This window comes from Nesoenas mayeri (genome assembly GCF_963082525.1).
Source record: "Nesoenas mayeri genome assembly, chromosome: 13".
Taxonomy (NCBI): domain Eukaryota; kingdom Metazoa; phylum Chordata; class Aves; order Columbiformes; family Columbidae; genus Nesoenas; species Nesoenas mayeri.
Genome location: NC_137550.1, coordinates 359767 through 501782, shown reverse-complemented (window position 1 = coordinate 501782; position 142016 = coordinate 359767). Strand labels below are relative to the sequence as shown.

At 45.6% G+C, this 142016-nt stretch overlaps 4 protein-coding genes across 9 annotated transcripts in view; 2 read left to right on the top strand and 2 right to left on the bottom strand.

Annotated features, from left to right (window-relative positions):
* MOSPD1 (motile sperm domain containing 1) overlaps positions 1–8238 on the bottom strand; it is a 14024-nt gene extending 5786 nt beyond the window's left edge. Inside the window, exons 1-3 of the mRNA XM_080352515.1 lie at positions 8113–8238; positions 2227–2483; positions 1968–2043 (exon numbers count right to left, since the gene is read on the bottom strand). Coding sequence (XP_080208641.1) covers positions 1968–2043; positions 2227–2380 — 230 coding nt within the window. The 5' untranslated portion in view covers positions 2381–2483; positions 8113–8238. The remainder of the gene's footprint in view (positions 1–1967; positions 2044–2226; positions 2484–8112) is intronic.
* Positions 8239–29221: 20983 nt separating this feature from the next.
* LOC308045581 (integrator complex subunit 6-like) lies at positions 29222–67176 on the top strand. Of its 6 annotated transcripts, none has more exons than XR_013922801.1 (20): positions 29222–29409; positions 29514–29599; positions 29681–29758; positions 46611–46760; positions 47457–47546; positions 47848–48031; positions 48890–49018; positions 50436–50599; positions 51661–51813; positions 53368–53500; positions 59307–59401; positions 60146–60256; positions 61905–62120; positions 62594–62717; positions 63289–63431; positions 63794–64025; positions 64720–65112; positions 65683–65776; positions 66183–66484; positions 66929–67176. XR_013922801.1 is itself a non-coding variant. In XM_080352917.1 (19 exons), exons 1-19 carry the CDS (start codon positions 29286–29288, stop codon positions 66280–66282), a joined length of 2799 nt encoding a protein of 932 aa, XP_080209043.1. In that variant the 5' UTR covers positions 29222–29285; the 3' UTR covers positions 66283–67176. The 6 variants fall into 6 exon arrangements, 4 of the variants coding, with proteins under 4 accessions (XP_080209043.1, XP_080209045.1, XP_080209044.1 ...); XR_013922802.1 differs by having other exon boundaries at positions 66183–66560; XM_080352917.1 differs by having other exon boundaries at positions 66183–67176.
* Positions 67177–76358: 9182 nt separating this feature from the next.
* On the bottom strand, positions 76359–81110 carry MMGT1 (membrane magnesium transporter 1; the record flags this gene model as incomplete). Its single annotated transcript, XM_080352708.1, has 4 exons — positions 76359–78550; positions 79451–79554; positions 80523–80575; positions 81029–81110. 4 exons carry the CDS (start codon positions 81108–81110, stop codon positions 78388–78390), a joined length of 402 nt encoding a protein of 133 aa, XP_080208834.1. The 3' UTR covers positions 76359–78387.
* Positions 81111–81876: 766 nt separating this feature from the next.
* Positions 81877–105189, top strand: SLC9A6 (solute carrier family 9 member A6; the record flags this gene model as incomplete). Its single annotated transcript, XM_080352725.1, has 17 exons — positions 81877–81884; positions 82380–82762; positions 88994–89193; positions 89563–89640; positions 90298–90374; positions 91295–91407; positions 93719–93824; positions 97743–97884; positions 98079–98184; positions 98404–98492; positions 98708–98821; positions 100442–100553; positions 101117–101270; positions 101801–101831; positions 103063–103142; positions 103786–103891; positions 104903–105189. 17 exons carry the CDS (start codon positions 81877–81879, stop codon positions 105176–105178), a joined length of 2175 nt encoding a protein of 724 aa, XP_080208851.1. The 3' UTR covers positions 105179–105189.
* Positions 105190–142016: the final 36827 nt, after the last annotated feature.

Here is a 142016-nt window from a genome sequence, read left to right as displayed (position 1 = left end):
AGTCACATCAGCTCTTACGGTTAATATGGATTTTAATTATTTTTCCAAAGTGGAAAACTCTGTTTATAAAAGGCTATTCTAAATTTCTAAGATAACAATATCTACATATAAGTGATTTGGCTTCAAGAAGGCTGCCATCTCCTGAGGGGAAAAGAATGATTCTACTCTTAGTAATACAGGATATTAGTTTTAAAACTGCTTCAGAAACCTATTTTTGTGATATGTACTAAAATTCTGCAAGAAACAATTTTTGTGTTTCAGCCTTAATTTAAAGTAACTGTATCACATCGAGGTATCTACAATCATTAACACTTATCCAGCACTTGCAACTGATATCTAGTCTGATCAGACTATTCAGCAAGGAAACAAAGTCATCCCCCAAGCTAGAAGGCTGCAGGAACATACGCAGGTTTACATCACTTTAGAGGCAAAATAGTGTGCTTATGACAGGCTTTCAGCAAGTTGAGTGTTGGCTGGGCAACTGCCTCCACTAAAACAAAAGGATTGTCAGGATTGTCAGGGGGAAAAAAGCCTAATTCATACAACTCTCAGCACATCAGAACAGTAGATTCAACTCTTATTCCTTCCTTTAACACTTCCTTTTAACATTTTATTTCTACTCTTAGTACCAGCGTACTACCAACCTAAACAGAATCTTTACGTAACACTGTGGTATGAGAACCTGCATCTGCTGCCAAGCAAAGAGCTGTTTTCTGCAGACCCTTATAAACAAATACATTCTCCTGTTTCTTTTTAGAGACCATTGCATAATTGGAAGCTCTGTAGAATATCTGTTTATCTGGCAAATAGCCACACTTGCATAGTACTGCTCATATCCTACCAGTAAACACTGCCCTTAGACAGCAACCATTGGAACAGGATCGGGGTTTTTGCGGCAGAAAAAATTCCCTTGGAAACACGCATATGTCTTACTTTATTTAATAAAAGACATTTGTTTAAGATGAACCAAATGTAATCAGGCCTGTGTAAATGTCTGCTAAAGAGTGGAATAGCTCACTGATAAATTGCTATATTCTGACCTGTTCTGTTCCATTTCTGGGACTGTTGCCCTGCCCACCAAAATTTTTAGTTCCATGTTTTATGTTCTTCTCTATTTGGTGAGTCCTTGAAATTTTCCAAATTACACCTAAGGAGAAGAGTCTATTGGAAAGAGCCATTTCCTAAGCACAGTATTATTTACCTGACAAAAGACAGATCATTCAATAGCAGGTTAGGGGTTTGTTGTTTTGTATGTGGCCATTCGTTAGCCAGAGATTCCAGAAGGTGTTTCACAATTTGCAGATTTCTAGTCAGAAAGCTCGGTCTGCTCTTTTAGGCACCTTCATGCCTTCTTTAGCTGTATCTGTACATCAGCACAGCAATTGTATGGCAAATGAATTATGAAAAAAAAAAGTTGGTCTATTTTAACTTATATACCTACTCTACTTCGAATTATAGCAGCCTGCAGATCCTATGCATTATTGCGGTCACTTAACCAGCCTTTTTGTTTTCCCTGTTATTGAGTTGGAATCTGACAGGAGAAACAAGTAAAGGGGAGACAGATCTAAGAAGAAAGGTGGTTGGGGTGAAAGGCAGGTAGACCATGGGGGTCTTGCTTTTCTTGTTATTTCTAACAAAAAAAATACTCAGAGGAGGCTCATATTATTCTCACTGCTGGTTTACATATACTACAGGATGCATTTACAAGCATTTTATTTATTCCTAAAGACAAAATTAAAGAAGGAAGTACCTCCATTATTGTAATATCTCTGCCCTAGAGTGAAAGAATAGCCAAGACCAGATGGCCACAAGAATATAAGAGATTAGAAAAACTGTATATCTTTATCCAACTTAGTTTATACTATGCATGCTGTCATTTACTGCATCTTAAATAATAAAAGAAATGAGGGTAGTCAAGTGTCATACATTATATATATAAAAAAATAAAGCAACCAACTTTTACTTACATATCAACACAGCACTGAGGCTTCACTGCACCAGTAGGATCAACCACCGCATATTTATTTGGAGTTGTACAAAGAACTGCAACGAAAAGGACAGTAGTGGTAACAAATCATTAATACACACCTCACCAACTTCATCAACAGACACACGTAAAGACAAGAGTTTGGTTTTGTCATAAATATGCTTTGTTACATGAATTATTATTGGACTGTTTAAGATCAGCAACTAACCCTTAAACAGAACTTAACCTAAGAAACCCACCTTTGAATTTTAAGGCAAACTCATAGGGGTTATATAGAGTCAACACCTGCTTGTGTGTTGACTGGTCATCTGCATAAAATATAAGTTCTGTAGGAAAAACAAAAACAGGAAGATTTCCTTCCACTAACTCTGGCTGTCTTTTTTGTTGCTGCATTGGCACTGAATCCTCCTTGCTGCTTCTTGTGTTCTTATGATTTTGTATCCTCAGAGACTTCAGTTTTTGAATCGTTTAAGAATTCCAAAGCATTTTGGCAATTCTAAAGGAAAAAAAGGGGGAAAAAAGAGAAAAAGCAAGAAGATTATTTCCATAAATCTACACTAAACTGAAGTAGACAACAAAGGTGTAAAAATATAGAACTTGATGCTTGGCTATGAATCTACCTTAAGTGCCTTCAAAAATACGGAAACAGAAAAAAATGTTTGCATCAGGTTTCCCCTCTATTTAACAAACCACTATAAAATAAATGGAGAAGCACTTCTTCAGTGTATCATGAGAGCATTGGGGTCCCAATCCATGACTAAGGCTGCTTATGCTGAGTCTTTGGAACACAAACCAAACACCACCACCAAGATATCCCATCCTTGCCTTGGGACACTCACACCTGAGAAACAAGAAAACCACAGCAACACGAGGAAGCACAAAGACGTGAGGCAGCCGTAGTCACCAGTCAGGCAGGAATCTCCGCAGCTGTGACCTACTCGGAGCATTCCCAGATGAGGAATAACACCTCAGGTATCTGCTCATGCAGGCACTGAGGTATGTCAAATCCCAGAGATTCAGAACAAAAGAATGGGGAACACCTTCACGCCTTGTTTAAACTAACCTCATGTGAGAATGGCACGGTAGTTACATGAAAAATAACTGGGATAAAGGATACCAAACAGATTTGGGATTTACTGTTTGATTAAAAAAATAAGACAGGTTTTCTACCACCACTGCCTCTAACCAAAGTATAACCATCATAATTCTCCCTCTGCCATCCCTACAGTTTTATTTTGAGTGACATTCCAGAACTAAAGCCAGAACCCATGAGCCGATCAAGCAACAATCCCAAACATAATTCATAATTAAGGCCAGACTTCTCAGCACACATACCATTGACTTCAGACACTAGAGACAGAACAAAGTGAAACAGCTACATATCCTTTTCCCCCCCAAGAACATCATATTTCACTATAGCTCCTATAGGTTAATTATCAAACTGAAGGTGTCCTTTGAGGCTTAACTTTATGATATAGTAGAAAACGTTAAAAGAACAAAAAGTTCCTACTGACTCATTAGCTGTAATTTCGCTTCTAATTAAGCTTTATAAAACAAAGTCCATTTCAGCTGGTCTCCAGTCTAATAAACTGATCTGGCTGCACCTTAAGAAATTTAATTTCTGAACTTTCTAGCAGTGAACTGCCCTGGCATTATGAACCATGCAAACCAAATGCTTATTCTTGCATTCTAAACATCACGATGCTCACATTTCCATGCACCAGATACATGTTTCATACTTGAAACATGACACAAGTTTAGGTGTTTACTAGAGTATATCTGTCATATCTTCAAATTTACAGGTTCTGATTCTTATTCACAAACTAAGCTTTTAATTTTTTCTTGTTATTGTTAATAGCAAATCATTCCTGTAGAATTTAAATTCATGGCTCCTACTGGAATGTCTTTCCCCAAGATCCAGTTTATTTTCAGAGTGTAGGTTTGTTTCCACTTCACTGAAATGCTACTAATAATATTCTGAAAGCAAATCCCCAGTGATAGAGTTCCAAGCTGATATTCTGCTACCTAAGAAGAGTCTAGGAAAAGGAATAGCTCTGTCAGCGGCAATTTGGGTTCCAAGCGTTTCTTAGAATTTTGGTGAATCCCTTTTGTTTCAGAAGAATTAACAAACTCTGTGTTGTGGCTTAACCCCAGTCAGCAACCCACACAGCCACTTGCTCACAACCCCATGGCGGGATGGGGGAGAGAATCGGAAGAGTAAAACTTGTGGGTTGAGATAAAGACAGTTTAATAGGTAAAGCAAAAGCCACAAGCAAAGCAAAATAAGGGATCCGTTCACTCCTCCCCATGGCAGGCAGGTGTGCAGCCATCCCCAGGGCAGCCGGGCTCCATCGCGCCTAAGGGTTACTTGGGAAGACAGACGCCATCACTCCAAACACACGCCCTCTTCCTCTTCCTTCCCCCAGCTTTTTACTGCTGAGCATGACGTCCCATGGTGTGGAATATCCCTTTGTCAGTTGGGGTCAGTTGTCCCCGCTGTGCCCCCCGAGCCAAATCACCAGTGGGCAGTGTGAGTGGCAGAAAAGGCCTTGGCTCAGGGTAAGCACCGCTCAGCGACATCAGAAACATCCCTGACTTATCAGCACTGTTTCCAGTACAAACCCAAAACACAGCTCCTAACTGGCTACTAGGGAGAAAATTATCCCAGGCACAACCAGCATGCTCTGGAATCACTTTGTCCAGCAAGCATAAGCATTATTTCTCAAACGACTTCATGTACTATTGCAAAGTGACATTCACTGTTCCATTCAAATATATTAAGACTATATGAAGCACTAATGTGGAAAAATTGCCAGGAATACAAAATAACTTATTTTCAAACTTCTCATAGGCAAAAAAGATTATTTTTTTTTTTACAAAAGCTAGCTCAACACAGTAAGCGTATGTGAGAATCTCTGGTTCTCATACATATCAATATTGCATACACTGTGTAACAGAAATATAGGCAATCTTGGAAATTAACACAAAGGTTTCTTTCCTAATTAACATTTTAAACAACTGTATAACCAACAGCAAACTACTGCTAGATATTTCTAAGTAAGTATATTTAATAATTTTTAAATAGTATTTATAATAATATCATTCTGATGCTCTAGGTTTTTTATTTTAACATTGCATGGGTTTCATTCTGATTCCTGGTGTCATAGCACAACTCCAATTTCTTCAGCTCAGCCACCGGCAAGTGCTTAGGTGTTGAAAAAACCCACAAATCACATCCTCAGCGGAGGTACGGATCACTAAGCTCGCTTTTCTTACGCTTCTGTTGAAAATGCAGTGCACAAACCTCCCAGGATTCCACAACTTGCAGGTGGAAAGTCACCAATATTAAAAAGGTATCTGCTCTGTTATTGCTTCCTTTTCTTATTTAGCTTGGCTGGATAATTAGTTATGGCTCAAACTGGCCAAAGCAAATCTGGCAAACCTCTGTTGCACATGTTTGCTGACAGAGGAGGGTCACTCGGATATAAATTTCTGGATTTCGAAGTGAGCATCCAGCATCCTTTTTTAAAATAATAATTTTGGCTTAGAAGCCACCTTGCTGAGACATCTCACCAAGTAATATCAGTAAAAGTACTTTTTTCCAAAGCCTATACATACGCTGGGGAGATTTGATACTTTAACAACAGCATACAGCACTCATCAACAAGAAACTGGAAAAGCTTTTAGGAAGAAAGTCTATATCACCAGGACTTCTCTGCACCCCTGTAAACATTCCGAATAAGGCTACGCTGGCCGCCCTTCGCATCCCAGGCAGCTCATTCCAAAGAAACTTGGCTGCTGTGCTTCTCCACTCCCAGCGCAGCAGATTCTCACCACAACCACCACATTTTGTAGTCAACAGTCCCCACCTGCAGAACATATAAGTTTGCCCAAACAAATCTGTACAGAACAGAAATCTGTGGTCTCGAGGCTGTGACCTCCACTGCCCAGATGGGCTTCTCCCACTACCGCCAGTGGAATTCCCCGCTGGTGCGGGGCTCTGGCAAATGGAATGTTCGTTGCAGGACGTGGGCCAAAGTGTAACACCTGAACAATGCCAGCTTGCTTTCCACTGCTCTTTGAAGTCCAAAACAATTGGCGCTGATACTTTTTTTTTAGCACAATAAGGATCTTTCCTCCCTGAAGTTACTAAATATATACTGCTGGTGTCACAATAGCACAGATCTGCCAGTGCTTCCTTTGAAATCTCTTGCTTCATAAATGTAACTTGACAAAGAAAAACATTAAGTGAAAGGTAACTTCTCTCTCGGAAGAAATAATACCAATTGTGATTTGTTTTTACTGAGCATGTATCTGTTGAAAAAATAAATCAAGCGAGGAAGTTATTTGTTCCCATTTTATCTTCCAATAGCTTCATCACCAGGGATTCCAAGTGCATTTGCTGGCTGGTGGGTTTTCTGGTTTGTTTGTTTTCCTGACAACTGCAGATAACTCTACAGAATGTCATCTGGTAAATACTATTCAGAACATAACCTCTTTACAGCCACGGTCTCCACATTCTCCTTTTAAAAATTGTCTAATTACAGTGTAGTCTATTTTTGTTCTATATGATAACCTACCCTCTAAATCTACACAATAAGCCTTTCTACACTATATACTCAATAAAAACCAATGCATTTTGAGTGTATATTTACAAAATAAGCCATAAAGTCTGCTTCAAAATTCCCTCCTGAGTCAAGCGGTGCAATTACTTTAAGCTACATGCAAATACAGCTTAAGATCTGAAGCAGATCTATTAACATTTTGCTTCTCCAAAAGTTTCTGAAGGCCTTAACGTGCACTTATGCAACCCAATGTTTAAACTACCTGCAATTACCTGGGAGAGTCAGCTAACGATCCGAGCACAGACCCAGCGGACAGGATGGCTGGATTCCATTACTGCGAACTCTGTCACTGACGCTCATGACCTTGAGCAAGTTAGTTAACCTCACCTAAGTTTGCTAATCTATGAAGGCACATATTCTGCAAAGTATTTAAGTAGGCGGATAGTCACGTTTAAACTGGCAGAACAACTCTGACACTTTGCAAAGCCCAGGCTAAAATATGCTACTGTTTACCTCTTTACAGGGTGATCAGACATGTAACCAGTAACTGTTTTCAGGATGCTGTAAAATGAAATAGACTCAGAGCATTACCTATTAGCACAGATGACTACAGCATGCATAAACCATGCTGATACTGACAGCAAAACTTATTAGGACCACGTTATTTTTTTCCTTTATTTTTTCAAATGTTGAAAAGGTGACAGTAACAAAAAAGTATTCAAACGCAACTAAGAGACATGCAAAAGCAGAGCAAACTTAAATAACAGCTGTGCATTGCTTCTGATCCATTCTACTATATGGCTCAGAAGAATCCTACAGAAGACTTTCAAGGGCACATCTGCTTTAGCCTTTATTTTCTCACTTTCAGGTTGTGTTCAATGCACTGAACTGGCTGCTCTTTAAACGTGTATTGTGCTCATTAGCGCTTTTTTCCCCGTCTCAGACCAGCTCCAAACCCTCGGCTCAAACACCAAGATGCCACAGGCCGAGGAAAACACTTTTTCCCCGGAGAACCGGGGCAAGACGGGCGCTCCGCCCTCCCTCTCGGAGCGCACCTACCGAGGGCAGAGAAACAGCAGTAACTGCAACGCGCTTAATTGATCCTCTTTGTTCTCCGGCACGGAGCAGCAGATAAAGGCTGAGGCACCCGCACTCTAACGGCCTCTCCGCAGCCGGCCCGGTCCCGCAGCCGGGCCCTCCGCCCCGGGGGCAGCTCGGAGCGCGGCCAAGCGAGCCCCGGCCCCGCGGCTGAGAGGGCCCGGGCCGGGCAGGCGACGCCGCCGGGGCCTCGGAGCGCGGCCGCCGCCCCGCTGCTCCTCACGGCCCCGCCGAGCGGACAGGCCGCGGGCGCCAGGCCCCGCCAGCGCTCCCGCCCGGACCGGCAGAGCGAGGGCTGCCGGGGGAGAACCCCGCGCTCCCCGCCGGCGGGGAGGGGCGGCCCGTCCCGCCAGGGCCCGTCGCTGCCCGCTCCGGGAACGGGGGCGTCCCGCCGCTCCTCCCCCCTATCCCCTCCCCCGCCGGCCCGGGGCTGCCGTGCGGCGCCCCCCGCCCCGAACTCACCGCTCGGGGCCGCTGGGTGCGGGCTCGCGCGGCGCCCCCTTTGTCCGCCCCCCCGCCTGCTCCCGTCACTGCAGGTAGCGTCGTCGCTATGGCTGCCGGGATCGCGGCGGGCCCGCTCCTTCCCTCCCTCCCGCCATCGCCGCGCGTCACGGGGCCCCGCCCCCCCGCGCCCCGCCCCCCGCGCCGCCATGTCGGGCAGAGGGAGCGCTGAGGTGAGCGGTGTTGGGTCCTCGGCTGTGCCCGCAACCGGCTGGCTTGTCCCGGCCGGCCTGTCCGCCGGTAGCGCGGGGCCGGGCCGCCCCTCAGGGGGTCGCCGGCGCCGTGTGGGGGGCGTGAGGAGCAGCAAAGCCAGGGGAGGCCCAGTGGCGGGAACCGCGGGAGGTCGCACCGGCCCGCGGCTTCTCTCCTAGGGGAAGTCGTTTTTTATGAAGAACTGTTTACCTCATCAGGTTGTTTCTGAGGCCTGGGCCCTTCCCGAAAGGGTTCCTGGTCCCCCTCTTGCTCTCGTTGCCCTTGACCTTGGGGCTGCTCCGTTTCCTGGGCCCCAAACCCGCTTCAGCCGCGGCCCTGGAGCCCCGGCCCGGCCTCCGGTGACTGACTGGGCTGCAGGGTCAGGGTGCCTCACCTGCTCCGAGTGCAGAATGGAACTGGTAACCAGTAGAGTGTAACATTCATGGTCATCTAATCACACAGTAGCACAGATTAAATAGTGTATGGTGTCTCGGTAAACTGTTCCTGTTGATACCTTTGTTCTATATTCCTCTTACTGATTTTTTAAATTGAAATAATTGTGGACTTAAACTTATTTTATGCAATAACTACCTCTTTTTTTTCCGACTTGGGCTTTTAAGCCCAGTATAATAATAATTTAAAAAAAAAAAAAAGTGGCAGCATAAACACCACCTAAGATCGTTCCCAACTTGAAGATTATTAATGCAGCAAAATGTTTTTGTTGCAAGTCAGGTGAATAATTAAGATTTACATTAAGCCATCCAGTCAGCAGGATTGCAAAACCTTTTTCCTATTACCAGACTTTACCCACCAGTGAAATGAAGACACTTCCATGGTGAAACACACACAGCAGGCATTAGTATTTCACAATAACACCATGAAACAATTCAGAACAGGAAGTAACATATTTTGTCTATTTTAGATTGTGGAAGACATTAAAGAAGTTTTTAGAAACCCTTCTCTTTGTAATTTAGCCAAGATGTGTGTGTTAGTGCTCATCTTTTTCCTAATACCTCCTTCTGCAGGTCTCTTAGTTGCTAGTAGTTCATCAACAGTTTCAGTCTTATAGCCACAAATTACATAATATTACACATTAGTTATTGTATATAGAAATAATAATCTTGTCAGAGTTTCCAAAAATGTATGCAGTGAAAACTGGTAAAATATATTTTGTTTCTTGACAGGCGTCAATCAGCTCATAGAATTTAATGCTTATGTTCAAGAATAAACTGCAGTTCTTGTTTTTAAGCAGACTATCAGACTTAAACCTTCAGGATACATTAGAAAGTTATGTTTTTACTGAGTATTAAATGTAGGATGTTTCTGCTGTTGGAAATCTGTCTAAGGAGAAACAGAAGACGTAAACATGCTTCAGAAATATTAATCATAAACAGAATGATCAGATTAGAAAAGATAGAATTTTAAATGGCTGGACTTAGAAGCCCATTAATTAGCCAAGCTGATATTTTCCAGTTAATCCATCTCATTTACAAAGCAAGCTCAGGATCTGTAAAAGTGGGGTTTAGGTCTCCTTTTAGAAGTTTCCCAGAATTCAACTTTGTTTTTTCTATCACACATTTAATAACATTTACATCCACTGGCCACCTGTTGACAACCAGAAATCGTGCTGGTCTCCTTCCTCTTCCACCTGCCTGTTGCTGCAGCTTGTTTACAGGTTATTTGGTTATTTTAAAAGCCCTGTGTTAACTCCTTAATTCCAGTTAAGTGTGAAAACTATTGTATCCGTATGAGCAGGAGTCAGTGCTCTTCCCTCCTTGTCGCTTGTGCCTGACGCTTCAGAGCGCACAAACCCCTTGTCACTGACAATTGTGCAACAATGTGCCCTTGAGAGAGATCATGCCCCATCCCAGACATTATTAAAGGTACATACGTGCCATCGCTATTTACCCAGCACTGACGTATGCAAAAATATTACAGAGCTGCTTGATAAATCCCCTGGTGCCGAGCTTTTTGGTTCAGGATGTGCGCAAACCTGGTTTGGCACAGTCCTGCTGCTCTCCCCTCTGCCTTGCCAGTGAGGCTCCGTGCTTTAAGTGGACAAAAAAATACAGAGAGGATGTATATGAGTGTGCCCATGTGCCGTGAGCTGTGGGTAGACTGCTCATCTGCAGTGTGGGAGATGGAGACTGCGGTCACGTGTGGCAGTAACCAGAATTATCTCAGATCTGTGGGAAGTTCTCTCCTTTATCATTGGGTTATTGTTTCTTTTGCTTTTTCCTTCTCAGGCCACTTTATTTTGCCTGAATAATTAATCACTTCTGGGATCAGAGGCAGATTGCAATTGCAGTCCTTGTTATGATGGTGATAGAGCAGGGAAAAGATGAGAGGAAAAAATGTGAGTGAAGAAGCCAGAAATACAGATGCAAAGGAGCAGAGACATAAGATGCAGTAGAGAATCTGCAACAAGTTTGTCAGGTCACTTTAAGTGTAATCTGAGGTGTAAAAAAATTCTGTTCCTATAGCTAATGTTTGGCTCTCTGATTTTTTACCTACCTTGGAAACAACTGCGAGTTACCTAAAAGTATTGGCTGGACTTCTGTTACATAAAATACTGCCTCCTTGCAGCACGAAACCTGAGACTGGAGACTGCTGATACAGAATGCTCCTGAATGACTCTGTCGTGGTTTTGGTTGCTGTGGTGATTATCCATCTGTTTAAATACTTTATATGGGAGATTGTCAACTCGTTTATCATGTAGAAGATTTCCTTAAGTTGTGGGAAACAGCATTATGCCGGATTCTTTTGATTTTCACACTTGATTAGCAAAAAATTCCCCTTTATCTGCCATGGCATAAGGACATTGTGCGGTATTTAGATACAGAGGGCACAGCACTCGTGTTCTGGGTTCACTGCTAGCCCAGTCTGCCTGTAACACTAACACGTTTGACAGAGGATGACTGCGAACACTTTACGAGGGAGTCTCCTTTAATGAATCCTCAGTCTGAAGCAGTCACACAAATTGTATTTTAATGAAGTCTAATAGGAAAAGAACTAGTGTGCAGACAGAAGAGAGCTAAACATTTTCTATATCTGAGTCTTAACTATAGCTATTAATGCATTTAATTCATAATAGTGAATATTCTTAATGTGATCTTTTGGGGTTTTTGACAGTTGCCTACTCCATGGCACAACATGGCAGATCCTCTCTGACTTTGAAGGAACTCAGGAAATGGAGTGACGTATCTGCGTTTCCATTCACACCCATGTTGTGTTGTTTTTATCTTGTCCCTCTGTAGAAAATCATTTGAGTTTTCTTCCTGATTAATACCAAGTCATAAAAAAGTCTTCATAAAAGATTTTTTTTTATTATAAAACAAAATACTGCATTCAAACTACCACCTTAAAGCAGCGTACATGTTCTGAGTTACAGCAGAAACAAGAATTGCTCAGCCTAAACTGTCCAAGCTGTTCTTGTAACTTTAATTCACCAGTAAAAGTTGTTTTGTTTTGGTGTTGTGGGGTTTTTGTGTGTTTTGGTTTGGTTTGGTTTTGGTTTTATTTTGGTGGGGGACTTGCTTATGTGGCAGCTTTTCAAATTCCCCCCTCCAAGTGGTAGCACGCTGTATTCCCATTTTGTGTCACTAGGGACTTAAATGTAAAGCGTGTATTTTTTTGTGTCAGAGGTTAGGCTGTTTGCTTTTATGACTAATAACTGGACCTTGAGAGCCACATATCTGAGCACCGTTGAGGAAATATCTAGACCTCTGTTAAAGTGTAATCCCTTTCAGGGCATGCCTATACAGGAGAGGAAAGGCAGCTCGGAGCTCTCTCTGCCCATGTTCCACGCTGGCTGGAGGCAAGCCAGTTCCACCCTGGAAGTCCATTAGCTCAGCTCTCTGCCTGTGGTAATGGGTCCCTGAGATGTGCCTGGGGACACGGTGAACACAGTGTGCCAGGGAGCCACGTTTGCTGCAGAACAGATAAAATGATTTTTTGCCTAAAACGCAGAGATTTCTAAAATACAAAATGTAAACAAGGGCAGGTTTCATGCATGCTCATTCTTGATCAGTGTAAAATCTAAGAAATCATTCAAGTCCCTCTCGGGCCTTGTACGGAGTGAATTTTGCCTAAAGTATGCTTGTGTTGCACTTCAGACTGGTATCAGCGTCCACTTCCTTGTGCTTGGTGTCTTACAGTTCTTCAAGTGGGAGCTCCTGATGTGTGCTCTGCTCCGTGAAGCTGTATGGAAGAAGCCATAATTGAGTCTTAGACACCATGGTATTTATAATCATTTAGAAACCTCAGAGAGAGGAAACATTTAGAGTTTGAGAGACAGTCATCATCTTTATGAAGTGTAGGATCTATTTCTGCTTTGTCTGTAAGACCCTGCTGAGAATCTCCATTGTCCTGCTCATTGGAAAGCTGCAAACCCAGCATGGGCTCTGCTTCTTGCAAGGATGTGCGCATACATCTCCTATAAATAAGCAGTTGTGGTTGTTTCATTAGACCTCTAATAACATCTCTATTTCATTTTCCTTCCAAAGATGTTTACTTCGGTGTTGACACATATTTATAACGTCATCTCAAAAGTAAGAGGCCATCTTGCCAGATTTACAGCTATTATAAAATATGATGCTATCTGCATATAAATGGACAGTAGGAGCCTTACAGACATTTCCCCTATTATTACTGCCTAAGGAATCAATAAAAATTTAACATTTACCATTGGGAAACACCTGCAGAGATTAAATTAAAACTAGATTATATGCTTATCAGTTAAATGTTACAAAAGCAAACTCTTTTGAGATTAACATAAAAATCATTGTTATCAAAATCTTATTAAAAGCTTCACTTAATATAACCCATTTTGCACCTCTGCTTCTCAAGCGTTCTACGTGTGCAACTTATTAAGTCTTTGTGCAGCCGTACAGAGGAGAGGCAGGGCAGCCTCGCTGACGGCTTTGCTGTCGTGTTAGCAAATGCCTATACTGATACCTGGATTTGTCTTTAAATCTGACCACAAGTACCGTTTGTCCTTCTCCTTCTGGTCCTGGCCCCTCTCTGAAGGGCTCTCCACAGTGCACGCTGTTTCTTGAGCACGGCGTCAAGGCGTCCTCCAGGCTCCCTCATGGAATCCTGCTGGGAATCGCTCTGGAACCCACTCGTCCTTCCTGCGGAACTCATTCCTTATGGCCAATAGGGCAAAGACAAAGGATTTAGAAAAGTCTAGAAGTTGAGAACACGAAACACTTGTTGCTGCTTAGCAGATGGTCTTGCGCCAAGTTTGTGCAGCCTTTGGTGAACATCCTGCAGAAAAGAGAGATCTGGGAGGCAAGTGTGCCAGAATTGATCTCTGACGTGAAAATTCAAAAAGCTTCTGAATTTGGGCTTTGTTACCTCCAACAACTGGGAAGTTTACAGTGCAGATAATCTACGTGCGCTGAGTTATACACCATCAGCACAGATCCAACCTGTACTGGATTTGCACACACAGTACTGGAGTTTATTTCTCCACCTGATATTACAGTGACTCCTTTGACTCAAGGCATTAGAAACAATCTGCCTTGGGCATATTCTGAGCTGTGTGTGGGACGGTACAACTCAGCAGCAGCCACATCCTGAATTACTTACATGGAGGCCAAAAAAGCCCTTTGATTGTGGAGATCCTGCTGAGTTTAGTGGATCTGGAGAGTGTAACACTAACAAGAGATTGAGATCATTGATGAAATGATTGTAAAATAACTTGATTCATGTAGTTTACCAGAAGCCAGATTCAAAGGGGGATTAGGGTGTATCAGGCCCCACTTCCACAAGCATTTATCATCAAGACAAATTTGATGTAGGCATCTCCTGGTGATTTTTTCCAGCCTCATACCATCTCCTCTGTTGTGTTGGCATGGATTGTAACATTTAGTTAGGTGAATCGGAGGCATGGGGGGAATCCAACCTAAAAACCCCCAACCATTTAGGTTTATAAAACCAGACAAAATAGAGCATAGACCAATGGTGGGGGATGCAGAGCCAAATCCTAGCTGAAGAGGGAGTAGAAATAGCTGGAGTTTGCTTTGCAGGGAATTAAAAAAAGCCTGTGCAGCCATGGCCTAACATTGTAAGTAATTGCTGGCCCAGCTGATTTTCACTGAAATAGGTTAGGGAGTGTTCAAACAAGTATATCCAGATCAGAGGGGTGGTAACCTATTGCAGGGTGATGCTCACCAGCCTCTGGGCAGACTGGGGGAGGACTCTGCTGTCAACACAGCTGGATTTGGGAGGAGACACGTGTCCACAGGCAGACTCTCAGCAGTGTCACAGCCTAAACCAGTCTTGCTGTACCCCTCCCTTGCCTTCCCATGTGCCTGAAGGGGCGAGTTGTACATCAGCATTTTCATAACGAGCTTTCCTTTGAGAAGAGGTAATGGACATACCTAGTAACTTCAGCAGAAGCCATGGGTGCATCCGACTACTGGGTGTAAGCCTGCGTTCTGTCATTTTATTTGGATAAATTACAGTATTTAACTTGGAAAGGCCTGCTCGTGTCTCAGCTTTCAGGCTCTGAGCAGTGTGAATTATTGACAAGGAGATTTAAGATTTCATTTTTCAAAAATGACGTACATTTTTGTAGGTACATACCTGTATCCAAGATGTAGAAACTACTTAACTGTAGCCTGAATTTTCCATAGTCGTTATGCTAAGTAATTTACTTCTGCTGCCACTAGAGGTATAACATTCACTTGAGCAAATACCAAAGGAAACATTTAGTTGGAAGCCTTGCCCATATTAATATTTCATTTTTCAAATAATGTTTTTGATCTGGGTTTTTTTGGAGGCCTCAGCCTACTTTGCCTATTCCTGTTGGGCAGTGTTTCTTTTATTGAACTAGAGCTGACTACTCATGAGATGAAATGCCGCTTTGTGATTAAAGGGTGAAGAATTGAGTGCTCATTTAAACTGCATAAAAAGCTAAATTATAGTATCAGTCATTGTATCAATCATCTGTGACTGCCTCATGTGCCAGCTTGTCCCAACATATTTGTAAGTCTCATTTTGGATTGCTTGTTGTTCTGGTGCAAATACACATTTATTCTGAAATGCAAATGTAACAAAATTTATTTTAAATTAATTTCCTTTTTGTGTGTGTGTGTGATGGCCAGATCTCAGGTATAACCTCCTTTTTGAAACTCATGAAAACGTCAGGGTGGACAAGGATAACCGTGAAGCTCCCATGGCTCAGCTTGAGCTGCAAAGCTCTTAATGGAGAGCGAGCCCCAGAACAGCCACACTGCCACATTCTCCTTGCAGGGCTGCACCCACCTCACTCCAAAGAGAAATGGGAAAAAAACCAAAACGAACAGGACATTTCGTGATGAATGCTGGGGACAGAGATCTCTCTCACTGGTTTAGTGAAGTTTAGTTTGTTATCTGGGCTAAAATTGCAGCATTCAGGAAATAAAGGCGTGATGGATAGATTGAAATGTCTGGTTTGATTTAGAATCTAATGCACTACGGTATGGTATATGCCGTATTTATAGGCACTATGCTACATGTCACCATACTGAAAAATTATTTTGAAAATACTGAAATGAGGCACCAGATGCTCTCAGAATTTTTGCTTTTCCCCTAAAATACAATTTTCACAAAATTACTGATCTCTTGAAGAATTAATTAGAGTAAAAGTGGGCTTTTGATGGGAAACATGTTTCCAGAGTAAGTGGAGCACAAATCCTCATAAAACTTCTGGTGTTGTGCAACATTTGGATTGCTCCTTTTTTCCAGCACAATGCTATAGACAACATATATACAGCACTTGGTGTATTCTTAGTTTTAGTTTCTTTGTACTTGTAGTAGTACTGATAAGTTCACTAGAATCTTATTACACTCACAATAAATTTTTGACTAGGAGAAACAGTGTAGAGTTGGGATACTTTGGATTATATTAGGATAAAAGTCAATAAAGTAATATCGCTGAAATTATAGCAAGCAAGAAAAAATCGGATCCAATTAATTTATTGAAAACAACAGCCGTGCTATCCGACCTTGCTTCTGCCCTATACACAGTCATTAGCAAGACTGTGCCATTTATTTACAGCTTCCCACTATTGCACACACCATCTTAGCCAGTAAATTCCATTGCAGAAGTATTTTGAGTGCAGTTCACTGGAGCAGGTGTGTTTAGAATAATGTTACCAACATGCCATCTCCCAAAAATCAAGAAAATGGGTGGCACCCTTTTATGCTTGGTCCACAATTTTGACAACTCTTCCCAATGCTACAGTTTAAGGTCATGATGACCTTTATGGTTTTCACAGGTAAGGCAACAGTTACGTAGAAGGGGTGAATGAGCAACATCAAAAGAAGAAGGCTGGGATCATATAATCTGAAAACTGGAACCGCCTGCATTTATACTTTACTATTTCAGTAAGGGAGGCAGCACCGGCAGTTACTGCTCATGACTGGAAGTGAGGAAACAGAGGTTCTGCTCTCATTTCTGCCTTGTATTCCCTGTAGTGCCCTCTGTAAGGCTTTTAAGACCAGACTAGAAGTGTCATCTAATTTAAATTTAAAAGGCTGAAAGTATGTGTTTAAAAATAAATAAATAAAAAATAACTTTTAACAAATATTCAAAATTATGCCTACTGGCGAAGAAAATGAGGCACACAGCAGTCAAGGTGTTTTTCAGTGTCAAAAGTGCTTTTGGCTCCTACAGATTTGACTTTGATTTCTCTGTCAGTGAATGAGAATAAAACACACCACGTGAAGCATGTTGGATGTGAGTTAGTTTCTATGACTATTAACAGTTTGGATTAATATTTGTCACTAAACCAAAATATTGGCAAGCGCGCAAGTAATCCGAAAGTGTCACTGTTCCTCAGTCTTGCTGGTTGTTTATGCTCCCCTCTTTAGTTTTTGCTGAGATACAAAAGCTTTGATTTTCACACAAAGTAATAGTTTAATCATTATTAGAGCTGCATAATGTGCCAATAACTGGAGGGTTTCACTTTGTTATGATCCTAAACCAGATCTGGGCTCTTCCAGAGAGGTTCTTCCAATCTGGCAATACTGGGATTTAACAGGGATTTAATTCTGGTCCCCTTGAGGGAGCAGCAAATAGTCCCTGGACTTTGAGGCCAGAAATTCATACTTTCTTCACTAAGTTCTCTGAAAATGGCTGTGTTTGTCCCTCCCTCCCAAGATTCAAAAGGCAGGGAAATCTGTTGGAGAAGCAGCAGGTTGGCCTTGATGCCACTGAGTTTTTGTTCAGCTGCTTTATTTGAGGCCTGCCTACTTCGTTTAACCATTCTACAAGTACCTTCAGAACTAACAGTGGAGAATATCCGCACATGTAAATCTGTGGGGTTTGCTAAAGCAGTTTGTTTATAGTTTCATGGACCTTGGCAGCAACGTTTTCAGAGGGAGGACCGAGTTTCTCTGTATGTTTGTCATCCTAGTTCTTGGTTCAGGATTTTCCCCACTATTGTCTGTTAAAATGTGCTTTATGGCCTGTGTGACACAGTGGCTGATGCTGAAGTCCTCCAATGTTATTTTGGAAATGGAACAGAAGCGATTTCCAGCCCATGTCGCAGGAAATTTGCATGTTCCCGTGAATAAAAACTAAGATGAAAACAGGGTGTGTGGGAAGACCTGGTTGTGACAGAAACATTCCCGGCTGCTTTCTTGGTTGGAGAGCAATCATAAAATGAGGATTTTTACCAAGCTGGTTTAGATCCTTGTAAGTGGATTTTGGCAGGAGGCAGGACGTGGCCACTGCCAGCTGCCTTGCTGAGTTATGTGTATGTTCCATACCTCTGTAAAACTAGTAATTAGTATACGATGAGAAAATAAATCTCAGTAGGAAAGAACAGTTAGCAAAATCCAAAAGTCCGTTGTCTGCAAGCAGTCACATTTCTTAGAGGGGCTTGCCTTATTTTAATGACGAAGTGAAAAGCTCCATTTTGAGAGAAAAGACATAGTGTAGACTTTGTTTTAGGAAATTAGATAGCACTCTTTGCCTATCAACTGGGAAAAGAAGCAGATGAATATAATGCTTGTGCACAGGCAGCCCTGTGGAGGATTTCCCAGAAAAGCTTTGAAAAATGTAAGATTATTGGTTTGTACTATGACAAAGAGTTGCACTGACTGCAAGAGTTGCTGTGGTACAGTTGCAGCAAGAGCAGCAGTTTCCTGTGCCATTGCTGCAGCACTGCCCTGCCTGCTTTTCTTGCCCTCCCTGCTTGCCACGTCACCAGCTCCCAGTAGCCAGGGGTGCCATGGATGTGTTGGGCCTGGATCTTGGAAGCAAAGGGTCCATGGGACAACTTTCTGAGTCTCTCCAAGCAAGCTGCAGCTCTGCAAGATGGGAAGTAAGAGCCCAACTTGATAACAGTTATCCTTTGTTGCTTTTGTTTTGAAAAAAGTAAACGAGTAAGAAAAATATTGCGGTTGTACCTGGTACACAGCAAGGCTTTAAATCTGAGTTTACTTACCTTCGAAGCTCCCCACTTATCCCTTCTGGGACCAGAGGTTTGCAAACGTGGCTATAGGAGGGTTGCAGGGGTAATTGGCTTGTAGCCTGGGGACTGCATTTAATTAGCAAGGAATGCACGGGCCAGAGCTGCATTCCCTGTAGGAGCTGCAACCCACATAGCTACAGGTGCTGTCCTGCTCTGTCTTCAGGCCCAGGGAAGGCTCTTCACGCAGCAATGATATACGTTGCCTATAGAAAATAATGTGTTTGGATATCAGAACAAAGGTGTATTTTCTGTTTATTATTTATACTGCTAGTGATGCAGGCAGTATCCTTGGATTTCGGGTCCTGCTGCCCTCTTAGTCTTATTACAGATGAATCCCTGGTTATCTAAACCTTGGTGGATTCACATTTTTTTCTGCCTGTTTGATTAACCATTTCAGTGCAGCTGGGCCTGACTCTAGACTAGCATCAGCTGCTGAGCTTACTGAGCTCCCCTGGACTTTCAAGTGATTGATACCTCTGAGAATTAAACTCAAAGTGCACCAAGTTAAACTGCCTAAAGCTAAAATACCCCCAGTCAAAGCTCATTAACTGAAATGCCTGTGTTTCACTGAAATTCTCTTTAGAAGGGCAAGGCTAGTTTTTCTTTTGTTACTACCTTTCTGGAATGCTTTGCCTTGATACACTGAGATGTAATATATTGTTATGATTTTTAAAGTTGTTGGCTTTTTAAAATAGTTTGATAGGTAAATAAATTGTTTAGTACTAATTTTTAAATAAAAAAAAGTTAACCTATTTTTATACTCATTTTAGTTTTATCAGGTGACTGTGGTTGCCAGGGTCGTGGTTAGGTAAGCTCCTGTTATCCTGTTATGCATATCAAAGTGTAATTTATGGTTTCAGTTTATTAATTTATCCAGTTTCTGTAATTGTGGCTCTTGCTAAAGAACAACAGGAGCCCTATTAGAATTAGGCTTCTCTCTGTGCTTGTTTTCCTTCTGATCTACACTTGTTTCCAAGACTCCTTTTCAAAGTTTGGTTGGTTGGGGTTTTTTGTGTGTTTGGTTGTTGTTGTTTTTCTCCCCCTCTCTGACACTTTGTTTCTGTATGTCCATTCTCCTCCCATTTTCATTTCTCTCCTGTGTTCCTCAGTGTCTGAGCATCTGGAGAGGGCCAAAGGGGCTGTGAGCTCTTGGTAGGGAACTCCCAAGTGTTGGCACTGAGATACAAACTCTTGAAGGGCTCAGTCTAGTATCGAGGTGTCTCTTCCCAGAAGAACCACGTTAGCAGGGGTGTCAAACAACTTAGTAACCCCCTGACTTAGTGCAAATATTCTGCTTGCCTTATAGTGTTTGTTTAATGTGCTCCAAAGGTGAGAATACCAGTGATATGGAAACTGAGCTAACTGATCACAGGCATTTGTGGTTGTCTCCATTGAACTTTCAATCCTGTTTCCATTCTTGTAAGTGAGGTCTGTGCTCAGCACGGATCACCCACCTCATCCTATTCCCTTCCCCTTCCTTGCTGCTTTCTCCTTCTTTTTAGATTTGCTGCTGCATGGTGAAATGAAGGAGCAGGAGGTGACGGGGGTGCTGGGAGAGGACAGGGCTGTTGGGGGTGAGGGACGAGCAGCCGGGCCTTGGCTCAGGGATGCTGCAGCGTGTGTTGTGCAAGGCCGGAGCAGCACTGGGGTGATGAATGAGCATGTTGTGACATGGGAGAGAGCTGGCACAAACTCCTAGTGCAGTTGGATTTTCCTTGCAAACACAATGGGTTTAGCTGAATAGGGAATAGTTGAAGTTTGAAAATGCTTTTTTACTCTGTTCTGAAATTGTTTGGAAGAGAACTGGCATTATTATAGCTTATGTTTTTGTTTTTTCCTAAGGCTGGGCATAATCATAATTGGAAATTCTTTCCTTTTATAAATGTTACATATAAAATATTTTATTGCTGTTACTATTTTAGAAAATGAAGCTGAGTAACTTCTGGGTGGAGTTTCTGTTTTTTGCTTTTAGTTTGTTTTTCCTCGCTGTCTGAGGTAAATTGTTACTTTCAGTTGGCTACAGAGAGCAGTTGTTTGTTTGCCTTTCTTCTTTTTTTTGTAGCTAGTACCAAATCATTATTGTGGACTTATGACCAAGAATGGAGGATAGCTGCATTTTCTGCCCTTTGAATATAAGATTCAAAGACTACAATTAAATTTTTCCTTGTTTTAACCTGAGATTTGCCCTTCACTAGCTACCGCAATATTGTGTCTATGCACAATTATGTGTGGTTGCTGTAGGGAAAAATGGAGGGGAGGGTTGGATTGTGAAGCTCCGCCAGAAGCATCTCCTGCCCTAGGAAGCAGCCTGCTGGAAGATGGAGAATTGCTGAGCAGGAGAACACAGAGAACGTTCACTGCTCGTTACTGATGTGCAACACTGAGCAATGGGAACTGCCCGGCTGTTTCCCAGAACCGCCAGCACCAGATGCTTAACAGTGAAGAAAAAGGCCACTTGCCGAATCATCTTGACTTGGTGTCTCCTCACAGCTTTGGGAAATCAACTGGGTAAGGGTTTGAGCCCCAAAAGTTTCATCTAAGCTACTGTGTTTATTTGCTGTTGATCACACCATCCCACATCAATTTATTTAATGCCTTTAAAAATCAATTTTCTGACTGCCACAATGCAATTATGGACAGTATGAAAGAATATTTCCTTTTGGGTGTGTTTGTTTTAAACCTGCTGCTTAATGACTTTGTTGGATGCCCCCTCAGCTTTTATACTGTAAGAGAAAGTGAACAATTATTTTGTATTTACCTTCTCCATTCAGCATTTTATAGACTATCATTTCCCTCTACAGTCATCTTTTCTTTCCCAACCTGAAGAGCTCTTGTCTATTTAATTTCTTCTTGTAGTGAAGCTGTTCTGTATCTCAAAAGAGATAAATGTGGGCTTTTTATTACTCCTCTTCTGCTTTTTTCCTCTCAGACAAAAGTGTCAAGCAAACCTTACACAGGAATGCCATAGTTAAAAGATTCTTCGGTGCCTCTTTGTGCCAATATAATTAGCTTTCGGCTCTTGGAAATTGCCAAAAGCTGCTGAAAGGAAGTGAAAACTTTGGGCTTTTAACCCTCTCCAGTTTGAGGTTGCATTCATTCCCAAAACTAGGTAAGAGCACACAGCAAGTAAACAGAAGCGTCTGGATTTGAAGTTCTCCTTTGCGGCCAAAAAACCTTCAAACTTAATACAGAGAAGTGGAGTGGGTGCAAGGAAGTGACGAAATCGAGACCCGAGCGATCAGGAAGTTCAGTAACTCAGTCTGTATTGAGCAAGGTCAGCAGCGCTGAACAGGAACAAAGACACCAGCTCCACTGGGAGCACGGTATTTTTCTTTACTACTTAATAGAAGATATTGTGCTTGTTCTGGACTAAGTGTAAATCTTCAGAGACAGAGGAGTAAAAAGGAGAGCATGTTTTTATTTTAAATATGTGTTCCTATCTGGCATAAATACCCAGTTTGAGAGAGGCAAATGTCTTCAGATACAAGCACAAGCATCTGTGGGCAACACCTTGCTGCCCTTCCAGTCCAGCAAAGTCACGCAGCTCTTCCACCTCGTGCCCTTTTTTCCTCTCCTGTCATATTCGAGCTGACGCTTCAAGAGTCTTGCTTGCTGCTGTGTCTCAGTTCTCTGGATTTCCCATCTGGTCTGTGCTGCACTGCGCTATCAGCTCCTGCCATCTCCTTTGTTTTTATGCCACTACACAGAGAGCTGGTCTTGCAAGATGAGGTTGTGTCCCTGCCTACGCTCTTCCTGGAAACTTGTTTCTTCAAAACACGTATGAGATACCTCAGGAAATGAGTCTTTGCTTCCTCTTCCTCATTGTTTATCTTAAAAAAAATACATATATTGAAGAATGAAAGGATCTTTGTTTTTTCTCCTATGCACTTGCTTTTTGCTGAGTTTCCTTCTAACCTCAACAGTGCTGCTTGGGCCTTTCACGCCTCTCCTGCCTTGCTGTCTTGTTACCACCCACTCATTAGATCATGTCTGAAATTAGCTTGCGAGAGCTACAGGGCAGGGTTGATTATCTTGCCTCTTTCATGAGGGCTTGGGACAGTTCTGAGTGGTTTTGAAAAAAATAGCAAAACCAACAAAATAAGCCCTAGTGCAGCTGCAGAAACCAAGGTAGGAAGGTCAGGTACCCATGGAAGGTGCTGGTGAAGGTTTGTGGCAGAGCCAGCGAGAGAGAGCTCACGTGGCACTACAGCTTGAGCTCCAAGTAGATAATTCTGTCTGCTTCTGTAACTGTCATCAATGATGAACAGTCATTGGTGTGAAATATTGGACTCCTTTGGGGTAAATATATATATATATATTGCAAGGAATGCTTCTGGTAAAATGGAAAACTTTTATTGCACGGTGTTGTCTGTAGTAGCTTTGGGGTTTTTTTGATTTTTGACACTTAAATAATAATAAGTGTCCTGCTGCTGTGAAAGAATTCAGTTTCAGTCAGGTGATGATGATTATCTGTTAAGGTGATGTCAGAAATGTTAATATTAATTCCTAAGTAATACATCAGATTTCCAGTTTGGGACAACAAACTCAATTTGAGGTGCTCTGAGCACAGAGTTAACATCCCAGTGTTTTGTCCCTCAATATTCTGGAGACTGTCCCTAACTTTTTTGTTTTGAGACACAAGTTGCCATGCCAGCGGGGAGCAGCGGGTGTTCCCTTGGTGTGAAATGATGCTGAGGGATAAAAAGTGACTTGCAGAATGGAAATTGGAGACTGATGGGGTCTACGCAGGGGCTGAAGCTCCCTGAGGCTCGCAGCAGGGTCTGCTCTGCTTTGGGTCAGGCACAAGCAGGATGTGGAGTGCAGGGTCAGGTCAGGTAAACTTTCTCTGTGGGAGACACTTTGAACTCTGTAAGGGAGAATTTCTGTTACAGGAGAGACACGTATAGAGTAAAAAAAAAATCATAACTATGTCCTGTAATGAAACAGCCAAGCGTGGCTTTCCCTTTATGATGAATCCTGTTGGTTCTGAGCAGGTCCCCAGTCTACATGTGTATTCCTTGTCATAAAATAAATGCTGATATGTAATAGATGAAGCAATGTTCACTTCTCAGTTGGCAGCGCAAATCTATGTACCCTAGCCTAGGAAAATTACTTTTCCTAACCAGACCCTGTTGGCTCCAGTCTATTTAAAAATGTGTGGTTTTAGGTGTCAACTCTGGTAATGACACACTGTGTTTATGACACACTTCCTCTCAGAAACCCAGGCAGAAGGATGTAGCTTTCCTCAGAAGAAGCTATTTTTTTAGTCTGTCTTTACATTTTACTTTGTAGAACGTAATAAAACCCAAATCCTGCTATGTTACACATTCATTTAATTCACATCGTTGCTTTCCACATGGGTAGTACTCTATTTTTTTTTTTTTTTAATAATGCCTTTCATCCAAAGATCCCAAGCTGATTTGGCCAGGTTCCCAGGTACAGCTTAGCAACACTTCGCATAAGACCAGTAAAAGGAAGTAACAGGGAATTTCACGCGGTTCTTGGCTGCCTGTCAATTCAAACGCATCTACAGGTCGGAGCATCCCCAGCCCGTGAGCCCCACGGCTGTGACTGCCTGGCACACACGGCTCCTGTCTCAGCCAGAAATCCCACTCCCGTTCCATCCTCCTCCCCCTGAGAACAAGCTCTGCTGTCTCCCAGCATCTATAAGAGAGAGATGATAAATCTTTATATGGGGAGAACTCGATGAGGCATTACAGGGTCTTGGAGCTGCGGGATCCACCCCATTAATCTGCAGTTTGATCACAAACGTGCACAAAACCAGAGCACACACTTTCAGTTTTGTATCTCCCTGCACAGGTATGTGCATGCTTTTAATTTCTTTTTCTCGTCTTCACATTTAGAGTAATTCACTTCTCCAGTCTGTTAAATTTACTAAGAGGGTTTCAGTTTCTTTTTTCAGTAGCCAGAATGTTTTTCAAACTTTTATTCTGAATGTTGTCTATTCTTTGGACAGACTCTTGGACTTTGAAACCAGCTCACACATAAAAAACCTTGCCTGTCTCAAAATTTGTTCCAGCTTGGTTTGCTGTTCAAAGTGCTGCACTTTATGTCTCCTCTGAGACATTTTGTCAGGATTTTGCTTATCTACTATTATTGCAAAATGATCCACCATCTTAGGCAACCAATCACTTCCTCATCCCCTTTTCGTTGGTCTTTTAATCAAAATGGAAATTAAATGGTTATGCAGGCTGCAGTGATCTGGCTTTCACCTTTGGACCACGGGCAGTATTAGGTGTGCTCACATAAAAACCTTGCAGAAAGAGGAGAGGTACTCGGTACTGCACACAGCATACGGTTAACCCACGTGTTGGGGAGAGGGGGAGAAAATCATGATGGTCAGACTCTGCCCCTTTGCTAATAGGCCTCTTTTTCTAGAGTGCATGGAAGACAGATGAAAATCTCAGAGTTGCCTTGAATTATTTTCCTGAGCATACAGCTTTCTCTTTTTGTGGTTAAATATGACAGCTATAGTGCAGTATTTATGCACAGTCAATAAATCAGCAGAAAACGTGCTGCAGTCAGGGCATGTGTCTGTAGTGTGTTCCTTATACTTCAGCTGAAAATGGAATTTTTGGATTCACTGAAGCCTGTGAAAACATATTCAGGTGCGTGTCTCCATGGGAGCCTTACACAGAGTGTGATGGCCCACAGTATGTGGGATTTGTACCTCAGCTTCCATTACCGCCTCCAATCTGCAAAACCAGGCTTCTGAAAGGCAAGTTTTGGATCAGACTCCTAAACTCTTCCTTGTCTCTAGTGTAATGATTGCGGAAAAGAGATGGAGCAAGTGAAAGGGGCAGAAATCTTCAAGGAGTTACAGTTTTGTGGAAGTTTCCAGTGTAGTTACAAAATAGCAAACAAAACCCAAAACAAACGATCAAAACCCAAAAACTCTTAAAGTGCTGCTGAGCATTACCCTGGAATATACTGGTTTGCTTTTCTTTCAGAAGAGGTTGTGTGACACTGGCAGAAGCAGGCTGGCCTGTTCCAGTGTCTGGCTGAAGAGCAGCTAACTGCTGATGGGTGAGAATATTTAGCCCTGATACAACACACAATACCAAAGGATTTGATTTTTCTTAGCTTCTGCCAGCTTTAATATAATTCTCTATTCTCGCTGTGCTGTATAGTTACTGGAGCTGTGAAGGTGAAGTTATAATTTAGCACAGTTTCTTACCTTTCATGCTGGAGTTGAGCTGTACAGAAATACTTTATAGGAGAATTCATCTTTCTGGAAGGGACAGTATAGATCTGTGGTGGGCTAAGAGCTAAACACTTCTGAATTCTCACTGTGGTATTGAAAATTTGCATCTTGTGTGGTACTAAGCAAGTCCCTTAGCTCTGGTGGCAGCCACTTTTCTGTATGATGGGGATGATGCCTCCCAGCTCATGGGATGGATTAATCAGTATTTTTATAGTGATTTACCAGTGTGGGCATTTCTGCTCTGGCTTGAAGCCTTTTAAATCAAGCAGGAAAGTCACCAGGGCAGCTGTATTACAAGACTAAGGCAGGGAGCCACAGAAGCAGAGGGCAGTTGGAAGGGTTTAGCTGTTGATCCAGATTTTAAGTAGATATTTTTTCTGGCTAAGGTATCAAGTGTGCTCCAAATTCAGATGGCTTATTGGTACCAAAAATGGCCTCCTTCAGTGCCTAAAGTAGCATGGCTAGTGTCTCACAGGTATATTATTTGTTCAGATCAGAAAGCACCTAAGTGAGAGCCCCCCCCCACCCCCAACCAAACAGATGAAGCAATACAAAAGTGTTAAGGAGTAAGACTGTTAGAGCTAAAATCTTGTTAGAGGCAACATCTTGGATGTTAAACTGTGTTAGGACAAGGAACAGAAAAATAATAACTTATCAGCCCAATAGGGGAAAAATACTGCTGACTTATTTGGTCAGAAATGGACTGAAATGATTCTTCCAGAATTATGTTCCTTTTTACTGGGGGACAGGATATCTACACAGGAACTATTTCAAAATATTTAATTACAGGAGAGTTTAATCTGCAGTAGCTGTTCTGATTAATTTCCCATAGAGACAATTTCTTTAACAGTTGCAGTTGAAGAAATGTACATTAATGTAATTTCAATTAAAAACCAAGAAAACTTTCAGTTTTATAGATGTGGCAAACGTCTGCTGCTATAGGTGCCAGGTGGGCAGCACTGCAAACACAAACTGTATGGAGGGGCAGTAAAGAACCGCTCACTTGAGCTGCATTTATGCACATTAGCGACCATGGTATCTGTTATTTTCAGGAATAAAAAAATCTCATTAAACTAAATAAATGTTTTGCATTGTGCCCAGAAAACTGCTGACTTCAGCTCTTGTGGTGTCCAGCAGGAGCAGGCTCCAAAAGCCAAAATCCTCAACAGAGAGGTAGAGTGTGTGAACCTTGCCTGCTGTTGCTGCCCTTGGAAAGGTCAACCTTGGAAACTGGAAACGAGAGTTTCATCTTGACCTTTAAATACTCAGTTTGGTTGTAAGAGAAGTAGCTTTTAGGTGTCTGGAGTGAAAAAAAAAATAAATAAATAAAGGTGAGGGTATGAGCTTGTAATTGTTTAGCATTTCGTATAGTCTGGCTTGAGGACTCTTCAGGACGCGGAGCCTCTAGGTTGCCAGTTGGAATTGGCTGAGGTCAGCTGGAGTCAAAAGTTAGTGTCTGACCTCATCGCGTTGGTGTGAGAGAAATGCATAGGTGGCCTCATCAAGTTCTTGGTGTGGGGACCTCGTGGTATCAGCTGGCATCTTCTACCAACATTTAGTTTCCATTCAGTCCTTAGCAAATCCATTCCTCTCCAGGAGCTGCCTTTGCAGACTAACATGAAGCGGGACAAAAATATGGTATCTGCATTTTTCTCTTACCTATAGAGATTTAAATCACATTTATTTCAGTCTGGCTCCATTCATGTGTACTAATCACTTGCATGAAAAATATTTGTCTGTTTATCCCTCCTGGCATTTCTGCCGTGACTGCTAAGATCCACAAAACTGGATCACAGTTGCACATCCGCAGCTTACGGAGCGGGCCTGGATAACCGCATGGGGAGTCTCCAACTTTGGCAGTATTTGTTTCCAAAATGAGCTGTTTTCAACCATGAATTTATCAATGTATGGTTCACTAAAATGAAATACATTCATCATGTTATCTGAAAAATAGTTGCAGAAGCTGAAATTTTTGAAAAAGCAAACCTTTTTCTAAACCCAATATGGAGACTTGCCACTGTCCTGTATTCAGATGTTGGTTTGTGTTTTTGGTGTTGGTTTTTTTTTTTTTTGTGACAAAAGGGACAAATACATCCCTGAGTTAAATGGATTTACATCTCTGAGTATTTTGATGGAGATGGGTAAAGATATCTTTACAAATGTTCATATTTTGTAGTGCTTTGTAACGGGGATTTCAGAACTCACCTGTGGTGGTGTGAAACAACAGCATTGTCCAAATGCTTCACAGAAACAGTGAAAACTGAAACCAACTCTTTGCCTGTTGTTCAAATGAAAGGCAAAAAAAGCTGCAGAAAAAGCCTTTGAATGTAAGTGTTGGAAAATATTATCAGTTAAATAATTATTTTTAAACTAAGATTCATGTTGACAGTGCTGCTTTTGTGTTTTTTGGCCTCGATCCTGGAAGCAAACACGCATTTACGAGCAGACACAGCACTAAGTATTTCCCCAGTCACAGCGGGCAGTAGCTGCTGGGCCTGTGTGCGCAGGGCCCAGCACGGCTGCTCCAGGCCTGAGCCCCTGGGTGTTTTCCTCAGAGCAGGACACCTTCATCCCTTCTTTTCAAGCTGGGACTTTTTTCTTTCTTCACCAGTAGGAATTAATGCAGGGTTTCATGTGTTTCCACGTTTGCCACAGGTGATTTGTAGCCACGCTGCCTTCATCCGGGTACGCGTGAGCGCGCTGGGATGGTACGTGACACCTGCACCCCGCTCTGCTGCTGGAAGATGGCCGTTACCTGCCTGGAAGAGCACCGCGCATGCAGGGCTGAGCATTTAGCGCTCAAGCGAAACCTCTACAGGCCAGAAGCGGAGCCACTGCATGGCCGGGTGGCCAGCTGAGCTGCTTTGCTCGGTTCCCCAGGGCTGGCCTATTGCTCCCGTCGGTTCCCCCGGGGCTCCTCGGCCGTCTCGGGCCGTGCGGGCACTGCGGCCGGGCCGCGCGCAGGGTAGGCCGCGGCGGGCAGGTGTGAGGCGGTGACGCGGCCCGGGGGCGCCTGCGCGCCCCGCTGCCGTGTGGTGACGCTGCCGTGTGGTGACTCAGCCGCGGGCACGGCCGCAGCGGCCGGACCGGCCCCGTGAGGCGGCCCCTGTGCCGAGGGGCGGGGAACCCCGCGGAGGGGCGGAGCGGGGCGACAGGTGCGGCGCGCGCGCGGAGGGGTCCGGCGGCGGCACCTCCCGCGTCCCCCCCCTCCGCCATGAATATGCAAATATGGGTATAATTGGCAGCCAATGGCGTGCGCGCTGGTCACATGGTGCTGGTGGAAGCTCAGGGAAGAGAAGTTGAGTCTCGGCGAACACAGCAGCTCAGTATCCAGCCGCAGCGGCCGGAGCGGGCGGCCGGGCCGGGGAGTGAGTGAGTGAGCGAGCGAGCCGCTCCCCCACCCTCCCTCCTCCCCGCAGGGTGCCCGGCGGGCCGGGGCTCTGCCTGGACCATGCCGATCCTCCTGTTCCTCATAGACACGTCCGCCTCCATGAACCAGCGGGCGTATCTAGGCACCAGCTACCTGGACATCGCCAAGGGCGCTGTGGAGATCTTCATGAAGGTGAGTGCGGGGCCCGGGGGCACCGCCGCCCCGCCCGCCCCCTTCGCCCGCTCACGCCGCTTCTCTCCGCTCTCTCCGCAGCTGCGGGCCCGGGACCCGGCCAGCCGCGGCGACAGGTACATGCTGGTTACCTTCGACGAGCCGCCCTACTGTATCAAGGTAATACTCCCCCCCCGCGGCCGCCCTGGCTCCGCCGCGGGGCCGCCCTTGGCGCGGTGGCGGCGCAGCCCCGTCTGGCCCGGCGGCGGCAGCAGCAGCCTGTGAAGATGGCGGACATTTTGCTTTTGTATGGAGGAGAGAGGCTGAGGGCGCTGCTGAGATGGAGGAGGGGGGAGGAGGAGGAGACGGACGGGACCGTGATTCACCGCCCCGGCGTGCCGAGGGGGGCGGGCGGCCGCCTGCGCTCCGCCTCCCGGGCCGCTGCTCGCCCGCCTCCCGTGAGGCGGTGGCTCCGGCGGGGCTGCGCCTCGGCCTCAGCCCTGGGGCGGGGGTCCCGGCGCCCCTCGCTGCCGCTTTACCCCCGTCAGCGGAGGCTGTGTCTCGGACGGGCTGCGGGGGCACGGCGTTGGGGCGGGAGGCAGCGCCCTGCCCGCGCCTGCGGGACCCCCGCCCGGCAGCCTCCCCGCCGCCCCCAGCACGGCCGTGGTTTTTGGGACGGAGGTGCCAAGAGCTGTTAACCGCCTCCGCGAGGCAAGAAGCAGCAGCAAGTGTGGGCTTTGGGGGTTCCCACCACTCCTTTCTCCGTCTGTGAACTGTAGCCCACACCGGTTTTGAGGAAGGTGCTGGTAATTGCGACTTGGGTAGTCATCTACATACAGGGCTGTGGTGAGCTGGACGTGGAGTGTGCCCGGCTGCCTTCTCTTGTCCCTCTTTTCACGTTCCTCAAGGTTCATGCAGGTAGGGCCATGCCATTTATCACCTCAGCTGCACCACGAGGTTATGGCAGGAGGAAGAGAAATCGGGGCTCTGTGTCCCTTAAACTGTAGCCTTCGACCTGCTGATAGAAAGGTCTAATTTAATTGAAGATGTTTAAATACAGCAGAAAACGTCATTGCTATGGGAGCATTAGAATCCTCCTGAATAGTCCTGGATTAGGGCGGTATTTGCAATGACTAATATAGTAGCTATCATAACTCTTGGGGCTTAGACCCATACTATAAAGGCCAAATAAGTTCATACAAAAATTTGTTGCTGGTCATCCCAGAGAAAAAGAGCCCTCTCTAGATCCCCAATACAAACTTTTTGAAGAGAAGTTGTAAAAATAATTGTGCCCACTGATGCTGTCTGCTCACATCTTTGATAATGAAGAAACCTAATTATCAAGAGCTGTTAATCTTGACTCCTTTCATCAGCTATACGTTTACATAGCTGAAAAGTACAGCCTGCTTTGTGAAATGAGAGCAGAGATTCAGTGAGTCAGTATTTTTGTTTGTTATTGCACCTTTCTCTTCGGAAGAAGGGGCAGAAGTTGTCCTGTTTCAGTGAGTTGAAACCATCATTTTTGAGATACAGAAACCCATCCATGTTTGTTGCTGATGCAAAAAACAGGTCTTTGTTATGCCACTGTTAACTGTAGATTTATTATGTTAAATGTTTTGCCTCCTAGTTGTGTGTCAGGTATTTTACAAGTAGACCTTTTAAGTTTGAGGAAGAAACCTCTCCACTGCAGTAGCAGCGAACATACTGGTGATTTAATAAAAAAATTACTTCCCTGCTGGAGATCCGTGTGGTAATGCTACAGGTTATTGCTACATATATACTTGGATTTGATGAAGAAGATCCTTATGTTTAATGAGCATCTTGTGTACCTCCTAATGTGCTAATGAGCGTCTGATGTGTTCCCAGTTTTAGTAAACAGTAATTGAAATAAATGGGACTGCGTGACACCCATCGTAGTATTGAGTTGTGTTTGACATACAATAAATAGCCAAGGGGAGAAAAAAAAAAGTACTATTTTTCATGTAATGTGCTAATATATGTTCCTAGAAATTTATTTTTCTACCTTTAGCATACTGATTTTTAGATTGGACCTTTAAACAATCTTAAAATATTTTTTCAAAGCTTAGTAACTTATGTAGGAACAGGCTGCAGATCCAATAAATACATGTTTATAATAATTACGATCACAACTTCAGTTTAACTACTACATAAAGAATTCATGGCATAAATTAGTATGGTTAAGCTGTCATCCTGTCTCTTACTTGAGCAGAGAAAACATCACAGCAACAACATGATTCTTCTGCCATCTGAAGACATTTTATCAAGACCTTTTTCTGGTATTTATGATGCCACTGTTGTGTTTTCTAACAACCATAGTTATGCCAGGAAAGCTTTCTGGTCTAGGCCAGATTCTGTATGTATTACAAAACATGCTTGTAAAAGAAATAAAGTGTAGTTTCTTTGCTAGTGCTGCTATAGTTAGATACTTTATAGCTTTTTATTTAGAGAAGGAGAAACTGAAGTTTACAAGTAAATGTGTGTCGCAAGTCTGCTTTCTGAATATGCGCAGTAGTGGTTGGTTTTAGTGGCTGCTCTGTCTTGTTTTCTTTGATTTACACTAATTAAATTTTATAATCTCACAGGTAGTTCTTAACATTACCAGTGAAGCAATTGAGGAAAATAGTCTTGTGGAGCTGAGACCACCCAGGAGGTAGAGGTGTTAGGGGAACTTCAGCTTGGAGGAGGGGTGACTGAGATGAGCACATCTAGTTTGTTTGTTTCAGAATTTGTTTACATGTAGCCTTAAAGTATTTTAAAATCAACAGTGCTGGTTCACTTTTGATGAACAGAGTATATTTCAAGAAAACATCACGCATACAGTGATATTCTGTTAAGTGAAAAGATCCCGATATTGCACAAATTATTTGCTAAAATCTGTGTGAGATGATGTTTTTGGAACCTTCTTCAGTATAGTTTTTGACATTATTTACAAGATGTGTGGCTCTTCTCCCTGTTGCTTCGGTTTTTAATTGCTCATAGCTCTGTGCTGCTTTGAAAAACGGGGTTATTTAGTCCCTGAGTTTCAGTGTGGCTCTGCAATGGCATGTATCTGAAGAGGAGGCAGGGTGCTGTCCTGGATGGGGGCACAACAGGAACCTCAGCTCCTCTCCCACAGAAAACGCCTCTGGAACCTTGTCAGCTGCTTGCTCCTGTTCCTTACGTAATGTATAGCTGGTGATTTGTGACAGTAATTATGATGCAGCTGTTTACAACTCTTCGCTTCTAAAATATTCTTCAATAAGAGACAAATATTTAATATCTTAAAAGCACGTTATGAAATGTATAGACCTGTGGTTGTCTGATGATGTGATCCTGTATAGGTTGATGGAACGATACCTGTAAGTTCTGTTGAATGTTGGGTCAGACTCTCATTTTATGGACTAGGAGGGGAAAAACAGAATGTTACTTCATGAAGAAAGAATGTTGAAGCTTATGTTTATAGTGTGCTTTTCCTCCGCTGTTTTTAGATTAAAATTGTAATAGGATGCTGTCAGGTGGGTCTGTCTCAGGTTAGTGGCATGTTAGTGACACTGAACTGAGTCACTCCATTCTGATTTGGGGTATTTGGCACAGTTGGGAAGCTGATGATACCTGTAGTAAAACCCCTTTGTAACCAGCAGCACGTGGCAGTTGTCTTATTACAATTAAAACGCTAGTACTTAAATCTAGGTGTTAAAGGAATTTACTCTCTCATTTGGCCTGCTGTGTCCTTGTTTTGAAGACATTATATTAATAGGTTAGAACTTGGGCCTTGCTCCATCCCAATCTGTGCTTTGACCTGGTGTTGCAGTACCTCCAAGACTTGTGCTTTTGTTTGTTTTTCCCTGAAGCAGTGGTGCTAGAGTAAGAATATGAGGAGAGGAGAGCAGTCCTCTCACCTGTCCCCTTCTCCCAAGCATTTCCTTTGCAGTTACGCAGAAAAGAGGGAGGAAGGTTTCTGCAAGACCTACCTGGATTTCTCTGTACATGGAGCTCATAGCAAAGTCTCTGCCTAAAAAAAAGGGCAAAGTTTAGCTCCTTTTTTTTTTTTTCTTTTCCATTCTTGATTTTTGGTAAGCCTCACATTCTGCAGTTTGTGGTCTACTTGTGGATTTATTCAGGCCCAGACAAAAAACCCAACAATGGTGGTTTTAGGTGAAGCTATTGATTAACTGAACTGCTGTATTCCCTTGTGGCTGCTGTCTGGCCGCTGGCAGTGATGTGGCCTTTCATAAGTGCTTGAGGAATATTATTTGTGATAGGGTCACAGAAACATGGCTTTTGTTTTACATACTTGTGAGCCTCTGTAGTATGACGTTCATGAATGATCAGGTTACAAGAACTTAAGTTTACTCTGCCCAATCTGAAATGTGTATTTTCCTCTGTTACGTGTTACACTGAATTCAAGAATCGGTGTGACTGCACTACAAAAATAGGCTCCCTGAATTAGAATCTAGCTGTCTGAGAAGTAGCTCAAAATCCCTAATACATGCAATGTATGTGAAATGCTTTACTGTTTGAGAAATGCAAACTGGGAGTGATAGACAGGATGCCTTCCAGTTCTGCTGTTCCCTGTTAGTCTGAACACGGTTCGGTGCTAAAGGGCTCTCTTGTGGGAGCAACACTTGGCGGTGGACTCTGAGCAATCTCTTCTCTTTCCCTGAAATTCTCGTAAGGGGTTCAGCTTGATGACCTTTGGTTTTTGTGTTGGATTGGGATACCTTAGTGGCTATAATAGGAATTTATAGAAGGCTCTTCTAAGTGTCTATCAAAGAGTACTCACTGTTTGTAAATAACATGTTCATAAACTAAACTGTACTAAAATAGTGCTTCAAAACTGGGAGTTCATAAGGACAGGCTCAGAGAGACTAACTTTGCTACCTTATATTTTAAATCACACAAAAGTTTTTGCCTGCATTTTAAAATTCTGCTTTCACATAGAAGCTGTGCTGGTGTAGAGTGTAACCAAGAACCACTGACTCTGCAAAGGGGGGTGGCAAATGGAAACGCTGTGCTGCAAAACAGATGTCAGATCTATTTGTCTGTTTCTGGAAGAAATGCAGTGGGAGCTCCTGACCCTGAGCTGTGGGGAGGAAGAGAAACCCAGCTGTGAAACCTGTTGGGTATGAGATAAATCTTCAGGAAAGCTGCCTGAGGTGATGGCAAGCACATTTGCTTGCATTTTAACTTTAGTCAAGGAAGAAAACCAGAGGAATACCTAGGAAGCTAACTTGCAGCAAATCCACAGAATAAGCTTAAATTGAGTAGGCTTTTACAGGAACCTGAAGACACCAAAAGCCATCAGTTATACATGTAAAAGGTCTGTTTTTTGACAAATGCAAGTACTTGGTGGTCTGACCTGTGCTGTGGAAAAAGATGTATTATATGAGCAGCTGGAAATACGTTTGGAGGTTTACAAGTTGGTAGTGAGGTCTGCAGGGAGAACTGCTTGGTGCGAGGCTGATAGCAGCTGCAGGGGCAGGGGGGAAGCTGATATCGGAGGGATGCAAAAGGGAACGAAAACTGAGCTAAATGGGAGAGGTCTATCTTTCTCTCCAGATATGCAGTAAATAATGTACGAACTTACTAAACCTACTAGCCAAGCATTATTGGAAGGGTAAAAAAAATGCAGAATATAGTACTGAGGAACTAGCTGAAATGTATGTAGGATATGCAGTGTCTGTTCTTGTTAACTAATTCAGGAGACTATATAAAGTGTTTGTCTAACAGGGAGAGATAGCCATTCATATTTTAACGCCCTACACGTTTTGAGTCAGTCATAGCAATAGTTTTATTTCTGAACGCCAACATCTTCCATTGCCTGTGAAGTACTAAGCAGAGCTCTCCTCTGGTCTTGGAATATATCTTCCACTGTGCTTGCTTTGGGTCCTGTCATGGAATTTGTGTATTCTCAGAAGGTTGACTTTGAGCATGTGTGACTGGCAGGTTAAAGCCAACAATTACCATTCCTCTGTTAAGCAATTTCTTAAATTCATTGTGTTTAATTGTTTAAGGAGCACTCATGCCAATCCTGATTGTCTCATTCTTTTTGAGGACAAAACAAAATCCATGTAATATTGTTTGAGAATCCCCTGCTTCTTTCTATTTAACTGTCTTATCACTTAAGCCTTTGAATGAGGGATGTGTGCTCTGTGTGCATGCATGCGTCTCTTTTGGAATTGGACAAGTAAGCCCAAAGACAGTGAAAAGGTGCAAGTGGCAGTTGCAAGTTGGTGCAAGTGGCAGGATTGTATTTTTATGCCGCAGTGTGTGCGTCTCAAAATCTAAAAAAAAAAATTAAAATCTAAAAATCTATTTTACTAGAAACTTACAAATTATCAGTTGACATCTCTGTAGCAAGCATGCAATAACGTATTGTTGCTCTTTTAGCTTAGAAAGGTACTAAATGGGTTTGAGTAGAGAGTATCCTTTAAAAAGCACATTCCCTTTCCTGAGACACAACATTGAGTAGTGTAAAGCATGTTAAAATACTTTTAACATGTGTAAGTATGCTAGTCTTACTGCTTTCTCCCTGTCTGAGTGACTGTTTCTTGCTGTGTGCCTTTTGTGAGTTGTAGTGAACATCTTTTGCAGGAACTGATGTTCTTTAGTATAGTGCTTTCTCCTTGACACTTTGTGCATAGTAATGTACTGTTGCCTTAAAAAACAAAGCAAACAAAAGCAACAACAAACCACAAAACAAAAAAAAAAAACCCAAAGCAGTAATAATCAATGTGATTAATTTTTCTAAAATAGGTCGGTCCATTCTGAAATTGAGGTCTCTTGTAAACATTCAAATTCATGCAAGAAGGAGATGATTAAGTTTTTGAAAGGGATTGATTTTAAATGGAAGGGCAGTTCAGAAGTAACTACTCCTTGGTAGATCTGATGGACTGAACTCTGCTTTGCTGTCATTTTTATTGTTACTTTTGGAAGTGAGTTAAATACTTGAACTTGTGCTTTCAGCTGCTACTTGCCATCACAGAAGGGGAGACATAGCTAGGTTAATTCTTAATGAAAATATTTTAACCAGTTCTGTTTCTACAGGAATTTGCAAACTGAAAGCTTGCTTTTTCATCTGAAGTGGGTTGCTATTGAGGAGACGCCAGATGCTTTGAATGGAAACCAGAATCTGTTGTTCATAGCCACTGTAGCAATTTATTTTTTCCTCTTTTTATTTGGTTCTTTATTTGATCTTGGACACATTCAAAGATGTAAGCCCTTAAGACTACAGGATAAACTAGACAAAAGTAGATATGTTTGCAGTAAGAGGCTTAGCTCATCCTCAGTGCAAAGGTCACTTTTATTTTAAAAATAGAAGCCCAAAATGTGTGATCAGACAGTTGAGTTGGATCTCTCTAGTTGTGCTTTTGTTGTGAGGTCTGTGAGAAAAAGGGGCTTTGTGTGAGGCTGGTGGTTCCTGCCATGTGTAATCTTTATCGGCTGCTTTCTCCCCTTTTGTACTGTTAGTCTTGGAGTTTCACATGTGTCATTTAAAAAAGTATTTCTTTTTTGTTTATACTTCTAGAAGAACCTTGTAACCTGGCTTTGTGGTGTGGCTAAAAATATGCACAAAATACTTCTGTGATATCTTGAAAATAGGCATTTGTTCTTTTTAGACTTAAGGAAAACCTAATGTGGTATTAAATACTGATTCTCTCACACTGTAGCAATAGAATATGGTACTTAAGGTTGCAGATACTTCTACAATTCACCCTTGTATATATTTCAAAAAAGCTTGCTGGAAAGAACTGTGGTTTGCAGCAGTGGTGCAAGAATGATGTTCTGAACCTATTGTGAACAAGAAAAGGCAAAACCCAGTGCTCTCTTCTGCCATGTTTTCATATTTCAGACAGTTGTAATAAAATGGAGGAAAGAGTAACTTCTGTACCGTGTGACTTGGCTTATGGGGGAGCCTTGTGAGTCCGAGGGCCTTGTGAGAAGATTCTGGATGTCTCCAGTCTTTAGTGATTCTCTTCTTCACTTTCTATGTTTTGAGTGTTTCTGTCACTGATTTGATTTAATGTAGGCTACAAAGCATCAGTGGAAAGAACAATTGCTGCTGTTCTGAATTTTTAATGCAGATTGTTATTTAAGTAATTCAATTTTGTACATTTCGAGTCTTGGAATTTTTTCTTCCTTCTTAAAGTTTATCCTTGCAGTGTGGCACTCAATAGATAACTCTGTGCTTCTGTCCCCCTGTCTCCAGAAAAAGTATAGCATGTAGTAATTTAAAGGAATGTTTTGCTTTGCATTTTTCTTGCTAATTTTGGAATAGTCATAAAGTAGTTGTGTAGTAATCTACTTCAGCTGTAAGCTGCGTGTTCTAGGGTTAAAGTGAAAAAGTACGTTCTTGTAATGAGACTCAATTATCGTGCAGATCAGAATCTGTGCCCATAGAGTTGTATTGATCTGTGCATTCACTCTGCATAGTATTTGAAAGACAAGTTTTCTTTTGGTGTAAGGTCTGGCATTTACAAATATATCTGAAACTTTAACTAATTATTACCAGGTAAGATTCTTCTACTCCCCCCACCATCCCTGCCCTGTATTATTTTCTAACTAAAGGGCCAATCTCACATTTTACCCAGTTACTGTGATTCTTTGCTTGGGCTCTTAGACAATCACTCAGGAAAAGCAGCACTAGATACATTAAATGTTGTTCTAGGCTACCAAGCAGATGCTTCAGAACTCCTTGATCTTGCTTTTTGAAGAGTAAAATGATTGTTGATTTGACTGTCTTTTCAAAGATGCTTTTAAATTCTTAAAAGTGTCAAAATAGTATTAAAAAAACCTACAAATCTTCCTAAGATGGATGTTGCTGAACAACTAATTTGACTGAGAACAGTTCTACGGCATGGTTAAACTGGTGTTGCTATGCTCTGATTATAAGTGAGAATAATGCATTAGTATTGGTCTTCATAGCATGTTAGTGGTAGAGCTAGTAGGTTTTTATGGGGGGGAAATAGTTCAACTCCGCATTGTGGGAAAATGCGCATCTGTTGAGGCAGAACACTTGGTGCCTTTAGCTGCTGCCAGGCGTCCTGAGGGTGCGGGACACCGGGCACGGTGCAGGGTGCTGCGAGACAGAGAGCTGGACCTGGGGTGGTTACTTTGAATCGCAGGGCTCGAGAGGAAAGCGGAGACTTACTCTCCTCTAAAATAAAAATTACAGCAGAAACTGGTTTTTTTTTTAATAAGACTTGAAGTTAACATTATTTGCTAGACTAGCTGAGGTTTCTCAATTTATCTTCCTTCAGTAAGTATATTAATTTGTGATCTGAAATATTCTGTTTTCCCCAGTGATCCCTTGGATATTGTTTCAGATGTGAAAAGAGTTGTTGATTAGAAGACCTCGTCTAGATTTGTTCCCTTCCTGAGACTCAAAGTAAACTTGCAATACATGTAGCGCTCTGGTGTGCTGCACTAGTTCAGTGACCCGCTGGTGGAAGGAGTGGGGAGGAACGCGACAGTTTTCAAAATAAGCATCGTGCTGTGTTGTCTCACCTCTGGGTTGTCAACCTAGAGGATCATCACTAATTTTCTTCCACTTGGTTTCCAGAAAGGTGCCATGAAGAATCCCTTGAAGGACTGATAACACACACTCTGCAACCTTTTAGCTATTCCCTTGATTCCTTGTGACTTTTCCAGCCGTGCTGGGGGCAGGAAGGGCCGGGAGGACAGAGCTGGGGGCTGACTGGCATTGGAGGTGTGTTTGAGAGTCTGGAAGAGCAATGGGCGCTATGGGTAAATGTAGATTTGTGATTGAAACCTCTATGTTCCAGCTGTTGCCCTCTCTACAGTGTTTGTTTTAAATGCACCTATAATGGTATTTCTGAAATGACTGCTATGCTGCTGAACAGAAGCACATAGCTTCTTGTTTAGCTTACTGTACTAGAGCTGCAAATAGTATGATTACATCTGTGTTCCCTCTCCATTAAGCTATTGTGTGAAACACAAGTCTAGTTCAACTCTGTGCTGAAATAGCCTAGCTTATCCAGTGTTTTTTAGAAATACTTTTTTAACTGGATAATGTTCCTTTATTTAAATAACAGTGCTTTTTTAAACAAGGCGATGCTAGGATCCCACTGCATTTTATGCTTTCCTTTGTTCATGTGTAGTCTTCTCATCCTTGTGCAGCAAAAAGTGTAGTGAGTGTAGCTGTCAAAACACATGAAATATTGTTGACCAAAAACCTAAATCCAGAGATGAATTAAAGCAGGGGCAGCAGGTAATAAATAAAAGGTAGTGTAGGCTTTTAAATTTTTTCTTGGCATTATTATTATCCCTTGATCCCAAGAATAGCTTCAGCTTTGAGCATCTCTGACATTTCTAACAGGTGAAGGTGCTGCTAAATGCCCACATTAACAGAGGGCCCCAATACTCATTTTGTAACTGGAGCCTAAGAGCCTCTCTACTAGTGTTTTCCATGGATACTATGCTTAAATATTAATACGAGTTGTTCTTCTATAAACATCTTGAATTCTTCTTGATGGAAAAGCATTTCTAGATCTTGTTTAATGTTGAAGTAATCTTAAAAGGACAGTGAACCACATGACATGTTCTTCCTTGCACTAAAGCTGTTTCCAGTTGTGTAGGAAAAAATAATTTGAGTGAGAGGAAGAGACACTGTGGTTTTCATCCAAGTGCATAGTCTGTCCCAGAGCGGGAGGGAAGGGAAGAATGGTGGTGCCTGGAAATGGATGGAGATGGAAGCCAAGCAGAGTGAGTTTCTAGGGGAAAAAAATCTGGTGTCAAAATGTCTCAGCTGAGTGGGATTAAAGGAATCATCTACTCCAGTGTCCTTTTTTTTTTTCCTAAAGATGTATTTTTTCCTAAAGAGATATTAAAGCAGTTTATGCTTCTCTGTTGTTCTCTGAGATGTTTTACCTATATTAAACTTCTATGACTATTTTTATTTGACTGGGACTTGAACAAGTGTTCTTTAAAAAAATAAAGTTTATGAAAGTACACTCTGGATTTAAAGAAGTGCTTGACTACTAGGTTTTGGTTTGACTGTCCTACAAAACCAACAGAAATAACTTGACAGGAAGAAACAATTGGCTCGCTATTCACACCACTTTATCCTTAAAACACTAACCTGCTGCCCACTAGCTCTAATATAAGGAGGACCAAGTGATGCTCTTGCAGTGTCTTCACTGTACTTGAATGCTCTGGGCTTATTGAGGAAGTAGCTTAAACTTGTGCATTTACTATCCATTAAAATATTCCTCAGATGAGGAATATGTTAGGCTGGTCTTGGTAAGCAGTGACATACACCTGCATGAGCAACCTGGCCTTTTTTCTCTTGTGCCTGCAGTAACATCATGTCTAAGTTTTACCCTGAAACTCTGTTCCCTGTTCTGCTTTGCAAAACCATATTTACATGTAAAAAGCTAAAGACAGGCTCCCCTGGCTTGTTAACCGAGATGTATTTGTCTTCTTATGCATCCTTGCCCTAGAATCTTACTTTGTTACAGCAAAGGATAAGGGGTGGCAGCTGTGTTTCAAACCCTTATTTAAGGTGAAGGGAGACTGGAAGAGCGAGGAATAAAAATAATAAATGATCTGCTGCCTGCTGGAGAGCCTGACACAGTGATAGCAATTGCACACAGCTTCATGCCATCAAACCTTCCTCCTCTCCCCATGAGCTTTGCATGAGAGCAGGAAGATGTGCTCATGTACCTCCAGCAGCACTCGCTGTTCCTCCAGGTCCAGACCAGTGGAGTTGGATCCATGCTGGCTCATTGTGTTCAGCTCTGCCCTGATGATAAGCTGATTTCAGGCCTGTGTGCCAGTATCATTCTGTGCTGGAGGGATGCTAATCTCATATCCAAGAGGTGGGTGTTGTGATGCTGTCCTGTGCCAAGAACAGAAAAGAATTGATCTTGTGAGTTTCTTTACTAAGGGCTTTTTGATATTGTGCAGTGACAGGACTAGGATGTTGCATAAAAGTAACAAGAGCACACAGGTACTGAAATGAGAGAGGAGTTATTCTGCTGCCAAGGTACAGATAGAACCTGAGAGCTCTTTTGCCTCAAAAATGGCATTCATGAGAGTTTGGAAGGGAGTCAACGTCTGTAAGCGTCTGTTAGAACTGTTCTTTCTGCCCCATTTGCTCAGTGCAGAGAAACCCTTGTGAGGATGAAATTAGGAGGTAATGTAGGTTGTGTGGTGTTGACTTATTTTAGGACTTTTAAATGTTAAATAAAAATATACACAATGTTTATAGCATAGTCAGTACCTTTCTTCTACTGTACTTTCTAGGTAATACATCCCTGAACATCAAATAACAACTGGGGGTGTGGGTAGTGTAGACATTGACTCTTCTATACTGAGAAGCAGCATTAGAGAACGTGCTACCAGGACCTTTTCTGCTCTCCCTCTTCGCTAAGTTTTGTTGTGGCCGAACTGGGTTGACCAACATTAGTCTCTCTGTGAGAATTTGTATTCCAGAGTTGCAGGGAAGCTCTCGGTTATAGGGGAGGGTGTTCTGTGCTGCAGAACCCACTGAGAAATTCTGGGGCTGTGTTCAGGAGATAACAAAGAGGTGAAGGTATTTTGGTATTTGAGAAGCAACCTCTGGCACTATGGGGTGTTCAAAAGAAATACCTGCTCTGTTTTCACAGACATGAGCAGGTTTTAGTGGTGATCACATGTACGGTTACCAGTGAACAGAAAGGTAACTTAAAAATTAACCATTCTGATGGTTTGGAAGTCAGAATGCTCTGTTGTTTTCACTGTCTTCAGACAGTAGTTGTAAATTCCATGGCAGGAACGGTTTCAGATTTCAACAGCTGGACTTTTTTTCTTACCTTATTTTTTCCAAATGGTTGTCACTGACAACCCAGTGTGCCACAGGCATGTTATCCTGAACTAGTCTCTGTTTTCCTAAGTTGGATGCATTTAATGATAGCTTGAATTGTTGAGAAACTTAAATACTTCAAACAAATTGTAATATCTAAACATCCAATTCTTCTTTCTAGGGAAACACAGCAGAACTCTAAAAATCTGTATGTTTAAATAAATATTGAGTGCTTACTCTAACACAGACTGTTGTGATTGCCGTACTAGATTGCAAACGGTCTTTTTACTGAGAAGATTATTTTTAGTGATGTTATAATTTTTGAGTCGAATCTGAAAGCAATCCAGTGAACAATAACCTCTCCAGTTCTGTCTTTTGGCACGGCCTGTAGAAGCACTAAAGATGAAGACTTGCAGCCTCAGAAGCACCAGCTCCCTGGATTTCACGGGGCTGGCGAGACGAGGAGGGATTGCTTTGGAGCTGGAATTGTTGTGCTCCAATGCCCAGTCTCCAGGTCTGCCCCTGTAGGCTGACTAAATGGGGCTAAAAATAATCAGAAGCAACCATGCTGCCTAAAAATGTTGTTTAAGAAAAAACGAATACAGTAAACATGACAGGCCAGTGTAGCTGAGGTTACAACACGTATGTGCTACACGTATTCAAAACTTGGTAATGTTTTACTTGTACTTTGATATTTCTGTCTTTTGTGTGGTAAAGGTAGTGTGGTGGGGGTTTTGGAATTTATTTATTCATTTTTTACTTTTTTTTTGCTCCACCAAAGCGTTTTATAAGATTTTCTTTCTGGCCTGTTGCAACTGGAATATCCTTCTGTTGCTTCTCCTAAGTCTTGATGGTCTTTTTAAGCTGCTGATTCTGAACAAGATTTTCTTTTGCTGTTCAACGCTGTTCCTTTTGGTCTTCAGTTAGTTTTGGTTGGTGTAAATAAGACCTTCTCTTCTCCACTAGGTTTTTCACCTTGGCATTTGTTTGAATTCTAGAGCATGTGGGCCTGTCTACTGCCAAAATAATCTATTGTGACCTTACTCGCTTCTTGCAGCAGCTGAAATGCTTGTATAGTTTTATGGTGAAATAGAGCAGGGCATGGATTTGTCCCAAAACTAAGTCACCAGAAAAACATGTTACTTTCTAAGTATGTTATATTTTTTTTTTTGGTATGATTTACTTGCAAAGGCTGAAGCCAGGAGCTGGAAGGTGGGATGCTGCTTCCAAAGCTCAGGGTTTTGTAGGATGATATCCAAAGCTTGCACTTGTCAACACAGACGCCTAAATGACACTGCAGTTTTGGCATAAGCAAGCAAGGTGACATTTTTTTTGCTTATAATACTTGTTTTTTTCTCCCTCGCTATCTTTGAAAGTCTTTTGGTACGTGTATACAGGCTAAAATTGTTCAGATAAATTATCAAAGGAGAAGCTGGTAACATAGTGGCAAGGTAAAGGCTGCTCAGATTGCTATTAATAAATTCTGCACATGAAAGTGACATAAAAGTAAGAATGTAACATTGAAAATGATGAGGAATTCCTCTCAGTGTTAGGACTGGCTCATAAACAACTAAAATAAAGTTTAGTTTTGACTTCGTAATTACTGACTTGTAGAAGATACAGATTTTTTGTTGAATGTGTTTGATGCTCTAATGTTGTGGGGGTTTGGTTGTTTTTTGGTTGGTGGTTTTTTGGTCTCACTATTTCTGCAGGCAAATGGAAGTAGTGCTACATAAAAGCAGTACTTTTTCTCTAAGCAGCATTAGTTGGCAGTACTTTGAATTTAGGAAGGATTATTATTTAATCACTTTAAAGTGCTTTGTTGAACTCATGCATATGCTGTGTGTTACGTACTTGACTCTTATTTTGCTCTAAGAATGATCTTGCTGTATATATGGAGAGGAGAATATGCAGATTTCTTTGGGGCTTGAGTTTCTGTCCCTGAAATACATTTTTAATTATATACATTGGCTTGAGTTATTCTGGAAAAAAACATTTTCCAGAAGTAGACCTTGTCATTAATTCTGGTGGCTTTGATTCAAGAAGCTTGCTTTGAGGTAGATAAGGTAGAGAATGTAGTACATTAACTAATCAGACATTTATTTAAAATTGGATATGGAATGAGGAAATCTTGCATTTGCTGCCCTTGTTCTCTTAATGAGAAGTTCTTTGGTATTACTCTTTTTATTTAAAAGATCCTGTGAGAGGCTGCAAGATGGAAAATAATTTTCTTAGAAGGCAAACCGGTGGTGATCAGCTGCTCCTTGTAGCTGCAGATTAACTTTATGCCCAGGGGAAAAAGGCATTTTGTGTATTTTGTATTCGTATTTCATATTGTGTATTTTGTAGGCAATTGACCACGTTACAGCTGCATCAAACACAGTAGGAGTTGGAAGCCGAGCAAACGTTTTCAGAATGGGAAAATAGCATCTCCAGATATTGGTGAAGAATGTTACTGTTTATTTTACACAGAAATACTCTTAAATTCATTAGAGCTCAAATCAAGAGTTGTAATGTGGGAATAGTGTTTCCTTTGTAAATGTTTTATTCCCACCCGTGCTTTTGCAACAGAGTAACTCAAAGAGCAGTCTTTGGAAAACACTTTCTCAGCTACAGCCTGAACTCAACTTGATTGGTGTTTTTACCAGGCAAAATGAACCAGTTTCACCTACATCTGAGGTTTATAGAATTCATGTTAAAAGATTTTTGTAATTGCTCACTTAAATTGTTTTAAGACAAACTTCTTTTAGGATAACACAAATGATCTTGTGGGGATTTGGTGTTCTCTTACTCAGAAAAAAGATAATTAACTAAGTCGCTCTTCCTCCAAAGCAGTGACCCTGTGATTGCACTTTATTCCTGCCTTGGGCTGCCAGCACGTGTGAGGAATTGCTGTGGCTCAGCCAATGAGATGCTGTGTTTTGTTGTATTTTGTTAAGCCGTGGTTCGGAGTGGGTGTTGTTAGGGTTTTATTGAGAATTACCCAGCTGATCCAACTGGACTGTTCCTTTGAGCTTTAAGTGCCATGATAAAGCTGGGCCAGTCCGGCTGAAAGTGTTGTTTCTTTGCTTGATTGCCGGGTGTTCTGTCTCCCATGTACTTCTCTAAAGCTTGAAGAACTGGTTCAGGGAGCTAAGCTTGATGAAAAAGTGGTTTTGTTGTATCTTCATACTATAATTCCTCATTGGGAAAGGAAGCCCTCTTAACTTAGGCCTGAGAACTCAGCAGAGATACAGTCTCCTTTTTTCCAAGGCCTCCAAAATTTCAAGCGGTGATACTGAGACACTCTGAACAGTGATTTGGTTCTGTGTTCTGTGGGATGTTTGCAGCTGCTCCATGGAGAGCTGTATGTTGGGCAGTAAAGGACAGAAGAATGTAGCTAGAGGGCTGGCATGAAATACCAAGGAGGGGTTTGTAATGCAGCAGTGACAGGGGGTGCTTGATAGTTTAATAAAAGGCATGAACTGAGCTTGGGGGCGCTGGGCTGGGAGGAAGTACAAGAAAAATGGAAAAGTTGAGCAGGAGTCATGTACTGTTAAATACAGCTGATAATGGTATTTTTTTTCCCTACTAAATTGATATACTTGCCTGCTTCCTGCTTGGGGCAATTGTGGGAAGGGGAGGTTGTGAGCAGGGAGCAAAGATGGTAGTCACACTTACTATTACATCTGTATTTTTCTTCTTTTTAACTGTTGCCGTTAGGTTTTTAACTCCTGTGTTAGTACACGTTGCAAGTGCATCCTTTCTTTCCTTCCAGCCTCAGTTTATGGAAGCAAGGATGATAGGAGAATGGAGACAGGTCAGAAGAAGCAGCACCATTATGCTGCATGTATCTTGATTTTATTATTGCTGCTACTTTGGCAGCTGCATTTCTGATTCCCAAATTTGACAGTTTTGTCTAATATAATATGCACATGCTAAATCCAAATACTTCTATTAAGTGCATCACAACTACAGCAGTTTTTATGGTAAGAGATGGGTATTTGCAATTTTTTTTTCAAATACTGGACAGCGTGTTTTGTGAGTCTCCTCTTGTGGACTTAACCGTATGTTTCACATCAAGTTGTGCATACATGGATTAGGTGTGTGTAGCATGTAAGTGATGCAGTGTACCTGTTGATCAGGAATATAATGTAATTTTTGGTGAGAAGAGATCAATGACAACTTACAGTTGATTGCAGTTTGTTGCTAAAATAACTAATAAGCTTTTTTTGTTTTATGTAACAGGCTGGATGGAAGGAAAACCATGCAACGTTTATGAATGAACTGAAGAATCTTCAGGCTTCAGGACTAACAACCCTTGGTCAGGCACTCAGGTCATCGTTTGACTTGTTAAATCTCAATAGATTAGTGTCTGGAATAGACAACTATGGACAGGTAACAAATCTGTTTCTGGTCTTCTGTCTTATTTTTCTGTGTCTTTTGAAACTATAGGGAGGGATTTTGGTGGTTCAAGTTTGGTTTTGTGTTTTTCCTGTTTTTTTCAAATGTTGGATAGCTGTGTGTTAAAAGTCAAACTGTGAACTTTTTTTTTTGGTCTTTCTTATTATGTGTACTGGACATACCCTGGGATATACTAGCGCTTTTTCCCTTATTGAGCTGCAAAGGAAGCAGTCCTATAAACAACCCTGACCATAGACACACAGTTGCTATATGGGAGTTTGTACGATGGATGGCAGTGAATCTGCTTTGCAGTTTTGTGGTGTCTGTAGTGAACATCCTGACTTTCTCTCTCCCACGTTTGAAGGGCCCAGTTAAAAGTACTCTGTTTCTTGCCCCGCTGTTACCATGATATTATTACCAATGTATGTACTGCTTTTGTGGGCTAGAGTGGTTTCACACCATTACTGGAGGAAAAAAGACTAATAATTCTAAAAATGTCTTTAGAGTGTGTGTGAATGCCTGGAGTAGCATACCTTGTATGGTCCTGTATGGCTCCACACCTATTGAAGGAAAATTACAGGATTATTTTGAAAGATTGCTCATCTTGCTTTTTATTTTATAATGACAAAAATATAAGCCTATAACTGAGTGTTAAGGTTACTCTTGGCGTTCCTGTGCTTTTGTTTCTAGGGAAGGAATCCATTCTTTTTGGAACCATCTATTTTGATTACTATCACAGACGGAAACAAACTGACAAATACCGCTGGAGTTCAAGAGGAGGTAAACTTGCAATAAATTCTTTCAAGTTATGGTCTTGCAAGTTGACGCTATGCTGAAATAAAGATGCTTTTTTTCCTGCTAATAGTACTTCTGCTTCATTAACCTGTTTTATAGAGAACAGAAACTAGCTATACTGTCATTGCCCAACCCCTAAATTCATAGCCTATATATGGGTTTTCAGACTATAAATTAGTGGATAGGAGAATGGAGTCCTTTGCAGAGTTACGAATGAGTTTGGATATTACGTTTTTAGATGGTTTGTCAAATACTTGAAGATGTTCTTCAATCTTTTTTTGACTAGCTTCATCTTCCTTTGAATTCTCCTTTGCCTGGAAGTGAACTCACCAAAGAACCGTTCCGTTGGGATCAAAGGCTGTTCGCTCTGGTGCTGCGTTTGCCAGGAGCTGCAGCTGCCGAACCAGAGCAGCTGGGGAGTGTGCCCACCGATGAATCTGCCATCACACAGATGTGTGAAGTTACAGGAGGTAACTGCATGTTACTGATTGGTTCACATCTAAAATACTACTTTTCCTTTTGATTCAGCTTTACCTCTTGCTTTTTTCTCCATCTGAATTGGTGTGTCTGTGAAGGTGTGTGGAGCTTTTTGTGCTTAGTTTCCAGTAGCACAGGAAAACTTCAGAATAAAACAACATGCCTATTTCAGATCTTGAAGGTGTGAGAGCATTTTCTTAATACACCAGTAAGATGGATTGGAAAATGTCTTAGATTGTCCTTCCAGAGGTTGGCTTTGCTCAGTTATGAGATTTTTATTTAAATGTTGAATTGAGTAGGACAGGTATTATTGAGTAGTTAATTCTGCTGCAGGACAAATAAGCTAAATTGAATCGTAATTCTGAAGCCTGTCCTGTGGGATGTTGATCAGAATTGTTTTAATACTCTAAGAAAACGTTGTGTGGGAGGGGGAAGTTCAGGTGTGTGCAGGAGCTGGCAAGGTTTGGGTAGACAAAAGCAGATAAATTACATTGTCTTGGTGAAATCAGGCATTCTCAAGGGCCTTTATGAACTTGGACCAGCTCGATTTAACCTTAATGGCCTTTTTTACTAATGAATAAAAGCTCAGCAGGTTGGTGTGGTGTTTTGTTTTGGGTTTTTTCTGGTGGGTTTTTGTTTGTTTGGTTGGTTTTGTTTGGTTTTGTGGGATTTTGTTTTTTTGCTTGTATTGCATTGAGAAGTATGTTTACATAAACTTGTACACGGTTTGGTGTTGTTTTGAATAAGACTGAAAGCTTTGGCAGTGTGACTTAAGTAATAAAACACCTTTGATCGTTAAGATTACTCCAGACTTGCTCTCATTTTCTCGGTGTGATTTATCTCTTGAATAGGTCGTTCTTACTGCGTTCGGACACAAAGAATGTTGAATCAATGTTTAGAATCTCTAGTTCAAAAAGTCCAAAGTGGAGTTGTTATTAACTTCGAAAAGTCAGGACCAGATCCAGCTCCTATTGGAGAAGGTACAGTAACTGTTGTGTTTTTCCTCCCCAGTATTCAAGAAATAATGTTTTGTATGCATGCAAATGTCCTTAAATGTCTTTGGTGTCCTTCCTGCCAGCTTTTCACTGTAGTGTACAGAATGCATTGAGTGCCTAATATATTCTAAAAAAGCAAATAAGTTGTGAAGCTTATATGCTTCAGTGATGGTGCTCTGATATCCCTTTAAATGCCCCAAATCGTAATGGCTGTGTTGCTCATAGCTTTTGAATAGTTTTACATTTATGATCAGTCTTTGTTATATTTTTAGAAGCGGTAGTTTGCACATATTTGCATGGATGATCTACCTGCTGGCTAGCTCTGCCTCTTTGGGGGGGCTGAGGAAAGTGAATGTTTGCAGGAAGTAGTGAAGTTTGAATTAGTATTGCCAAAACGTGGTTTTAAAATCATTAAATCCAGGACTAGTGTATTTAAACACTTCAGCTTCTCTAATCCCAATGCTTAATCTTCCGTACTTTTTCATTCTGCTAATTGATGACAACACAGGAAGTTTCAGTTGGATGTTTTCAGGTGTAAGTGAAAAATTGTGTGCAAAGAACAAGGAATCATTTTGCAAGCTGTCAGTAAAGTACATAACAGGAAAGGGGAAGATGCACTGTTAATGTGGAGCAGTTTTTCACATTTGCAGAAATTCATGGCTGAAAGGAAGGAGACAGAGCTGACCAGTTCATATTTAGGAAATGAGGATGTTCCTGGAATGTCAGAAACATAATAGCTTTTCGGTTCCCCTGAGCATCCCAGCACAGCCAGCTTTATTCCTCCTTTCATTTTTAAATCATCTTTTTCTTGCCGTCTGTATTTTCTTCTCCTTTTGCTTATTTAAATGTAATTTTATTGGAAGGCTTTGCTATAATGCTGCTCAGGACTGCACCTCAGCAAATTCCTGTGTCTGTTGGCCCAAATGTTTTCCTGTGTGGCAGAAAGACGGGTGAAATTTGTGTGGTTGGTTTGTTTGGTTTTTAATTTTAGTTTATAAAGACTGGAAGTGCAAATTACCAGTCTTTACAGGTGCAGCGGGACTAAAAATATTAGGCTTGTTGTTGCCTATCAGTTCTATGTCAAAGTACTAAGCTGAAGCAGATAGTGTTTTCCATAGTATGTGAGTATTCCTTGGTGGATGAATTACCGAATGGCCGTGCCACAGGAACAGAAGGGTAGATGTGGGAAAGTGGAAAGTGTTATTATTTCTCAGATGATGCTGTTCTACATTTTAATATATAGGTTTTATCGACCACTGATGTAAAGATCTGTATGTCTTGGAAACAATTGTAATGAAACATCGTCTTGGTTGCTAGTGCAGAAATTTTTCTAGGAGAAAAATGCATGCATGGAGCTTTTTATTTTCTTTTTTTTTTAAATTTTGCTTTGTTTAAATTTTAGATGGACTTGTTGATTCATCCAGACCCATCAATTCATTTGCTTCTCAGCCGTGGCATAGTTGTCATAAACTCATTTATGTCCGGCCTAACCCTAAAACGGGTGTTCCTGTTGGACATTGGCCAATCCCAGAATCTTTTTGGCCTGATCAGAATTCACCAACACTGGTAAGTAAAATAAGAACTGAAAGAAGGATTCTACACCTAAATAAACAGACTAAAAGTGAATGCTACTGTAGTTTTTTTACTTTGTTTATTGATGGGATCTGACGTTGATTTTAAAGGGTAATTAAAGCTGTTTTTAAAACAGAATGGTATAATCTAATGTAGATACTGGATGCTGTGATGTTTTTTGCATCCGGAAGGTTTATTTTCATATAATTAATTTGGTAAATGGATTTTAAAAGATCATGAAATTTAACTATAAATTACTTCACGTACCACAAATCATAGTGAGCTAATTAAATTTTAAGCAAAGATTTATAAAATGCATTTACATGGAAAAAGAGTATTTGGTTTTGATAGATCAGCTGTGTTTTCTCTACTAAGTATTAGTTCGTGTATGGACTCTTCCTTCACTAGCAGGAAGAATTAAAACTGAAACACAAGAGCTACCCCATCCAGAAAATTAGGAGCAAACAGCATTAATTGCTCCTTTTCTTACTGAAATGATCATACATTTGGTGTGCCATCCTGGGCCTTTCTAACCATCTCTCTTGTTAGGCACATTCTGTTTCTGTACTTTGTAAGTCCTCAAGGTACAGTCCGGCTATTCCCCAAACCCCCAATTCAAGACGGGGGTGGAAAAAATCAGACTTGCAGGGAATATCTTGTGATGTCCTTTGTGAAGTGAGCGCGGTTTCACATCTCTAATCCTGTGAACATCAAGCTGGGAAGCCGAGTTGAAGTTTTCTTTAAACTTATTTGTGTTATTATAGCTTGACATATAGAGGCTTTTAAATATGAACAGAAATAGTTGAACATTAACAGTGTTTTTCTCTTGGTGGTAAGAATGTGTGTATCAGTGTGTGGCTTTTTTTAAGTTCAAGAAATATTTAGTTAATCTATATCGTGTGAGCTTGTATCTTTTCTCTTTTAAAGGAAATTGTGGGAACTGTGAGTTTAAGCCTATGGGATGGTAAAATATCTGCTTATGAGTCTTCTTAATAGAATTAATTTGTTTACCATAAATACTAGACCATTGATACTCTTTTCCCCCTTCCTTTTAGCCTCCACGCACAGCTCACCCTGTCGTGAGGTTCTCCTGTGTCGATTGTGAGCCAATGGTGATAGACAAGCTTCCATTTGACAAGTATGAGCTTGAGCCTTCACCCTTAACACAGTACATCTTGGAACGAAAGTCTCCCCATACCTGCTGGCAGGTATTTGCCCTTTATTTGATTCTAGAAATGTAATGGCGATCCTAAGGTACTTCAGTCTTGGTAAGCCTGGAGAATTGGGGTGTGGTTGCAGACTCTGCATTTGATGAGAAGAAACATATCAAGGTTTCAGTTACCTCCTTTCTAACAGAATTATCAGGAATCAGTGAGTGATCCCTCTACAGGCTCATTTAATTCTGTTTCTAGGTCCATCTCATTTTGCTAAGAAATGTGTCCCGCAGGTTTCGTTCTTGGCTAAATTGAAATTCTCTGTAGGCTTCCATTTGCTTACAGGGAAAGCCTAGCACTAGTTTCCATCATTTTACCTAATCAACAGCTGCAAATAATTTCCACTAGATGGCTGAAACTGCTGATGGGAATTGGATTGCAGCTGTTGATCTTGTTGACTAGACTGGCCTTGAAGAGGTCCAAGTTCTGTTGCTGAAATCATTTTTCACACACTCCTGTTGTGATTTTTGGATAAGTGACTTGTTTTTGTATCCGCTGTAAAATAAGGCTTGTAATTCCCTTCTCAATGGTGCTCTTGTAAAGAATAGCGTAATATGTATGCCAGCAGTCTGTATGATACTTTAGCTGTAAAGATGGGTGTGGAGGTGTCTGTTTCATTCCCCTAGTAAATATTACAACTTAACTGAAAATACAACAAACATATTCAGCATAAAAATTGAAGTTACTTTTAATAAGCTAATTTTAAAAATGTCCTTTTAAGCAGTCATAGGTACGTTATTTGCCACCTAAGTTATTAAATTACTCTGCTGTTTTTCCAAAATTGCTTTTCTTCCAGCTAGATATGAGACCCAAACTAGAGAAATAGGCTCATTGTCATAGAAACCATGTAGCAAACCCTGTTCCTTATGCTCTATTTCCTTTTTACTGCAAGGTTTACTTTGCTTTAGGAAAACTGATTGGTTAGATATGGGTTATTTTGACTGTCTCACTAAGAATATGTGCCATCTTTATCCTGTTGAAATAATTATTTGCATGGATTGCTTTTCAAAGTTAATACCCCCATACGTATACTTAAAAATAAAAAGAATCAATGCTAAGAATGTTGGTGCTTGGCATAGTTAAAAGACGTTTCTTGAATATTTGTTTGTTTTGCTTAATTTTTCTGCTTAAAAAGCTGCAGTTTTCTTTTATCAGTGTTATAAATTGTAGTCATGGTATTTCATGAGTCAGAAGACTAACTTCAAATAGATTGGTTTTTAGCATACCTTCAACAAATATCCCCTATCCTATTTTAAACAATTTCAAAAACTTCAGAGCATCTCTTCAAAGGAGTTTCAATAAAGAACTAAGGATTATACTGTGAAGAGCATGTGCACACTGAGGGGTGCATTAAATGCATGTCATAGCGTTGTGACTGCAGAATCTAAATATGTGTTCGTCCTGATGCGTGCACCCCCAAACTTGGCTCTTCTTGATAACTTGCTGTCTTAATACAGTTGGGTTCAGAGTGATTTTAATTTTGAAATGCCCCATGCTTAATATTCTTCATATTCTTCTAACACAGTGATATCTCTTATTCTTTATCAGGTATTTGTGAGTAGCAGTGGAAAATACAGCGAACTTGGCCATCCGTTTGGGTATTTAAAAGCAAGCACTACTTTAACCTGTGTAAACCTCTTTGTGATGCCTTACAACTATCCTGTTTTACTTCCGTTGTTAGGTAGGTAACACATTTACGTTGGATGGCCAGTGCAGCTACTTCAGAGTAAAAGAAAAACAATAATGGTTGGTGTTCTGCCTTAGTTTGAGACATTATAAAATAATGGAGATCAGAGAGTAGAGAATGTTGCAAACTCTTTAACATAATTTGGGAGGAGAGGATTTTCATACCCCCTCTCCCTTTTTTTCTCTCCAGCAGAGGAGGAGAGCTACCTGCTTCCAGTGCATGTTTGATGCTGTTCACCTCCTAGACACGTAGCCTCTTCCTTAACCTGGAGTAAGCTTCAACCTCCATTCTTTTCCCTCATTTAGGGTGTGGTGTATCCAGGTTTTGCAGTTGCTCTTGTAGCAGCTAATTTTTTACTGGAAGATCAGATGCAGTGTTTGTCATGGGTGTTGGGAAGAGGGAATTCCCTGACGCAATTTAGAGCAGTAAGGAGGAACTGAGTGGTGAAACAGTCTACATTTCTTCCCTGCCCAAAGGACCAGTGTTTGGTTGGTTTTTTTTTCACTCTCACAATGAAATTACTTGCTACAGGAAAGGTAGTGTGAAAAGGTGCTGTGTCAATAGCTGCCATAACAATAGTGGCAGTTGGGGTTCTGATCTAAAGGTAATGGCAGAGAGAAGAGTTTCCTGGGGTGCTACGAACCCTTTCAGTTGTAGATGCTGTAAGGCTTTTTTGGTTTTGGTTTTTGTGGGTGTGTTTAGTCATAGAGAATAACAGTGGAGATCAAGAGAATTAACATTGACTCTTACTATCTTACACAGGATTTTTATGTTCATTTCTAGAAAAAAAACACAGTTCAGGAATGCTTTTCCATGATCCTGGTTATAAAACAAAACAGAAGAAATTTGGGCTTGCTGATAATTTGAATGTCACATAGTCATCCATGTAGCCTAATAATTGTCCTAAAGTGTGCAGGAGGATACTGCTAGACTAATTTAGAGTTTCTGTGAGTTTGTGTGTACTGAATTACTGCAGCAGGTCCACTAGCTGAAAAGCCATCACTGACACTAAATTGATTGCCCTCTTCATTTTGATGTTGACATCTGCAGTTCTGCTGTGTCTTCCCTGGCAGCTCTTGTCTTCCCCCTACCTTTTTTTGCAGGGGCATAAAGCTCTTCCTACTCTTTTGAGAAAGGCATTTTTCGGTCTATGTAGCTCTGTTCTGCAGTTTACTCACCTGGTATGCCACATCTTCAATTTCTGAAGGCTCTTTAAAGGAAAATGCAGAGCTTCCATGTTGCCTGATCTGTAAAGTGGATGTTTTCTCTAGAACACAAATTCCATATTGTTAATACACATACACAAAGTGTTACGTTCGAATCTTGTTCCAGGACTTTGTTTATCCTTGGTCTTTAAGGCATGGTGGAATTAAGTTTTGTGGAATATACATAAAACAGGAAAGCAGATCTGGCCCCTTTTCTGCTTAGCAGTAGTACAGAAAATGACTATGATGATAAGCAGCATTTGTAGATGTTTTAAAAAAATACTGAGTCTGTGTTAGTCTCTGTGGTAGGTAGGGGTTGTTTCTGTTTTTAACCCTTCCTCATGTCTGTCTTAGTGCATACCAACAGTGGCTACTGATGGATCAGCAGAGGACTGTGATTTGCCTGTGTAAAACCAACCTTTCATTGCTCTCACCCAGATTATAAAGGATGTGAGAACTCCCAAGCCCACAAGTCTGCTCCGTTCAGCCACTGCTACCCATACTGGTGCATCAGTGAGGTTCTGGTGGCTGCTGCCCTATGGTAGAACATTGTGTTGGAGGACAGGACTTGTTTTGGGGTAGTACTGCAAATAATCTCTCTCCCTTCCTTCTAGTGACTCTTGGAGACAAATCCAAAGCCACTTTACAACTGTATTTTTGTAATGGCTTATCAAGTGGCTTATGTGTGTTCAGCTTTGTAAACAGATAGCGAGATGCTTAAGAAATTTTTTCTTGCATTTTTGTGTTCCTTCTGCATTTTTGAGCAGGGGAAGTTTTAATTCTGTGACTGGAAAATAATGTAAGAGACAGGTGAGAGAGGCATGCATGAGGAAGCTTGCAGAGCAAACTGAGAACAAGTTGTAATGGTCTGTGACTGAAGAAGGTAAATTGTACCTCATCCTGTAGATTTGCTGATTTATTTCTCAGTTTCTGCAATAATGGATTTGGCGATGCTGTAGCCTCTTCTGGCTTGTAACATAATTGGGTCTGCTTTTAGAATGTGCAGCTATGTAGGGAAAGGAGCCAGTTACTGAGACTTCATAAAACAGTGAAACCGCACCGTCCATGTGTTAACCTGACCCATGTGCTATGGTAAACTGGTTGTCTGACAAAAATTGTGGTCTCTAGGTGTTTTGCAGAGGTGAGACACACCATGTGTGATGTGCTGCTGCAGCTGAGCAGCTCCCTGTTGCTCTCTCAGGAAAGGCCGGGGAGGCAGCAGGACCAGCTGGGGCTGGTGGGCTGCAGCTCTTGTCAGTGGGAGGCCGGCTTCTGGAGACAGAACTACACAGATACTGACACACTTGGGTGCTGAATATGTTTGGCCCATGGATTATAGAAATTTCCTCTTGAAGGGTTGTTGGCTTTAGCTGATGCTAGCAAAGCTGTTGTGCTTCAGGCATTCTTCTATCTAGAAACAATTGTACAGCCAGGTTCATAAAGTAGAAGTCAAACGAGGGGTCAGAGTGAGAGCTTAGCAAAGGTGAAGTGTACTGAATGCTCCGGCCCTGCCCAGGGTGTTTCCATGGCTGATCCGAGGAGATCTGTGTTAGTGGGAGAGCAGGCACGGCTGGGCAGTAGGAGTGACTGATTATTCATTTAATAGCCTTTCTCTGTGGGTCTAAATATGCAGAAGGATGAGCATTTAGAAAACATCTACCTGTGAAGGACTGCAGCATGGACAGTTTCCTTTGCTTTTACAGGCTCCTTGAGAGAACCTGAAAGTAATGATTTTATATATTGGAAACCAAAAGCTGCCTTTCAGATGTGGACATAGCAAGCTGTGGCACTGGGAGGCAGAGCCAGACATTTTGCATCAGCAGAAAAACATCACCACAATACCTTTTTTTAATGGTGGATGCTATTTTGCATTGTAGTGCTGTATTTTTGGCGAGGTTGGTAGGAAGGCAGGGAAGGATACTGCTTTCCATGAATGTAAGATCCTGAGTCTCAACTGCTTACACCAACGGGCTGTCTCTATTAGTGCAGAGGAATTAGAAAGCTCAGAGAATTACAGGACTCAGCAGGGAATGAATGGTGGTGTACTTACTCAGGTGGAATTTATTGTGAGTGGTGATTTTAAAAGTGTAAGTTTTTACTTTGGGTTACATGATGCAAGTTATCACAACGAGACTGTTGTTGCGTGAATGGTTCGTCTAATTAGACTCCAGATTAACTACTAAAATTACCCGCTGACCATTCTCTCTCTCATGCTATTTTTTCTTTTGTTCATATACTGTTCATCAAGCTTGAAAGTGCGTCAAGCCCCCATACATGGTACTGGCTGCTAAAGATGTGTATTGGTGTCCAATTTGTCACAATTTGGTTGTTGTGTATGTTAACCTGAAGTGGATAAAGACTTTGCAACACGGTTTTAAATTAACTGGTCTGTCTGTAGTTTTACTTGATCTCTTGAATTGTTGCAGCTTGTGGCCCTTTCCTAGTGGTTTTTAGTGCCATGTTCCCAATTATCCAGTGCTTTTAGCTTCCTCTGAGTTTAGAATCAAAAAGAATTCTGCATAAATGGACTGTACAGAGAGTAGTATCTGAAAATGAATAGATTAAAACTAAATCTCCAAAAGTTTGGGACTTAATCTGTGAAAGACATAGTTAACTGGATTATTGTCTGGTTGCTTATTTACGTAAATGATTGGTGATGTGCAGCCGAGGGCACAGTGGAGAAAATACATTTCGGGTGCCTGTGTTGCAATCTGCTGACCATGCGTCTCAAAACTCTTGCGACAGGCAGGTAAGATGTTGACACTGATGTTCGCTCTGAAACTTGTGGCTGTACCACCATGACCGTCTGCCTTTTAGAGGGTCGAGTTCCTGCAGCAAGTTTGTGCTGTGGGGAGGCTCTCGTTTTAAATAGACAAATCTTTGAAGATCTACTTAGATTTGAGAAATTCTTACTTGGATAACAAAGATCAGGGAGGTGGTTCTGCATTCGAATTCTCAGACTGCAGCTCTGCTGTGGATTAAGAATCGTAACTAGCTGAGTGTTATGAAGGCCTGTGCCATTCAAGAGTGGCTGTGCAGTCCAACTGGAGTGGTTGTAACCTGGTCCAGCCTTCCCAGTGCAAGAGCTGAGACAGTAATAAAGTGCTGATAAGGGGTTCAAGGTTCAAGCTGTACTCATAACCAGCTCTTGAAAATATTAGAACGTATATAATACCAAACATTTTACATTTCAGGTTTTTTGTTTTCATTTTGAATTTTGAGAGAGGGTTATAGTTTAACTTCCATTTTGCTGCAAAGTGCTGATAGGCCTATAAGATAAGAACTGTTGTTATTTTATATTTGCCATATGTCATGATATCATCACGGGTTCTTTTGGATAATAGTGCTAAGCATGTGGTATATTGAGATTTTAAATGGAGCTCTAACTTGTCCTCTCAAACTCCCCCCTCACTTCCTTCAGGCCAGGAAAGAGAACAATTAGCATCTGTAGTGTGGATTATATGTGTGGTACAGATTTCATTTAGTTTGGAAAATACCTGTAATTAAGTGTCATTTGACTATGAGAACTTGGAAAATCCTATCTTAACATCTGTTCGATTTGTGCAGAATACCACGCAAGTTAAATTTTCTTCTCCAAATACATATTCCTGAAAGCTCAATCTAGAGAAAACAATTTTCTTGCTGCATCTGTCTTTCGCACACCCTCTTCTGTGCATCTCTGTCTCCTACAGCTCTCTCCAGTTAATTTTTGGACATCCCTTCCCCCAGTCCTGCAGATCCTTCTATTAGCCTCATTTTACCAGCATGCTACAGCCTTACTAAGGAGAAACTTGATCTAAACTGGTAATTCATAATTTAAAGTGACAAATTGCAGGATATTGTGTTCATTTTTGATGTTTAGAGGTCACTGTCACAGTTTATAGCATGCACAGCAAATCCTTCATCTCGGTGACTCCTAAATGGCCGTATGCACACCTGTAGTGCGAGCAAGGGATTTCTAAAACGGTATCCAAAGGAAATAATCTGTCTGGTTGCCCTTCTCTTAAACAGCAGCAGTTTTTGTAGCTGATGACTGTCTCTTGTCTCTGCCTGTGCGAGAGTTTGCTGCTGCGGCAGGAGGCAGCCAGGGCTGTTGTCAGCGCAGTCCAGCAAAGCTGACCACAAGGGTTCCCTGCTCTCATTTCTTTTTCTTTCCCTTTGCTGCCCAAGAACGTGTTCATTGGAGACCAGAACTCATCATACAGCCTAAACAAAACATGGAAATAAAAACCAGTTAATGTAGTTGGTTTGATCAGATACAGGGAGTCCTTGATGATGCGAGAGGGGTGAAACTCTTACCAGGTGGACCTGTTGCACCTTCCATGCTGCTAGTAGTTGCGTGTGGTATTTGTCTGGTGTATCTTGTAAGTTTGTCTCTGACAAGGACTTGTTCTGGATTGTCCACTGCAGCTAGGACTGGGGATTCACAATCCTTCAAACCTGAGGCTAAGCACAGTTTTTATGGGGAAGCCCCACTGGGAGATGGGTGGAGGGAGCAAAAAGTGGGGGGAAACTTGGCACGGTGAATTTTGGATAATGCTGATGGTCTGGAACTATATAATTGAAACCTCCTTTTGTTGTTTTCCTTGTTGCAGATGACTTGTTTAAGGTTCACAAACTTAAGCCAAATCTGAAGTGGCGACAGGCTTTTGACAACTACTTAAAAACAATGCCTCCCTACTACTTACTGGTATGTTCCTTTTCCCATTCCATCCTGCTGGGTATAATGGCTGGTGTGACCAGAGTCCTGTGCATCATACCTCTTCCTAGTACATTTTGTTTACTTAATTATGATGATGTTTTAGGTAGCAAACATTTTGCTTTGCAGAGGTATGTAGATCAGGTCAAGCATTTTTAAGAAATTAATTTCTAGTAATACTGAATAATAGTAACTTTATTAAGATACTAAATGTGTTTTCTGTTCATTATTAAATAAGCTTTGATCGAAAGTACTTTAGATTCTTCAAAGAAACTGAAATTGGCATTGTATTTGTAACTTGATAAAGAAAATGCATATTTATCTGTTTACTAATGTGGGTGAAGTGCTAGAACTTGGGAAGCTGATGCTAAGAGAACTGGCTGGGCCAAACAAAGGCCGGGGGGAGGCACCGTGTCACCTCTTACATGTAGCTTGGACAATGCACCTCAATATGGACTTGCATCATCCCGGCTATTCTGGTACTGAGCCTTTGAGTGGAAATTGCCAGCGGCACCGCGCTGTGTGGTGTCGTGGGAATGTGGCAAAATGTCCGTTGCGAGCTAGTTAGACTGCCAAACTCATGTCACACGTTATCTAAATAGACTTGAATTTTAGTGGCCAAAAGTGGAAAAGCTAGAGCACTAATCTATGTGCCTTAGCTTCCTGTAATTGATCTTATAAATTTTTTTTTAAAGACTTATTCTCTTACTATTGTGTATTTTGTTTTCCTTATAGCCATTAAAGAAAGCCCTAAGGATGATGGGAGCTCCAAATCTGATATCAGATAATTTAGATTGTGGACTTAGTTACAGTGTTATCTCTTACCTTAAAAAACTCAGCCAACAGGTAGTATTGATAAAACCTTTGCCATTAGAAGTGCGTTGCTATTTAGTTTGTGGTAATCTCATTACAAAGCAGTTAATCCCTGTGGGAGTTCATATGGGTGTACAGCATAATGGAAGATTGAGCATTTTCACCGCAAATATGGATGAATCCAGAGTGGTTCTGTAGCCAGAGATTGTGCCTTCTGTAAGTGGAGGGGAGTGCAAAGGAGACCTCTTCAGCTCTGTTTTAAGTAACTGCTAGACCTTTAAACTGTAAAGTTTATCACTAATTGGATGTATGACGACTCTTGCCGTTGTTCTTCCCAGCTGAAGGCAGAGGCTTGCTCTCAGTCTCGTGTTTATTTCCATGCGTGCCTTGGCAATGTGTATGTTCCCCAAAAAAGTGTATGTTCTTGTTCACAGGGAACAAAATCATAGTTCAAGCTTTCTATCTGAGCATCCTTTTTCCTTCAGGTCAAATCCATTTCATGTGTTAAGTGTGACCTGGTGGGAAATAGTCCTAGATACCTTTTTCTCTTTGTTGAGGCTGCTGTTTCAGGAGTAACTGTCCGAAAGCTGTGCCTCCGTAGCACGAATGGTTCTTACAACAGTAGTTTAATATCTGGAAGTCAGTGGGGAAGCAGCACAGTCTTTAAAATTACCAAGAAAAAAATCCTCTTCCTTAAAGAATGCACAAAATAAATTCCAAAAGCCCCTGAATGACAGAGCATCTATCTAGCCGTAAAACTTCCTATGGTATTTCAGTAACTTAATGATATGCAAATTCATATTATTTATCTGCAATATGGACTTAGAATGGCTTGAGATGGCTACTGTGGTTTTCACAGACATTCTCGGCACATAAAACAGCGTAAATGTGTTGAATGCATTATAAGCTCCTGCATTAGGGACGAGCAATTCCAGAGTTCTGCTGTGTTCCTGCCGTCCTTAAATTCAGGGTTTCCCACAGATAATGACGCAAACTCCGCAGAGGATGAGATCTGGGGGCAGCGGGTTGCAGTCATGTGGGGGTTGGTTGGTTGGGATTTTTTTGGAGGTATTGCAAGTGTGTGAAAATCTTACTTTGAACACAGTTAAAGCTTAATACAGTGAAATTATCTGTAGCCATAATAAGAAATCTGTGCTAATTACAGAAGTAATATGTTTTTGGAAACTCGCTGATGAAGCTAATTTCTTTCACGACTTCTTGTTGCAAACATATACTGCAAACCTTAGTTCGTAGGTTGTTTTAAAAAATAAAATCTGAAATTGTGTTACTGTATCTAAATAATACTGGTTTAAGATGCAACTTTACAGTAACCTAAGGCATCCCACCTTCCATTTCTTATGTTTTCCCTTTAAAGATTACTTTTCAGGGACACAAAAGAGTCGCAGACCTGCAGCAAAATCAGGGCTGTTCACAGACATCTTACTGGCAGATAAATTTAGATACACTAGCTAAATATTTTTTCCATATGCTAGCACTTTAGGATTTCTTTCTTGAGATTTAATCTATGTAATCAAATCTATCCCTGAGTAGGTAGTTCTCCCATTTGTTAGGTAGTTGGGAAGTAAATTTGTGGTTTTATTCTGTTAATGTACTATGTGTTTTGTACTGGAAATCTGCAATGCCTGCTGATTCTTTAACTCATGGTGTGATTCCATTTTAGACAAAAATAGAGTCGGAACGGATAATAGGTTCAGTGGGTAAGAAAGTTCCACAAGAAATTGGAATAAAAGTGAAAAACCACTCCAGTGGCCTCTCCTTGGTACACAGTAGGGATTTTAAGCAACTGCTGCAAGGGATCACTGGGGAATCTCCACTGAGACTGGCGGAAATGAATGTAAAAGAATTTGCTGGCTTCCACATAGGACTTTTGAACAAGGTAAACAACATAGTGATCTTGTATGATTAAGCAGCCGTTCTCATCTGTTATAAATGGGTAACTTTTATACGGACTTAGTGTAGAAGAAGGAAGTGCCTTCAGTGCAGCATAGGCATGAACAGTAAGAAGAATAAATGCAAGTTTTTGCACTTGATTTTGGGACGCTGTTTGAAAACCCCATGGTAGTAAACAAAGATTACTTTGTTTTAAGTGACAATCTCTGCAAAAGACAGCTAGCGGTGTTCATCCAGGAATTAACAGGCTTAGTCTTAATGGAGCTGAAAGCACTAATGCCCAATAAGGTCTTGTTGAAAAGACAGTCACTGAGTCTGCTGTATCCAGGTACAGAGCTCGGAAATTACTTCAGAATAATTTTCTTTTAATAGTTGAAATTATTGCAGTTCATAAAGGAATTCTCTGTGCATGAGAACTGATGAGTTAACTGAAACTTACTTGTTTTGTTATAAAACTAGGATTTGAAGCCACAGGCATTCAGAAATGCATATGATATTCCTCGTCGCAGTCTTCTAGACCAGCTAACTAGAATGAGAACCAATCTTCTGAAAACACACAGGTTTATCTTGGGGCAGGATGAAGGTAAGGAGCCACTGCTCTTCATTAACAGTTTGGAGAGAGTACAGCTATTTTTGTTATTCCCTGAAGTAGTATTTTCTGTCCTAGATGTGGGAGCAGAAGGGGCCATTGCATCAGTTGTTGAGTCAGTCAGTGTCATTTTCTTGACTCTCAAGGGGAAAGAAGGAAATTTTTGCCTTCTGTCGTGCAAAATGTCAGACTTGCTTTGAATTTTAAAAATAAGTTTCATGGGAGACCTTTCTCATCCATTGAGGTTCAGTCGATACGGTTTTCATAGCAATATTGGCTTAAAGCAGAGAGGGGGCTTATTTTATTTTACCCTTGTTAGGTGCTGGTGATGTAAAGATGCAGTTGTTAGCATAGAGATTAAACTTGCTCATTTTTCATTCTTCTTCTGCTAATTAAGCTCAGCTCTTGCCAGCCTTATTTCCAAAATCGTAGTCTTCAGCTCTTCCTCTGTGGTGAAAAGAAATAATGATTTCTAGTTCTTAGATGCTAAGACTTGTGAAATGCGTGAACTTTGTATTGCCTTAGTTTTAAGGAAGACTAAATTAGATCTCTTGCTCTGTTGCAGACAGCCTTCATAGTGTTCCTGTTGCTCAAATGGGAAATTACCAGGAATACCTGAAAATGATGCCTTCACCCCTTCGGGAGATTGACCCAGATCAACCAAAAAGACTTCATACATTTGGCAATCCATTTAAACAGGATAAGAAGGTAGGAGCCGCCATGCTGTCTGCTGTGTCTTTGTTTAGCATGGCTTGAAAAAATTTGTGAGTACAGTTTCTCTCCCACAACTGCTGTATGTTACTGACCTGTGCTGTCACGTGTGGAAAGGAGCGCTGTCTTCCACGTGGTCCAAGAGAAACGCGTAAAGAATCCTGCTGATGTACAGAGTGGCGCTGGTCTGTCTCTGCTTACAGTGTACATTAGGTATCTCTGTTCTGAGAGCTGTGAAGTCTTTTGAGAGCCACCTGAATTTTAACACGGAGGGACTTGATCCATCAATGAATTGATGAAACAGTTTCTATTTTGTAATATTTTTGTTTTGTTTTGTTTTAAATGTGTTTTCTTTTCAGGGTATGATGATAGATGAAGCAGATGAATTTGTCGCTGGGCCTCAGAATAAGATTAAGCGTCCTGGAGAGCTCAATACTCCAGCGTCACTGAAGAGAAGGCGCAGCATGTCGCCACTGTTGAGACGGCCACAGTCACCGCCGGTCGTGACAAATCACGTTGGTGGGAAAGGGCCACCATCCGCTTCTGGATCCCCATCGTATCTGAACCTCAAAGGTGTCCCAGCAAATAAAGGTATAACAACTTGTAGTACAGCAACCTACGTGGTCACAAGTGGAAATATCTGTGTAAAACAACAACAACAAAACAAACAAAAACACACCAAAGAAAAGCCTCTCTGTGCTTTGCGAGTTGGTTCAAAAGGGTGTGTCACCATGTACATATGCTTTATGTAGGACTGAATTTCTTTTGTTAGCCTGGATAAACAGGCAGCTGCTGTAGCTAATGAAGTCTGGGATAAAAAATAATTTTGAACTGTTTTAATAAAAAAAAAATACCGAAACCTTTCACCAGGATGGTTTTGGCGGTAGCAAGGTCTTCAGATCAGCTTTTAGTTCTCGTTTGTGTATTCTGTGGTGGGGAAGGAAAGTTAAAATATGGTTCTGTTTTCATTTCCCACAAATACTAATTTTCTCACGCACCCATTGTAGCAAATGGAGTCAGAAGAAAACTCTGGTAGCTGGAATTGGGGGAAGGAAGGAAAACATTAGTTTACTTAGAAGTCATAACACTGCAATAGGAATACAGAAAACAGTGACTTGATGATAGTGAAGCAGGATGGTAACAGTCCAAGGTGTTGCCTTGGTCACATCAAAGGAGATTCGTTCAGCACTGTTGTATCACTACACGGTACTTCAAACAAGGAAGGTTACGGAACTTTTTGATACTGTAGTGATGCACTAGTAAGATACATCTTTTTAATTTGTAGATATCAATAATAGCATTGTCCAAGATGGTAATGGAGAGAAGAAAGCAGAAGATGGTCAGTCACTGGAAAAGCAAATTGATGGCTTGCCTGTGCAAATGGCTCCTTTGGTTCCAGCTGCTTTGGGAGAGGATGAAATGTTACCGAATGACTTGGACTCTCTACCTGTTGAATTCAATTGTTTAAGTGAAGATGGGTTGGATCATAAACCTGATACCAACGCACTTGTTCGAGGGCCTCTAAATTACGGTGTGGCTGGAGATGACCAAAAACGAGTAATGGAGTCTACTTCTGAATCTGTGCCAAATTCATTTAAAATAACACCGACGATGTTGGAGGGAAACAATGCTGACATCAAAATTAAGGTGATGAAAGAGGTTCGCAAACCTGGAAGAAGTAAGTTTTGTGTGTGTGTGTTGTGTTTTTTTTAAATATTATTAGTATCTTGTACACAGTGCTAGAGAGAAGACTTTTTTTTGAAATAAAGAGCTATTTTCAATACACGTACAACTTTAGATTTTGAGTAATTGAATAATTTCTGATTGCTTGCACATGAACAATGGAGGGACAAAAAAAAGGAAGAAAGCTTTTACATGCTGGGGAGGTGAGTTGAAGTTCAGACAGCAGTATTTAGGAAGCTGAGTGTCAAGTGTCCTTGTTTGTCCTTGAAGATGGGTTAACTGCTATAAGAGGTGCCCTGTGAAAGCACCTTTCACAGGTGTTGTCTTTGTAGCTCTACGAAGGTGTTACAGATGATCTAATGACTCCAGAGAGACTTTGCCTTGTGCTGTGCTCCTTGCAGAATACGTCAACAGTATCAATTCAGATTAGTTGCGTCGCCTCTCTGTGCATAAAGCTAATTAAATGTGAAACTCTGGACTTTGTTTTTTCTTTTGGCTGTTAAGTCTTATTCAAAATGCGTTTACAAGACTTAGTTTAATATGTAGATTTTCTCTTTTTTTTTAGATTATGAAAAGATTTTCTCTCTTCTTGAGGAGGTGCAAGGTCCTATGGAAATTCAGAAGTATTTCATTGAATTTGCTATCAAGGAAGCAGCAAGGTTTGTATACATATAAGTGATACAGAGTCATAAATGTTACTTCAGAATTATGATAGTAAATCACAAAATTTTCCAGTACTAGTATTTTCTGTTTTCCTTTTTGACATATTTTAGTTATTGTGGTAGTTTGTTTGACCACCAAACCAACTATTATCTTTTTATGGAGTTTAAATGTAAAATAGAAAGACAGGTCATTATTGAAGACCCACCCAAAATTTGGGTGGGTTGGGGAAGGGTGGCTGTATTTGATTTTCTGGTCATTCTTATGCTAGAAATAAAGCAAGTTCTTCCATACTGGAAACAGAGAGCACTGGTGATGTGATTTGTCATGACTGAATAATTTTGAGTTGTGGAAGTGTATTTTTGGAAGAAATAAATTACGTTGTGCTCTGTCTCTCTTCCATAGGTTTAAAAAACGAGTCTTAATACAACACTTAGAGAGAATACTAGAGGAACTAGAGTTCAACAGCCTACCCAACAGAGTTAATCATGTCAACAGCAGATAATAATGTACCGGCCAGACGAATACGGACCAGGAATGAGTTTGCTGTGCCACAGAAGAGTGGAAGAGGACATAGCTGCTGCCCTCACCATCTTGGCAGCCAAGTGATTTTACTGTCACAATCTGAGAAGAAGCAGTGGAGCTTTAACTTTAAGAACCTCTATCGGCAGAAGCTGGGCTATAACCTTAAGGATTTGCTATGAAAGGTGTGGCTTTTTTCCTGTGGAGGGTGCTATTTGCTCAACAGGCTGAAGAAAATAAGCATTGCTGCCCCTCCTGCAGGTGATGAGAATTTACTCAGTTGAACGCTGTCGTTAGACATTTACGTGCTATAGGCAGCAGGTTGCACTAAAATGGGGCACTGTCAAATGCACACACTGTCTGCATCGTGGAGAGAGCCCGTGTGTTCCCAAAAATAAAAAAAACCCTCCCAGAAACACCTGCACTGGTAAAATTGCATGTGGCCACCACAGAGACAAGGGTCTTGTTCCCGAGAACTGCTAGCCATGCCTTTAAACTTGAGATTCAGTGTAGATTGAGAGTAAAGAAACTGCTATTGTGTTAATGAAAGCTAAAGACAGCCCTGTGACTGTTACCACCCGATGGTCACTAAACAATCTACCTCAGACTCTCTTCTGTTTTGTCTGCAGACATTATGAAAGTGCACCTGAGGCTTCCCAGGTCCCCGACTTCAGTTCTCTTTCATCCTGTGAGGAGGACGGAGATTCTTCAGGTGGCCTTGGCACACGCTGTGCTTTGGAAGCACTAAAAGGAAACGCTTTTAAAAACGTGTATTTTAATGTTCATACAAAAGAGATTATTTTGAACAGTATTGTTACCAGATCACTAATTTGATATTTTAACTGTATAAATTTTTTTGGAACATATGTATATATAAAATAAACCATTTTATTAATTTTTAATAAGTGCTAATCTGAGGAGTCTGTAGCGGGCAGCACTGAGTGCCTCCAGTTTTCTGTTTCCAGCAGACTGTCCATATTTTTGTAAAGCCAGTGAGTAGTGGAGCTGTACTGCAGCAGCACCCGATCTGCACAGCCTCAAACACAGCTTGTGGTGGTAGCTGCAGAATGTGCTTGTACCCTGGAGCACCTGCCCCATCCCTCAGCTCAGCCTGTGTGGGGTGCACGTTTTTACTCAGTATTAAAGCCACGAAGTTCCAATTTACCAAACCCTTGGTTACCTGAGCTGGTATCCTGTTCTCTGTTCCTCTTACTCTATTTTGTCCAAAGGTAATTTTATATTTCACAAAGCATACAAAGAAGACTGAAGCATCTACCTGTAATTTTTTTCCTTTAAAGCAGTACTAATAATGTGCCTGTAGCAAGCGGCTCTTCTAATAATTGTGTATTTTCAGGTGTTCACATGTACCATCCTCTGATCCTCTAACAGCTTTCTTCTGAAAACAGGGTGAAGTTGTGCTCGTGTTAACTAGCTCTTTACCTCGTACTGCAAATACCCTGGCGATTCTGGTTCACCAGCCAACATGTGAGAGGCAGGGAAACATATTTTAGCTGATGATCCTGTACTTCTCTGTTCCTACTGGTATTTTTAGTACTAGCCAGCCTGTGAGACATCTTTTCCATCTGCCCTGAAGCAGTGGCCTTGTCTTTCTGGAAGATGCAGTTTGACCATTGGAATTACACCAGTGAAATTCAAGAAGGAAACAAAATCCAGCAACAGCAAATCTCTGTCAAAATGAATTAATTGGCATGGGGAAAGGCATTACTATAAATGTATGGTTGAGCATTTAAAATCCAGAAATACCTTGGAATGATACAAAAGGGGGATCCACTCCTTCAGAATTGTTACATGAAGCTGTATGTCACCATGATGGACCTCCCATGCCTAGTATTGTACCCTTAAAAGGGAAATTATTTACAGAAGGTCAGATATATTGTGCGTACCGTGTTTTAAAATGGCCTGGTTGCATGCATCAAGTTGTATGTAATACGCTATTTCTGAAGTCGCAGGTGGTAAGAGGAGACAGTTCTATCTAGTTAGTGGTTATTTAATTTTCTTTCCTGGTTCCAGAGGCAGTGACTTGATCATAATGTGTCTGAGCAGGGGCTGAGTTTTTAACTAGTGACCTTGTTAGCGTGTAAACCCAATCCTTTGATGTGATGTGGTTGGCTGCAAAATGAGCTACAGGAACCTGGTGACTTTCATTCACTTTTGGAATCTTACACCTCAGAAAATACACAGGAAAGTCAAAATAGGCCAAGTTCAAGCAGTGAGAATTTTCCATCACTGTTATTTTATCTGAATAAACTGACTTTGGATTAGAATATCAGAGGGGACCTAGACTTGAGTCTTCGTAGGACGGAAGATGTACCGTCCTGGCAGGTCCCGTCACTGAAGAGGTGAAGAACAAGGAGTGACAATAACCCAGCTAAGAGCGCACAGCCCTGCGTCCCAAGCAGCACAAGATGTTCGTTGCTTCCTTCAGAAACAGTAAACGCTCTGCGACTGTTAAAGAGAATCTTAAGGGAGGTAACTCGTGAGACAAACAGCCATGCTGGATGCAGGTGGAAGCTGCACGGAACACACGCAGTGTGAGGTTTTGAATGTCACGCTTCGCTTTGGGTGCAACTGGGACAGCCCGGAGTGTTGCGCTGGTGCCCAACCTCCCCTTCTCGGCAGAGACTGTGAGCCCAGCAGCAGCGGCTGTGTTACTGAGAGCGTTACCATCTGTCCTGTGCGCCGGAGGTGGCTCCGCATGGCGGGACTGCGCCTGGGCAGCGCGCGGGAGACAGCGCAGCTCCGGAAACCCGTGTGCATGGCATCGGGAAAGCTGGCTGTGCTTTGCTCCAGCTTATGTTTCTGAGGCCTTATCTAAGGCTGAAATACTGCAGCACAGTTAAATTGGGATGTTAGAAATTGAGGGGAAAAAGTACGGCTTGCTGTGGTTCCTGTAAGGAGCATTTTTTCACAATCTGAATTAACAAATGAAGCGCTTACCTTTCTGCCCTGGGTAGCAGAGCTGTGTGGTACTTTGGATGCCCAAACCCCTTCTGCCTCTTCCATTTCCCGGACATGTCTTAACGGGGCATCCTCTTTACTCTTTGGTTTTTTTCCCTTGTAAACACCAAGGAATGTTCCTAAAACGGGCCCGTGGCCACGCGGCTCCGCTCGGGTCCGGACGGCCGGTGTGCGTCGGGCGCTGCTGTTCGCAGGTTGTGCACACAGTGCTTTTATGATGGGCAAGTGTATTCTTGCCTGGGTTTAACCAGCATTAGAAAGCAATTGTCATCTTCCGAAGTAAAAGCAGCAGAGGCTGTAACTGCGCTATGCTTGACTTTACAGTGGTATCCCCCTAACAGGAAGCTATAAAAAACCCCCTCTAACCCTATTTTATTTTTTTCTGTTTTTCTTCTGGTAGTTTTCTCCAGGTTCGGCCTCTGGCTGGCTAAAATGGCAGCAGTGGAGGGTGTTGAGCTTGTTTCCTTTTGTTATGTTATTTAATATTTACTAAGAAGCTTCTGATGGAAAAATACAAGTGGAAATGTATTGGCTAACAAAAACGATGCTAAACAAGTGTTTCATACCAGCGACACAGCGGCCTCACACCCTTAGCAAATGGACTCTAGAGCACTTGTCTTGAATATGCAACCTCGTTAAGCTGAAAACAAGGCCAAAGACACTTCAAATCTGGCAGAAACGAGGTTTGGCAGAGATCTGAAGGAAGGATGTTAGTCACTGGATTTAAGGAGCTGCTGCTTTCAGGTCTGCAAAAACAAACTGGAGTCTGTCTAAAGTAGAAAAGGAAGAAACTGGAGAAGGATAACGCCTTGGGATTTAGCAAAAATCTTGTGGCCTGCAGGAACTGTTAAGCTTCACTTCTAAATTTGAACCTTGTGATCATTTTGGGGAGGGAGGACTAAACCAAGAAGTCTGGACTTGTCTGCTTTTCTCCATCCCTGGTCAGCTGCAACCTGGCGTGTTGTTTTGTCCTTGAAAGTAGACTGTTGGCTCAGCTTGAGCGTCGGTGTTCTGCTCTTGTTCTGCGCTGGCGGTGTTTGCAGCTGTCTCTTGGTAGTGGCTAGAAGCCCGTGGGTGTTTTTTGGGAACCCCGTTGTCCTGGAGCAGGGAGCACAGGCAGGGGCTGGGAAAGCTCATTCATCTGTTCCACTTCAGAGCCTGCGTGAGATGCTTCTCAGGGCTGGTAGTGCAAATCTGGTAGCTTCTGCAGGTGATTACTCAGCGTTCAGAAGAAGAAAGCACCGAGGAAGGAGTTAAACCGTCAGTACAGCCTCATGCTAAACTCACCGGAGGGTATTTTCGTACGCAGTGGAAGAACATAGAAGAACATAGCTGCCCTGAGGTGACAGCCACGCGGGTTTGCCAGGAATGGTGGCTGCTGGTGCCATGTAAAGAACATGAAATGACCCTTTCTTGTGAGTTGGGAAGCTATCAAAGAAGCTGCATGTTTCTTCAGATATTTAGATTGGGCTCTTAAGCAATTTACGGTGAAGTCCAAAAGAGTAATTTGCCCTGGGAAAGGGGGTGGGAGTGGAAAACCCCAATTGGATTTTTGCTGGAAATTTTGTTTTTGAGAGCTTGGGGAAGTTCGTGTTCACATCTGCAACGGGAATTTCACGGCTGTTTCCCAGTCCTGGATCAGCTCCAGCAGCAGTGGAAGTGGCTGGATTCTTGGCATTTATATGTGCTTGCTGTCACCTCCATCACTGTCACTCCCCTAATCCAAGCAGTCTTGCATAATGTCCCTTAAAGCACTGGGCACCTCTGGCACTTTGCTGTGTCCCAGCGCTCCACTCGCCGCTGCTGAGCAGCTGCCAGGAGGGACAGAGCTATTTGCAAAGCGTCCTCATGGAGGAGAGGCTTATAAAGCATTTTGGTAGTTAGAAAGGCAAAGCTCTGTTTGCACGGTCAGCCTGTTTCTTGTCATTTTCTCCAAAGTAGGCACGCGTTTTAATGTTACATTTGATTTGTAAATATTTAACAGGTAGAATATATCAAAGAGAGGTTCAGCCTTTTGTAACGGATGGAGGGGAAGGGCTTGCTTGCTTTCTGAATTGTTGCTGGGTTTGTGGAAATGCACATCACGTTTCTGGAGGTGGTGGCAGCGGTGTGAGCAGTTGCTGGCTGAGCGCAACATTTCACGCTTAGGAACCTGTCGGTACATTTGGAGTTCGCTCGTGGACACTTGAAGGTGTTTTGATCAATCTGCGTGGTGGCTGCCTGGTGTCTGGGTTGGGGGTGCCTCAGGATTCAAGGGTGCTTTCCTAAGTAGGACAGAAATACAAATGAGCCCTCTTCCCCAAGACTAAAATGTGATTTAAAAAACAAAAAAGGCTTTTTGCTGATTGCAGATGATTATAATGCAGCTGCTCAACAGTCACATCCCAGCCATGGAAAAATAACATTGGTTCTTTGAGCTGTTTTCCAGTCTGTGCGGCGTATTAAAATCCTTCATGCACAGCTGGCACATTTAACTTTGATTGCGTTGTTGAAGTGACTGATGTGAGAGCAGCCTGGATCCTGGTTGCTTGCAGAATTTGAAAATGAGGTTGTTCCAATTCATCTGCAGTTGGTTATTTTGGAAGAGAGACAAACTATCTCGAGTACTTTTAGGGCTGCTAATTAAAGTTTTGTGGCACTACTCTGAGAGTCTTTAAAGATGGATGGAGGGACTTACCCAAGGTCGTGTAGTGTGTTGGTAACAAAGATCATTACAAAATCCATGCCCTAATTTGGTCTTTTCCCTGGTGTTGAAGATCCCACCGCGGTTGTGTGGATGGGCCCGGCCTGGCTCTGGCCCGGGGTGGGACGCGTAGAGGTGGCTGAAGCGGGTGTGTTTTGCTGGATTCGTGCTTCTGGGGCTGGAAAAAAGCAAGAGCTTGGAAAGAGGGAGGCAAGAGAAGTTGCCCGAGCCTGTAGGTGCTTGTGGTGGTCTGGCTCTGCTTTATAAAGCCGAGTTCTGGCTTCTGCCCTGAGCTGCTCTGACGCCTTTCCTTCCTCAGCCACGTAGAAGTGTATTTTTAAGTTCCGTTGGCATCGCTGGCTCCAGCGCTGCCCCCTGCACGGGAGCAGCCAGGGCACGGACACCGCTCTGCACGGGCGGCAGCGCGAGGGGCGGCAATGGGGGCCTGGTGAGCTCTGGGAGAGGCTGTTTCAAGCGCATCGCATCCAGCAAATCCTGCTGCGGGAGCGGGGCGGTGCGGGGCTGTGCGGTGCGGGGCCGGGCGCAGGGAAGGCCGCTCGCCAAGCGGCCGCCACTGCTGGGTGAAATGCGGCGACACCGACTGCTGGGAACCGGCCCTGAGTTCCCCGGAAGAAAGACGTTTTTTGGCGAGTCACGGCCTGGGCTGTGCTGGGAAACGCTGGATAATAGGCTGAGCCGCGGCTGGTTGAAGGACCCCGAGGTGGCTCTGACCCCGCGGGGCGGCCGAAAGCTGTCCCTTGTCTGTCTGATGGCCAAGTCCTGTGTTCCTGCAGGTGTACAGAGCAGGTTCTGCTTCGCGGGGTCTGCATGCACCCCTGGGCTCCGCATGCCCACACTGTCGAGGTGAGAAGGGGCTGTGAAAGCACGAAAATAAGAGGGGCTGCTCTTGTTATGATTGAAAAAAACCAACCAGCCAGCGGTTGAAAATACCAATGAAAGCCTTGTCCTGCTCATCCTCCGGCACAGACGTGTGGATAGGGAGCTCCTCAGAAGTCAGGAAGCTGCACCAAGACGGAGTTTTTGGGGAGGCCACCATGTATGCTCAGCGTTTGGCTGGAGTCGGTGCCTCGCAAGCGGTGTCGCGGTGCTGGACGCCCGCTCCGCTCCTGACCCGCCTCTGGCGTGCCTCGCCTGTCTCCTTCATTCTGCTCGAGGCTGTGCGTCAGCCGATGTCTGCTGAGCGTCCCGCTGCTCCGCTCCCCAGAGCGCGGGGGGCTGAGCTGCGTTTCTGGCCCTTTCAAGCCCTGCAGTTCCTGCTCGAGCGCGAGAAGCGAAGGCAGAGAGCGGCGTGTGCTGAGCACAGCCCTGAGCGCCGTCCGCGTCGTGGGTGGGAAGGGCCCGTCCCGGCCCTGTCAGCCGTTGTCCTCTCCTGGCAGCCCTGGCCAGCCCAAGCGTGGCTGGACTTGCAGCAGACCTGGGGTTTGTTAGCCAGCCCTGGGCAGAGATCTGTAGGTGGTGGGGGGGGTGCAAACCAGATGCAGCGCGGTGGTTTTGGAGATAGAGGGAGGATTATTTGGCATGGGGCTGTGGGTGCCTTGGAGGCTCTGGTCGTATTGTGGGGAGCAACAGCTCTGTGTGGACACGGGGAAGTGAGCTGCTCTTTGGAGTGCCTGCTGAACAGGCTCCTCCAAAACTGCTTTTTGACGCAGTTGTCTTGTTTTTTGTACTTCTGCAGCCAGGACAGGGGAGTAAATCGCTGCTTCAGCATTTACTGTGCACACCAGGCACTGTTCCTGCGTCCTGCGCTGCCACAGACACTTCCCAGGGACGGGATGCTGGGGCAGCCAGAGGCTCGCAGGACATCGATGCTGGCCCTGAACTGCTCTAAATGTACAGCAGAAACACCTTGAGGGGACGAGGGACCATGTTTTCTTTCCTTTTAGTTTATTTTTTTAAATTATTTTATAATGCCAAGTGCAGTCCGTGTGCGGCACAGCATGGCGCCCCCGCGTCCCCAGGAACTGTCCAGCCAGCGCTGGTGTGGGCAGGGAGGGCACTGCCAGCGCCGGCTGGTCCGCTCGGGGTAGGAACTGGGAGCAAATAGCCACGTCTATCTGTGTGTAGGTCTGTGGGTTCCCCGGGACCACTACCATGGGATGAGCTGTTGGTTTGATAATCCAGATGTTAGCATTTTTTAATTTTTATAATTTTTCTCCCATTTCCTTTCAGAAGGGCCCGGTGAGCCCTGACACCGCACGGCCTGGGCTCCCGCCAGAGAGCCCTGGGGCTTGTGTTCCTGCTCGCGCTGCCAGGCTCCTGCTGCCTCCTGAACTCCCGTTTGCCTTTCTTGGCTGGAAAAAGGATTAAGTTGGCAGGACAGGAAAATTAATCAGCTGCCATTTTAAGGGTGTAGGTTTTGTTGCAGTCTGAAGTGGTTTGAAATGACATTCTATCACTGAGACCAACCTGGGGCTGATTAAAAGGCTTTTTACCTGCCGGAATACCAGATTCATTTCCGCCGTGGTGCTCCGCCAGGTGATTACAGCTTCAAGGTGAACCTCAAGGCCAATTGAAAGGAGTGTTTTACCTTCACTGCTAGTGGAAAAGCTGGTCCCAAGTTTTTACTTTCTGCTTGTTTAACATTCCAAATGGCCTTTCCTGTCCCTTCCCCCCTGCGCAGGCAGCCTGCCAGCTTGGCGCGGGCACTGCTGGGGGCTGCACAGTGAGCTGGGGCTGCGTGACGGGGGAGCTCGGGCAGCACTGCGACCCCGGGGTGCTGCGGGGTGAGCCTCAGCCTTCCCCAGTCGTCTGGGGGAAATTTGCTGCCTTTTGGTGCAGGTGACCCCCAAAAAGGAGCAGTAACGGTGCTGCTCTTGGAGTGGGAGGTGCTGGATCTATCTGGAGTATGTCCCCATACCTAATGTCCTCCACGAGGTTCTGGAGATGGAGAAGGGCGGCTCTGCCACAGCGTAGGGAAGAGTGAGAGAACCTGAAGCATGGGAAGTGAGTGATAAGGAAGCCAAAAGACATTTTAGAGCAGAAAGTAATTGCGATTCCCTGCTGTCTCCAGGGACGGTGCTGTGTTGGTGCTGCACAGCTCCGGGAAGCAGCCATTAGCCACTGGCTTTCTCCAGAAAGGTTTAATCCCGCTGAGCTGGGAATACTGGGCACATCGGCCTCACCCCGTACTGGTCCCCAGCTGCCCTTGGCTTCCCAGCACCCCAGCGCTGGCTGCAGCACGGGGCGGTGCGGAGCTCCTCTGCCGCGGTCCGGCACCTGTGAGCCGCAGTTACCTTCTCAAGCCGCGCTACGGGGCAGCCCCTGCTGAGCTTCCAGGAAAATGAGATTCCTGCCAGGTGCGCCTCCAGCCCAGCAGCACTGAGCTGCCTCCAACACACACCACGGTCGCTGTGTCCTCACCTTGTGATGGCCTAAATGATTCCTGCCCCGCACCGAACAGCTTCAAACAAACAGATACTCCCCACTGAACTCTCACTGTCTGGTGAGGAAGTGTAGAAAAAAAAAACGCAGCCAAATTAATACGGATTAAATTTGCTATGCCAGCAACAAATGCAAATTATCAGCTTTTTTTTTTTTTAGTATTTAACATTGGAGAAACATCACATACTGTAGCCAAAGCAATTCAAGGTGTTGGTGGCAGCAAACGCACACTGGGGGCTCTTTGCTCTAATCCAGGAAGCTCTTGGCACAACTTCTGAAGAAGGGAAGCTCACCTGCGATGCCGGCACATTGCAGGGTAAGTACAAGGTAGCTTTGGGAGCTGGTTAAGGTGCCCCTTCCTTAAAACTCTGATTATTGTTTGCTTTATGCCTTCCTGTTCAGTGCTACAGGCAGCTGAAGGGCGAGCCTGCTGCTCGCTGCTGCAATCACGGCAGATGCCGGAGTTAAGCAAACTCCTCCAGTTCTTTGCTGACTCTTCGGCCGCCCCCAACAGAAAAGCAGAACAGGGCGCGAGAGGCGACTCTCGCTTGAGCCCGAGATCTTCACTGTCTTCCTGCAGCCCCACGAGCAGGCCGAGCGTTTCCCCAGCAGCTCTTGCAACACCAGACCCGGGGGCTGGCGGAGGATCAACACATGGTACAAAAGCCTTTACTGTGGTTAAACAGAAGACATGAAAATATATCAGAGCAGCCAGATATGTTGACCAGGAATCTCAAAGGCAGGCAGACCCCCAGGCTAGTAATTTTGCCATCCTAAACATTTTGCTCAACTACTTGGAGCATGCTATTTTGATTCTGATCTTATCTCATGATCGTGAAGACCAGGCCAGGCACGCACCTTCTCACAGAACTGCTGTAATTCAGGCGAGATCATTTCTTGTCGATACCAGGCAGTCACTTGTAAATACTCAGTCATCAGGGATTTGCTGCAGCAGGCTCCAGGGTGGTCAGAAATAAACTCCCAAACACTTCAAGGATATCAATGTTTATTGGACATTGCGAGATCAATAAGAAAAAATAAGTTGTACAGCTTTTTGATATAACCATTGCTGCTGAAGAGTAAGGCTACTTGTCACGAGAACACCCGATGCAGCCAACAAGGTGTTTGTACAGCAGGACCCGCTTGGAGCAGCGGGCGGCGTTCTCCGCTCCCCCTGTCCCGCAGCAGCACCTTCTGCCTCGGGAAGGTCCACGTAGCCTTATGGTAGCACAAATGGGGCTTCTTAGCCATGAGGGGTGAGCAGCCCCGCTCTAAGAGACCCTCGCCACCAACCACACCACAGGGTCAGCCTGGGGCGGTGTTGCCGACCTTCTGCCTCCCCCAGTTCTGTCCTGCGCCTCGCAAGTTCAGCTGGCGGCTGTTCAGCTGCATCCTCCGTTCTGCAGGGAACCGGCTCTGTCTGCAGTGCAGCTGACCTGATACTTGCTATTTTTGAGGCCTTTGGTGGCAGCAGCTGGCGTGAGCTGATTTGTGACACCAGCTAGGGGGGAACCAGGACACTTTAGGAAGTAATCCGGCAGCTCAGGCGCTTTCAGCTGGCAGAGTAACCCTTTCCAACCAAACCCAGACGCTTATGAGTGATTGTGGAGCAGCAGCTACGGACATTGCTCTAGCACTGGGGCACCCACTCCATAGGACGGGCAGAGCTAGAAAAAGAGGCTTCGGTTTACACAGTATTTTTGCTAAGCTTTTTGCCTTTGACAGTTCTTTGCAGTTTAAACAAACAAACAAACAAACAAACAGAACAGGTGCTAGGACAAAAGGCTGAATTTCCATGGCAGCCGTGAGACATCTTCAGATCAGGCAAAACTCTAGTTGGCCCCATCAGTATCTCAAACTACCCCCTTTGCTATGGCAGGCAGGTGAAATGCCAGACGAGAGAAATTTTAGCATCGACTCAGCCCCTAAGGGGAGATCAGAATTTAGACGTCAGTGAGAGTTAAGGACTGTATCATCTGTCCCAATACACAGAATCAAGACAGAAATCTTGATCAACTGAGGGCTCAGCTGACAAAAAAGAAATCAAACGGAAAGGCTGTGTTGGCAGAAAAGGGGGTGGTTGTACCACACCCGGGTGACAACCTGCGCTGTCCCAGTGCCAGCAAACAGACCTGGCTGCTGCACCTGGCCCCTGGACCACGGACAGAATGGGTATTTCGTATTGACACTCAAATACTTCTCATAGGAGATGACTCAGGAACTTGTATCTGGTGCCATTTGGAGGTACCACCACAGTGTCCAGCCACCTGACGAACATTCCTGTACTGGCAACCAAAGAGAACTGAAATACAGCGGGTGAAGGAGCTGAGCGGGGTAGATTATCTGTGTGATCAGACATGAGCTGCCTCCCACCACATGCACCACAACCTGGGCCAAGAGAGGACAGTTGACATTTAAACAAAGGAGGGCAACGAGGAACTAACGTGATAACGAAAACGTAGAAGAAAAAAATCAAAACAAAACCCTTCACACAACTATTTTTCAGCATTGTAAAAAATACAAATGAAAGCAACCTTTGTGACTTCCTGTGCCTAAAACCTGCAGGTCTCCTCAGCCTTCCAGGAACAGGAGACGCTGCCCCTTTTTCTGCTGTTAAGTGATGCGGTGCACACAGTATTTCTGAAGGAGTTCCACAAACTGTTGTGCAAGCGAACTGAGAAAATAAATAGCACTCAAACATTCCCTCTTGTCAAAGAACATTAATTGCAGTAAAAACTAGCTTGCTTTTTGTTTTAACTGAAGTCAGCTGCAACTTGTTTTAATATATGAAAATTTGAAGATGTGTTTCACAGCATAACTGTAGAATAATTTACACTGCCTTGCCAATTCACAATTCATTTTCATTAACAGTGTACAAAGAAGGTCCTTAGTTTATATATATATACTTTATAAAGTCTGGAAGATCAATATAAATACTGCTCCAGAAATTAAAAAAGTGTTTACATCCCCGACTTCAATATTACATCTCAGTGTCCTGGATTATTATTATGATCTGTAAAAGTCTTAGCGGCGCAGAGGTTCAAGTTTTCGAAATTTCAGTGACGAGCTGGATGACAAAGCATCTTGGTTTGAAGAAGAATTCACTGTGTCTGGGGACTGGAACAATACTCTACCACGATGATTAAATACATAAAAAGACGGATGGTTCCTTAACGTGTCAAACGTCCTTCAAAATAAATGTAAAAAGTCAACATTAATACTGCTTGAGAACAGTTTAGAAGAGTCAGTCTACGGTACAGCAACTTTTACAGACATGGAAATACAATTTTTGAATCCAAAACTCTTCCTAAACTAAAATATGGAGGAAATATAAAGCCAAGCGTTAAAAATATTGACTGCTTAACAGGCCGAGGCTTCCACCCCCCAGCCAAACCTCACTCGGGGTCAGGCCCAGGGGTCACTGTGCACACCCCTACCTGGCACACCAGTCTTAGTTCAGTTGTCACTTGTGTTAATGCCTTGATGCTGTCTGCTGTCAGCTTTCTGTCCCTTTCTGTGCCTGATGCTCAGGAGTTTAGGTAAATGCTATGAAATATAACAGCATCAACTTGTTCACTTCTCATACTCCCCTGCATTTTGGGGAACGGCTGGAGAAGCTGTGTCTGCCCATCCAACCTCATCTCATTTTCAAAATCTCAATTCAAAATCCCTTATTTTATTAAAATCTTTCAGATATTCTGTCTTGAATATTCGAATAATTCAAACTCTTGTAAAGAAGCAATAGGAAACAGAGGGTGGTGAGCCCCACGCACTTCCCTGTTGTCTGTGAGACCATCTCACAACAGCAGTTTGGGACCACGGAACTCACAGAGACATCTCATTCCTCTACCAGCTCTCTACAGCAGGATTTTGGACAAGGAAAAGAAAGAAGCTTATCTAATTTGTCCCAGTTATCTATCTTTCTCTGAAATTCAAGACATTGCTGGCTTTCCCAGGTGTGATTGTTCCTCTCAGAGTCACTGTCTACAACACAGAGACCCGAGCTAAAGAACGAGCCACCCCGGAGATGTGCTCAGTTTGTAGAAAGAGTAGCAGATACACGTTTATGAAAAGAAATAAAACATACTTATTTTTTAGTTCTGAAGTGGCATCCATGTCTCTAAACTCTCCTGCGATATGTACTATCCCATAGCAGGTAACCGCAAAGGCTAACAGAGTCTGAAGAACTATCTGTAACAGAGGGAAGCACAACGCAACATACACGTTACTGAATATTCTTAATATTTTTTAAAATTATCGCCTCTCAAACAGTGTCTCTTGCGCTTTTCATTCACCAAGTGCTTTACAGATGTGGGCAATTCAACAGCAGGGAAACTGAGGCACAGGGAGATTAAATACCCCGCCTATTTAGCACGGCAGAACGGTGGCAGAGCTGAGAAGAGCTTCAGCTGCCCGACATCGGTCTGTGTTGCATAAATTGAATTGATTCACATGGCTCCTCAGCAACATCCTTAGAACAAAACACCGTGTTCTTGTGCACTTAAGGATCTAATTCTCCCTCTGAGAAAGGAGCTGGCTGCCAACACACGCTGTGCAGCGGTGGCAGCTGCAGCTCGGTCCGAATGCCGTGCCTGGTCGTCACAGGTATTTGATGTCCTTCCCTTCCCCATTAAGCAGAAATGGAACAAATAATAATTGAAGTGGAATTTAAAACCCAAGCAAATAGAACAAATAAAAGAAAAGCCCTCCTGAAGCAGGTCGTGCTGGGATCAAATGGGCACGCAGCCGGACTGGATAAACAAATGTCAGCCAACAAAAGCCAGAGGGAGGAGGATGTTTATGCTGCAATGGAGGAGGTGAATGCAAAAGCTCTCTGAGCTACATTCAGGGGATTCCTGGACAAGGTCCTTCAGAGCAGCTCTAAAGAAGGAGAGGGAGGGCTGGGCCTGGGGTTTGTTCCCTCTGATGGATGTAACACACCACAGGAAGTCGAGATAGAAAACATGGTTCTTTTTGACAGAAGGAGCTCAAATGAAAGTGCAATTTAAAACCTACTTCACCCTTTATTCTTGCTTAGAGCATTAAAAAAGCAAAACAAAAGAGAGGAAAAAAAAAGAAAGCCAAAAACCAAAAGCAACCGAGACTAAAATATCCACACAGCATCAAACCTTTCAAACTTTGCAAAAAGTTAAACTTACATCTATGGGCAACGTTTCATCTTCCTTCTCTGTTAACCTCATGTAAGAACGATCTACAAAACAGAAACACACACACGCATCAAACCCTCCGCTCGAGCAAACAAACAAACGCAGGAGCGCCCCAACCCCCCGGCGAGTCGCTGCGGGGCCGCGCCGCCCCGGGCCCCGCTCCCGCTCCCGCTCCCGCAGCCACGGCCGGTCCGGCGCGGGCAGCCGCGGAACGGCGGCGCCAGCGGCGCGGGCGAGGAGCGAACCCGCGACCCGGCGGCCTCGGCCGCCCGTCCATCCCGGGGCTGCGGCGCCGCCCGCGCCGAGCGTCCCGCGCCTCCCGCTCCCCGGCCCGCAAGGGCAAGGCCGCCCCAGGGCTGCTGCCGGTGATGCTGCCGCGGCCCGGCCCCCGCCCCGGGAGCTCCTCCGGCGGCGGTCACTGGGCCCGCCGGGCCTCCCCGCCCCACAACCCCCTCCAGGCAGCGGCGCCGGCCCGGCCGCCCCGCCCGCTCACTCACGCTGCGCCGCCGAGAAGGCCGCGTGTGCCAGCGCGAACAGGCCGAGCCCCACCAGCCCCTTCCACACCGAGCCGGCCGCCATCGCCGCCCGTCCCGCCGCCAGGGGCGCTCGCCGACCCCCGGCGCTCGCTGATGGCGTCACGAAGGGGGCGGTGCCAGGCCGCGCCCGAAGTGGGGCGTGGTCTGCCAGGGGGCGTGGCCGCGGCACCAGTTTCCCACGCGGGAGCGAGGCTATTGAGAAAAATCCGACGGGCCGGGGTGGGACCCCGGGAGACGGGTTTGTCACCTTTAGGGGGGACAGCTGGGGTAGGAACGAGCCGCAGCGGGCCAGGCTAGTTCCCTCCCTGCAGAAAGCAGAGCGTGGGGCCGCCAGGGGCCTGGGGTGATTGCCACTTTGCATGCGTTTAAACTCAAAACTTGAGGAGGAACCCGTGCAAGGAAAAATGGTGTCGAAAGATCCACAGCATCTGCAGGGACAGGCACCCTAACCTCTAGCCAAGCAAGGCCTGGGGCAAAACAAGGAAAATCCTGACTGTTTTGCGGGGCCAAACCTCCCTCCCCTGGCCTCCCTGCATCCTGGGGCTTCCATGCCCCCAAGGCACAAAGATAAGGGGCACAGAAGCAATTCTTGGGGGTGTTTTCTGTAAAACCAGCTGATCGCTGTGGCATTTATTGCAGCCGTCACCCCACCAGTTGCACAAAACCGCCCTATTTATTGGCAACCAGGGTGGGAGGGTTCTTCTGATCCTACTTCAGGGCTGAGTGCGGCTCCTGGCCCCTGGCACGCTCCTTGGCACGGTGTGAGGGCACCGTGTCCCTCCAGGTTTGCCCCAGCTCTGGGGCGCGGCATGCGCTGGTGCTGTCCCCACGCGCAGGGCCATGTCCCCCAGCAGCCTGGGCGGGCTGCGGCACAGCCCCCCGAGCACCCCACGCACAACACCCCGCAGCCCCAGCCGCTCCTGTGCAAAACTTCTTCCTTGCAACAAGTCCGCTTGGGAAATTCCTGTTCCTCTTGCAAACCTCCTTGCGTTCTGGAAACCTTTTCCCTTAGAACCCACTTTTGCAATGTGCTTTTTCCCTTGCAACCCCTTCCCCAGCACTCCTGCAAGCCTGCCCTCGCAGCCCTCTGTCCCTTACACCCCCGCCACCTGATTCCCCCCCTCCCACTTTGCAATCTCGCACCTCCCTTCACGACCAGCCGACCTTTCCTCTTGCAAACCTCCCTCTGCTCGCTTGCAACACGTTTGCGAGATCCCGCCTCACCTCCACCCCAACCCCCCCGCTTCGGCTCTTCGCCTTCAGTGATGTAAAGCTGAAATAACCCCCTTTTTCCCCGCGGCACGGCTCCCAGCCCGGCGGCGCCGCTCTCCCGCGCCGGCCCCGTCCCTATCCGGGCTCCCGGCAGCGCTGTCCCCGCCCCGCAGCGCCTGCGCCCAGCGCCGCTTCCTGGTGGTGGCGCCGGGGCCGGTACCGGGGCGATGGCGGGGCCGGCGCTGGCGGCGGTGGCCGGGCTGTGGGCGCGGGGGGCGGCGGGCGGGGAGGTGCTGGCGGCGCGTCCCGGGGCGCTGGAGGAGGAGATCGTGTCGGAGAAGGCGGCGGAGGAAAGCCACCGGCAGGACAGCCTCAACCTGCTCGTCTTCATCCTGCTGCTCACCCTCACCATCCTCACCATCTGGCTCTTCAAGCACCGCCGCGCCCGCTTCCTCCACGAAACCGGCCTGGCCATGATCTACGGTGAGGGGCGCGGGGACCCCCACGCACCCCCTTACCCCATCACCCACCCGCCCCCCTCCGTGGGAGACCCGTGTGGGGAGGGATGAGCCTTGCCCTGAGCACTGGGAGCCCCGTCCAAACCAGTCCCGGGGCTGTGCTGGGCCACCAGCAGCCCCGCCGCTCCCTTCTTCCGTGCCCGGTGGCCCTGTGGTCAGGGGCTGCAGCAGGGCTCGTTTTGTGGGGTGTCCCCATGGGTGTGGGGACTGGGGGGACACGCTGTACCCCCTCGCAGAGGCTCCTCTCTCGCTGGCACAGCCGGGCTGCACACCCCGTCCTGCCTTGCCCCGTGCCGAGTGTTATCTGCGTGTCGCTGGAGGGAAGGTTGGTTGTTCTCCAAACCCGAGGTATCAAGGGCTCTTGAGGACAGCGTCGCTCCAAAGTCTCCAGCAGCGAGGAGCTGGTTGGGTTTTCCTAGGCTGGTTTTCAGCCAGCATGGGTGAGGCTGGTGGGGTCAAGGGCTACCGTGTGCCAAGCGAGCTCAAAACCATGCCACCGAGCACTGGCAAGTCCTGCTCCCATGCTCCAGGGCTGAGACTGGGGACACTGGTCTGTGTAGACAGGCCTTGTGCTGGTCAGGACCCTTATGTCCCGCACACTGAGGCCAGGGGTTTTGTCTCCACCCCGTGTTTAGAGCACCTGAATTTCCAGAGGCTGGGAAGAGTGGAGAGGCCATATGGGGAGATGCTCCCACCCTTTGCCATGCTCAGGGACCCGAAGGACCAACAGCCTTATGTCGTGCTGCTCGGGGACAAGCTCCTGCTTTTGGGGTTCCTCCTCCTGCTGTGACAGGACCTCTTGGTGAGATGCCCTGCGTGTGTTCCCACGAGAAGTGGAGTGAGACTGTTGAGTCAGGGGAACAGGTCCATAGCTGGTTGGATTTTAATGGTGGCCTGTGATTTAGTGAGGTGACATGGCACATGAAGTGGCCTGAACTATACTGTGGAGGTGCCATACGTGGCTCTGCCTGGGTTATCTTGCATGACTTGGAGTTCAACCAAAGTAGGTCTGGGAGTTCTGCTGGGGGAGTGATTAACGCAGCCGTGGACAAATCTAGACAAGATTTGTTGAGTTTAGGATTAAAAGGTGTCTTCTGCTGTGCGTAGTGTCTCTTCTCTGTGCTGTCCTTGCTTGTGCTGATTGTGGGTGATGTGTGACCAAGCAATGTGGCCGAGTCCCCCATCCAGCAGAAAGCTTTGCTCGGAAGGCTCTAACTCGAGCCATTCACTCCCGTTGGCTTTTGTGATCCTAAGCTTCAGTTAACTGGAAGTGTCCTTCCAAATGAAGGGGTGGAGACACCCGCGTCAGCCCAGAGGCACAAAATACTGCTCTGCCTTTTCGGATTCCTGCAAGCCACGGGGAGGTGCAGGTGTTGCTGGGTCGCTGGCCTGGCAGGGTGCTCACCTCCCCAGGACGGGAGCTGTGCGGTGGGAGCACATGCCTCCAGCATGGGGGGTTGTCCTTCCCCTCCTGCCCTGGAGCTCACCAGCACATGGACTTTCTATTCCTTTTGTGCCTTCCAACTCGATCTCAACCTTGTTCTTCTTCTCCTGGAGTTTTCTTTGTCTTGATGCTCCGTTCTCCCTCACCCACCTGAGTGCTCCCCTTGTTCTCAGAGGATGACCCGGGTCGTTTTGGCCTCCTGCCAATCTGTAAAATGCATCTTTTGTGTCTGCTCTTTTGCTCTTAGGGAGTTGTTGGCCAAATCCGTAACATCACCCGTCTGGTCATGCAGAAAATCAGAGTTTTTCCTGCTGTCAAGGTGTTTGGCCTTTGCTCCTCAGGTTTGTGGGAGCTGCTGTAGGAAAAGGGATGTGTAGTTTCCCAAGGAGTGGTGAGGTGCTGTTGTTTTACAGCGACAAAAGCTGCAGGGAGCAAAGCAGGTACCGCTTCTGCTTGGCTCTTGCCAGCCCCTGCGATGCTTTCAGCCCTGAGGAAGTCTGCTGAAAATGTGGAAGGGCTGTGGCAGGCAGGCTACAAAACAGACCCTGAAATCTGGGCAAGACAAGCAATTCGTAAAAGCTTGTCTTTTTCTAGTTAAAAAACCCCAACAACTAAGTCAGATAAATCTTTTGCATACATGTCTTCTTCCTGAAATACATCAGAGTTTCCTTGGTGTCTGTGTTTTTATTGTAAGTTATAAGCTCTTGCTCCAGGTGGATTTAGATCTTACGAATCACCCTGTCAGCTCAGAGTTGATGTTCGAGAGCCAGATGCAGGCTGGAGTCATTTCATGGTGTTCAGTAGCCCCTAAACTTCATTTCAATGTTTAAAATGAGGTCCCCACACCCAAGGTATTCAACATATAGGACGATTAATTAAACAATCTTGTTTCGGTTCTTCTCAAGGTCTGATGGTGGATGTGGCAGGAGCTTCTCTAAAAGTTTAGTTTCCTTGTACTTGTTCCCACTTGGCCCCTGGATTGCCTATGTCTGAATTGCTTGTTGTCAGGATGTCTTCACTTGCCTGCTACATTTTTCTTTCCTTTTGGTGTCCAGATTAATACTCGCCTGGGGATCCTGTGTGCTTCCATTGTTGTTAAGTGCTCGAATGGTAATATATTAGTCTTCATTTAAAACCTTACCTCGGAAATGTTCAACAGCACCTAAAAAAAAAAAAAGCCCATGGGCTTTTGTTCTTTTTAATGAAGTTGGGAGAAATGCAATGAGAATAATCTCTTGCACTTTGCATAAAATAACTCAGTTAATTTACAGGCTTTGCCTTTAGCTTCTCTCCTCCTTGCAGCTTTTGGCTGGCAGCTCCCTTGGTGTCGGGTTCCTTCTGCTCTGCTCCCTCCCAGGGCCCAGTTTTGTAAAACTTTGGGCTGCCAAAGCATGTCGATACTGGCAGAGCTGCTCACGGGTTACTGCTGGGATGGCCCTTCGAGTGCCAAGAGAGTCTGAACCATTTCCTATGAGAGTTTCAGAACCAGGAGGACTTACATGGTCCTCTGGACTTGGTCCAGGTAGCCTGGGCCCAGGACTGGGTGTTGGTGTCTGGGTGTCTGAAAAAACTTGCCGTCTGAGTCAGGTTTGTTCCAGATGCCTCCAGCGAGCATCACGAGGTGAGAGGGGTTGATTTAGGGATGCAGGGTTGGGCGGGCGGGGCACTGGGGGTATCATCTCAGTGTTGGCAGAGGAATTGGCTTTAAGCAGAGCAGCAGCACAGTTTGCCTGTCAGTGACTCCAATGGTGTCTCAGCGTCAGGGACATTGCTGGCAGCTCTGTGTGCAGGTGTTTGTTTGCACAGGGACATCTTTTCCAACCCTGGTCCAGAGAGCTCTGTGAGCCTCCCAGGCAGTGTGCTACAGGGCAGGATAAAAGGGCTGATTTTTGAAGCCCCAAGCACAGTGGCCTTGGCAGATATTGTAGGTTTATACGTCCCTTTTCCCTTATCTCATTCCTGACCAGAGTGGGAATTTGGCTGCAGCCGGAGTGTGGGGCCAGGAACAGCTGCCTGGGTAAGTGAGACGGCGAGGACCAGCCGGGGGGTTATCAGATGTAGCGCTGCTTTGGGACCGGGATTAAGAGCTGAGAGGTGGGTGAGTCAGGATCCCTTCTGAATTAGCAGCAGTGATGTCTGTCTGTCTGTCCCTCCTCCCTCCTGCAAGGCCACCCACCTCAAAGCGCTGAGCCTGGGCATCTAAAGGGCTCGCTGGATGGGTTTCCAGCTGAGGAAAGCCAGGCAGCTCCTGCTGCTGGAGGTTTCTGACCCCCACATGAAGCTCTAAAATAAACTTGTGTTTTGGGTTTTTTTTTTAATAGTTTTTAAAAGCCAGCTCAGGTCGCTCTGGGGGCTGCAGCGCGCAGCGTGCCTGGTGCTGTGGGCTCCGCAGGAGTGGAGGAGCAGTTGTGAGGGTGGATGAGCTCTCCAGGCTGGCTCACCTCCCTTCCCTTCCATCTGAATTCTCACTGTAACTGTTTAAAGCTGCTTAACAGAATCATTTTGGTTGGAAGAGACCTTTAAGATCACTGAGTCCAACCATAACCTAACTCTGGCACTAAACCATGACCCTGAGAGTCTCATCTGTGTGTTTTTCAAACCCCTCCAGGGATGGTGACTCCACCACTGCCCTGGGCAGACGTAAATGACTCTCTGAAGCTCGCTGTATCCCAGGGAAGAGTTTGGTTGTCTCCTATGGTACCTCAGGGGTCATCCTCTTTGGGGTGAAAGGGGACCTGGGTGTTTTGTCCCAGTGCTGTGGTGCCACGCACCCCCCGCCACGTACTTGTGATGTCGCATCTCAGTGTTCTTGACATCCTTGTCTTCATTTCCATACTTGTATTTCCAGAGCACTGGAAGATCACAGGAGGCTAGCAGAAGAGTGAGCCAAAGGATTCCTCTTTGGTGTCCTCAGTTGTTAGTGATGCTGGTGTGAAAGCAGCTCAGGTGCTCTGCACAGTGTGGCATTCCCTGAAGCACCTTACTGGAGCTGAATGTGCCTGGTTGTGCACTGAGAGAACTTTTCTGTTACTGTCGGGGCAATTCTGCATCAGTGGTGCAGTGCAGGATAGAGCCCCAAGAAGATGGTGAGCCCAGTTGTCTGTGCAGGGCTTAAAACCATCAGTAGCTTTGTGAGAGCAGAAAGTGCAGAAGGTGCCACATTTGACCAGGGGCTGGGTTTTGGGTGCTGCTCCAGGGTCTGTCAGCCTGGTCCCTGAGATGGGACGTCAGCGGCACTGGTGTGGTGAGTTAGCAGCAGTGAGTCTCTGCAGCGGGTTCTTCTGCCTCTGCTCATGGCCTGGCTGTGTGCTTGGGTGGCCCTGCTCCACGTGACATCCCCTGGCATGGAGGTGGGGGCTTTTCTTCAGAATGAGCAAATCTCATCCTGGAAAACAGCTGGCAAAGGAAGAGAAGGCAAAAAGCGGGCAGCAGATCGGGAGCTTGCTGGGTGTGCTGGGACCCCGCGGTCTCCTGCCCAGGTTCTGCTGCCGTGAGATGGCAGTGGGCGAAGAGTTTGGTGTTCCCTTCGGTCAGGGTTGCGCCCTGCCTGTAGGAAAGCTCAGAGCAAGATCTTAATTAAGGCAACAGCAAAGAAGTGGTAGTGTCCCGGGAGACAAACGGAGAAGCCTTCCAAGTGTTGCAGTCTCTGTTTTAGTTCCCACGTGTCTGAAAGCTTTTCATGAATGTGTGGTTCAGAGATGGGTTTAAGATTCCAGATTTCTGTGGCGGTGCAGCGCTGCCTTAATCAAGCAGTTTCCAAACCCTTTTGTGCTGAAGGCTACGTGGAAAGCTGTTTTGTGGGACACCCCTCCTCCCCAGCCCACAGATGTCGAAAAGCTCTGCCCGGAGAGCGCTTGGCACAGCGTGCGGGTGAGCAGGAGCCGGAGCAGCCTGCGCCCTGTGAATGCCGTCAATCTGGGTGCGAGACCTCAGAGCGCAGCTCGTCAGCTGTGTTGCAAACGAAAAGTGGCGTATAAACTGCTGACTTGCACATTAACCCCACGATACTCCCGTGCAGGAGCGGAGCCGGACGCAGCGTTGGCTCCCAGGGCTGCCCTGGGGCTGCTGCTCCTGATGCAGAGCTGGAGCTTGCAGGGGTGAGGGGCAGACCCGGGGGGTCAGCCTGCGCTGGGAAACTTCCACGGTTGTTTATAAAGTGAGGATCACTGCTGTGCGCTGCCAAGGTTCCCAGGTGTGGGAAAAGGCTGTGTGGTGCTGCAGCATCTTAGGAAGGATGCTTGCTGTCCTCAGAGTGTGGGTGATGGTTGCTTGGTCCCTTTTTTAATCCCCTACATTAAACCCTTTGTTTTCATATTTCTGTAGTGGCAAAATGTGATGCTGTCAGGTTTCCAGGGGTAACTTACATAGTTCAGGCACGTGAGCAGCGCCTTGCCCAGGTCCCCAGCTGTGTGCCACCAATGCCAGTGTGCTCACGCTCAGAAAACCAGTGTGCCCTCGATGCTGGCCATTTGCTGCACTAAGGTGAGGGTCTGACTGATGGCTGAGTAATTTAAAACCTTCAGGACAAGTCCATGCCTGGTGTCAGAAAGTCAGCATGAGCACAGAGCGTTCCCACGGCTCATGAGAGGATGAGGATGTTTTAATATCACATGGGCAGTTATTTGGATGGTGGTTGTGCTCAGCAGCTGAGCAGAGGGTCAGGATGCTGGAGTGCCTGATGCCACATCCGTGCTCAAAGAGATTGTCCCGGGAGTTTGCTGTGGCTCATCTCACTGACGTGTCTGTCCCCAGGGGTCCTGGTTGGCGTGGTCCTGCGCTACGGCATCCACGTCCCCAGCGATGTCAACAACGTGACGATGAGCTGCCAGGTGCAGACCAGCCCTGCCACGCTGCTGGTGAACGTCAGCGGGAAGTACTACGAGTACACCCTGAAGGGGGAAATCAGCGCCCAGGAGCTCAATAACGTCCAGGATAATGAGATGCTGAGAAAGGTAAGGGGGTTGGCGACTAGAGAGGCAAGTGATGCTCCCCACTCCTTCCATGGGGACGAGTCCTGTATCTGCTGCATTCTGTGATTTTAATTCTTAACTTTGGTCAGACCATAATCAGTTATAATTTATGAGTTGAACACAACGTAATGAAACTCTGGTTTCAGCTGAACTTAATTTGAGCTGTGTAGACTCTGGGCTGTGTCTCCAAAAGATCCCAGGCGCATCCCATTGTTCACCCGACAGCATTTCATCTGGCCAGGGTACAGGGTTTTCTCCTTATATTTTATATAACATTCTTCTTGGTGTTTTGCTTTGCAAGGTCTTAACAAACCATTTTACCATTGTGTTGTTTTTTTTTTTTCTTAACAGGTGACTTTTGATCCTGAAGTATTTTTCAACATTTTGCTTCCTCCAATTATATTTTATGCAGGCTACAGCTTGAAAAGGGTACGTGCCTTTACAGCACCTACGTTTTCAGTTCCTCTGCCTGCAGAGCATTTTTAATACTTGAGAGTGCTTTAATGCTGGCTCAGCAGGCCAGGGCGGCGGAGCTGGATACGCTTTTCCCCAGCACATGTGGGATTGTAGGAAACAGGGCCGAGAGCATCCCAGTCAGTCTGGTCCATCCCCCTGCCTCAGGAAGGGTCAGAGACTTCAACCATTTCCAGCGTGGGTTTGCACAGGGGTTTTTGAGATCAGCTGGGCCATTCCAGGCATCCTTACTTTCCAAACACATGGGAGGGTGGGAGGTTTTTAGAAAGCTGCAGCTCTCTGAAATGCTGATTTGGAAGGAGAGGGAAATGATCCTGCTTAGCTTGTGGGAGAAGGAAGGAGGAATGCTGCTGGGTTAGGACATCAGTTCCCAGGACCTTGTTAAATACACGGGTACAAGAAAAAGATATGTTCGTGTTTATTAATGCTGCATGAACATCAGTATACACCAATGTGGTGGGCGCTGTTCAGCCGTGCGTGTCCAGCTCGTGGTGTCTGAGCTAAGTTCCAATTCATGACGGACACTGTGTGGGTGCCTGTGCGGGCTTGAAATAAATTGTTAGAAAAATATAATTCAGCATGTTTTTGTTTTTTTTTATCTCCTCCTCCTAGAGGCACTTCTTCAGAAACTTGGGATCCATCCTAGCATACGCCTTTCTCGGCACTGCAATTTCCTGCCTGGTGATCGGGTGAGTAGCTGGAGCCCGTCTGGTTCTTCTGCGGGGATTTAAGCCGTGCTGGGAGCGCCCTGAGCCCGGAGCTGCAGCTGCTAATCCCAGCCCTAAAAGATCACACGGGCTCTCTGCACCTCTGCTTGGCAGCAGCAAATGATACCATTTACTGTCCAAACTTTTGCTGGGTGGACGGGGCGATTGCTGTCTAATTGCATAGTGCTTTCTCAGCATCCCATATAGAATATTTATGTACACGCCAGGGAAAATTTCACACTTCTCTGAAGATTGTCTTGCAAAAACAGACAGTAGCTTGAAGTTATTAAAAGCACAGCTTGGACAAGCATGAGACACAGGAGGGGCAGGATCGTAAATGCATGTCCTGTCCTTACTTGCTGGAAGCAGGTGCCCAGTGAGCACAGATTATGTTTCAAATTATTTATCCTTCTGTGCAGAGGGAGCGAGATGATTCCTGCTCTGAATAGCAGCATGCAGGCTGGTGTAGGGTGTTTTCCACTGGGGAGTCCAGTGGATTCAAGCAAATTCAGTATCCGCATTATATGTTCCTCACTGAAAGTTTCAGCTGTTTCAAAGTCAGGCCACGATCATCCCACTGAAATGTGTTAAATGGGAAACACTGCAGAGTGACCACAAGAGCCCATGAGCCTGGCTGCTGCTTTTCTTTAGCTGTGTTGTGCTCGTGGAGGAGTTTTGGTCCTGGTTCCTCACCAGCACCGTGTTTGTGGTCTGCTGTGGTGGGTGCTTTGGTGTGCGTGGTCCTGGGCTTCACCAGGCACAGCTCACACGGTGCAGTTCTTTGGTGTTCCTGCGTTTGGGTAACTTCAGGGGTTAATCTGGCAAATTCAGGGGAATCGAGCCCAATTGAGTGTCACTTTAATGCACTGCAGACATGAGTAATTGCCTCTTCTAATCACCAGCTCTGTTGTGTATGGCTGTGTGGCGCTGATGAAAGTCACTGGGCAGCTCGGGGGAGACTTCTACTTCACTGACTGCCTCCTGTTTGGTGCCATCGTATCAGCTACTGATCCAGGTATGTTAGATGGTTACTTTTTTTCCCTCATTTTACCTACATTTTGATCTGTTTTGGGTTGTGGTGAAGGGGTGAAGAAGTTTCCTCCTGAATTTTGGAGTTTTATTTATTTGTGACATTCTTAGAGGTGAAGTTTGTCTCCATCCCTTTTTATTTCCTTCTGGTTGCATGTAATATACCTTCCAAACCTCTGCTTTCCTGAACCCTTGTTTGCAATGAGGTTCTAGACAGTTTCTCTCTCGACTTGGCTAGGCTTGGGGACAGGTCCACTGTGTCTCTGCCATCCTGTGCCAACCGGTGATGCAGAACAAGACGTGTAATGTGGGGTTCAGCTGATAGTTTTAGTTGGTTTAGTCATTTTCTTCAGCTTCCATTTGGGTGGGATTTCGAAAGGTACTAATCTAACTTAAAGTTTATCTTACTGAGCAGTACTGAGGACAGTAGTGACATCTTGGCCTACTGATGCACTTTATAAATCAAAACTATGACAAACGTGCCTTATCCAATGGAATTTTACTTAGTTCACGACTGCTTCTACATGGTAGCTGTTTATTTGCATGTTCCTACTTCACCTAAAAACACAGGACCACAAAAAGACCTCTCTTTCCTCCTGCCTTTTGCTGAACAGGGCTTGAGTTTCTTCTTTTGCAGCCTGGCTACTACGTTTGAGACCCGTGTGGTGGGGCTGGGGGACGGCAGCATCGCCCACCTCCCGATGTTACGGGAGCTTTGGCGGATCTTTTTAAATGCAGATATTGGTCAGTTTTGCTTGGAAGGGAGAGACTGCACACCTGGATAAGCCAAGTCCTCTGCCCTTTTGAAACAAGTGCCAGGTGCTGTTGTTTCCAGATGAACTGGGACTTTTACCTGCTCATCTTAACAACAAGTGATTTCTGTTTTTAAAGGCAAAATGAGGAGCATTGTATGTATATGCATATATGCAAGAATAACGCTGCAGAACATAACCTGCAGCATAACATGGCAATATCCACATCTGTCTGCCAGGTGGAGATGCAAGATGTGTGTTTCCCATGTGTTTTTACTAACTTATTTTTTTGTGTTTCCCTAAGATTTGCTAGGTAGTGGTGTGGTTATTACTGCTGACGTTCTTATTAAAAAACACCCCAAATCCTTATTTTGCAGCTTCTCTGAGTGTATCTTAGGTGCGTGTGTGTTCAGGCCGCAGGTTCCTTTAGTGGGGAATTGTTCCCATGTGGCTGTGAGGTTGAGCATCCTCCCTGTAATTTGCTAGGGTGTCGACATTGAGATGGGGAACATATTTGCAAAGCGGGGAGCACCTCAGAGATGTGATGATGGTGTGGTAGATCTGGTGGCAGGTGGGCAGAGGATGTAAATGGAAGTGATGCTTAAAAACACTGCGGATGAGCCGTTGGCATCGCATCCCTTCTTCAGGCTTTGAAATAGGAACAAGAAGATTTCACAGGTGAAAATGGAGCGTTTCCCTGTGCGTAAATGGATTAAACCCCTGTCAGTGTGTACAGATGGGTCCCTGAATGCTGTTTTACAGGGCTTGCAGAGTTGATTGGAATGAGCTCAGCCCTCCGCAGCAGCTTGAGCTGTGCATGATGCACCATGTGTTACGTCTTGCTTGCTTTAGTTGTTGTGATGTTTTTGCAAGGCTGATAGGCAAAACCTGCTGCATTTTTATTATTAATATCTTCTTGGACCCTCTGGATCGTGGAAGGGCTTGAGAGTACTCTGATCTCTGCCCTGTGGCTGTAAATCACAAGGAACCCCCATCTGGGGTTTGAGCCAGTGCCTGGCTTTCTCCAGTTAGGTCTGAAACGTTAGCACATCTGTGCTGGCATTTCCAGTGTGTCAACCTGTGTTGAATACGAGTATTTCTCTTGGAGTATCAGGGATGGGAGGAAAAGACAGCCATTGTCTTGGATGAGGCTGCATCCTCCTGAACTTCTGCAGGTGGAGGAAGGCTCTCCCTGATGCTCCAAGCTAACAGCATCCCAAAAGCTTGTGTCAGCGTGGTACTTGCGATCCAGCCCACGAGCTCAGACCCTCAGGAAGCTCAGAGCAAAGTTTGCTCATCACTCAATAGAGTTAAAGCCCAGGATAGGTTTTCAGAAAAGGAGGAGGAGGCAAATGATAAAGTAAATTCAAATCTCAAAGGGCAGAAGGAAGAGTTTCAAAGGGATCACGGGAGGCGGCTGGCACCATCACAGCAGAGTGGCACTGACGTGCAGGAAGGCAGCTTTCTAAAAAGGGGCATTTTGTCTTTGATTACAGCAAAATAACAGCACCTTTTTGGATGTCTCTCTATTTTTCTATTTGTCAGTGACTGTTCTTGCCATATTCCATGAACTCCAGGTTGATGTTGAGCTGTATGCCCTTCTCTTTGGCGAAAGCGTCCTCAATGATGCCGTTGCCATAGTGCTGTCTTCGTAAGTGTGTTCTGTTTTTATTTTTAACTGTTATGTATGTTACATGTCAGGTGTTGGGGGGCACCACCTGGCCTTGCTTCTGTAAAATAGGAGCATTGATGTTTGCAAGCGCAGATTTACATATTAAGTGTCACGAAAAGCTGTAGTGACCTTCTGATGCATCTCCTCATTGCAAACCGCAGCCTGGGACTGTGGGTTGTCCCTGCAGCTTTCTCCTGCATGATGGATAGTTTTGTTTTGCTTTTATGGCCGGCTGACCCAGCCAGAAGGAGGTTTTTTTATGTCCCTCTGAGATGGGAAAAGCACCATGTCTGCTTTTGAGCCACAGGGTTCCACTGCAATCCCTTGCTGATGGCTTTGCTCTTACCTGCCTTCCCATCCACAAACAGCTGCTTTTGTTTAGGTGGGAATAGTTGGTAAAGCAGCTGTTTCCTTTCTCTCCACACTTTCTGTGCATCAAGATGGTATTTCTTACAGCTAGAGTTAATACCCTGGGTTGAACACATGGGAAACTTGCTGGCTTTCTAAAAAATGTTTTATATTCTTAAATATTTTATGTCCTCTGCATCTAGGACATATTTTATCTGCGTTTTCACTGTGTTGTCATCACGGGAATTTGTTTGGCAATATATAATATCTGCAATGGTGACAGGTTAACATATAGCTAAGACTAATGCAGAAAATATTTCTGGAATACTTGTCACTCCGGCGCACTGGTTGTGTGGGTTTTACTAAGGTGGAGGCAGCAAGTAACATATTGTGAGCTATCTGCCTGCATGAGTTGTATTTACCAAACTGAATGTTTCTGTTGAGGTTTCTGGAACTGTTTGTGTTGCTCGCTCTGGCTTTTATGCTGTATTTGTCACTGCTGGCATGAGAACAAATGCTGCACATCCAGGTCGGGTTTAAGAAGTGATCCAGAGTGAGGAAGGGATGGGATGGGATGGAACGGGATCTTCCAGCCTGTGCTGGAAGGTTCTGTGTGGGAGTGGGTGGGTCCAGCATCAGAGTAATGAGATTTGTGTTGAATCTCCTCACACATGGGTGACTGTACCGTTCACAGTGATTTGCCTCATGTGCTGTTTCAGTATCAGCTTTGTAGCTCTGATTTCCTGCCTTCCTCTTTTCTCAGGCTGAGTTCTGCCCACCCTCTGCCCTGAAATAGGATAGTTTGCACCAAAACAGCAGCCCTGAGCTGCAGGCAGCAGTTATTTTGCCACAAGGCTTTTGTGCATGCCAGCCCAGCAGCATGCTGACTTCTCAAGGGCTTCTCAGCAGTTAACCCGAACCAGTTTTACAGCTTGTTGTGGTCTTTGTCCTCACGGTCACTGTCAGCAGCATCAGGCAGCCCCGGGCGGCACGGCGGGTATTGCTCAGTGCAGGTGTCTCAAGGGCAACCTCAAGTCACCTGGACACAAGACATCTTGGGTGCAAGGAGGAGGTGAAGGCCTCTTGCTCCAGGGACGAGAGCTCCTCCGAGAGCAGCCCAGAGATCTTACTTATGGTTCCCCTTTTTAAATTTAGTTTGGTGTTTGCCTTTGTTAGAGCAGAGGTGTAAGTGGGGGAACTGCGTGGGGAGGGTTCTGCTCCTGCAGTCAGAAGACCTATTCCCCGGTGTAGGAGATGCAGATGTGTTGGAAGATGGAGAATCAGGGGGTTTCTGGGCAGATGGGCTGTGTTGATGGAGGTGGGTCCCACCTCATCCCGGAGGTGTGGAGGGGCTCCAGCGCAGCCAGCTGAGTGTGCAGGTTTTACAGTTGCCCTGAGAAGAACCATCAGCTCCTTGCACGTGGTGGGGTGAGCGCTGTGGGCACCGTCCCTGCGCCGGGGAGGATGAGGAGCTAGGACTCCTCCGTGGTTCCTACCAGGAGCTGGGTGCCCCTGAGGCTCCTCTCCTCCCTGCTTTCAGTCACAGAATCATAGAATGATTTTGGTTGGAAGAGACCCTCAAGATCATCAAGTCCAACCGTTAACCTAATACTGGCACTAAACCATGTCCCTAAGAACCTCATCTATGTATCTTTTAAACCCCTCCAGGGATGGTGACTCCACCACTGCCCTGGGCAGCCTGTTCCAGTGCCTGACAACCCTTTCTGGAAAGAAATTTTTCCCAATATCCAACCTGAGCCTTCCCTGGTGCAACTTGAGGCCATTTCCTCTCATCCTATCACTTGTTACTTGGGAGAAGAGACCAACACCCTCCATGCTCCAACCTGCTTTCAGGCAGTTGCAGAGAGTGAGAAGGTCTCCCCTCAGCCCCCTTGAGGCTCCCCAAATCCCAGACCAATGTCCATCCCCCTGCTTGGGGAGCAGATCCATGCCATTCTGTGCCTGTCTTGTGCTGGCCTGGCTGGGCTCAGGGCAGGGAACTGGTTGCAGGATGAAGGGGAATTGAACCCAGAACTGAAACCGGCGGTGGACAGTGAGGTGCCAGGGCTGCGGTTTGGGAACATTTACCCAAATGGAGCCTGTTCCTGCTTCTTCTGAAGGGAGAGGTTTCACGGGGGCTAAACGCCCTGGGGAGCCCCATGCGCAGAGAGAGGGAAATAAACCACACAAATGGCAGCTGGTAATGATGTCTGATTAGTGATGCAAAAATCAAAACCACAAGGAAAACTGTAAGAGGTTAAAATGTTAAACCAACATCCAGTCACGTATAGAGGGGAAACAAAACCAGTATGGGTTTAAAAAAACCCAAGCCTCCAAACCCCAGAATAAGAACACATTGGTGAATGGGAAGTAGAGGATGGGACTGACGAAAGAAATTAAACCGCAGGGAGAAATTTGCAGCTTGCAGTGTAAAAGGCGATGCCGAAAGATGAAATGTATTAAAAGCAGGGAAGTTTAGCAAGGGAAGTGACCCGTGATGTGTCGAAAAGGGGAGGACTGTCACTCGTGTTGCAGAAGAATGTTGGTGTGTAGTTAGGGGAGGAAGCTGTGGGATGTGTGCACAAGGCAGAAACTTCCCATTCCAGCATAACTCAGGAGGTTAAACAGCAACTATTTGAAGTTCACTTCCAAGAGTTTTAACAGAGGGATTGCTAACTAGGACATTAATGTTTCTGGTAAGTTTACATGGAGTAAAGCTAATAAGTAGTTTAGATTAAAATGGTGTTTAGGAGGTGGATAGGAAATCCCTGTATCTCAGGCTTTCTGAGTAAATCAGTGGAATGGCTGTTGCAAGGCTTGGGAGTGAGGAGTGAGCAGATTCAGCGATGGGATCAGTGTGGCAAAACGATTTACCACCTCATCCCAAAGATCTGCTAGAGTTTGATGGACAAAGATAATCAAAGATAACAGCGTTGCTGTTGTTAACTGGGACCATGCCATTTGCCTTGCTACCCTGCGATATGTCACTTCAGAACTCACAGCAGTGCACATTCAACGTAGTGCGCATTAAATGTGGTAAAAAGGCATAACGTACAGTTCTCCAGGTGATATTTCACGTCAGCTGCCTCTGTGGAGTCCATGGGGAAATGTAGGCTTCCCACTGGAATGCTCTGTGGTCCAAGAGTGCCCAACTTTATAGAGAGCTGATGCCAAACCCCCAAAATACCATTGCAAAAGGTGAACTGTCACCTAGCACATGCGTTTGCAGGAGATCATGCGGGAGAGGGCTTTTGGTCTGACGCTCTAGTGTCCAGAAGGAGCAGATGCAAAGCTGTGCCGAGGAGCAGGACTGAGCTGCAGAAAGCTGGTGAGGGGCGCAGGGGACCCCACACTCCCTGGGACAGGACAGGCACGCTGCTGCTGTGACCGCGGGGGGGTTGCAGTGTGGCACTTGGGTTTTGTCTTCCTGGTTTCTCTGTTTGCAGCAGTCGTAGCGCTTTGCAAGGCTCACGTAGCACTGTGGAGGTGCCTCTCCCTCCACACTAAGCATTGTTTTTTTCACGTCCGTGCTTTTCCTCCCTTTTTCAGTTCAATTGTTGCGTACCAACCAGCGGGTGACAATAGCCACACGTTTGATGTCACAGCGATGTTCAAGTCTATTGGGATCTTCCTGGGGATATTCAGTGGATCTTTTGCAATGGGAGCAGCTACTGGAGTTGTGACAGCTTTAATATCCTTTTTGTTGATTTTTTCCAAGTGCTTGCATAACAGCTTCTTTTTTTGTCTGCACCCAGACGTAGTGTTTCATGATTTTTTTTAGCCTAAATTAAAGAAAGTCAATGTGATATCCTTTTTAAGGGCAAGCTATTTAGTGTTGCTCTTAGCCTACAGTTTCTCTCCAAATTGTCCTTAACCATCTGCAACGTCACCAAGTTCACCAAACTTCGGGAGTTCCCGTTGCTGGAGACCGGCTTGTTCTTCCTGATGTCCTGGAGCACGTTCCTGCTGGCTGAGGCGTGTGGCTTTACAGGCAAGCTCCAGCACAGCCCTGTGTCCGGGATGGAGCCCTGCGGGGGTGATGAGCCGGTGGAGTTTTCCTCCTCCCAGTATGGATTGCAGCCGGGGCTCTCCCTCTGCTTTCTGAATTTTAATTATTTTGGGGTTATTGCATTAAGTCTCCTACAGTGTTGGGGTGCAGCTCAGCTCCCTTTTCATGCCCAGGAGTCTAACGTGATGCTCTGCTCCCCAGGTGTGGTGGCCGTGCTCTTCTGCGGGATCACGCAGGCCCATTATACCTATAACAACTTATCTACAGAGTCCCAACACAGAACTAAGCAGGTGAGAGCTCCTCAGCCTCCTTCAGCCTGTCTGAATTTCAAATTCAATATTTTTTCCTTCCCTCTAGCCAGAATTAGGTGTATCTGTCTTTCTACAGATGGATTTTACTAGGATTGCTTCTGCAGAAGTATTTATTGTGTGATGGATGGGCTAACGTTTTTCTTCTTAAATCTCTGTTATATCTAACTCGCTTTTAATTTGTTTTTCTCTTTCAGTTATTTGAGCTTCTGAATTTCTTGGCAGAAAACTTCATCTTCTCCTACATGGGACTTGCACTGTTCACCTTCCAGAACCACGTCTTTAACCCGACCTTTGTGGTGGGGGCTTTCGTATCCTTTGGAGCCCATTTTATAAAATAAGAAAAGAAAGGGAGAGGTGCCTCATTCCTACGTTATGTTTTTCATTCAAATGTGTGGGGCTTTTTCCAGTCAGTCTAGCTTTATTTTTAAATGGAGATTTCTCCCATGTAGTGATGCCTTTGCTGGTTATTTTAGGAAGATGGAGATTCTTTTCTCAGCTTTTCTGTTTGGTTGTTGCTGGGGTTTTTATGTGTTGTTCTTCCTGCCTTGTCTCCTTTTGTGGGCATTTGAAGTGGCTGCTGCAGGGACTTGGTGTTCGATGCGAACATGGTGTTGGAGCACCCGGCTTCATCACACGCCAGCGTGGCCCCAGGAGTGGCTTTGCAAATGGGAACTACCTGGTACAGCTGTTTATTTCCTCTTTTCTCTGCTATTCCATTCGACTGACCCTGAAAAAAAGCTTTTTTTGGTCAAATAGCACAGTTAAAGCTACAGTAGATGCCTCTGAGTGATGTAATGAGAAAGGATTTCCCCTTCTGCGGGCTGGTGCTAAGGGAAACAAGCTATCCGCCCTGGTGTGTCTAGAAAAGCAAAGATTTTGAAGGTATTTTTTTCATGTCACAGGGAAACCAGTTCATATGTGCAGAATTTTTTGCACCCTGTGCACTGAAGCAGGTTTATATGGTTAAATAAAACACTGTGGTCTTTGCCGTTACTGGCACATGGGTTTGCAGCAGGGTCTGCTGAATTCCTCCCATGAGCTTTTGCAGGGCTGCAATGGGGTAAAGGGAGCAAAGAGCGAGGAAATGCCGTTTGGGTAATTTAGATTGAAATTTTGGGATGTGCCTCTTTGGGAGGAACTTGGTGACTTGCTGATGAAATAGCTCATTCATGAGAGAGATCATGAAATACATCTCTTATGCAAATTTGTGATGTTCAGGAAAGAACATAAAAGCTGGGAGCATTTTCCATATTATTCAAGGCTGTGCTGAATACTGGCTCCAAGATTATTTTTGCCATCTGGGTGCTGATACTAAAAGACACAGCTTCAAAGATAAAAGCAATATGAAGGGGCTAGTGACTCTTGTATCTCGCAGGCTATGAAAACAGAAGGAGTATTAAGGTTTTATTTTCCTTCTCAACCTCCACCACTTTCATTTTGCTGAATAATCTTTGGCAACGAGACTTGGCTCAGAGCTTCAAATTCAGTGGCGTGCTGGGGAATGTCAGAGTGGTTGTAGTAGCTGTGATAACTTGAGCTTTGCAGAGGACAAGTAATTCTTGGGGTGGAAAATGAGCCTGGCAGGGGAGAGCATACAGTGGGAAATAGTGGGTTTTCTCTCCTCTCACTTGTCTAACCTGCCCTCTCAGAATTTCTTGTTTATTTGTGCTTGTCTCTGTGCAATATTCCTGAATCACAGTATGTGCTTTGCTTCAGTGGGACATTAGTGTGCTGTTCCCATGCTGCTGTAGCACTCAGAGCTGGGTGGTTGTTGTTGTTACTATCATCATCATCTTTGCATCCATAGGACTGGTGTTTCTGAGGCTCCCCAACATTTCCGTCAGGCAGTAGAAATTGACTGTGCGTGCAGAGGTGGGATGTGAGGGGAGACACAGGAAGAGCAATTTCCTTAACATGTGCAAATACAGCTTGCTATCTTTCTAGGAAGAGCTGCCAATATTTACCCACTGTCATTTTTACTGAATTTGGGAAGAAGAAATAAGATCGGAACAAATTTACAGCATATGATGATGTTTGCTGGTACGTTATCGCATCCTTGCTTCCAACCATGTGGTCTGTCTGCACTTCCTCATCCCTGAGCACCTGGAAATATTCCTTATTCAACTCTAAACTTCTTACGGGCCATGTCTGGAGAAGAGGCTGGGTGGGAAAGGGGTCTGGGATGTAGCAGTGAGCTCCTCCTGCCCTGCGCTTGGGTGCGTGCCATGGGGCAGGAGGAGGGTTTGCCTTTCTGGGCTGGGAAAGAGTGTTGATAATTTCAGCTTTCACAGCATATTCTCATGCTTACATAATCACTGTTAAAGCCCTGAAGTCTCTGCCGGTGGTGAATGTCAAATAAATCCTGTTCAAGACCAGGCTGTATGGGGCTCTGAGCAACCTGATCTGGGTGAAGATGTCCTTGCTCATGGCAGGGGTGGGACTGGATGAGCTTTGAAGGTCCCTTTCAGCCCAAAATATTCTATGATTCTGTGCCCCATCTGAGGGACAGGACCGCATGTGGGGCAGTGTGATGTCCATCTTGGGTGGGGGAAGCCACCCGTGCTGGGGGGTAACGCAGCATCTCCGCCGTCCCTTTCCCGCAGGGCTGCGAGGAGCCATGGCGTTTGCCTTGGCCATCCGTGACACGGCCACCTACGCCCGGCAAATGATGTTCAGCACGACACTCCTCATCGTCTTCTTTACAGTGTGGGTTTTCGGCGGGGGCACCACGGCCATGCTCTCCTGCCTGAATATCCGGTGAGTGTGGCACATGTGGGCACAGCACGTCCTCTCCCTTGTTCTGCTCTTACAGCAAGGTGCTTGGTATTAAGAGACAAGAGGAGATCACGTACTTCTCCTCCAGATCACAGCGCCCTTGGTGAAGGGTTTAGAGGGGAAGCTGTATGAGGAGCGGCTAAAGTCACTCGGTTTGTTCAGCCTGGAGAAGAGGAGACTGAGGGGAGACATTGTGTCTACACCTTCCTCACAAGGGGAACAGAAGGGGCAGGAGCTCATCTGCTCTGTCTGGTGACCAGTGATAGAACCCGAGGGAATGGCAGGAAGATGTGCCAGGGGAAGTTTAGGTTGGATATTAGGAAAAGGTTCTTCACCCAGAGGGTGCTGGACACTGGAACAGGCTCCACAGGGAGGTGTCACGACCCCAAGCCTGACAGTGTTCAGGAAGTGATTGCACCACGTCCTCAGACACACGGTGTGAATTTTGGGGTTGTCCTATGCAGGGCATTGCATTGCTTGTGCTAACCCTGTGCTTGTGTTCTCCTTTGCAGAGTTGGTGTGGATGCGGATCAGGAGAATGTGGTGAGTTCAGCAGCCTCTGCAGAGGAATTTGCATTTGTCTGTGCTGGGGTTACGTCGAGACCCTGTGAATGCCCCTCTGTGCTCTGCTCCCTTCCAGCTGTAGGAGGGTTTTTAGCTCCTCTGGTGAATGAGTTTGCAGTCAGTGGGAGTCGTGGCTTTTCTGTGCCCTCTGTGGCTGTCATGAGGCTTGCTTTTATTCGGTTTGAAAGAAGGGCATAAAAGTAATGCTGAACTGTTTAGTCAGTCCACATTACTGCTGTGATAGAGTCCATCTCTCCCTTGCTGGATCTGAAATAGATATCAATATGTGCATGACATGGAGGCTTTCTGCATCTTCGCACCATCCAGAGAAGTACAAAAATGCCATTTACTGGCCTATATTGTGTAGCATCTTCCTTCCCACTTTTTCCCGTTGGTACCTTCAGCCTTTCTTTTGCCCCCATTTTCCTTTGGGTTGTTACGTGGCAGCCCAGGAACCACCAGCTGTGCTGAGATAAACGCTGGAGCCCTGCGGCGCTGGGGTTTTCCTGCCTGGGAGCCCCGAGCTGTGTCACTTGTGTGTCTGCCTGGGTTGTGCTGTTGCTGCAGCTTGGATTGATTTCAGGATGGGTTCTGCACCTTGGAGGTTCATTTTATTCAGAACTATTTACTGGCATGTTCACCCTCTGGGGAGAAAGTGTCAAATGCTAAAGGCAGCCCAGAGCCATACATCTGAAAGGCAGATTTCTGTGAAATATATAATTGTATTCATAGCTCCCTCCAAACAGTTTTATGTTTTTTCTCTGACAAGAAGGAAGCGAGACGTCCCCTAACACGTGATTATTTGCACACAAAAATCTCAGGCGAGACTTGATGGAGGTTGGACCTGTCAGCCACTATTAAATGTGGTGTCTAGATGCAGCCACTGGCTCTGAGGCACTTTAAACCTTGGGGCCGGAAACTGGAAGGCTGTAGCAGAAAAATCGTCACTCTGTGCTTTGGTACCACCTCCCTAAGGCTGTTGTATGCTGCTAAATGCAGAGCGTGGTGCTGGCAGCACCTTCAGCCTGTCGTGGTGTGAATATCCTTACACTCAGTGCAACCCAAAGGTTTCTTCTGAAGAGGCCGTGGGAAGGTTTCTTTCTTCCTACGACCCCGTGGGGATAACCAGGTGCCCCAGTGGGCACTCATGGCCCTGATGAAGGTCTCGGCATGTTGTTCTGCTGCTGTTTAACGTTTTGCTCTCCCGCAGGGCGTCCCAGAGAGCGAGAGGAGGAGTACGAAGGCAGAAAGCGCCTGGCTATTCCGCATGTGGTACAACTTCGATCACAAGTATCCTTGGCTGGTGGTCCGATCGTGCTGGGCCAAACCCCGCCTGCCCGAGCAGCTCTGCTGCCTCAGACCATGCCTTGCTCCCTGCTTAGCAGAGGAGCCAGTGTTTGCTTTCCCAACACACTGCTGATTTTTGATTTTCACCTCCTCGTGGCTGTGGCTGCGAGAAATGGCCATTTCCACCCGCTGTTAACTGGGCATACAGCGGCAGCTGAGTTCAAAGCTGGGCTCTCCAAGGCTGGAAGCCCGGAGGGTCCTCAGTCCCGGTGGCAGGTGGGCAGAAAGGACAGAGCATCTTCTCATTTGTAGCCCACTCGCAAGACCTGTGCCCCTCGTGCCTTGCAAATGCTTTTCTGTGAATTAGTGGTGGAACAGTTTGCTGGGAGAGGCACAGGGTGACGGGACAGGTGATGCTGCTGAGTCTTTTCTTAGCTGGACCAAGTCCTGCTCCGCTCATGTCCCGCTGTATTTGGGTGAATTGAAATTGCTCATCCCTATAATATTTTGTGCTTCTAGATACTTGAATTTCTGTCCTTCCCTTCATTTCCTCAAGACACCGAGTCACTCACCGCTGCCTCTGCATCCCGCCCCTCGACTTACTGACGGGGCCCTGTTCCTCTTTCTTCCTTAACCCTCTCCGTAGCTATCTGAAACCTCTGCTGACGCACAGCGGTCCTCCTCTGACCACCACGCTCCCGGGGTGCTGTGGGCCCATTGCCCGCTGCCTGACGAGCCCGCAGGCATACGAAGTGAGTCCATTGGTGTCTTTCCTGTCACAGTGTTGCTGGAGTTTGACCTGTTTACATTTCTGTGTAGCTTTTGGATGCTGCTCTGCAGCGTTGAACTGTGAGCCTGTGGGGAGATCAGATAGTGGGGCTGATGGGGGAGCTAATTCCCATGACCGTTTTGGTTTTCCAGCTGACTGTTTGGTCATGAAGGGATTCGTGCTGCATTTGTGGTAGTTCCTCAGTGACTGGCTCAATTAAGCTGTCATGTTTTTCATTCCCCAGGCCCTGCTGGAAGGACACCATTTCCCTGTCCCATGCTTCTTTCCAGCCTTGCAGCTGAACCATTTCTGCAGCCCCTTCAGCTGCATCCCTCACAGCCAAAAAGGATGTCAGCATCAGTTGGACTTGATGATCTTGAGGGTCTCTTCCAACCAAAATGATTCTGTGGTTCTATAGGAAATGGCCTCGAGTTGTGCCAGGGAGGTTTAGATTGAATGTTAGGAAAAAATTCTTCATGGAAAGGGATGTCAGGCATTGGAACAGGCTGCCCAGGGCAGTGACTGAGTCACCATCCCTGGAGCTGTTTAAAAGATGCATAGATGTGGTTTCTAGGGACATGGTTTAGTGCAGAGTTAGGTTATGTTTGGACTTGATGATCTTGAGGGTCTCTTCCAACCAGAATGATTCTCAGCATTAAGTTCCCTGCACAAAACAAAGATGGCTCTGGTGGGTCAGCGATGTGATTCCTGTGGTTGTGGGTATTTTGGTCCTGTTAAAGCTACTCAAAATTGCATTACCCACATATCTGGTTGTGGCATCAGAAAGAAGAGCTGAAAGAGCCTTTTCAGGCAGAGGAGTTAGTGCATTGTGTGAGTCTCCTGGGCTCGGAGGTGCGTGTGACACATGTGGTTATGGTCATGGTGCAGGAGAGTCTGCGATACTGTGCTGCGATCTGTTCACTGCCTCTGTGTGATTGCAGACATAGCTATTCAGACGGAGTTAAACAACATTTTCCTCCTGCTTGTTGCCCAGAATCAAGAGCAGCTGAAGGACGATGACTCTGACCTCATTTTGAACGACGGGGACATCAGTCTAACCTACGGGGATTCCACTGTCAACACCGACTCGGTGGCATCCAGCGGCACGTCGCGGCGGTTCGTGGGAAACAGCTCTGAAGATGCGCTCGATCGGGAGCTGGCTTTTGGGGACCATGAACTCGTAATCCGGGGAACGCGCCTGGTCCTTCCCATGGACGATTCGGAGCCACCGTCAAATGTCCTCGATAACGCAAGACATGGCCCAGCATAAGGTTGCTCAGTTTAATTGACAGTAATATTTGCATATATGATCAAGAAATATGTACTACCTAAAGTCTAATGCATGTCTCAAAAATGTCTAAGCTGTATAAATATTATTTATATGGTGTCAGAAGAATATAAATATTCTTTGCCAAGCACTTGTAAAGAACAAGCTGCAAATTTAAGTTAAAAACTGTGTTGACTGCACTGTGTAGGTTGGAACTGTTTTAGCGTAAAAGTCTTTTGCACACAGTGAGCTTCTTTAATGTGTGATTTGACAACGGGTTTAGTTCCCAGTGGGGTAAGTAAAGGAGCTGCCTCCCTGTTCATCTTTTGAACCCGGGAGAGGAGGGTAGGGAGGTGCTGGCAAGCGGTGGAAGTCGCTTTCTAGTCAGATGATGATTGTTGGTTTTTTTTCTTTTTTATCCTTTTTTTTTTTGGTCTTTGATCTCTGGATAGTCACGTTTGAAATACCAGTGAAAAATCTGCCCTCAGACCCTCTTGCCAGGCAGCGGCCGGTGACAAAACTTGTTTGCTTTGTGGTAACCTGAGCTGGGATCTGCAGATTTTCTACGTTTTAGTGACCCTCTGCCCAAGCCCAGCTTTAGTGGGGCAATGGCAGGTGCCGGCCAGAGCTGGTGGCAGGGACTGCGGGTGTCTGGCTGCTCGGATGTGAGCAGGAGGGATGGTTTGTGTCCGTAGTCATGTTTAGAAGGAAGCGATCCCACAGAAGCTACACCAGGCATGCACAGATTTCAGGGCCGAGTCCCTCTTTCGGCTGTGGCCCAAGCAGCTTTCTAGAAGCAGCTGTCAGATCCTCAGTGGGCGACTAAGTTTCACGTCTGGCAAGTGACCGTGTCTCTGTGTGAGTGAGTCTCTTCTCCTGCAGCCGCAGACGCGGAGATGTGCAGAGCTCCCGCTGTCGCAGCGCGGGCTGCGGGGCCCGCCTGACCTGGAGCACAAGCTTTGTGGTTACAGACTGACACGGTACCTGCCGACCTCTGCGGAGGGGTTGGCAGCCGATGGTACTGAAGGGGAGTTGTCCGTCCGTCCTCCTGTATAGTCAAAAACCATTGCACTTTGTTTAATAACTCCTTAGCATGCTGTGTGTCTGTAATCCCCACCCCATCTCTCTCATGTCTTTTACCATTTAATGAGAAACGTTTGTGAGTTGAGTTGATTGTTTGTTTGTTTTAAGTTTTATTTTTCTTTTCCGAGGAAGAGCACAGAACAACTTGCGATTTCATGCTAGTGTTAAAGGATTTACTCTGTAGTGTGGGAATGGCTCAAGGTGCAGTGAAGTTGTTAACCCTGACATCCTTCTTTTTCTCCTGAAAAAGGGGAATCACAGAAATTTACTGTATGTAGTTTTATTGTCTATTTTAGCTGCAGTTTTGCTGTACAAACCTTTCAGGGTTACCGGTGCACTACAGGCCCATTCTGGAGTTAAACCGCTCCAGAGGGCTTAAACAGGAGTGTTTAAAAAGAGAATATATGAAAAAGAGCCAGGTGAGTCTGAGCACTCACAGCTCCCATTAGCTTTCCTTGGAACAAACTGCATCTCTCAGGATCCGACCTTGAGACCTCAGAGCAGTTTCCCCAAAGCTGTTTTGCTCAGCACCACCTGACAGCTGGAGGAGATGGGAAATACTGAAATTTTGAGTCTATATGTATAGTTGAGAAAATTAAATTTAAACTTTTTTTTTTTCTTTTTTAATTTTCTCAGGTCTAAGTAACATTGCCTTAAATTTACGGATGTGAAACAAATTATTTTGGCAGTTTATCCCCAAGAAAATGCTTTCTGAACAAAATGTGGAAGTGTTGCCATAGGACTCCCCTAGAAGGGGGGGTAACGCTCTGTTTATTTTTACATAGGGCATCTTCCTTGCACCGGTAAATGGCACTCTGGCTGTTAACGTAGCTGTTGGATTAGCGCTAGCCTCTTTGTTTCCTGCTATGCAGGAATTCCATAAAGTGTGTGTTTTATATGATGTCTGTAACTTAACTTCATGTGTTTAAAAAAAAAAAAAAAAAGTTAAAAAAATAGGTACCTGTTGATTTTAGGTTTATTCCATCACTTCTACATCCTGTTTTTTGTTTGGTTCGCCTTTTTAAAGAGGTATGATAACTAACTACCTCTTGTTTTTTCCTGTATAACCTGACTATGAATTCAATTTGCAATGCTCACGTTGGTGCGGTCGGAGGTGCAGAATGGTTCTGTGCCCCCCAGAGCCCCCGGTCCCATCAGCCGGTCCTGTGCACTGGTGCAGCGTAGGGCAAATTCCTGTGTGGTGGCCAAAGCCAAACACCATACCGTAGCCTCAGTAGCATTCCTCTCTTTCTCTGACCCTTCAACGTCAATAATAATTTCTCCACTCTCTTTAAGCTTGCCAACACATAACCATCAGCCTCAGCTTTTGACACCAGTGACAGTTCAGTTAGTACATTAAAGAGAAAAAAAAAAATGTTAACAAATGATGATTTTTTGGGTTACCTCTGAGCTCTTATGATCCACACATAATATAACCAGGAATGCTTTCAATAGTCTTGGTGAATGAATGAATGAATCTAAGCTAAAATTCAGGAGTGATTTAATAAACGACTCAGATTCATCCTCAGCAGATTATTGTCTTTGTCCTGCTGCAGCAGAGAATACACGAGTGCCTGTTATCCAGACGCAGAGCCCTGATGGCTTGTGTGCTGCACACGAAGTTAAGGGTACCTGGGAGAATCAGGCCCCAAGACCTTTTGCCAAATAGATATGACAGCCCCGAGGAGGTGGTTTAAAACTCCCACAAAGATTCAGAGAAGGTGCCCTTCTTCTGTAAATTGAATTTTCATGGTTTTTGCACATGAAAAAGCATTGCAGGATAAGTTATGATTTGTACTAGTACTGTCAATTCGTGTGGTAACGGCATTAACTCCGTAGTCGTGGTGTTTGTGCAGCTGATCTGTGATAGCCGATGATCACTATTGGACCTTCTGTTTACACTGACTAAATCCTTTACTGTTGCGTTGTACTGTGAAAGAAGGATTATGGGCCTATAAAAGATTTTTTTCTTTTTTTTCTGGAATTGTGTGTACCGTTTCATTGATTCACAAGGAAATAAATCTGTAGCAAAGTGACGATGTGCCGCTTGACCTTCTCAGACCAGTTTTGTTCACGGCCTTTAGCCAACAGGTGCAGGTGCTGAACCCCGGGGGCTGGGGGGCAGCCATGCTGGGGGACACGCTCCTGCCTTTGTCGCCCGTCCTGAGACACAGCCTGGGGCCACCCTCCCATGTAGGAACAGGCGCTGGGCAGCGGAGAGGCGCTGATGTCTGCTGAAAGCCGCCGCAGCTCCTGGGCTTCTCTGCAAGCAGCAAAACCCAGAGGCATCGCTGCTGGATGTCTACAAAAATCGAGCCTCCCAGGCCTTCGTGGGCTTTTATTTCTCGTGGTTTTGTTGAATTTGGGCTCATGGCAGTGGCTCTGCTGTCCCTCAGAGGTGATTCTGCCCTCTGTTTCCTGTCTGCACCCTTGTTTTGCTGCTATGGGCTGCCAGAGCAGCTGAAGAGGTTTGTTGATCAAATACAGAGGGCACCTCCAAAACTTCAGGAATCTGGTTTTGAAGGCTTTGATTCACAGAGAACCATCATCTTTTGAATGGGAGAAGGGATGAGGCAGATCCCTGCATCCTCTGGGGAGGGGACTTGCACTGCAGGTAGGTGCGCAGAGCCACTGCTTGCTGAATAGCCTCCGTTTTATTAGTTCTATTCAATTCAAGCTGATGAGATACAGCTTTCAGCCAAGCTATGGTACCACCTGGCCACATGGGGATCAGTAAAGTGCTGGGAAATGGGCCAATGCTGGGTATCTACAGCCTAAACAACAACAACAACAACAAAATCACAGGACTGTTTTTAGAGGAGTCCTGTATTCTCATACCCAAGGCACAGACAGTCCCATACACTTGGTTTTCCATCTCCATATCCTGTTGGGGAAGCGTTTGTATGAAGTTAAAAGTTAAAAAAGCAAGCTTTTGATTCTTATTGCTTTCTCATTGTGGCTTGCAAGAAGCTCTTGTCCTTGCTGGGTCCTCTAGATGGCAATATTGGGAAGGACAGTCATTGTCCATCACCGCCGTGTCCCTGCGGGTCCAGGCCTGCAGAGGCTGCCAGCCCCCCCCGCTCCAGGGACCTTCTCCATCTCCTGCCGTGCTCACCAGCCCCGACACTCCGTCCAGCCCAAGCTTTTATCTGCAGAAAGGAGAAGAGACCCTGTTGCGACACGGACTGGTCTTACACCCTGAGCCCCTTTGCAGAAGCAAAACACCCAGGAGTCTGGAGGCAGTTGAGGTGACCGTGTGCTCAGAGACTACATCTACCCTGCATCTTGCTTTCCACTTTAAAGCCAGCTGCTTGTTGGCTTTTCTTTTTTCATTTTCTTTTTTCCCTGTTAGGCTTTCAGGATCAGGAGTTTAAGGCTAGTGGTCACAAGCTGGTTGTAGGATCATTTTTAGCCCCTCAGAGATGAGCTACAGCCCTTGCTGAAGCTGCCAATAAGAATCAGAGCTGCTTCAACCCTCCCCCACAGCATCAAGCCTGCAAGAGCACATTATTCCGTGGTGCCCCTTGTTCCAGGCTCCCCAGCTCAGGCATCACCTGGGCTTTAAGCCATTCCTAGTACTGGAAGTTGCTGTCATCTGCAGCCAGTTTGTGGTCACGATGGCTGTTTGCACTGTTGCAAGAGGACTTTTCTCTCTGCTTGGCACCTGCTCGTTGCAGCCCTGAAATGGTGTTTGTCACCAGATGTGGGGAGTATTCTGGAGGAAATATCTTGGTGATATTAAGAGAGGAGGTGGGGGTGGAGATGCCTTGTGGATGCTAGTGAGCCCAAATATAGTCTCATAATACTAAATTGCAAAAAGTTTTTTGGCCACATGTGTCCGTGATTGGAGACTAATTGGAAGACAAGGCAAGTAAAAGACAAATAAAGCACTGGTGTCCTTGCTGACATTCATAACAAAATCTGCCAACCCAATGAGAGAACACAGAGGCCATGTGGAGTATTTGTGTACTCTCTGTGTCCAGTGCAAGCGTAGCAACACTGCCCAGTGCAAACACCATGCATGCCCGCTGCTTTCCATCTCCTCTGCTCTCTGCTGAGCTGGGGCTGATGTGGGTGTTGATGTAAAGGCATTTACAACTCACCTGGTGCCTTCAGCCACATTAACATCAGAAGCTGCTTTGCATCTTGCTGGGAGGAGCAGCACTGGGGACAATCTGGCTCCCAGTACCCTGATTGCTCTTCCATGGCTAAAAGGATAGCAGCACAGCAACGCTGTGGGTCTGATGTCCCTGGAGGCTCCTGGCCTTCGGTTAAGCCTAGTAAGAAGTCAGGCAAAGCCTTGGCGTGTTGGCCACTGCAGAGGTGAAATGTCAGGGGTGAGACTGTGACTGGAGAGCCCAAAGCTGGGCAAAAGCAGAATTCCAGCCCGTCACCACTCAGTGTTGCAGGATGGTACCAAAGGCGTACCAAGGTCTCAGAGTGGAATTCGGGAGCTGGGGGCTCTGGAGAATGTTACTTTGGGACATGCAGCCCTCACAGTGCCCATCTTGGTGCTTTTCCTTATTCCAGCCCATGCTGCGCACTTTAAGCCTGGGTCAGAGGCTACAAGATCCTTTAATGACTGCAGGAGACTCTGTATGGTTCAGGACTCTGGGGTAGTAGTGCCTTGAATTTGTTGTCCAATATTTAGACATGCATATATACAAAAGGATTTGGTCTTTATTAATCGGCCTCTCCTAGGAAATTCCAGCAGCTGTCCTTCTCCGAGGGGTGCCAGCGATGCTCCAGCCCCAAGGAGTCCATATATGGTTGCAATCTCTTAACCCCGTGTGTTTTGCAGAATAGTGTGGTCATAGCTACTTTTAAGGATACGTGTGAACATTGCTGCCTTTCGTGTACTCATAAGCTCCTAGGAATGCAGACATAGATAAAAAGTGTATAAATTAAAGCTGTCGGCTTTATACAGCGTGTCCATTCTTCTACCCGCAGCAGCAAGGTTAGTCTGGTCTAACCACTGTGCTGAGCTGGGAAGGCACCAGAGTGCAAAGGATGCTTTGGGAATAGGAAAATACCAACTAGCTGAGCATCAAAGCATACCGCAGTGTAAATGTGCCTAGGCTGGGTGAGCAGCAGATATATTTTCCCTTGCCCTTCCTCCTCCTATAAGCAAAGCTAAAGTAGAGCCCACCGTTGCAGGTACCCAGCAGCAGCCTCTGAGTTCTTTTTGTTTGTAATGGACTTCTGTGTCCTGCATTCCGCCTGATTCTACTGCCAGGGACATCTTCCCCCTCCTCCTCTTCTCTGTTTTTGTGGTGTGGTGGCTCCTGCTCTGTTCATTCTCCAAATGCAGCAAGAGGAGATTTTGTCCCCTTCAGTGGTGGTAGCAGTAACTGTCCTACAACCCACTGACCTCTCCCCCCATGCCAGCTGCAACCCTTTTGCCTGATTTAGGATGAGCTCATCACAGAAAATTAGCGATGGGAGCCACAGTAGGCATGTTCTGCACCTGCATCGCACCTCCAGCATCTCTCTTGCCTCTCCTGTGGCACTGGTCTGTACCAAGATCCACTTTTTCTGCTTAGCACCTTCCTTGGCATAACCCTAAAGACAGCTAAGGACAGTATGTCTCCTGCATCCCTGCAGCACCCTCGTTCGCCACTGTGCCTTGAAGTGTCTCCTTTGATGACGGATGGCTAAATCTGCTCTTCTGTGATATGGCTTCCTCCTAAAGCTCCCAGAGGTATAAGAGGCAGGAGAACAACAGATGCAGCATTGCTTTCTTTTCCCAGGTGGTTAATATTAATCACTAGTCTTTTGGATGTGTTGTGTGAATTCTTCCAGCCTCTAAAGCTTTTGAGATCTGTAAGAGAGAATTGGAAATACCTCTGGATCTCAGTGACAGAAGCGCCAGATTTAATACAAACTTCTTCCCTTCTCCAGATACTCTGTCATATTGTTTAGTTTTGGAATAGACATGGACATCTGAAAGCTGTTTAGCTAAATTGCATCTGGTTGAGTGGTCTGAGGTGACTATTTGCATTGGTGCCCACTTCTGAAGGTGGAAAATCAAGGATTCCTGTGATGAGGCACATCAAGTGATAGAACACTGCAGATGCACAAGGTATGTCTGGGTTATGTTTCCCACCCTGAAACTCCAGAGCTGTATCTGCTGCTCACATGAGAATGCCCAAACTGTTACAAAAGGCAAACGAATTTCCCTTGTGACTTTGTTTCTGCTCTGTATGGGCTGGTTCACCAGCTGGAGATTTGTTGCTGAGATATTTGCTGTCGATAAAATGCCTTAGTGCTGGGTCAGATGCCTTAAAGGGCTGAATGCTATTGTCCTGCTAGAGAGAAGCCAGCACCATTTGGCACAGTTACATGGCTAAACTCAGCTCCCATCAGTGACTTGTTGCTTCAGCTGGAATCTTGTCTGTGCTCTGATGACAGAGCTGATAATGGACTGATGGCACTCGTGACAAGGGTGTAGGGGTTGAGTAAAACAAATCCCTGGAAAAAATGCATCATGCTGGCTTTACAGATATTTAATTTGCGCTTCCATAGCCAGCACTGAGCCTCAGCGATGCTTGCAAGGCTGGATTTCGTTGCCCTAAGGAGGAGAGCCCACGTGGCGGTCAGGCTGTCGTGCCCAGGGCATCGCAGCAGCTGTGTGTGCAGCAGCGCAGCACTGAATGCGGTGCCAGGCTCTGCTGATCCAGGCAGCCACAGGGCAAATCTGACGCTGCAGGGACGCCAAGACTGGAGAAGGATGCATTTGCACCCTTGAGCTGGGAAGAGGAGTAACCACTTGCTTCCCTGCGAGTGGATCTGACCTGGGACACTGAGAAATTGGGGATTATAATCCAGATGAAAGTCCTGGACCGCAACAAGTGGGACGGTTAATACCTGGACTTCTGTGGCTGGCTGTGCCCCTGATGCAGCAGAATGAGTAAAGCCGAGGTGCGGTGTGTAAATATTTATAACCCTGTTACCAGGTTTCATGTTTGGCTGGCCCCTCTTGGCTCCTACTGCTTGATATTTGTGGCTCTGAGTTGCCAAGGACACTCGCAGGGTTGCTCAAGGGGCAGAAACCTCTCTGAAGGGAGCCAGGGACATTGCTGTGGCTCCTCTGCGAGGCACCAGGGCCAGCCCGGCGGCACCCGGGCCACCAGCTGACTGGTTTTGGCAGTGAGATGTGGCTCTGGCTGCTGTCCCATCACAGCAGCACCCACTGCACCCACCCAGCCCCTGCGTCCCAGCAGCTCTGGGAAGGGACACAAGGCACTGAACAGTCCCCAAAACTCAGTCTGGCACCATTTTCCTCATGGGGAATGGCTCTGTCAGCCCTCACTGCAGTGTGTTGCTCTCCCGAGAGAGGTTCAGCCATCAAAATCTAAACAGCCTCTGCAGAACTCTCACGTTCTTCCTCAGATCAAACATCTTTAATGTCAAATATTTTTTCCCCGCTGTTGGTTCAGTTCCTTCTTCTGTTCCCACTTGAGCTGCTGAGGGGAAAAAAAAGATCTCAATCTCTTTTTACTGAGGATATTTATTTCAGTTTGGAAGTGGCAGGAAGACAGCTTCTTTATATCCATGCACGTATCTGAGATCTTTCTCTTGGGCCTTTTTCAGCTTTGACTTCAAACCATCTTTAAATCACTTTTGTTCTGCAGGATTCAGCAAAGAAGTGAGCTCTCTCATTTTCGTATAAGAGATGGTTCCCAGAAAACTTGGTTTAAACCAAAGAGAACACACCCGTGCTCCCTTTGTGCCAACCGAACTAAGTCAGCTGCAAATCCCATCTGAACGGGAAGGAGAGCAAAAGTCCAGCACAGTCGAATCTCCTCCGGAGCCGGGTATCATGTCTAAAATCTTATGGTAGAGAAAGCTGCCCAACAGCTATTTACTGCAGCTCCTTCAGCACACTGAGCTCAGGAAATTGCATTCATAATTTCCTTAGTGCCAAACAGTTTGTAATTTTCCCATGACTATTCCTTTTTTTGTTGTTTGTGAAACAAAGCCTTCGAAAAGCACACACAGATTTACTTTTTGCCTAACTATGAAGCTAACACGAAGTGTGTAGTGTAAGGGGATACTGTTCACTTGATTTGTTTGACATAGGAAATTAAAAAATTGTTTGGCATAGGGAATTTAAAAATCCCAACCTTATTTGTCACTAAGCCTTCCGTAAATAGCTGTGTAATTTTAATACAAGGTTTTTTAGCAAAGGGAAAATTGCTCTTACAGACAAAGTAAAAATGCTCCTATAGCCAGTGCTGCCAGACACCAGGAGCAAACGGAAAGAGCAGAAAGGTGGGATCTGGCTGTTCTGTGTTATCGTCAGCGTGGGCATGAGTTGTAAGTATTAATATGATTCCCGGTGTGTTTATATACAAGGCAAGGACTTGACTCTGTCTTAGCCGGAGGCACTTGGGTCTGGTGAGCTGGATCTGTGGACTGGTCACATCCCTGTCCTTGGACAAGCTGCTTCATTCTCCGCTTTGCCCCTGGGGCAGCCATGGGCACCATGGGAGCGATGTAGGCTGGTACCAAATTTAAGCCTCTGCATAACTTCAGATACCATTAGCTATCTTAGTAAATAAGACTTTCACCAGCATTAATTGTGAGTCGCACAAAATCACTATGCAAAGAGCCAGTAGAATGTTTATTAAGACTCCCCAGCTTGAGGCTTTTCATTCAAAGGGACGTGGACACGCTGAGAGCGGGGGGGGTGAAGGGGCTAGGGTGCGACACCCGTGTCCCATTCCATGTCTGAGCAGGGCTGTGGTGGCAGAGGAGGTTTGGAGGCATCCTTTGCAGCGATGCCACGTCTCCAGCTCTGCTTTTTGAACCTGAATCTTCTCCACAGGGCGCTTTTATGTCCGAGAGCTCATCCTCTTTCTACCTGTCTGCTGTCATGGCAAAGCTTGCATTTTAAACAGAATTCAAGCCCCTCAGAGTCTTTGATAACACACCTCCCTAGGAAACACGTGGAAAGAAGAAAAATAGCTCTTATGTCTCTTTGTACAGATGTGAACCCGAGGCACTGTGAGAAAGGTGAACCCTCCAGCCTGGCGATGCGGACAGGGTGAAGCCAGCCCCAAACCAGCCCCGCAAGGGGCTGCAGGTGCCCAGCACAAGTGCTCCTTTCTGGAGGGTGTCCCCAGCGTAGCCAGCAGCCCCAGAGCCGGGCAGGTAGCGCCTGAGGGATCAATGTTACGTGATTCAGCCAAAGTCAAGCAAGAATCTTGTACTGGGATGAAGAATTTCATTTTGGTTCCCTGAGCTGTAGGCTGATGCTGTAAGTCCCAGCCCATGCTGCGCCTATCGCTTCTCAGGTTCATCGCAAACATCTAATCCACTTGCATGTGTTTCTTCATGGTCCTCAGCTTTCTAATTGATTTGATTTTAGCTGCAGAGTCAAGCAAAATTAAATTTGTCATGCTTCAAAAACCTCCTCCACTATTGAACCACTTATTTTAGTTATGTTAGCCTGTGGGTACCTTGAATTATTATTTTTTCCTGAGACTAAAATCTAAAGCTAAAATTAATAAAGGGTCTAATTTCAGTCTGATGCCTGGAAGCCATCTTTTCAAATCTGGAACATGAAAATCCTGGTGAGTCTGACACCAATGAAAAAGACCACTCTTAGGGTAATTATGTATAGTAAGATAAAGATAAATATGTTTTAAGTGTCCATAACACATAGCTTCACAAATTACCTTGCTATGTTAAAAGTAAAACCTTATATTATAATACTATCACTTTGCCTCACTGCTATTAGTATCCTTTGTTTAATCTCTCTGGATATGTATCCACCCGGTAACTGATAAAGATTAAGATGACCAGCAAATAAAGACCAAGAACCAAACCTTGTTTCATATTTTATCTTTTTTGCTTATGCAAATACTCAAATATTTGATTGATTTTGGTTCTGTTAAACAGCTGGCCAAGGCGTTTGCTGGAAGGGCCGAAGTCTGGAGACACTTAAGCAATTTGTGACCCAGCAGTTGTTGAAATCAATGGAAACTTGATTTCAGCAGAGAGTGGCTGAAAAATTTTAGTCATAGCAGGAGTACAGCAGGACCAAAATGATTTGTTTGCCCAGACTATTCTCCATGCTTCAGTTTGTGGGCTCAGCTCAGGATTAGACAGGGTTTACACAAACCATGAGACTAGACGGGGCTTCAGCAGGCAGCGGAACAACGGTGGGACCCAGTGTACGAATGCGGACGGAAATGCTGAGGTTTAAATGACCGTGGAGCAGAAAACCTCAAGTCCTACCCTTGGCAGAAAACCTGGTGTGTTTGAATAAACCCCTGCGGACTGCAGATAAATAGCTGTGACCACTGCCAGCATTCCTTGAAAACTGATATTGTTACTGGAAAGATAGTTGGAAACCTTACTTTCTGTTGCCTTTTCAAAATGTAGCCTTGCTGGGGCAGAGAGTCAACAGATGGGTGCATTTTTGTGGGGCCCTGGTACATCATATTTATAAATGGGAGTCACCTTTGTAATTTTCCATGCACAGGAGGAGCAACTTGTACCAGCAGAAGCATTTTGGCCTCTGCCAAAGGACACCAAGCGGGCTGACGCGGCCGCTCCTCTTGATCTGATAGCTGAGCCACCCCTGCAGCTGCTTTTTAAAGGTGGGAACAGTCTCTAGCTCAATCCTCTCTCAGTGTGCGGATTCCAGTGTCACTCAGGAAAACCTGAGTAGCAGTGATGCCTCGGATAACCCAGTCACTGTAATTACTCATGGACTTATTTGATAGCAGGTGCTCATCCAGTTTTTGAAAATCTCTTTTGATCCATTGATCCAGGTTTGCTGATGGTATTGTAGGGCTATGCTACACACATATTTTGACACTAAATGGTAGAAAGCTGAGTAGCTTTGTGCATGTCACCCAATACAACCACAGCCCTCTGTTGTGTCTCTCTGTTCTGCCCACTAAATCCAGGAGAACTTCCTGCTTCACCCTCTGCTGGTTACACGGCCACCGGTGAAGACAGATCCATTGGGGCCGCTCAGCAGCAATTTAACCCCTCGCTCACATGCATGTGTATGATTTCACAAACACACTGATAGGAAGAATTACAGTGGATGCAAAGACTGAAAGCTGACCGATGCCTGGTTTTGGCAGAGGTGTGCTTGGCAGCCTGGCCGCCCCATCGAGCGTTGCAGCTACCCTGCAGTACACAGCCGACAGATTGCAACGCTCTCATTTGCATCGGCTTGGAAAGCAGCACCTCCTGTGTTTAAACTCCACGGAAAAAGGGTTTACATCATGATGTTTTAATCACACCATTATAAACCCCACCCTTCCTTACTCCCCAAGAGGAATGACTCTGACAGTTTCAGCTTTTCTGTTACTTTGTCTGGAGACATTTTGCTAATGGCCTGCGCGGTAATTAACCACTTGCAGGTGAGCCCCAGCTGCCTGCAGGGTGGGGGTTTGATTTGGCCACAAGTTATCCCTCAGGGCAACAAAATGGTGGGATGATTCAGAGGACTGGAGATTTGCCCTATGTCTGTCCTTGGTTTTCTTTCTTTTTCCCGCTCCTCCTTTTCTCTTGGAACACCTCACTTACGGATAATGTGTCTCCCTCCATGTATCTGGGGCTAAAAACAGCCTTCGGAAAACACAGAGGGTGGCTTGAGGAGTGAGGGATCAGCTTGGCAACACAAATCTTCTCCTTCCAGTTTTTCACCCAGGAGCCCTGTGTGGGTCATGGGTGCTTTATACGCCATTGGGAAAACAACCAGCCCAAAACAGGACACGCTTCTGGCTTCCACATGAAGTCATGGACAGTCAAATAGACATTGTGGGAGCACCATGGGAGCACTCAGCATGTGTGGCTACCACTGCCAAGGTTTCCCATTCTTGGAGGCTGCTGGGAGGAGGTGGTTGTGTTTATACAAAGTCTATCAATTAGGCAAATAATGTGGCAGTGACCTCAGGGAGTCAGTGTGGATGAGGGGCAAGAAGGTTCATGATGGTGCCTTGTCCCCAGAATGGTTGTGTCCCTCAGACTGCAGTGCTGGAAGGAAAAAAAAGAGCCCATCCTGGCTGTTTTGGACAAAGGGGCATTGTTGCTTGTGGGAAAACAGGTGTGGAGGGGGTTAATGAGGGGAGGTGGTAATTGCCCTCACCTGGAGCTGAGGAGGGCCAGGTCAGCTTTGTGCGTGGAGGAGAGAACAGGGGGGCTCTGAAGAGCTGTGTGAGGAGGTTGTCCATGTTGGTGTGGAGAGCAGCTGTGGCTCTGCGTGGTCATGATGTCCCACAGATGACAGGTGAGTGTCATGTCCCCTCACATGAGCTGGCTGATACCACTGTTGGACCTGGCCTGGGAACACCACATGCAGGGTGGAAATGGCATGTGGAAACCAGGAGGGCAGCCAAACCCACCCAAGGGGCACCGGAACCTCATTTTGCATGAATTCACCCCTGAAATGTGCATGGCTTCCTTCTACAGAGCATCAACTTGCAAAAATGGGCCCCACTGTGTGGAAGACTTTCCTCCTCCTGTGACTGCAGAGTGATTTAATGAAAACAATATGGAGACCTGAAGAATCATGCAAACATGTCTGTTCTCACCGGTGTGGACAAGCCCATGCTCTGAGGTGAGCCTTTTGCTTTGGGTAGTGTCCTGTCCCGTGGGGCTTCTTGCAGGGTGCTTGGCTGCAGAGTAGCCTCCCTGCACAGCTCCACAAGCTCCACCGTTTCCAAATAAAGTTTCCTAGCAGTTAGAGTTGAGTGAGTAATTCAGCTGACTTGGTTTTAAGTGCTTCTGCTCATAGTTCATTTTGTTTGCATAACTAGTCATGGATATATTGGACATTGGAGTCCTTTTTTTTTTTTTTTTTCCTTTTAAATTTACTGTGTTCGCCAAAAATTAATGTGCACAGTAACTGATTATATTACTAAGCAAGGAACGGTGATAGCATGGGGTTGACTCAGGGTTGTCTCAATGCTTTGAAATGAGTTGTGTCATTCTTGAAGTTTATTCTTGTTTAATCCAATGCTTTGGCAGAAGTTTTTACAGCGCTATATTGTGTCTGTAATATGACAATGCCCGAGTGCCTTTTCCTTGACTCTAGTTGCGTGCTGTCCTTGCTCTCTAAATCATAGCCTGTTCTCTTCCAAACAGAATAAAGCTGCTGTTGTGATATGTGCGAGGTTAAGGGTGCTTAGATTGTTCTCTGTCAGGTATACTGGTCATTTTAAGCCTACAGATTTAAGGTCTGATCCTGCAAATGCTCACTCGCTGTTAGGAGCAGCGATACTGAAGATGGGGTGGGATAGTTGCTCTGTGCCCTGTGCCTTTGAAGAACTTTATTTTGCTGATTTTTCTGGACGTGATGTTGTGTCCATGGGACTGGCTGAGGAAGCCAAAGGGGATCTGGAGGATGGAGCAAGTGTAGGATCAGGCCTTGAGCTATAATCCAAGTAGAGCAGTGAGTTTCTCAAGTAACAACTCACTCTGTGGTAATCATTAAATAGATCAATTTGTTATTTAGCTGCTACGCTATTCAGCTGACAGACATGGCCTTAGAGTTGTTTTTTATGGTGGCTGGTGTTTGGGATTTGGCAGTGAAAACTCTAGTTTGTATGTAGAAGGCATCTAATGTTTTAAACAAGAGGCAGAGGATCATGGCAGTAGCCTGATGATGCTTCCTGCATACACAGGACAACTGTTATGCTGCTGCTGACCTGCAGGTACCTGTCATTTGGCTTATTTGCTTACTAGTGCACTCATGCTTCTCCAGTATGTACAACGAAGTTGTGCTCCTCGAAGGTCTATCTGTGTAGATGAGGTTCTCAGGGACATGGTTTAGAGGTGGACTTGGCAGTGTTGGGTTAATGGTTGGACTTGGTGATCTTAAAGGTCTTTTCCAACCAAAATGATTCTATGCATCGGGGGCAGACCTCAAATACTCCTGTGGTGGCAGGGGCACCGACTGGTCTCTTGTGAAGGGGAATTAACTAAGCTCCACCAGTACAGGTGCTCCTGGACCCTTGCTAATCCCGTGTATTCCTGCTTACTGCCAGAAGAAGGAGAGTTCCTTCCTTTGAAGGAACAAACCTTGCAAGAGGTGGCTGCAGAGTAACTTGCCCAAGTGACATTTTCCTACAGCTGTGCAACGCTTATTTTCTTTTTATATCCCAGCACTCTACAGTTCATGCTTCTCCTGGAGCTCTCAGCTTGATTTGTCTAATTGGAAATGTTCTGGCTGAATGTCCCATCCTTGAGAGGGTTTGGTCTCTGTGATTTCTTATGAGTCTCGGAGCTTTGCAGCTGCGGTCACACAAGCAATATCATACTTTGGGAGTAGGGGGATTTTGCTAATGTGCTTGTTGATCTGATTGTTGGTTACAGACAGCCATGAGAGAAAAACTGTTTCTGATGGTAACTAAGTTTTATGCTTCTTGGGAGAGCTGTTGGAAAAAGGAGCTGGAAATGGGTATTTGGATTCCTTGGAAAAACAAATGTAAACTTCAGTCCATAATGATAAATAATGTTGGTCTTTCACATCTGTATTTTAGGCATGCCTAAAGTTGCTCTTGGCAAGTGGTGACAGTCTGAGCCTTGAACCTCGGGGCAAACCAGTGTTCTCATCCCTACTAGGAATGTTGTTAATATGGACGATGGGGTGTTGGAAAAATCTGTGCGATTTACCTGTTGGAAGGACAGAGACACACAAATACAGTTGAGTTTGTAGAGAGAGTGTTTGCTCTCATGCGATGTTTGCTTTGTTTTACTAAACAAACACAAATTCCTTGGTCCAAGTATAATGGTGTGCTTTCCAGGGGTACTGGTGATGTATCCAGCATCCCCACCAGGATGTTCAGCCTCTCCTGCCATTTGTCAGAAGCTCTGCGCCTCTCCAGGGCACCACAAAAGCCTATTTTAGTGCAAGAGATCCAACCCAAGCACCTCATGTGGAAAAAAAACCAAAACACGAACTAATGTACTTGCTGGACCACATATCCAATAGCAGAAGCATGGAAGAAAGCGGGACAAACTTGGAAGACGTAAGAGCAGGAAAAAAAATGGGATAAGGGATGGAGAAAAGAGGCTGGGGGGCGGGGGGGAACAGACTTGAATGTTCTCAGATTTGCCTGGTGTAGTGCAGCACAGATCTGTTTAAAAATAGGAACGACTTGCTACCTGAATAGTCCTTTTTCTTATGTCTACTTCGAAGAAAATAGTCTTCTTTTGGCATAATTTTTGCTGTGCTTTCTTCAGCTGAGTTCCTTCCTTCCCTGCAGGCTGCTAACCTGAAACACATCCCTTCTGTTTGATTTCTGTCCTGGAAATTCTGTCTGTGAACCCGAAGGTGACGCATATCGTAACAGAGCTGCCCAGAAAAGTTTTAGCTTCAGGACAGGGCAGCTTGGACAGGACGGGAGGCTGACAACAAATCCCCCCCCAAACAGCTTTTGTTTGTGCCACACTTCTCTTGTATGAAGCGGTCTGGTAGCGCAGCTCCAAGCACTTTGTGGGTAGCAGGGCTTGCCTCAGCCCGCCGGGTCCCACGGGTCCCAGTAACAGCGCTTTGCTATAGGGGGGGACGCAGGGGAGCAGCTCTGCTGGTGAAGTGCTGTCTCCAGTTGGGTTTTCCCCCCATGGGCAGTGTGGGGAGGAGCAGCCTGTTCCCCCTTCCAGCTGCTCCCTGGGCAGGAACAGTGCTATTGGCTGGGCTATTTCTTTTTATTTTTTTTAATCTTTTGTAACGCGCCTCCCTGCTATAAGTGGCAAAGCAGCCGCTGTCCTGCCAGCTGGACACCCCAGCCCGGCCACACTGCCCCTGGACCGACGTTCACCCACGTCCGTCCCGCCGAACGCGGAGGTGCCGAGCAGAGTTGGGTCCATCCTCCCTCCTCCTGGCCGCAGCTCCCGGCTCTCCTGCAGCCAGTAAGCACATGCCGCTGTCTCTCCCTCTCGAGCATCCTCTGGCAGGGCAGGGAGCGTTTCAGCATCCCGTGCTTCGCAGATCTTTGGATTTCTAGGGCTGGGTCTTTTCTCTGCCTTGTGACTGCTCTACTGGGGAAAGGTTTGCGAGTGCGGGGCTGGGGAAACGGGAAGCCTGTGGGTGTATGGTGTACTTCTAAACCACTCTTCCTAGCAAGCAGTTTCCTCGTGGATCACTGAGTTAACCTCGGGAACTGCCTCTGTTTTATGGGGTATTTTGCAGGTGGAATTTACTTAAATTCTTGCTTCTGATTTCTCTTGAATCCTCTTCTTCTGATACATATGCTCTCTCCTGGAAGGTGGTGGCATTTAAAGTACAGGCAGCCACTAGGGTATAAATACAGATATAAATTTCTCTTTTTTTCATAGCCAAGGGGGTGTTTAGAGGGTGTTTGCAGTGGTTGCTGTCTATGAACTGTCAGCCATGTGTTTTGCTGGGCAGGCGATCAGATATGCTTCTTTGAGTCTCTTAATGACAGCTGGGGAGGAAATAGCTGAGGCAGTGGCTGTTTTTTGTGGGCTCTCAGGTGATGTGATGCTCTTGGAAAGTGGGGACTGATACCCTCTGAATTCTGGGAAGCCGGCTGGCAGTAACAGAATTGGGAATAGGGAAATGCAAGCTTGCAGCTAATAGTTACTACATCTTCCTCTTTACTCTTGTATTACGGATTATCGGGCAGTTGCAGAGTGTTTGACAAGCCCCGCTTGCAGCTCTCCCCATGTGAATGCAAACACCTTTATCTTCATACAAATACCGCACCCCATATCTATCTAGATTTGTGGAATCGCTTGCGTGAGTGAAACTAGTCACCCATGTGTTTGCAAGACGGGTGTTTCTGTCATTGATAATTTCTTTAGCAAGTGGTCAAAAGATAAGTTAATGTGTGTGACTCGTCCCGTTCGTATTGTGTAAGCAGGAGCTAGTCTGTGGTTTAGAAATGGATCTGTCTGCTTTTTAAATCACTGAAATCTAGCGCTTGAAAGGGTGGAAAACAATTTAAACAATCCACACAACAATTAGTCTCTTACCTTGTTTTGAGAGGAAGAGCGTTTTTTTAAAAAACAACAACAAAAATCTTCCAAAAGGAAACTCATTAAATTCTTAAGCCATGACGTACGAAGCAAATAGCTGGTCAAGCAACCAAATATGGCTTAAAATTTAAACTTTATTTTTTAATGATAAAAGCACTCAGTTCAGTTCAGTGACAACACCCTCCTCTTTTCTCACCTCTCTCTCACTGCAGCATTCTTGAGTACAAACCAGTTCTTAATTTCTCCTTAAAGAGTTCAGTATATATAAAAAAATTCCTTCTTGATTAATACCTGCTAGAAAAATGTGGGTCAAGTGTTTTGGACCTAACATCACAAGTGCAAAAAAATTGCTCAGATTTTGGACTGAGGCTCCGAGGAACCAGTTCTGGGCTGGGGTTTTACAGCTGGTTCCCGACTTGCACTGCTCTTGGGGAATTCTGGCTGGGGGAGGTTTGTAGGACTGGGCTCTTGAAGTGTTTCGGACAGGAGAATTTATTCCCCGCTGTGGACCATGGCTCGCCTCCATGCATGCTGGTATAATTCTCTGCCTGGGTGTAAATAGTGGCAGCTATTCAAAGGAGGCAACGTTTAGGGTACTCAAACACTTGAAAATAAACACTCCCCAGCCCGTCTTGGCCGGCCTTTATTTCGGAAACAACCTTCCCATCGAACTGTACCACGAATGGAAAATACAGACATATGGTACAAAGCAGCTGGTGGGAGCCCTGTCGGGTTCCTGTTTGCTGTCCTTGAATAGGTGAACAATGCTGTAGGATGCACTTTATCTCTGATCTAAACCCACATCACATAACGTGACTTACAGTCCACACCCATTGCACTAGGATATAACAAATCTTTCAGTAACTGCCCTCCAAGAAGCAACTTGCTTTCTTTTGTGTAATACTCATGTGAAAAGAAGGTTGTTGCATGTTGTAGAATATGCCACAGCCCTTTCAGAGCTATGTGCATGCTGGTGGAAACTTGTGCTCCTTTGATGCATTTCTTGGGTACCACAGCTGTGATTATTTTCCTCATCTTGTAAACATAGACTTGCTGTCAGTATGTGCAGCTCCTAGCCCTGGTTGGGAGCTGGGACATGGCTGAAACTTCTAGTGCTTCAGTGAAGGCGCCTAATGACATAAGCCAGGAATAATACTGTCCCCTCAGCAGCAGTCCGTGTGAATTATGTCCTTTTAAGTTTAATCTCTGTCCAGCAGATGCACTGGAGGGTTTAGGTGTCAGTTCCTTAAAGAACCTTGGAAAATTCCTCTGATCTTTGCTGATGAGACAATCCAGTCCAGCTTGTGTTTATCACTTTCCCTTTTTGTGGTGCCGCTTAGACCTGGAGTCCCAGTGGTATTACATGCAGCAAGGTGAACATTGCCATCAGCAACATGCAAAGCTTGCTCAGGCTTTGGAGATGTTCCTATTAATAAACTGGAGCAGCTTCCTGGAGAGCAGTGGGCAGGTTCTGGCTGGTGCCCGGCTTCCCTGGGGCCACACCGAGATGCAGGTGTCACCAGCAGATGTGTGGAGGGCTGAGCCATGCAGCCGGTGCCAGCCCCTCATCTTGTGGTCCTCAGCTATCATCATCTTGTGACCTGCATGTGGGAGTGCAATAATGTCTGTACAATAAACCATTCCAGATCTGACCTCTGATTTTATTATAAAAAATGCATTGTAAGTACTTCAGCTTCATTCACTGGGATCTTTTTTTCTTTTTCTGTTTTTTTTTTCTCTGTTACAGAAGGTGCAGACAGGGAGAGTAACAAAGCAGAAGTGTTTGAGATCAGTCATTTCTTGTCTGATTTTGGCAGAGGCAGTTTGGGAGGAAGAGAAGAGATCTCATGTTTCATTTAAATACTCTAGTTTGGAGAGGAGTTTTAAGCAGATGGCCCTTGAGACGCTGGGACTCTGAAGGCTTAAACGCTATTTAGATAAACGCATGCTTCCACTTCTGCAGCATGGCCTCAGAAGGACTGTGCCATATATTCTGCTTTCAGTTCTTCTGCCCCTGGGTCCTGGCAAACCCCTGTCTGCAGCCACCTGTAGGAGCAGAGGCGCTGGGGCTTCCCTGCGATTCAGGGGCAGGATGCAACCCAATGTGTTAAGACTCCCTGGCGTGCTCTGACTGGGGCTTTTAGTAGAGGGGCAGCGCAGAGCCAGCTGTGGGGATGTCACCCCAGCTGTCTTCTGCAGCTATGAATCAGAGCCAAGACGCTGAGGCTGGTCTGTGATGAGCGTTTCTCCCTCCGATCCCTCCACCTGTGTCCAAAGGGAATGTGCAAGCTGAGCAATAAAACTGAGGAAACTTGGGCTCTGAAATGATGTGCAAATTGGTGGAGTAAAGTCCCTTAAAGAAGGATTATGGTGCAGGGCACTAGTTCTGTGGTGTCTAGAGTCTGTCACAAAGTTGGATTAAGATGAGTTCTGGGTGCTGGGTGGGTGCTGCTGAGTCTGAGGGTGGGTGCCAGGAAAACAGAGCCCCATCCCAGCTTCTTGCCCTCGGTCCCAGGGGATGTGGGTGCTATGCATATCATGTGCTCACCCTGCCCAAGCCTGTAGCCAAAAAACCTCCTCTTCTACCAGAGACTGTCTCGTTTTGCTGCTCTGAGTATTTCCCACGAAGGCTTTGCTCCAAGCTGCCATGTGGAAAGCCACAAAAAAGTGTTCTTGGCGGGGCAGCGTTCACCCTCCCCACATATCCCTGCAGCGTGTGCTGAAGCAGGATTTGGCCCTTGATGCTTTCAGAACAGTTCAGGCGTGTGCGGTGCCAAGAATGCTGCCAGAGCAAATTCCTGCTGTCAGAGCAAGAGAAAGCGGTGTCGTCTGGGGGAGGGATTGGTGGATGCTCTTGTGCTTCTCCAGCTTTTTGATCTCCCTCTGAGGAAACAGCTTCTTCCCTCCTGGCAAATAGGGCTCATGTCCTGTGGCAGGGCAGGGCTAAAATGACATTTCAGGGCCTTGGAGCTATTCAAAAGCAAGGCAAGGATTGCATTATAGCCACATTGGAATGGGATACACAGGGTCCTGAGGAAGCACTCTTTCAAAACAGACCAAGGCACAGAGTGCCTTGGAAAAAGCTGGAGAGCCAGGACAGGGTTCCCGACAGCAAGGGAGCAGCAGCCAGGGTGCAAAGGCTGGTATTTTGCTGTGCGCCTGACTGGAAACTTTCAGGCAGAAGTTACGATATTGGTTTGGATGATGTTACAGAATTGCATTGTTTTTGTAAACAGGAAATTCAAAACCTCTTGACTTCAGCTTGGTGTTTTCAGAAAACCTGCTCTTTCCATGGTTGTGTCAGATCTTTTTTGTGTTTCTTGAGGTGACTCTGGTAACTAATTTGGGACGTGTCTCTACCTTCCTCCTGCTTGGCAGAGCTGGCTATTTGGCACATGAGGAGACAGTCAGCAGCCATTAACTGTGATGGTTTAGAAGTGCTTGGGTTTGGCTGCATTTGTGATCTGTTGGATCAAATGCAGAATACTAGTTGCCACCCAGACCTCTAATGAAGAAAGGGAAAAAACTTGCTTCAAGCAGTTGATTCCCTGCTGAGAAGGAGAACTGCAGGGTGGGTTTTCGGCTTCCTCGTTTCTAGCAGCTTTCCACCCCTGGAAAGGGGAAACCAAACCCGAGTGGAAAAGAAAATACCAGAATTTGCCCACAGGAGGCTGAATAACCGGTATAATAATTTGAACCAAAAGGTTTCAAGGTTTCAGAGCCAGTTTACTTGTTGACCTGCAGAGCTACAGAGAAATGAGTCTGTTCTGGTGTCCCTACTGTGACGTAGACGGGAGGAAGAACAGGAGAAATAGGTTTTTTTGGTTGTTTGTTGTTGTTGTGTTGGTTTGTTTTGGTGGTTTTGTGGGGTTTTTTTAATAACAGAAAAGCTTTACCTCTTGGAAAATCCTCCCACTTGTCTTTAAGACATCAGAGACCTTAATGCTTTATGATGCTTTGAGATAGGGGGAGCTTCAAATCAAAAGATGTCTGGCTCCAGTGGTGTCTATCTGCTGAAATGATGGGTTTAAGAGACTCGCTGTTACCAAGCAATTTTGTGTGCTAGACAAGCCGAGTGACTCCTGTGGGGAGGCATGGTTGGTACGGAGATCCGTGATGCACTGATTTTGCTTCAAGGCAGCTTTAATACCAAAGCAGCTGCCCCAGCATGTGAGGGTTCATGTCTTACACAGTATTTAAGCAGCAGAGGACTTCAGAGCTTCTGGCTGAGCAAGAATTACTCTCCTCTGTTTTCCTTGGCCAGAGATAGTGAAAAATCCAGTCAGCCCTCCAGAACTCTAAGTTATGAGCCAGTGTGCTGGATGTGCCTTTCTTCCTTTGCTAAGAAAAATAAAGTGGTTCATCACACAAAACCCAGGGCTGGTCCAGCCCACAGTGGTTGTTGGTTGGTTTTCCTGTGGGGAATTGGCTCCCAGCTCTTCCTCAATGCCTTCATTGGGGAACATTCAGTTTTCATGTGCTTCCAGTGGTCTCCGACCAAAGATGTCCTTAAGAGTAACTATGAAACCACCCTAAATATAGCTCCCCCATTGTTGATAGGATGCTGGGGTGGGAGAAAATACTGTACTTTCTTTTAAAGAAATGCCCCAAGTTGTGGGAACCATTCTGACTTGGCAGCCTACTTGCAAGGCATTTGCTATTTGTTTAACTTGGGACTGGCTGCCCCTGGCAGTTGTTACCATCAGCCACCTCTCTTATCTGCTCTTTTCTATAATAAACATTGGAGCAAAGGTTTGGAATTAGTCACTTCTGAGGCACTGCCTGCCTTGCCAGCTTCTGTCTTACAATCTCATTTTTGGACTCTTGAGCCTTTTCCACTTCATTCTGTGCCTCTCATTGCATCGACATAGCAAAGAGCTCTTTAAAATACCCCATAGGTGTGACATCCCCAGGACTATCTGCGTCCCAGACATGCTGCCCTGGGACAGCTCTGTGCACTCATGCTGCTGCTGGGTACTACAGAGATTTTTCTAGCATGACTTACCTAATCCTGTGGATGGGCTGGATGAGTTGTTCTGACTGACATCTCTCCAGAAAAACACCCTGCGGAGGCAGCATCAAGATCCTGAATGCATCTTGGGGGCCTGGCACCATGTCCTGCTCCTTGGTACAGCATTAACCATGGGGCAGAAGGTGGTCTGAGGGAATGCAAAAGCAGACAGGACAGCATCTCCAGAAACACAGGGCTGTGTGGTCCTTATTCAGAAATCTGAGCAATTCTGATTTGCTTCCACTTGAAAATTCCCTGGTCATCTCTAAGTGTCGTCTTGACCTGGTCTTGCTTCTGACAGTTCTGTAGGAGAGGCAGTAATGAGCAGTCCAGGCTGCAAGAATCTCTCTCTCTCTCTTCCTGGGCTCATCTCGCTTTAAAAATACACAGAGCTATATATTTCACTCAACACATGCAAATACTGTTTCCTATCTACCCTTGCTCTGCCGACTGAAAGCCAGTCACGCTTCCCTCTGGGACAGCCTGTCAGGTAAATGCCACTTGCTGTATAATGAATTTCAGTGCTGCCTCTGGAAATGGCCTGGGTGGCAGCATCGGAGCAGGACGGGAGAGGCACAAAGGCACTCGGTGGGGATGTAAATCTGGCTCTGTCCGGATTTGATTTGTTGGATGCACGAGCATGTCGTCCACCTCTTGCTGTAATCTTCCCAACTCTTATACCAGTATCACCATAATGATTTTTAGCTGAAGGTTGAAACTCTGGCTCTAGATCTGTTTCTGTGGTGGGATGGGATTCTTGCAGAGCATAGGGGACACAACCTGCCTGTTTTCATTTCAGAAAGCTGGATTGGGGGCTCAGCCATGAATTACGTATCTTGACCTTGGCTTGCTGGATTGAGCTGGTCAGAGTAGAGTTCATATTTTTTTTTTGCAAAACCATATTCAGTTAAAAAAAAAAAAAAGCAAAACAACAAACTCTTTGTTAAACATAAGAGGTGATTTGATCTGGATCTTGGCTTAGGTCTAGGAATGACAGAAAAATGGACACTGCTGATCTCTTCGAAGCACAAGCAAATGCCCTGGGGTTAGTCTTGTTTCTCAGTGCTGTTCATGCTGATGCATGTGATGATCAATGGGAGGAAATTCCTGCCTAAGAACGTAACCAGGCAGGAAGACCTATAACCAGCTATATCCTCATAGTTGTGACATGTGAAATGAAGCTGATGATGGCTGGTGTCAGTGGATATGTTAATGTCAGACCGTCCTGATACCTGTTTCAGCAAAAGATTGATTTGTGGCTGGAGAGGACTGCAAACAGCATCTCCCTGGTTACTCTGATGTGCTGAAGAAGGCTGACACCCATCTGGTGTCTGGGATGGCAAGAGGCTGCCATGCAGGGGCACCCCGGTGTGTGTGAGCAAAGACCGTGCCTCACCGCCTCCTTTTTCCAGTTTCACAATGTGGGGGTCTGGCCCAAAGTCAGCTTTCCCTCTGCCCTCCAGTGCCAACACAGCCCATCTCCATAGCAAAGCCCGTAAATACCGTTCTCTGCGTGCTCGTACCCCAGGCTGTGTTGGTGCCATAATGTGGTGAAGCTCTCTGTGTACTTCACTAGACACTGAAACAAACAACCAATAAATCTGTTATAAGCCAATGAGTAATTTGTTTTGGTTACCAGGGAGATCACCAAGTGCAAATTCAACCTGAAATAGCGATGAGCTCATCCTCTGAGCAATGTCGGTGCCTGAGCTGGAGCAGCCAGATGGAAAAGGAGCCAGCGCCAGAAACGCTGTCTGCTCCACCGACATTTGGATGCTGTGTGAGCTGCTGTGCCAGAGAGATTTTTGCCTTGCAAACGAGATTGAGCAGCGGATGGTGTGTGAGGCTGGTTGCTGATGCCAGTGTTTTGTAATTTGTGGAAGCATGGTGGTGATGTTCCTGGTGGGCTGGGGAGCCCTGCGGGTGGATTAAGGTGCTGCAGAGATGGTCTCTGCTGTCACCCATCTCTTAGAAGCCCCTCCCGATGCAAGGATTGTGGGGAAAACCCAGATACTTGACTTGTAGACAAGGACTAGTTTTACAGAGCTGTTAGATGGGTGTTTCTGGCGGGCAGAGCCTCTCCCCTGCTGCTGCTCCAGGGGCTGGAGCAAGGACTTGGGGCAGGAGCTCAAAAATTTGTGCTCTGCTATTATTTCACCCAGAAGTGTTCCAAATGTAAGTAAATCAGGGCTTGGCTTTTGAAGGGCTGATGCTGTGGCAGGGTTTGGCAGCTTTGTCTGTCTGTCCATCCCTCCAGTTTCTCCCAGGAACAAGCCCACAGGTGACACTGGGTGACAGGAGGACCTGCACTTGGACAGCCACTGTGGTCACCTCCTGCCAGGGCACAGCGAGCAGTGTGGGAGCAGCCAGTGCAAGCAGAGAAATGGATTTTTTGTGCTCTGCTGCAGAGCCAAGGCCTGGGATATGTGGGCTGACATGGGAGAGCTGGCTGTGCTGCACTTGGTCTCTTTGGCAGCCCGGCCAAAAGGGGTCCAGGCAAAGCTCTGAGAGCACCCTGTACCTTTCCCTGCAAAGGTGGAGGTGTTTCCAGGTGTACTTGCATTCAATGAATTCATATTTTCTGAAGAAATAGTTTCTAACTGCCGAAGTCTGTCTGTAGGAGGAAGCACTGTCTGTCCCTCTGCACCAGGGTGCTGCAGGGGGAGGCTCACAAAAGTGTGCCAGTTGTCTCTGCTTCTCCCTTTTCTTGGTTTTTGATCCCCGTTGCTGAGTTATCCAATACATGAAATGACGTAGAAATAAATCACTGTATTGCCTGGCGGCTGTCTTGATGAAGCAATGCATAAGCCCCTTCCCAATGGCCCACTGATGGATTTCACCAAATCTTTTAAGACATAGTCACCAGTGAAAAAAAACAGATAACAATTATCAACAGCACAAATGAGACAAAAGCAGATACCCTGAAATGTAATCCATGAACCTACTCACATGATGTAAAACCAGTTTTTTCCTATTAGCATCTTGGCTTTCTGGAACAAGGAATGAAGGTCACATTTATAAAAAGGGCATGGGCTTCAGCTGGGTTATTTTTGTATTTTGGAAGTTTTTTATTATAATTTTACAAGCGTGGAGTGATTTGTCTCTGTTCTTGCAAGCCCCTTCCAGGCCTGGGGGTGGATTTCTTCCAGCTCCTCTCTGGAGCCACATGGGAAATGCTTTGGTGACATGACCAAGTCCCATCAATTCAGCCATCAGTGCTAGGGAAGGGCTTTATGAAACCCTAATAGCTGGAGTGGGTCAGCATTTGAAAGAAGGCCATTGAAATGTGAAGAGTTATTACTGAGTGAGATTTGGGTGAAAGAGGCATGAGTTAACCTATATGCATCTGCCCTTTATAAGGTTGTAGTGCGCTCCATGCTGTGCCTGGACAGTCCCAGTGCCTGGTTTTGAGTTGTATGACCGCTGCACATCACAGCCCTGTGTCCTGCACCCACACTGTCTGTAACCGAGCTGGCAGGCAGCTAACAAACCTACAAATGCCACTATGGCATTTTATCTTTTGCTTTCAGCAGCTCTTTGGAGATGAGACATGGCACGTCTGACATGCGTCTGAACAATTTGCAAGTGGTGTTGGATATTCCTTTATGTTGCCTCTTTTCTGTGGGGTGCAGCAGTGCGTGTTAGTGTTTGGGGCTGGGACAGGCATCCCTGCAGGTCTGCAATGGCGCTGTTTCCCATGTCCTCCCCCAGCAGCATGTCCCCACCCCGGTGTTTCACCTCCTTCAAGGCATGTTTGCTTTTTGGCTGTCTCTGGGCAACAAAAACACTGCTGCGCTTTGCAGATGCTGGACTTGGCCAGGATCAAGTCTAATCTTGCTCAACACTGTCACGAAGCAGGCAAGGCTTGCTACTGGGCTTGCTCTAGCGCAGCTGAAAAGAGAATTTGGCTCAAGAGGTGTAACTTTATCATACAGACAGAAGAGTCCCTGCTCTTGTAGGCAAAGTCCTCGGTGATTTGGAAGCCTCACTCTTTCCCCGTTGTCCCACAGCATTCCCAGCGGGACACGGGTACTTGTGGGCTCTCATGCAATGCAGCTGCATAAGCTGGTTTCAAAAGAAAGCAAACCACTGTTTTACATCTGCTTTAGCTTTTTGACAGTTTTCTCTGGCACTTGTGTGCAATTAGCACTGCTTTTTTTTTGTGACATAGAGCTGATCCTGTAACAGTTTTATTTGGACAGTAGTATGACAGCTAGCAGCAATTGTATTGAGAATAACTGTTTCTCTCTGCAGTCTGTGTTACTCGTTGTCCCTGAATTTATTGTCTCACTGCTACTTGAAAAAGAAAACAAAATCATTTTCAGGCTTGGATCCAGCCACAGCGTGGAGGATGGCTTAATCAAACACATGAGTGGTTGTACCAACTCCAGTTGGTTTATTTCCGTGTTTAAAATCAAACACTCTTCTAAGTACCCTATTTTTCTTATTCCAAAGTTTGTGGTTAATAAATGTAACAGGCCATAGACTTTGCCTGTTACTCCAACAGTGAGCGCTGATACAAGTGCTGTAGTGTTCAGTGCTGCCATGAGACCCTGGCTGGGAGCATGGGAGAGGAGAGGGGAGCTTCTCTTGCCTCCCAGCACCCCAGCCTGTCCCTGCGGATGTGGGGGATGAAGGTATTTGCTGTTTCAGCAAATGAGAGGCAAATTAAATTCAGCAGCATAAATAACATCACCTCCCTGTACTGCTTTGGGATGAGCTGTCTCTTGTCAAGTATTAGTCTGCTGATCTTAATATTTCCAAAGACACCAAAGGAACTGAATTTTTGCTGGGTTACCCGAAAACTAGAGTGGGAGGGTGTAGAGGGGAGGTGAATTCCTCTGCCCTGATTTTTTCTTCCCTTCCAAAAGAGCCTCCATCCTGCAGATGAGGACGCTCAGCTGGGATGTGGCAAACCAGGGCAGGGCTCCTGCCTGCGGGCAGAGCACCATTCTGGGCTGGATATCTCTGGTTTTGACTGAAATTGAATCCTAACCCTGATGAGAGATTTAAAGGTATTTGTGGTGGTGGTGGTGGTGTGTTTTTGGTTTTTGTGTGTTGTTTTTCTTTTCTTTCTTTTTTTTTTTTTCTTTTTTTGATTTGAATAAATGTTTTCTAGCCGACTCCATATAGAATGCTCTTTATGGAGTCCTTGCCCAGCTCTGATTTAACATGATTTCCACAGAGACCCAGGATCCTTATCACTTTATGAAAAATGAGATTTACATTCCTGTATCATACAGGCACTTTGAAAATATTATCCCTGGCTCCAGAGAAATGGCTCGTACATTTTAATGCCGTTATTAGAAATTGAATTGACAACAGTTATCCTCAGTGGAAATTGCTGTGCACCTTGGGGGGAAAAAAATGCAGAAAGCACTGGTGGAGACTTCAGAGAGAGTTCTCATCACCCTGAGATACATGTGCTTTTGGTGCAGTGTTTCTGCTGAATGAAAAGAGCAAGGTTTGATATATGCCAGAGAAAGGGGAAAGCACAAGTGTGTGGGCCAGCAGCACAGGGTGAGACAGCAGTGGGGCTCAAAGCACCGAAACAGCTTCTGGGCTGAAGTGCAGAGTGCGCCCAGGCCTTGCATGGCGGTGAGGAAACGTGGGCTGCTCTGGGCTTGCGTGTCACCGAGTGTTGTGGAGATGTTGCACACGGGTGCTTTATTTGTTGTCTGAATAAGTGCAGAAAAATGGAGCTACATGAGAGCTGGCTTAAGCTGGCATAAGAGCAAAGAGCTGTTGAGATGCTGAGACTGGTAAAAGATGCTGTTCAGAGGAGAAGCATCAAGGAACTGCAAGAAAAAAAATCAGGTTCCTTTTAAAATAAATTATTTTAAAATAAATTATCCAGGTTCTGGAGCTGTTGAGCTGGGAATCTCTCGCTTTTGAGCATGGAGGGAGGAAGAGGGTCATGGCTGGCAAAATAATACTTTATCAGGGCTCCATGGTCTTCTGCAAGTCTGGCTGACTCCTCTGGTTTTGTCCGAGTCTCTTGGAAGTCAGTTTGGGAAAGAGCAGCCAAAGGCAGGTTCAGTAGCATCAGTGCGAATGGCCTCCTACTCTGGGGAGGGCTCCAACTTCCCTGCAAAAGCAAAGCCTGGCTGAGCAGGGTGATGGGGGTCGTTAAATGAATTGGGCTTTAACAGAGACTTGATGGGATGTCTTGCAAAATGTTAGTGTGAATGGCTGCTGAAGTCAGCTCCCGGACACAAGCTAAGCCTGAGCAAAGGAGAAAGTTAAACGGCGTCTGTTTCAGCACAGGAAACGTGTGATAATGCAGGACCAGAGCAGGGTGCACCACGGCTCCATCTGACAAGTGGTGGGTGCTTGCGGGCCTCCTCCCCTCCCTCTGGTGGGTGTCTTCTCCTTGGCTTGTCCCAGAGCACATCCCCAAACTGTCCTGGAGCATGTCCCCTGGCACGGCCAGCAAGTGCCCGTGTGATGTGGTGCCAAAAAAGCAGCTGTGAATTTGAAGCTTCTCCAAGGGGAAGGGCTTTTACTTCTCTTGCCCTTGTTGTTGGTGGTGCAACATGGCCCAGCCTGGACGAACCTTCATTATAAGTGTGGACGCCTTCCTCCATTTTAAAACACACTGAAGCTGGAAATGAAATCTAACCCTCCCAAAGCAGGGGTTTCTGAGAATAACTTCTGTGACTAATCCAACCCCATAGGCCTCACTGGAAGGGACTTTGCAGCTTTGTTTTTCCTTATGAAGAATGCTCAGCATATGTCCTGACAATTAGTCAGAGTGCCCAAAAATACCCATCAGCCCTGCAAGCTGATCTCCTTTGGCTCTTGGAGCCGAGACAGACACCGGATTATGCACTCTGGGGCTTTGGGGAAGGTTATTTTTAAAACGACCACATAACAAGGGTGATTTGGTCCTTTCAGCCACCAGCACTAACAACTGAAGGTGTCGATAGCCAAATGCTAATCTTGCTCCAGGCGACTGTCCTGTGCCCAGGGTGATGGGCTGGTTGTCCTGCTAAACACATATGCTGGCTCCTATCAGCTCTAAATCAGCACTTGGGGTCTGTGCCCAGCCTGGGCAGTGCTTTGATGGTGTGCTGGCTGCCAGGGAACCTTCCCAACCAGTGTGCCAACGCTTGGAAGGACATGTCCTTCTCGTCAAAGCAGTGGCCTGTCTTCACCCTTGGCCAGGCAGCGTGCTTCTGCCCAGCCTTTTTGTGAGAAGCATTTGCTTTACTCAGCTCTGACCACCTGAGCTGAAGTTTTCTATCCTCAGTGCTGAATTTCTGGAGGGTATTTTGCCAGAATCACAGTCCACCCACAAACAGCCCTTTTTTCTCCTCTCCTGAAGATGAAGCTCTTTAAGGGGAAACAGCCAAGCTCCGTGCTCTTGCAGAGCATCGCTTGTGTGGGCTTTTGCCTTGGCCCACTGTGCTGTGGCGGCAGAATAAGCAGGTCTGCAGGACCACCTGCCCAGCAGCTTCCCAGGAACGTGATGTTCTGGTGGAAAACATTGCACTGAAAGCATTCCCAGACCTCAGAGGAAGAGCTCAGGCACTGCCTGCAGCACCTGTCTTGTGAGTCCTTCTTGCTGCCAGGTGCTGTTGAACGAATGCCAGAGGACGGCAGGGCTACTGACAACCAGTGTGGGCGATGCTGGAGAGCTCAGCTCTTGTAGTTGATGTCTGGGTAGCTGCTAATTTCTGACTTGTTGTGGGTAGATTCGCAGGGAAGGTGAATGACCTGGCTTTCAAGCAGTGATGCAAACTAATAGCTGAACTTCCTTCTGTACTCTCTCCACAGTGAGCTGTTTAACTTCACCAGGGTGAGCACCACTCAGCCAGCTGTCACGCCTGTGAAAAGCGTAATTGAAAGCAATTAAGAGTGCAGAGAGCATAATGCAGGTTATGAAATATTATTTCAGTGGTGGCTCACTGACAACATGGTGAAGCCCTGACATGAGCATTTATTGTGTGGGTATGGTAGGATTATATTGCTGTGAGTGTTCATCAGCCCTCATCCTTCCCGGAAAAGACTGCCTGGCTGGAATCAGTGTGGTATTTATCTGGCAGGGACTTCAGTTACTTTTCTCAGCTCTGAAGCCAGGGTGAAGCCATGGGGGAAGAGGGGAATGCTGTGTTTGAGGCTTTTTAGCCCAGTTATGCACTTGATGCTCTTACAGAGCATCTGAATCAAACCAGTCTTGGCCGTACATGTGGATCTTTCTCCCAGGAAGAGCAAAGGACATCTTTGTGTCCCTCTAGGGTTGGCCAATGTCCAGGTGCATTCAGACCTGTCGTTTCTACAATGCAGCTCATGTGACGGGGTTGTGGGCAGCCTGCCGAGCCTCCCAGCCCGCTGCCTGCACGCTCACAGCTCCACAGACTGAGTTGAGGCAGAAGGACATGGGAGTCAGAGCTGGAAAGAGAAACATAGCCCATGTTTAACCTCGTGTGTTCAAGACAAATACTTTTGTCTTTCTAAGAGACTAAAAAAAAAAATAAAATCTGCAGCCTTTTGGGACTGACTGTCCCTTTATGATGTTGTACTCAATGTCTAAATCAAACCGTAGGGACCACAGCAGGCTCTCCTTGCTGCTGGGAGAGGTCGATTTGGCATCTTCTCAATAATATAACCATGAGCCACAGGGAGAAGGGAGCACAAGGATTAGATGAATTGGACTTTCTTGGTGCAGGTGCTTCAAAGCCACCCCTAATCCTGCTGCAGTGTCTCCTCACCCCGCTCTCACCAGTACCTGTATGTCCTGGGGCTGCTGCTGTGGGTCCCTGGGCCCCACTGTGCTGCAGCCCCTGTTCTCCAACCCCAGCATAGCCAGGAGTGGGGAACAGGAGCTGAACAAAGCTTTGGGTCCACAAACCAGCTCTTGATTTATGCACAGACGCTCCCCCCAAGCCTCGGTGTCACTTGGCTTTCAGCGGCACCAGAGGCTGCCATGTCAGCAACAGGTGACGGGAAGAAGTGCCAGTCGGGAGCGTGTGTGAAGGGGACCCGCAGAGCAGATGGCAGCAGGGAAATAAATTTGGAGCTGCCATGGGAATAGTCCTGGAAACAGTCCAGCCTGTGCATAGAGGCAGCTGGGAAAAACGCAGTTTATATCTCTTCCCAGTTTTGCTATTTTTCAGATGCTTTATTTCCAGCTCTGCTATCTCTGGGCCATTCTTTCCTGTCTGTTACTACACCCTCATCCTTGGTTGGTTTTTTTTTTTTTCTCTCTTTTTAGATTTCCATCATTTCCCCCTTTTGTTCTACTCACGTTATATCTGAGTTCATGGAGGGTTACTCAGTCTGTCTGCCTCCTTATGCATTTATTCCAAGTTCCTCTATCCCTACCTCCACAGCTGATCCTTAAAGCTTCCCCTGGCACTGCGAAAGGCTCAGCACACAGATCTGACCCAGCTGTGGGCTGGAGTTCAGCGAGAAAGAAAGAAAAACACCCTGTGTGCCTTCACCATGTGCTTTCCCTCTCCACCGTCCCTCTGAGCTGGTTGCTTGGAGCCTGGAGTGTGCATCCCCTCTGTCACTGCAGTGATGTCCTGGCTGGTTTTGCTCAGGGTGTGGGGACATCCGATGTGAACCAGGGTGTGTGTCTCTGTCCTTTGCTGACCTGAGTGCCTGCAGGATGCTTCAGGGGTGTGGAGTTGGATCCTTGTGTGTGGAATGGGGAAAACGAACCAGCTGTGAATCTTTTGAAGTGTTTTTGTGATACTGAACTCTGTGTGTGTGCTTTTTGTTTTGTTTTTTTCCTGCTGTTTGAAAAAAACAGGTGGGAACCCTTCCATTTGGGTTCAGGTGTGATTGGGACCATTGGCATGTGCTCCCTTCTTGCTTGTATTTACTGCTGCATCCTTCTTTCTTTGATGATGATGACTAATAGTTCACCAATGCCTAAGTTATATCGACTTTATTTAGGACTTTCTCCCTGCTGAGTGACAGCAGGATGTGTGAGCAACATGAGACACTCGGACCTTTTCTGGCAGGATTGTTAGGGCAAGAAAATACTCTGGAAACCACAATGTGAATCATTTGTCTATCCGAGCGGATGACACTATGGCCCAGCCATGCCACTTTGCAGTCAGACCTGTGTGGTGGGATCAGTGTGTCCAGACCAGCTCCCTGGAGTCCTGCAAACTTACAGGACAGGTTTAACGTTAAAAACATGAAAACCCAAGTCTGCACGCCCTGCTGTGTGCTGTCTGCAGCACTCTTTGCTCTGGGACACGTGGGTGCACAGTGTCTGGCTGGCAGAGGAGGGCTCAGACAATGCTAGCACATCTTCTTTCTGGGGCACCTTCTCCTTCCTGAGGGTTTCTGCTCCCTGCCATGTTTCACAGGGCAACGATATCCCTCCCTGGCATTTGTGTTACACCTTGCACCACCAGCGTGCTTAATCACCTGGGCTTGTGATGACAAAGAGGGGCTTGGGGAAGAGATGTGAATTGTCCAAGGTCATATGGCTGAAACCAGCCAAGAAACCAAGAGCGGTGCTGTCCTCTTGCCAAGGGCCGTTCCCCAGCCTGTCCCTGCTGTGCTGGCCCAGGAGGCCACAAATTTAAACAAAATGGCCTTTTTATTACAGACTTGCTCTGAAGAATCATCAGAGGCTTTGCAGAGTGAGCTCTGCCATGAAATGCTGCTCTGAGGAGTTTCATGGTGACTCTTTATGGACATCAGCTGGAACTTCCTCATGTTTTTTGGCTACTCCCACCTCCTCCCACCCATGCCCATTGTCATGCTGCAAACAGACTTGCATTTGTGCACGTGAAACATTTTGATGGCCAAGTGTCCGTCCCAACTCTCCGCATGCCTCTGCAACGCTGTCAAACCGCTGCTGAATTGCAGCCGCCCTCGGGTTGGGACATGACAGCTGCTGACATTGCACAGCAGCGCTATTCCGCCTTGTAGGACAGGGAGCAAAGGTTACCATTTCTAATTGAAATACAAGGGTATTCTGAGGAATAGGAAATGACTGCTGGGGAGGAGGGTGGCAGTGCTTTGTGTATAGAACTAGAAAGGAATGAGAATGGTTAACAGTGCAAACTCTACATGCATTGCCAAAAATGAACTCATGTCTGTAAATATTACGCTGTGCACAGCAAGATTAGCACAGGAAAATACCAGTTGTTAGGGTTCCTGTTACCATCTGAATTATGCAAACAATTTGCTTGAGTTTATAGATGAGCTGGGGCAGGATAATGTTGGGTTTTTCCTAGCCAAAGTGTTTCGGTGCTCTAGTATTTTAGCACATTTCCCAGCCTCAATCTGCTACACAAGTGGATCCATGCTGTGCTCTTTTGGGATGGCATGCTGTCTAGTGTGGACTTTTCCAGGATGTGTGGGAAACTTGGAGATGTTGGGATGCTGGTGAGATGTTGACCAGGCATTTATGCTACCCAGGGGCACTAAGACCGGGGTGAAAGCTCCAGGGGGTCACCAGGGCTGGGGCTGGATGCTGTGTGTTCCCTGCCATGTGCGTGCAATCAAGGGGCTCTTGGGACCTCTGCAAGTCAGGGGCGGAGATGTTGCTGGTTCCTGGCTGTATCAGGGTCACTTGAGCTGAAGATGTTGATTGCTGTTTGGAGGCCAGACACCACTGAGATGGGCTCCCTGGAAGGAATGATAAACATTGGCTCTTCCCAGTGGCTGTCAGGGAGGTTCACTGACTTTCCCACGGCCGCGCAGTGAGTCAGTGTCGAGGCAGGATTAGCAGCTGGGTGTCCCTGGCCCCCGGCCCTGAGCGTGCACCGACATCGACCGTATGACCTGGAGCGAGCGTGCGGCCATGGAGCTGCCGCGGGCTGCGTGTCCCCGCGGGAGCGAGCCCCGTGCCACAGCTCCCTCTGCTCCCCGTCCCGACCCGAGTGGAAACAGGTCAGAGCTGTGGCCTTCAGGGGGCTTTGTGGACACCTGAGTAAAGAGGACAGAGACATGAGCCAGTGCTCTCTGTAAGCCGCGTGCTGAGGGATGGGCCCAGCCATAGTGTTAGATGCTGGAAAAGCCCCATAATCGTGAAAGCCAACTTTCTAAGTGCTGCTCTTCAGGGACTTGCTCCCTTTGGATGGTTAAGGCCTTGAGCTTCCTCAGGGTAAAAGCTGGAGGAGGACCAGTAGTTTTACTGGCAATAAAACTTCAGCATGACCCCCATGTTGAAGGCAAGTCTAACCACCTCCATCAAGGCATCTTCTGGTACTTCTGAGGGCTCTCAGCTGGGTCCCCAGGGGTATAGCCCATGGCATTTATGGGCCCTACAGCCGGGGGACAGCCCCTTGCTGGTTCCTAGGACCGCAACCCCCCCGGCTCTTGCGGGGCTGTGTTCCACCTCTTCCCTTCAGCAACGGCAGTGCAGAATTAACGTCAGGTCTGTAATTTAGCTCAGGACTGTTATGAGACACAATCTACCTTTAAAGCCAAGGCCAAATAGTACTAGCATGGGGTCAAGTTCCTAAGGCACACTCTGCCTTTGGGACTAATTTGGGTGCTGAGTAGCCAGGCAGGTATTTACATGTTGCCTACAGGGACCTAGAGGTCTCTGGATCCTATTCTTCTCCCTTGGATCACCTAAAATGGTAAGAATTTTCCAAGGGGGATTAAGGTTGTGATCTCTGGGGAGGGGAGTGGACATCTGGTAGGAGTCCCATCCATATTAATAGCCTCCGTTTAAATGTATGTTATCAAACGGGGCAGCTCCTAATCAGCCAAGAGACTGTGAACTCTGTCACCTAAGGGGCTGCTGGTGACTTTGGGCTGCTGACCATGGCTTTCCACAGGCACACAGGTAAAGCAGAGGTGCTGCCGGGAGCTGCGGGAAAAGCCCTGTGTGCGCAATGCCTGGTAAATGGGGAGGAAGGTTTTGCTAACAGGCTCCTGCTACCTTTAGAATGTGATCTTAAGCCTCAGCAACCTGCAGCTGTAACTAATGATGGCAAACGAGCTTATAACCAGTGTGCTGGGAGCACGGCAGTGGTGGCAGCCTCATCTATTTTGTAAAATGCACTGGATGGTAAGTGCTTTTGTATCCGCTGCTGTGGGGAGGCTGGGGCTCTGCTGTTATTTGAGGAAGACTAGGAGGAAATGGGGGATGATGCTATGGCGGTTGTGCAGTGAGCAGGGCAAACCCAGGCTGTAAACCCCGGTGGTTTACCCTGCTCTGGTAGGAGGTTCGTGCTTGCTCCCTCCTCTCCGTGTTTGTCTTGTAGATCAAATGGGCTGACCCTGGCCAGTAATAAGAAAATGTCAACTTTTCCTTCCCATTAACACTGACAGGAATCTTGAGGGAGTGTTTTGTGTGTCCCCTGTGGCGTGCGAGATTTATTGTGTCTTCTCATCCGTGACTAATCTCCTCTAGCCCTCCAACTGCAAACCCACTGAAAGCTCTTTGGGATTTTTAAAAGCTTATCTGATTCTTAGAAGCCAACCATGTTTGTGTGTGTCCAGCATGTGTTTACAGCCCTAAATCACAATTAACAGTGGCAGAACCATTGCATCTCTTGACAAAACATAGCCCAAGGGGTGGATGTTTTAAGGAGATGGTGGCACGTTTGGGGCACAGCTCCTGCGGGCATCAAACCGAGCTGCCGTGCACCTGGAGCCGGGGACAGTGGTGCTCAAAAGACTTGATTGGGAACACGGAGCCTCTTCAGAACCGGGGAGGAAACTCAGGGAATGCTGTTTGACTTCACACTCAGCCTCCCAGGACAAGGCACGAGTGTGAGGCTCCTTGTATGGCACGTCATTGCTTAGGAGTCACTTGTGTGACACAGATACATGTAAGGCAAGGTACCT

Excerpts from the sequence above, each read along its gene's own strand:
- LOC308045581 (XM_080352917.1), top strand. The coding sequence starts at position 29,286 with ATGGCGTGCGCGCTGGTCACATGGTGCTGGTGGAAGCTCAGGGAAGAG. Across the intron at positions 62,121-62,593 it reads ACATAGGACTTTTGAACAAG|GATTTGAAGCCACAGGCATT; the intron begins GTAAACAACATA and ends TTATAAAACTAG. Across the intron at positions 65,113-65,682 it reads GGTTCGCAAACCTGGAAGAA|ATTATGAAAAGATTTTCTCT; the intron begins GTAAGTTTTGTG and ends CTTTTTTTTTAG.